Source organism: Carcharodon carcharias, chromosome 16 (assembly GCF_017639515.1).
Source record: "Carcharodon carcharias isolate sCarCar2 chromosome 16, sCarCar2.pri, whole genome shotgun sequence".
Classification (NCBI taxonomy): Eukaryota; Metazoa; Chordata; class Chondrichthyes; order Lamniformes; family Lamnidae; genus Carcharodon; species Carcharodon carcharias.
In genome coordinates this window covers 95,208,708-95,352,886 of record NC_054482.1, presented here as the reverse complement: position 1 = coordinate 95,352,886, position 144,179 = coordinate 95,208,708, and the positions used below count along the sequence as shown (strand labels likewise).

Genomic DNA, 144,179 nt, shown 5'->3' with positions numbered 1-144,179 from the left:
TCCAGGTCGGTGGGTAAAGCACATGAGGTTTATGCTTCACTGTCAGAAGAAATGTTGGTGAATTATGATGTGGTAAAAAAGGCTATTTTGAGTGCATATGAGTTGTTTCCTGAGGCATACAAGCTGAAATTTAGGAATATGAGAAAACAGCCTGGGAAAACTTATACTGAGTTTGAAAGAGTAAAACAAAGTAATTTTGGCTGGTGGATACGGTCAATAAAGATAGGAACAATTTATGCAGCTCTTCGAGAGGTAATTCTTTTGGAAGAATTTAAAGATTGATTTCCTTCGGTAACGATAAATCATGTGGAGGAACAAAGGGTTGAAATGGTAAGATAAGCAATAGGGATAGCTGATGATTATAAGTTAGTTCATAGAGCTAAACCTCTTTATTGTCACCCTTTTAAATCAGAAAAGGATAGAAAGTGGGAAGGTGAAAGGAAGGTGGGTAGTCAGGGAAGAGAAAGAGTAGGGAGAAATTTGAAGGAAGCTTTTTCTCAGAATAAAAAGGAAGATGCTGAGGGTATAAGTGACATTTGAAAATTGAAGTGTTTTCATTGTAATAAAGTTGGACAAATAAAGTCGGTGTGCTGGAAATTGCAGGGAAAATCTGTTGGAATTATAGAGGTGCAGAAAAGTTCTGGAAGTAAAAGTACTGTGGGTTCTGAGGTTCAAGGCAAAGGGAAAAACAATGGTCTGCACACAGGTAAAACAAAAAGAATCAGTGCTAGGTAAAGAAGAGGGAATGTGTTCACAATTTACCCAAGAGAGTTCTAAGGGGTAGGTTGCAGAGATGTTTAACAATTTTGTATGTGAAGGGAAAGTTTTTCCATCTGTACAGGGTGGAGCAGGTAAATATGTTAAAATTTTAAGAGTAACTGGGGCTAGTCAATCTTTAATGTTGTGGGATAGTGATATTTGTTGTTCAGAGGGCGTATTGCAGGAACAGGTGATAATAAGTGAGGGCTATTGAGATGCTAAACCTATTCTCTTGTGGAAGGTAGATTTCAAGAGTAAGTGGAAACAGGCAAAGTGACTGTTGGAATGATGGAAAAATTGCCAATTGCAGGAGTTCAATTTATCTTGGGTAATGATATAGCTAGATCACAAATGTGGGTGATGCTTATGGCAGTTGAGAAGCCTGTAGAAGTGTTTTCAACAGAAGTGCTGCAGAGAGAGCATCCTGAATTGTTTCCCAATTGTATGATAACAAGATCACAGGCTCATTGGTTGAAACAAGAAGAACAGGAAACTCAAAGGCAGAGAAAAGGTGTGGAAATCCAATTAGCTAACACTGTATTTGATAACATTGTTCAGGAAGAAAGACTGGAGAACAATTTATCTGAAGTGTTTAACTCAAAGCAGTTGGTAGAGTTGCAGAAAAAGGATTTACAAATGCAACATTTATATCAAACAGCTTACTCAGAAACAGGTAAAATGTATTCCAGAATGTTATTACCTTAAAGGTAATGTTTTAATGAGAAAATGGAGGCCTTATCATGTTTTAGCAAATGAAAGCTGGAGGGTGGTGCATCAGATTGTAATACCATTTGGATATAGAAATGAGGTTCTGAGGATAGATCATGAAATTCCAATGGGCGGAGGGGGGGGGGGTCATTTGGGAATTGGAAAGGCACAGGCAAATGTACAAAAACATTTTTTTAGGTCTGGATTGCATAAGGATGTAGTCAAATTCTGTACAACATGTCACATATGTCAGGTGATAAGGAAATCACAAGCAGTAATTAAGCCAGCACTTTTAATTCAAACTCCAAAATTTGAAGAACATTTTACCAAGGTCATGATTGATTATGTGGGACCCCTCCCTAAGACTAAAAGTGGAAATCAGTGTTTACTAACAATAATGGATGCATCTACTAGGTTTCCTAAAGCGATACTTTTGAGAAATATTACAAAATAGAAGATTGTGGAAGAGTTAATTTTTTTTTTTACAAGATATAGTTTACCTAAGAAAATACAATCAGATCAGGGCAAATTTTATGTCACAGATGTTTCAGGAAGTAATGAACAGTTTGGGGATAAAACAATTTAAGCTAACAGCTTACCATCCTGAGTCACAAGGGGCTTTGGAAGATGGCATTAAACTCTAAAACTATGATGAGAGTGTACAGTCAGGATTATCCACAGGATTGGGGTGGAGGAATTCCATTCTTGTTATTTGCTATTAGGTATGCTCCTAATGCATCAAATGATTTTAGTCATTTCAAACTAGTCTATGGTCATGAGGTAAGGGGACCATTGAAATTGATTTATGAGAAATCGGTGTGTCAAAATTCAGAAACTACCCTCCTGGGTTATATATCAAACTTTAGAGAGTGATTGGACAGAACATATGAGTTGGTTATGGAGTATTTAAAGATATCACAGCAAGTGATGAAACTGAAAGCAGACAGGAAAGCTACAGCTCAGAGTTTTGTTGCTGGAGAGAAAGTGCTAGTTCTGTTACCAGTTCCGGGTGACTCATTAAAGGCACTGTTTAGTGGGCCTTACAGGATTGAAAAGAAATTGACTGAAGTAAATTATTTAATAAATACTCCAAATAAAATGGATAAGCAGAGGATGTGTCATGTAAATATGCTTAAAAAGTACTTTGACAGAGAAGAGGACCAAAATGAGATGTTAGTGGTAGTGGATAATAAGAAAGAAGCAGAAATGCAGGATTCTGAAATTGATTTTCCTCTAATCAAATTGGATAATGAGGGGGTACTTTAAAATTTACAAGTAATATTGAATTACCTTCCAGACAAGTGTCAAAGTGATTTGGAAATGCCATTGCAGTCACACAAAGCTATTTGTGGAAATAAGTGAGGAGGACAGATTTAGCTATACATGATGTGTCTATAGAAGTTTCATTTTTGGTAAGGTAACATCCTTATAGATTAAATCCGGCAAAGTTATCACAAGCACAGGAAGAAAATGACTTCATGCTTCAAAATTATTTCATTGAGCCTAGTTGCAGTAACTGGAGTTCACCTGTTGAACTGGTACATAAACCAGATGGAACATAAAGATTGTGTGTGGACCATTGAAAGGTGAATGTGGTGACAAAAGCAAATTTATATCCCATACCAATGTTGGAAGATTGCAATGAGAAAGTGGGACAATCAAAATTTATCACAAAGATTGACTTGCTATAAAGATATTGGCAAGTACCGTTATCAGAGAGAGCAAAGGAGATATCAGCTTTTGTGATGCCAAACGGACCATATCAATTTACAGTCATGCCATTTGGCATGAAGAATGCACCTGCGACATTTCAAAGACTGACAAATAAAATAATTGCAGATCTGTGCAATTATGCTATTTATATTGACGACTTGATAGTTTTCAGTCCAATGTGGGAGGGGCATTTACAGCATCTGGAAGAATCATTTTTTCGATAACAAGAAGCTGATTTGGTGATGATAAAAGTGAATTTGCAAAAGCGCAAGTTTCTTATCTAGGCTATACCATTGGACATGGTAATGTTGCTCCGAGAGATGTGAAAGCCAAGGTGACCAGAAACTGAACTGGACTAGCCATATAAATACTGCGGATCCAAGAACGGGCCAGAGGCTAGGAATAGTTAGACGAGTAACCCACCTCCTGACTCCCCAAAGTCTGTCCACCATCTACAAGGCACAAATCAGGAGTGTGATGGGTTACTCCCCGCTTGCCTGAATGAGTGCAGCTCCCACAACATTCAAGAAGTTTGATACCATCAGGACAAAGCAGTCCACTTGATTGGCAACACATCCACAAACATTCATTCCCTCCACCATGAAGTTACAAATTGCGTTTGAGTGCAATTCTGCTGCTGCTAATGGCCCACAGCGCCTCATGGATGCCCAGTGTTGAGCTGCTAGATCTGCTTGAAATCTATCCCATTTAGCACAGAGGTAGTACCACACAACACAATGGCGGGTATCCTCAATGTGAAGGCAGGACTTTGTCTCCACGACTGCGTGGTTGTCACTCCTACCGATACTGTCATGGACAGACACATCTGCAGCAGGTAGGTTGGTGAGGATGAGGTCAAGTATGTTTTTCCTTCTTGTTGGTTCCCACACCAGCGACCGCAGACCCAGTCTAGCAGTTATGTCCTTTAGGACTTGGCCAGCTCGGTCAGTAGTGGTGCTATTGAGCCACTCCTGGTTGTGGACATTGACGTCCCAAACCCAGAGTACATTCTGTACCCTTGCCACCCTCAGTGCTTCCTCCAAGTGGTGTTCAACATGGAAGAGCAATGATTCATCAGCTGAGGGAGGGCGGTACATGGTAATCAGCAGGAGGATGACATGAAACTTCATGGGGTCCAGAGTCTACGTTGCAAACTCCCAGGGCAACTCCTTTTGGATGAGGTAAGGTGTACTTTGGCAGAAGTCAAGTACCCTTTGGGATTGTTAAAATTAGACATGAATGTGCATAAAAAGTGCATAAACTCATTGGAACTGTCAATCTCATTGGAACGCTCAAAGTGGGCTACCAAAGGGATCTGTCAAAGGATGCTATCAAAAGGAGATTTCAAAGGGAGCTGTCAAAGGGAATTGTTAATCTATCAAGGCATTTACATCTTCCCTTTTTAATATTTGAAAAAAATCAGTGCTTGCTATTTAACTCTGTCTGTTGACATAAGCCTGAGTGCTGTTATTACAAGATTAGTGTTGCATGACTGATTTCACAACCTTTCATTATCACTGGGTGGTGCCTGTCAGTTCACAATTTGATTGACAGCTCCAAGTTCTTACCAAGTCTTTGAAGTGTGACTATGTACACAAACCTTATTGTTTTAACAAATTAAAGGAATTTAACACAGAGATAAAAACAAAAAAACTGCGGATGCTGGAAATCCAAAACAAAAACAGAATTACCTGGAAAAACTCAGCGTTAACTCTTTTCTTCTCCGCTGATGCTGCCAGACCTGCTGAGTTTTTCCAGGTAATTCTGTTTTTGTAAAGGAATTTAACTGTAGTCAATGGGCTTTTATCAATGAGAATTTTTTAAAATAGCGAATTCATCAATGGACACTTAAGAACTTTATTTAATCTCACCATGGGTCCTGAGGTGTGCCCATGGTGGATGCTGGGTGAGTTGGCATGGTGAATGTAAGGGAAAAGGGTGGTGGGGGCTATGGGTTGACGTGACTTGGCCCTAAGTTGGCATATGGGTTTTTATAGGGCCATGGGGGGGTGGGTGGAGGGTCATAGGTTGGCATGGAGGGTATGAGGGGCCATGAGGGGTGTGTGGAGGATAATTAAGTGGCATGGAGGTTATGAGGGGCCATGGAGTGGATATATGTTGGCATGGTGAGTATGAAGGGATATGGAGAATGGGTAGAGGGGAATAGGTTGTCATGAAGTAGATGAGGGGCCATGGGGGTGTGTGGGGGGAATGAGATGGCATTGTTTGCATGGTTGGGGCATGGGAAGTGTATGGGAGGTGAGGGGGTGTGAGGGGTGAGGGCTGGAGGGTTGTTTTATTATTGTATTTTTTTTTCACAGTATAGAGCACTGAGGCGGGCCTTTACGCCCAGCCCAGCCCCACACTAGGCAGACCCTATGCTCCGTCCAAACTGTTTCCAGGCACAGCTTGACTGACTTCCATTTCACCCTGGCACCCCATAATGAAAACCTGACCATCCGGAACACTTTTTCCAATATTGGGTTTGCAGAGCCGGAAATTATCCAAGTCACAATGTTGTGTGATCTGGAGGGGATATTAAGCTTCTTGAGTGTTACTGAAATGGTGCTCACCCTTGCAAGTGGAGAGTATTCAAACAGAATTCTAACTTGTACCTTGTAGATGGCGTAAAGGCTTTGACGAGGTGGGGAAGGGAGTGCTGTCAGGATATTACCCGGATTATTACAGATTGCCCAGTCTCTGACCTGCTCTTGTTGCCACGTTATTTATGTGGCTGGTATGACTCCAGCAGTGGAGAGCTGACTGCCACCACCCAACCCCCAACACCCCACCCCTGCCACCGATTCCCATTGACTTCAATTTTACTCGGGCTCCTTGAAACTTTGCTCAGTCAGATTCTGCCTTGATATCAAGGGCAATCACTCTCACCTCATCTCTGGAATTCAGCTGTTTTGTCTTTGTTGGGGCCAAGGTTGTAATGAGGTCAGGAGCTTGGCATCAATAAACAAGTTATTCCTGAGTAAGTATCACTTGCTAGCAGTGTTGATGACACCTTCAATCACTTTGCGGATGATCGAGAGTAGACTGATGGTGTGGTAATTGGCCAGATTGAATTTGTCTTGCTTTCTTGTGACAGGACATACCCAGGCAATTTGCCACATTAGCGAGTCAATACAAGTGTGTAGCTGTACTGGAACAGCTTCACTAGAGGAATGGTTAATACTAGAGTACAAGTATTCAGCGCCACAGCCAGGATGTTGCACTCAGCTGTTTCTTGACAACATGCAGAGTGAATCAAATTGGCTGAAGACTGGCATTTGAGATGCTGGGGACCTCAGGAAGCCAAGATGGGTCATCCACTTGACACTTCTGGCTGAAGATAGTTGCAAAGGTTTCAGCCTTGTCTTTTGCATTTACACGCTATCATTGAGGATGGGATATTAGTGGAAACTCCTCCTCCTCCTCCTCCTGTTAGTTGTTTAATTGTCCACCACCATTCACAACTCATATGACAGGACTGCAGAGCTCTGATCTGATCTGTGATTAAAGGATCTCTTAACTCTGTCTATAGCATGCCATATCTGCTGCTTGGCATGCACATAGTCCTGTGTTGTGGCTTTACCAGGTTGGCACCTCATTTTCAGATAAATTTGGTGGTGCTCCTGGCATGCTCTTTGACATTCCTCATTGAGTCATAGTTGATCTCCTAGCTTGATGGTAATGATAGAGTGAGGGATATGCCTATCAGGTTACAGCTTGTGGTGAAATACAATTCTGCTACTGCTAATGATAGCCCAGTTTTGAGCTGCTGAATTTGTTCTGAATTAATCCCATTTTTTAGCATGATGGTAGTGCCACACAACACAATGGACAATTCTTCTGCATGTAAACTCTTCTTAACTCTGCATAAGAAAATGCTTGTCAAGTAATATTTTATGTGTTTCTTTAAATGATGCAAGATTTTATTCCAAGAGACTCTCAGTGTTAAGATAAGGCTTTGATAGGTACAAAAGGAAAGTCTATTTTTTTTTCAATAGAGTCATACAATGCAAATTTCTACACTTGTGACATGTAACATGATTTACATCCTAAATATTGCAATTCTAAGCAGGCCTAAGGCAGGAACAGGCTCAGACTGACTCTACGCACTATCCAATCTGATTTCACTGAAGTTAAAATAAGACAGTGCAGTGTTTTCTGGACTTCCATTGATGTGCATGTGATAACACAACCTTTCCACCAGATGGCAAAAGATTCCAGACAATCAACTGATAACATCAGTGTCTGATCGGACAACCTTATCGCAGCATGTTGACACGCAAAGTGTATTTACAGTGCAGCTTCCTATTTATTAAAACAGCCATCACCAACATTTTATTCAGTCCAGCTTCAGGTTGTACTGTTCATTCATGTGCAGTACGCGCAAGACGCTTTACACTGCTGGGTCAATTTAAAAATCAAACTGTTTAATGCCTCATTATGAAACACGTGACATTTCACTTCAGTTACAACATTGTAATACATAAAGTTGCAGCCAATTCACACCATGCTGCCATGGTAAGGTCATTGCTGCTTGCCACAGCCTGTTCTCGTCTATCAATTAACTCACATCTTGATTCTCGGCCAGCATTTTTAAAATTCTGAGCATGAGTTCAATGGAGTAATCACTTAACGATTTTTATCATGATTGAATGCAATGCACAATTCAGATAATCGTAAACTACTCAAGACTTAGAGCCAGAAGTAGTAGGAGTGGAGGCAGCGAACAGAAAAAATTGAGTTGACGGCCTGAGTGTGGGCCTGATGTCTTCGGGCAGAAACTGACGCTGGCGGGATTTTATGATCCTGCCGAATCCGATGGGCTTTTGAATAGCTCGCTGCATTTTACAGCCCCATCCCTGCCATGATGAGCCGTAAAATTCTACCCTCGTTTCCGACCCAGGCGTCACCTCTATCAATCAGAGGCCACTTGCCAACTAACCGGCACTCTCTTCTCATACAGTATAAATTGTTATATTCCCCTTATATTGGTATTCTTGTGAAGTATCCTGATGAGTGCAAGATGGAAAGCTTTGACATCTCTTTTTTCAGCAGCACTTAAGTTCTGTACTACCAAATGACTATTTATTTACATACCATTTGCAAAGGTTAAACAAGGCCAAGACATAGCTGGAGCTACTTCTCTAAGATGCTTCTCAGTTGTCTTCTCTCAGTGAATGACATCACTGTGACAAAGATCCTTATGCAAATGCCCAGTCGCTATTATTAGACAATATTCAGTTCCATTGGCTTTGGACTGAACAGACTGGAGAGACTGAATGCTCTGCTCCTGTCCCTGCATTCCTAACACAATATCCCCTTGATAGTGGAATTCCAAATGGCTTTTCCCCAACTTCAATTTCATTAGACAGCAGACTTATGCGCAAATTCTGGAGGCTTAATTAAATCTATTTCACACACTCCTGTTAGATATTACATGAACTTCTGACATATAGTCTTTCATTTTCTTTTATATAGGTTTCTCTCTTTTTAATACGTAAATTCTATTGTTCCAAATGTTTTCAAACTGTATCTTCCTCATAACATAAAATCTTCCAGGTTGCCACTATTACCAGTAACCTTTGGGAAAAATAAACACATCCCTTAGCCTTGCTTATCTGGCTAGTTGTAAACAGACTAAAATCCCTTTCAAATCCGAATCTCTTCATTTATCTAAAAAGGTAAATTCCCTTCATACCTTACATGCTAAGCCAGCATCCATGTTTACTCATTAGCATGTTTTGAAGCCTGTGTGACCACATCAAGTCAGAGGGGTAGCATTCCATGGGGGAGCCTATTTTGGAGTCAGAAAATTCTTGACAGGTAAGTTTATAAGTTGTTGATAGCTCCATGTGTCATAATTAGATGTTCTGTGTTAATCTAAACATGTTTTAATGTGGTGTTTGATGATAGGACTTTGCACTGAAAAGCTAAATTGACAAATATTATGAAAGTGTACAGATGCATTAGAGTACACTATCCACTGGATAAAGTGCTCCTCTGCATTCAACAGTAATGGAATTCAGATTTTGATGTGTCAGTGGGACCCTGTGCTTTAATCTTTATATTGATTCACAGATCAGCTATCTGTTGAGCATTTTAAGTAGATGGACAGATGGCTGGCTTCTTTGATAGTGCAGCCATCTGAAACAGTACAACTGGTGACCATTTGTTCTACTAATTAAAGGGTTTTAATGTATTCAGCCCTAGAGATTTTTTGACACAAATGTGCCTTGGGATCCCAGTATGAATTCTTGGCTAAGCTCCAAACCTTACTAATGGATTCAATTCAACAGGAATTGTTTACACCACTGTCAGATGGACAGTGAGCTTTGTTTTGATTGATACCTTTATGAGCAGTTAATAGGATTATGTTTTTGGAGAGATTTCCTAAAGGCTGTTTGTTTGTTTATTTTGGCAATGCACTTAAGAGGAGTAAGCATTTTTCAAGTGGATTGAGAATGACAGTGTGTTTGATTGACAGTTTCATGAGTTCTGAAAAATATTACATATCTTTGGAGGGATTTTTAAGTGACTGTTTGTTTAGTTTGTTTTATGAGCATCTCAAAGGCTTCCCAATATTATTATAGCTCTTGTGAGTTCTGGGTGTGTGAGCATCTGAGTATGGAGGGTCAGTGAGGGTTAAGGGGGCTTGAGGACTAGAGTACCTAACACAAGTAGAGATGGGCTGATGTTCCAGTGAATAAAGGTAGACATTCTAACCTGCTCACCTCGGCATCTGCCCGCCTCCATTCCCATCTCAGGCCTGCTTTGAGAGGCAGTGGCCCCAGCTCTAGCCTGTCCCTGCCACCCCACCATGAAAATAATGGGCAGGAATTGCCACTCAGGCGATGGGATTATGACATCAGGAAACAGCCTGATTTGCAATTCCCACCTCAAAGGGGAAAATCCAGCCCATTAGGTGCAATTCTACCTTATTACTTGTTCATTGTCTACCAAATAATGGCCTAAACACTTACATTTCCTATGATTAGGGATTTGTTATGTAGAATTACAATACCTGAGATGCAAATCATGGTACAAGTGTAGAAATTCGCAGGTTTTGCCACGGGATGTTGGGTTTGCACCAAATCACTTGTCTTGGTTATGATTGCCTTTGACATAATAGAGTATAGAATGGATTACTGGGCTTAGCAAGAGCACTGGTGGTCGAAATCCAGTTCAGTCAGGCTTTCCAAATATATGCAATTGGTGCAGTATTGCAATAAATCCTTTACTTTCCTTGTATTCTCCAGCCTTCACAGAGATTAGTAATGCTGTCATTTCAAGCCTCACTGAGTCCAGTATATCTGCTACATGATTTTATATATTGGATTGCATTTTTCTATCAGAAGGATGAACCCTTTACTGGGACATTTTATCTTCTGGGTCCATTTCTCAGATAAATCTCACACCACTTTGGTTTAATATAAGAACATAAGACATCGGAACAGAATTAGAGCCTGTTCCACTATTCACTAAGATAATGGCTGGTCTGATCTTGGTCTCAACTCCATTTTCCTGCCTATTCCCTATAACGCTTGGCTCCCCTATAATTCAAGAATCTGTCTATCTCAGCCTTGAATTGTGTCATAGTCTTCATAGCTTTCTAGGGCAGAGAATCCCAAAGATCCTCTTCCCTCTCATCTCCATCTTAAATGAGTAACCCCTTACTTGTAAACTATGCACCATAGTTGTAAATTCGCCCTTGAGTGGAAACATCCTCTCAGCATCTACTCTGTCAAGCGTCCTTAGAATCTTATCTTGGTCAGTTGGATTGGAATAAAAGATTGATAGATAAAACAGTAAATGAGCAACAGGGTGTCTTCAAAGTGGAGAAATTTTATTTACAAACTAGACAGAGGAAAGCGAAGGACATCCAAATATAGAGCTTCTTCAAAGATTAAATTGAAATCTGGGTTCAGAATTCATTGGGGAACCAATCTGAATATTAAAAAGTACAGGGATAATTGAATAGGAAATAAGGGAGGAATAGAGAGTTTATGAGAATTACTGGCTAATATAAAAGGGAGCTAAAAAGTCTTTTATAAACATATAAATAATAAAAAGGTAGTCAAAGGTAGAGTTAGGGACCAACAAGAAGATCATCTTGTGGCGTAGATGGTATGATTGAAGTATTATATGAGTACTTTGCATCTGCCTTCAATAAGGAAGAGGATCCTGTCAATCTTCCAGTAAAGGAAGAGGCAATAGAGAAATTGGAAAAGATTAAAATAGATAAAAGGCAAGCAGCACTCAAACTACAAAAGTCACCCGATCCGGATGCGATGCATCCTAAACAGTGAAGAGCATGGTAACAGACTTCAGGAGTATATGGAAAGAGGAAAAATAGGCAGACACATGGCAAATGATATTCAATGCAAAGAAGTGTAATCTGATTCATGTCAGTAGGAAGAATGAGGTGAGATAATATGAATTAAATGGTACAATGTTAGACATGGTGCAAAAACAGAGTCACTGAGGAAAGTAAGGGTGGAAATTGTGAAAATCTGATTACAATTTTCCAATGATGCTTAGATATGGGAATGATGCCGGAAGAGTGTAGGATAGTGTAAGTTCCAGCCCTGTTCAAAAAAGGGGAGAGGGATAAATCCAGTTCTGTAGGCACTACCCATAAACTACAAGTTAGTTATCCCAAGTCAGCTGGCTGGTGGTGAGGCTGTTAGAGACATTAATCCAGGAGAAACATTAATTGGCAATTGGAAGAGTATGCATTAATAAACAAAAGATGGTATGGATTTGTTAAGGACAATTCATGTTTGATGAACTTGATCGCGTTCTTTGTCAAAGTAACAGAAAGGGTGACTGAGGTTAGTGTGGTTGATGTCGTTTAAATGAACTTTTAACAGATGTTTGATAAAGTATCACATAAGGCACCTCCTGACTCCCCAAAAGCATGTCCACCATTTACAAGGTACAAGTTAGGAGTGCGATGGAATACTGCCCACTTGCCTGGATAAGTGCAGCTCCCACAACACTCAAGAAACTAGACACTATCCAGGACAAAACAGCCCGCTTGATTGGCACCACAGCCACAAACGTTCACTCCCTTCACCACCAATGCACAGTAGCAGCAGTGTGTACCATCTACAAGATGCTCTGCAGGAACTCACCAAGGCTCCTTAGGCAGCACCTTCCAAACCCACAACCGCTACCACCTAGAAAGACAAGGGCAGCAGATGCATGGGAACACTACCACCTGCAAACTCCCCTCCAAGTCACACACCATCCTGACTTGGGAATATATCGCTGTTCCTTCATTGTCACTGGATCAGAATCCTGGAACTCCCTCCCTAACAGCACCTTGGGTGTACTATAGCACGTGGACTGCAGTGGTTCAAGAAGATGGCTCATCACCACTTTCTCAAGGGCAATTAGGAATGGGCAATAAATGCTGGCCTAGCCAGGGATGCCCACATCCCATGAATGAATAAAATTAAAATAGACACTTAAAAAAGTTGAAGCCCATGGTATTAGAGAGGCAGTGGCAATGTGGATACAAAATTGGCTCAGGGACAGGAAGGAGAGTAGTGCTGAGCAGTGGTTTTTCAATCTGGTATACATTGGTATCCCTGGGGGTCAGTGTTGGGACCATTGCTCTTTTTGATATATATTAATGACCTGAACTTGGGAATACAGGGCATAATTTGAAATTTTGTAGATGACACAAAACTCAGAAATTGGGTAAACAGTGAAGAGCATGGTAACAGACTTCAGGAGGATATGGAAAGAGGAAAAATAGGCAGACACATGGCAAATGATATTCAATGCAAAGAAGTGTGATCTGATTCATGTCAGTAGGAAGAATGAGGTGAGATAATATGAATTAAATGGTACAATGTTAGACATGGTGCAAAAACAGAGTCATCTGTGGGTGCACACCTTTGAAGGCGACAGGAAAAATTGAGAAAGCCATTAAAAAGGCATACTGGATACTTGACTTTACAGAGGCACAGAGCACAAGAACAAATATGTTATACTAAACCTTGATATAACATTGACTCCACTCCAGCAGGAATATTGGGCACAACTTTAAGTGCTAACAGGAAATAAGCTCAGATCTGGGTGCAAGGTTATAACCAGGGCCAGGGAGAGAAAACTTGGGGCCTGGTGCTTCTCTTGTTTCCGGGCCCCTTATCTACCTCTCCCACTTTAACCTTCCCTCCTACATCCTTTGGGTGCGCAGAGTTGGGAACCATAGTCACGGGTAGAACTGTTTTATATAGGTTTAACAAAACTTCTTGGCTTTTGTACTCTATGCCTCTATTTATAAAGCCTACATTTCCTTCTGATTCACTCTACAACCACAGTTTTGTCAGACAATTACACAGAGCTTGCTCATTTATATTATGCAACTAGCTCTGGTTCTTTGACCCTGGTCCTATGTAATATCCGGACAGCAACTCTAAAAATTTGAATCTCACACGCACTGCAAACAATAATCCCATGTACAAATGAGAATATCTTGAACTAACAGTGACATATTTGATTGGTTCATGACTCCTGGTTTGACTTCCAAGTTTAAAAATGGCAAAACCTTCCAGTGAATTAGCATCAATCTATTCACCTGCAATCATGTGCTTTTTCTATCCACACAAGAGGGCTTTGTTAATAGAAAAATTACACTTTGCATTGAGTGATAAATATTTTATCAATTGAAACTAACTATACTTACAAGTGCCGAGCATGGTGCATATAATAAGAGAACAAAATGCTGCAGATGCTGGAAATCTGTAATATAAACAGAAAATACTCAGCAGGCCAGGCAGCATCTGTGGAGAGAGAAACAGAATCAATGCTTCACGTCCACAATCTGCACCAATTCTGATGAAGATCACTGACCTCTGTCTCTCTCTGCACAGATGCCACCAGATGTGCTGAACATTTCCGATGCTTCCAATTTCTATTGGAGCAAAAACAGCCCCTTTTATCCAGCCCTCCAAAAAGCAATCAGATCTCTTGTGAGCCTTTCATTCCTCTTCAGCAAGAAACCCAGCAGCAGCTGCCTGGGATCTCGTTTGGCACAACTTTAAACATGAATTTAAAAATAAAAGTTAATGAATGAAGAAAAATAAACAACTTGCAGAGCAAAAGAAAGTCAATGTCAAAGCAATAAATTAGTAATTTTTAAAAATGAGTAATTAATAAAAATGACTATTAAAAAGTGTTAAGCGGCACAGCTAACTAATGAAATCTTTTTTGCCTTTTCACTTAAGAAGCAGAGCTAGAAAGAGACAGACTAGGTCCCAAGTCCTGGTCACCAGGGAGGGGGGAAAGGACTAGGACGGAGCTAAGGAGTTGGGTCTAACTAACACTGATCTTGTGTTTGCATCTGATGGTGTAAACTCCCAGCTGGCCTCGGTGGAACTCATATATAAGTGGGAGTCGGAAAAGTTGCCTTTCAGCCTGGGTTTTCCTTCTTACCTGGCCCTGTGCTTGGATAGGTTTTTGGGGAGGGCAGAAGAGGAGGGCAAAGGTCTGTGTGTGTCCTTACACTGAACAGCTTGTGTGTGTGTGTGTGTGTGTGTGTGTGTGTGTGTGTGTGTGTGTGTGTGCCCAGCTCACTCCCAGTCTCAGGGCTCTCTTTTTCTCTCTCATTCTTATACACACTCACATTCTTTCACACCGTCACACTCACACATATTCACTCACTTACTCACATGCTCACTGTCACATTCACTCTCATGGTCACTCAATCTTATACTCTCACACTCACTCACATATTCACTGTACATTCACTCTCATGGTCACTCAATCTTTTACTCTCACATTCACTCACATATTTGCTGTCACATTCACTCTCACTGATTCTTACATTCTCATTCTCACTCACACACGCTCACTCACTTACACGCATATTCAGTCACATACACTCTCACTCACACACACTCACCATCATTTTTACTCTCATGCCCACTCACTCTCACGCTCACTCAGTCACATTCACTCTCACATTCAATCACTATCACACTCTCATGCTCATTCACTCACATACTCACTGTCACATTTACTCACACTCGCACACTCTCACACTCACTCACTGTCATATTCACTCTCATGCTCAATCTCACACTCGCACTCACTCTATCACACTCAATTCCACACTTTCACACTCATACTCATACTCTCATACTCACTGTTACATTTACTTTCACGGTCAAGCTCTCTCAGTCACTCAATCTCACACACACACTCACAGCCACTCACTCACTCCCCTGAGGCCCGGAAGGTTTAGAGATTTTATCGCTGAGGAGGAATTCGGGGAGGCTGTGAAGGTGACAGGATGCGTCTAACTCTGTCTAACCCTCCAGCTGCCTGGTTGCACTGTTGCTGCAACTATCGCTTGTCCTAGCCTCCTCGCTCTGTTTCACCATCTTAACTCCAGTAGTCCTTAGTAGGCCAGTACCTGTGCAGGGGGGCGAGAGCACAGTCAAGGGCAGACCATATCACCCAGCATGCAACCTGGCTGTCAAAACAAATGGCTGAGCTGAGTCAGTATCCCACTCCAATAACCTCTTATGCTACAGAACTTTGCTTGGGAGTGGAGTGCCCACCATGTGCTTGTTTGTGAGCACATTGTGGCATGAGGCAGCCACTTGTGACAGGAGCGGTCTGCCTGAGCCCAGCCCCCACAAAGGCATGTGCCCCAGTGAATATCACCATGTGCACGCGCCTCTCCCGGGCCCCTGGTTATAACCCCAAAAAGTGGCTTCAAGTTGGGAACCTGACTTGATCCTGCTCACTTCCAGGTTTGACCTGGGTGGGTTTTCAAGTGAGTGGAGAACCCCAATGTAGCTGTGGGGACAGTCATTGAAATATGCAAACTTTGAATTTAACCTTGCATTCTAAATTTAACAGCCAGCCCATGGGTTTCCCAAGCTCTCTGCATCTTGCCAAGGTCAATGAGGGTGTGCTTCTTCAGTGAAACTGACAGGCCAGGAAGTCTTCAAACAGTGAAACTGAATAACTGCCGCTGTGCCTAGGTGAGAGATTGCTACTCACAGCACTTACACTGAGTGTTCTCTTACTGTTTGACAGGTGATTTCCAGCTTCTTGGAAGTCAGTTCACATATCCTGGACTTCGCTCACTGTGGTCTGCACTTCCCTACTGCCAGCCTTCGTCATGGCATGGGAACAGTTTATACAGCTTTACCTTGCATCTCTGATTAGGAACTAGAAGAGCAGTAATGCCAACAACAACCGGGGCCTGTACAAGAGTATTAGGCATCTTAGGTGAACATTTACTCTAGCGCATCTGCCTGCACTACTCTCCCTTCCCGCCCCGCACCCCCCCACCACCCATCGACAATTAACTCTCAAAAGCGAATATAGTAAAATGGAGCTAACATTTGCTACTCATCAGTCCCACACTCACACAACCGCTAAAAGTGGTGAGACTCATGGCTGGTTGTTACCTGTGGCCTGCTCTTGCTCCAGGGTCATCCTCCCACTTGCCTGCAGCACCATGTTCTCCCACGCCGCTCATTAGATTTGCGTGCTCCTGCACCTCTCGTGAGACCTCAACACTTACATTGCCATGAGGTCGCCCAGGAGCTTTCTGAAAACACTGAAACCTTAGCGAACCGGCATTATTGATTAACTGGAGCCATCCATTCTCCACACATTAGTTGATCAGTGAGCACGGACAGGATGGGGAGGTTTTCATTGGGGGATCAGTGAGCGCAGAGAGAAGGGGGATTTTTGATTGGTGGATCAGCGAGCACGGAGGTGTGGGGTTGCTGTCGTTGGAGGTGAAACTTGCAGGGGTGGGTTGGGCTGGAAAAGAGTAGCTTCCGAAAACTTCAGAGTTTTAGATCCATCTGTGGAAACTTTAGGCATTCATGGGAAGTTGCTCATATCAGCCATTCTGAGAGCCAGTGACACACTGCTTTAAAACATTTTTGAAGCTCTATGTAGTTTGTGTTTTTCCACACCTCCCCAAAATTTTGCCACTAATTTGCCTAGTGGTTGCACCGGCCCTGACAACAACAGCACCAGGAGCAGCACCAGCAGCAGCATCGGCTGCCTTATCCCCAGCCACGTTCTGATCCACCGAGTGGAGGGAATGAACTCAGTAATCCAACCTGAAGGAGGCGAGACCCCCGTTACAATTCCCTTAGAAACTGATAACTTTTAGAAAGATATTCGAATTTCTAGAGGCTGACTGGAAGGATCTCAGGACAGGATTTCAAGTTTTAAGACTTATACTGTAATATACAGACTAAAAACAATAATGTCTAAGTGCTATTCAGTTGGTAATTTATACTCCATCATTTAACTTTCAAACTGAGCCTTTGATGGTTATAATTTGTCCTTTAAGTGAAACACTTTATTCTCCATCTTCTCCATCTCCTGATGGCTTGCTTAATTTTTCCTTTTCAAGCCAGATAACTTCTAATCCTCGAGCTGACTCTCATGGTGGGGGTTACCCTGGAGATATCTCACTGTGGCCAAAGCTAGGCCAATCTTCCAGCTTCATTCAAACCCGCATGAACTAGGTCACCTCAGTCCAAGTGCAAGCTTCCACCCGCATTCTGCATGGTAGAATTGAGGCCACCTCTATCTCTTTCTGTTCTCTCTCTCTCTCTCTCTCCCCCTCTCTCTGATTTTTGCAGAAGGGCCCTGTCTGTGAGGTTCAGTGATATCTTAACAAAGCCCTGTAAGTTGATACTGAAATGCCTTTCTATTGTCTGGTCCCCTCTCAAAGCCAACTTCTATGGCAATGTGAATCACATGGGCCTTGAATCCAGATAGAGATGTTGATTAACTATCTTCTAAGCCCCCAACTTAATTCTATCTTTGAATTAAATAGGCAGTTTAAAGTATAACCACTTACAAAACCTGACACTCCTAATATCTCCCAGTAAATTGAATGCCAACAGTCTATCCACCATCAATACAGGTCATAGGGGCTTGGCCTAAATAGCCAAGTGGTTATGGTACTGGGTTTGTAACCCCAAGATCAAGAGTTCAAATCTCACAATGGTAAACTATGAAACAATGTAGCTTCATCTGAAACAGATGGAAATGGGTTTGTACTCGAAAGAGTTACAGCATCTATACCCGGTGCGGAAGGGGGTCAGGAAGGAGGAGGACCTCCTCGTGAACCTGCTCCTGGGCCTGGCCAAGTTGGCCATTAACAGGTCCAGGCAGCGGGTGATCAATGGGGGAGTCCCGCCCAATTGTTTGTCCCTCTTCCGCGGCTACGTTCGCTGCCAGATGTCCCTGGAGAAGGAGCACGCGGTGTCTGCTGGCACTCTTGAGGCCTTCCGTGCTCGGTGGGCACCGCGGGGACTGGGGTGTTTTGTTGACCCCTTTAATCACATTTTGATTTAAAGTTTGTAAGTTTCCTTTAAACTTTGTTCTTGGTTTTACAGCTGACCTGAATTAGGGGCTGTGCCTGATTTATCCCAATTTTGTTGATTTGGTTTTCATTTAAAAGATTATCAATACAGGTCATTGTTAACAGGTGTAAATATCTTACATCTTCTTCCCATTAAAACAACCTGCACCTCCTCGTCCCCAATTAACCTTTAACAACCAAGCCATCCAAACTTGTTGGGCAGGATTCAGAGCAGGTCACATGACACCTTTCATTCCTCTATTCATCCTAAATTAAAGAGACAATTCCAAAACATAACAACGTTACAAATTTCATATTAGTAACACCCCAACAGAAGGTCTACAGCCAGAGGATCAATTCTCTCAAGAAGTACGAGCACCAATGTCTCAGGAGGCTCTGGTTTTCACACCAGGTCATTGCTGACATCTGCATTCTGCTGGGACAGGACTTTCTTTTTAGTGGACCAGGTGAGCATGCATTACCGATGGCCATCAAGGTGGCTGTCACTGAAAGACCATCTGGCTGCCGATTCTCTGCCTCTCTCTGTAGTTCTGTGAACCAAGAAGTCAGAGAGTTGTGAGTGTAAAATGGAATGTGTGAATCGATGGGAAAGACAGCAGCTGTGGAGGCTGATTGTGAGCCATGGGTGCGAGATGGCAAAAAGGTGAGGCTGGGTGTGAACACTGGCTGCTTAGATGGAGATGCGAGGAGGTGCCTTTGTTGTCCTGGGGAATATAATGCAGGACAATGCTGTGAAAATCAGAGTTTGGGGGTTGGCACCTGAAAGTGTTATGCCAATCACCTTTTTCTGCCCTTCTGAGCTCATTGAACCTCTTGGGGCACTGTATCCAGGTTCGAGGGACCACACACCTGCCACTCACTCCCTTGGACACATCAATCCATGCCGACTTATATTGAGAGGCTAGCCTCTTCCTCATCTCCTTGGCAATCATCTTACTTCAGTTCTTCAGATCTTGTAGGTCCTCAAGCTAAAAGTCTGAGACCCAGAGGAGAAGCCTACCTAGGACCGTTTTCCATTCCTATGGTTGTTGAAGCCAGAGGAATCAATGTACAGCTCAGCCATTCAGACCCCAGCCAGGGTCCCTTTATCTAGAAATCCTTCTTTTGACAAATTTGGTGCAATGTCTTCCCTGCCATCTCTGATTGGCCTGGAAACCTGGAAGTTGGATGCTTATTTCCTTGCTGAGTTAAAGATCCACAGCAATGCCCACGGCAATTGCAAGTGAGTTCACAACCTGCTACCATCCTCCCCCACTGTATGCACACCAGTTTTGTTAAGATTGAGTGGGACATTTGGCTAATTTCAAATTGAATGTGTCAGTCAGCTACAAAGACACTCATTGTCACAACCTCTCAAAGTATGAAAGCCACCACTCAGGATGTATAATTTTCCTAGCCACCCAACCTATTTGAAAAAGGGCTTTGGACTTGAAAAATGACACATGATGAGGCAGCCATGCTGTTTGCTGTTTTTGTTTGCTTCTTAAAAACAGCAGAAGCTGTTCTGCAGACAGAGTTCCATCAGAAAGCCATTGAACTAGCTGTTAGTCATCTAAGCAACCAAAGTAATAAACAGCAATACCTTGAAAGTGGGAGAAGGGCTCCCATCAACCTGTTCCAACTTTGAGTTCATGTGAGAATCAACTTCCTGGAAAATTGGGTACAAGAAACCTTACAGCTTACTGAGAATACTTTGTTTTACAAGACCTTCACTTCAACTAAAGCATCAGTTCATTTAAGAAACTCCAGGCCAGCCACAAAGAGACTGAGGAAATCATTCTATTGTTTTATCTTCAGCTGTATCATTTCTTCATGTGTGTGAGTTGAGTGAGTGAGGCATTGCATTTTAAACCTTCGGGGCAAGTATGTGGTGAAAAATAACCTTCTTAATTTTTAAAACCTCACAAAAAACTCGCTGCTGGGATTATTTAAATTGGGACAATCACTCTGTTCAATTCTGGGTACCACATTTTATAAAGGATGTTGAGGCCTTGGACAGGGTACCAAGGAGGTTTACTAGAATGGTACCAGGTACCATGTCCCAGTATATTCTGAACTTCAGATTAATCTTTATATTTTAAAACAGGCCACAAAAGACCACAAAAATATGGCTGCTTGAAAATCACCTGACTTCTCTTGTAGATTGAAACTAGGCCCTGTCTCAAGAGGGAACAAAAGGAACATTCCAGACTGATATTGACTCAATTCCTTTTCCTGAAACCAATTCAAAAGGGTAATTTCAAATTGAATGGATCATTCTTCTACAAAGACATTCATTGTCTCAACCTCTCAACATATGAAAGCCACCATACAGGATATATAATTTTTCCAACTACCTGCTTTATTTGGAAAATGACTGGGCTTGAAAAATGCCACATGATGCCACAGCTATACTTTCTGTTTGCTTTTAAAGAGCCTCAGAAGCTGTTCTGCTGATAGAGTTCCATCAGAAAGCCATTGAGCCAGCTGATAGTCATCCAAGCAGCCAAAGTAATAAACAGCAATACCTGTTCCAACTTTGAGTTCATGTGAGAACCAATCTCTTGGAAAATTGACTATAAGAAGCTTCACAGCTTTCTGAGAATACTCTGCTTTACAAGATCTTCATTTTAATTAAAGCATCAACTCATTTAAGAAACTACAAGCCTGCTGCAAAGAGACTGATACAATCATAAATTGTAATTGTATTGTTTTACTTTCATCTGTATCTAATTTTTGTATGTGTGAGTTAACTGAGTGAGATTTTGTATTTTAAACCTCTGCGGCAGGTGAGTGATAAACAATAACCTTCTTCATTTTTAAAACCTTACAAAAAGTTTGCTGCTGGAATTATGTAAATGGGGCAATCAATCTGAGGGTAGGAAAATACACACCTTTTACATACAAACATATTGATCATGGGCAATAAAAAGGAACACATAAACTTTGTCTGTGATACAAGGTTGAAAGATTTCATCTCTGTGGAACATTTAATGAAACTAAGTTGTCTCCTTTGATCACAGAGGTTAAGGAGAGATTTGATAGAGGTGTTCAAAATCATGAAAGGTTTTAAAAGAGTAATTAAGGAGAAACTTTTTCCAGTGGAAGAAGGCTTGTTAACGAAAGGGCACAGATTTAAGGTAATTGGAAATTTAACCAGAGGTGACATGAGGGAAAAAAATGCAGTGACTTGTTGTGATCTAGAATGCACTGCCTGAAAGGATGATGTTAGCAGATACAAGAATCACTTTCAAAAGGAATTGGATAAAAATTAAAGTGAAAAACCAGGAGGCTATGGGAAAGGAACAGGGACTAATTGGACATCTCTTGTAAAGAGCCAGCACAGACATGCTAAAAGCTTCCTTTTGCATTGCATCATTCTATGATTCTATCATAATGTCCTTAAAGATTTGAAGAGAATTACTTTGACTACCTTATTATGCCCAAGTTTTCCCAGACTGACATTAATGTAAAATTTGCTTGTACCTTGGAGCTTGTATATGGTGCGTGGTGCAGATACCACAGACTCAGTTTCTGACAATAATTATGGCATGGAAACTCCATTATTTTGTGAAGTTATTGTATATGCATAAACATAAATTTGATAAACCTGAATTTCAATGATCCTTAGCCAGCATAAACAAGTGAGGATAAAGTCTCATCTTAACAGGGATCTAAATGAACTTAATGAGTCAGGACACCATGTGGTTTCAATTGTTTCACTTTGATTCCCAACTATGTAGGGGCTATGCAGATGGACAAAACATTAGGAATGCACTTACATTAAATAGGTATTTGCTCATGCCAACATTCAAAAGGTCTGCCTATCATATATGTTAAATGAATTATTGTTTTTGGCAAATCTCAGGTAGTTATTGCAACATGTATTTGGCTGAACTGATATTTGGACCTTAAAATTAACTGGCATACCTTAGAAAAAATCAAGAATGATTTTAGTCTTCTAGGGGCCAGTTAGTGCTAAGAGTATCAGCTGGAACCTTTGACATTATGATCAAACTCTTCACAATAAGTTAGAAGCTCGATTCATTGTACTTTTAACAGGAACTATTAGGGAGAAGACACTCAACATCCCTCCTCCAAAATATAATTTTAAATGTTGTTAAGGTGGCAATTGCAGCCTTTTGGAATATGAATTGATAATTAATGGAAAGCTAATTGGCAATTCCCAAAAGAGCTAATGCAGTGATCTCATAAGCAACATAAATTTGAAAAGACTAACTGCAACAAATTTATATTCTGTCCATTTGAACTCAGCCAGGTGGTTCATATATGATAACCAGGAACACATTATTTTTATCAAACTTTCATAAACAAATCAAATTAGCACCATTGGGGATTGAAGGCAGCTGCGGAAAGGCAAGTGGACAGAACAAAAATACGGCTGACTTAGAATGAAAGGTTAGTTATGCTAATTGAAAGAGCAACAGGCAATACAAAGCTGCACCAAATTTTAATATTTCAACCTACTGTAGTTGAAACACAAGGTTCACTGGTGTATCAATGGCTTGTCTTATTTATCTCTATTTTCTACTTTAAGGCAGGAGCATCATGTGATATTAAAATTTCATGCCATGCACCACAGTTATATCTGTAACACATTGATTACAAATAGAATTGGTTTTTTAATGCATCACGCTGTGACTTTTGGATACAGTGGGAAGTTTGAGCAAGCTATATAATCTCAGAAAGAAAGCTTGACATATGGGATAATGGTTCCTGGTTTGAATAGATTTTTGTACAGGTACCCAGTGCTCATACTACGGTTATTGAGATTAATTCCAAAAAGGAAACAGGGTGGAAGAAAAAGCAAAGTATCTGTTGCGTCCATGAAATAATTGTCCCTCTATACATAGAGATGCATCAAATAAATCATACTTAAATATTGTTTGCAATTGTTAGACAATTGCAATGTAACAAAGCATTTTTAATGTTTCAGATAATAAGCATTTTTGTTCCTCTGTGAAGTAATTGAAATATTTTTTTAATACAAGTGGTGCTGCAACTGCATATAATCTATGGGAGAATTGTGGACATATTTAATTGCTTCATTGCTGAAATTATTAGCAAAGCACAGCAGGACCTCAGACTCATAATAATCAATCAATCTGTTTCCATTAGTGAAGTGGAGCATAACACCTTTGACCTCAGGGTGTTAAGGTCTCCTCCTTTATTTGCCAAGGACAGAGCAAATGATAATCTTAGTAGCAATAACATTTTAAAATAGTGGAGGATATTGATGCTGCATGAACAGACTACAGTGACACTAATTCTCAGGGAAGGAAGTTGTTTTTGGGTCAATTAGCACCTTTAAAAGTGAGTTGTTAGATCAATATTTGTTGACAAGGATGAATAAAAGATTATTTTTTGAAACAGTTGCTTGTGCCCAGGTGGAGCTTATTGTCTGACAGATCTGCTTTCACATATTGGATGCAGAATTCAGCTACATAGCCATTGCTTTATTAAGCTTTCTTGAACAAATTAATTTAGCTCCATTGGGGATTGATGGCAGATGTGGGAAAATGGACAGAACATAGATATATATGGGTGACTTAGAATGAAAGGCTAGTTACGCTAATCAAAAGAGAGCAACAGGCAACACATAGCTGCCCCTAATTTTAATATAATATTTCAACCTACTGTAGTTTAAACACAAGTTCCCTGAAGCATCATGTAATATTAAAGCTTCATGCCATGAACCAGTTATATTGATTACAAATAGACTTGGGGGAGAATTTTCTCCCCATCGTACGGGCTGAGCGGGAGTGGCGCACAGCTGATCACCGCCCGTGATTGGCTGCCTCAGGGAGTTTAATTTCGTTGTGAAAAACTGAAGAAAAGATTGTTTTTTAAAATTATTCGGACATGTCCCCTCATGTGACAGTGTCACATAAGCTGGGACATGTCAATGAATTTCACTAACAATTTTTATTACATTTATGAACCCTTCATGAATCCTCTTCCTGCCTGTGGATGAGGTTCCATGAGATATGTGAAGGCCGCCTGGGCTCTTCACCTGCCCATCAACCTTAAGGTTGGATGGGCAGCCCTGTCAATTATGTCAATTAGTTGTTAAATGGCCTTAACAGGCTTTTGACAGTTTGGCGGGGGTGCATGCCTGCCGAACTGAGGATTGGAATGACGTGCGGTGACATCGGGACACACGCCCGATGTCACTGCATGTCATTTTACGCATCAGCGCGCGGGACCCGCCCCCGCACGCCGACCAGAAGATTCAGGCCTTGGTTGTTTAATGCATCACGCTGTGACTTTTGGATACTGCGCAAAATTCAGCTGCATAGGGACCGTATTTTCAAGGCTATGGGTATAATTTTTGGTGCAAAGTAGTATCTGTGCTGCCTCCAAACATTTCAGGTTGAATTTGGTTAGGGTAACAGGGATCCCAACAATCGGCAGAAAAGCCTTGGGCAGCACTGCCTCGGCGGTCTGGGGGACCTCTCCAACTGCATTTTAGGCCCATCTAGCAACAAATTAGTTGCCGCTGGGGCTCCAGCCCCTTTAAAAGGTGGGGGCCCGTCTCCAAGAGCTGGCAGTCAATTGGAGGGCTGGAAGCTCTTCAGTCTCAGCGGTGCCACCGGAACAATTGCTGGATACTGCAAAAATCTGCATTCCCCTTTCAGGTCTAGTATCCACAGCTATGATGGCAGCAGTGTGAACCTGCAAAGCAACGACCTGAGCTTGCATGGCTTCAGTCTGTGTTTCCGTTACAGCACTCACATATTGGGATCCACTTTTACCTATCTGGAGGCTGTTGCGTCTAATCTCACAATGTACTCATCTCCAGTGCAGTGCAAATCCTAACTGAGCCAGGGAATGGGAACACCCAATGTGGGAGGTTCTCATCTCTGGTTCCACTGCCGGGAAAGATTTAAGGGGAGACATTTGTTTGTGTAGCACCACTTCTAATATCGGTTTCTGGAGGCAGTTAATACAACAGGCTGCTCTACCTGCACGGCCCACATGGCATTCTTCCTTGCTATCTTTGCCATACAGCACACAGTAACAGGTCATGACACTGCTTGCCCCAGTGAATCAACATATGTCTGCATAGCACCCAGTTAAATATTGGGAAGACTGAAGCTATTGTCTTCAATTCCCACTTGCTCATCACCAACTCCATCCCTCTCATTGACAACTGTCTGAGGCAGGCTATTCAATTTGCAACATTGGTGTCATATTTGACCTTAAAATGAGCTTCAAAACATTTTTCTGCATTGTCACTAAGACCAATTATTTCCACCTCTGTAACTTTGCCCATCATCACCCCTGCTTCAGCTCTTCTACCGCTGAAACACTCATCCATGCTTTTGTTACCTCTAGACATGACTATTTCAAAGCACTCCTGACTGGTCTCCCACAATCTACTCTCCATAAACTTAAGGTCATCCAAAACTCTGCTGCCAATGTCCTAACTCGCACCAAACCCCATTCATCATCACCTCTGTGCTCACTGGCCTACCTTGACTCCTAGCTAAACACCTCAATTCTAAAATTCACATCCTTGCTTTTACATCTCTCCATGGCCTGGTCCTTCCCTATCTGTAACCTCCTCCAACCTCACAAATCTCTGAGATATCTGTGCTCCTCTAATTCAGGACTTTTAAGCATACCCAATTTTAATCACTCCAGCATTGCTAGCCACCATCTTCAGCTACCTAGGGCCTAAATCTGGAATTCCCTCCCTACGCCCCTCCACCTCTCAACTTGCTTTCCTGCTTTAAGACACTCCTTAAAACCTACCTCTTTGACTGAGCTTTTAATCATCTGAATCAACGATCTCTTTACGCGGCTCAGTGTCATTTTCGTATTATAATGCTCCCTTGAAGCACCCAGCGATGCCCTTTTAAGTTAAAGGCTCTACATAAATATAAGTTGTTGTTGTTATAGGGCAGGATTTTCCGCTCCCACCATGGTGGGAATTGAGGCAGACAGGGGCACTGAATTTGGCGTGATGGGAAAAGTCAGTTTCCCGCCGATGGGTAATTAGTTTGGAGTCTTGTTCTTAGATGCGGGTTGAAGGCGGTTTGAATTTCCCGCTGATCTATGTCAGGAACCATACGTGCATCCATTTGCATCTCATTAATGCTCATTAAAAGGCTAACTCATCGGAATTACGGTTCCTCCTCCAAATTAAGTGCCCCACCAGCGGATAATCAGAACTGTCTGTTTCCTGACTGTACATAAGTGGCGTGCACTTGGCAAGCTTCAGTTCATCAGTGGCTTCGGGGTATGTAAACACTGCTCTGGCCTGCCTTTAAGAACATCGCTGCGAGATTTCGGGAGCTTGTATAACAGGCAACTCTAAGGCTGGAGAGGAGAGGCAGGCTTACAGGGAAAGTGGGGGGACAGTGTCTGGGGAAGTGCAAGGGGGTTGTACAGGGAAGAGGAGTCTGTCCAGAGAAGGTGGGGGTCTGTCTGAGGAAGTGGGAGGGTGTCCTAGAGGGCACAGTGGCCGGGTCGACAGTGGAGTCCTGAGGGGCAACTCAGGGTACTGGTGGTAGGAGGGAACAGTCATAGTCAGAGCGTGAAGTGGGATGTGGTCGGGCAGCAGGTTCAGGGTGAGAGTCTGGTAGGTGAAGGTCTCATCGGCTGGGTCACGGAGGGGGACAAGACATGTGGCTCGGATAATGGGAGGGGGCAGGGTGAGGGTGGGCATGGCAATGGTAATGGGTGTCAGCTCTGAGGGGAAGAAATACATGTGTAAGTGGATGGTTATAGGGTCCAGGGTAACGGGGTGATGTTTAAGACACATGGAAGGGAGAGGAATGGTGATATTCGATGGTTCTATGGTGATGGGTGGAGGTTGGTGGTGACTTGGGAAGGGTAGGAGGTGGTGGAGTGCATCTGAAAAGTTATGTGCACCATTTTCTCCAGGCTGCTCTTGACAACACAGTTGTACGTGTGAACCCTAGAGGTGTGAGGAAGGTCATTTAGCGTGGGTGGAGTTCAAGGTCAGCACATTTGGCCGACTAAAGGGGCACCTTAATAACTCAGGAAGACAGTGGCATAGTGGTAATGTCACTGGCTTAGTAAGCCAGGGACCCAGGCTAATCCTCTGGAGATATGGGTTCAAATGCCACCACAACAGCTGGTGGAATTTGAATTCAGTGAATAAATCTGGAATATAAACTTAGTCTCAGTGATGGTGGCCATGAAACCATCTTCGAATGTCACACTTTGATGATTCACTAATGTTTTTGAGGGAAGGAAATCTGCCATCCTTACCTGGCCTACATGTGACTCCAGACCCACAACAATGTGATTGATGCTGAACTGCTCCAGTAAGGTCAGTTCAAGGGCAATTAGGGATGGACAACAAATGCTGACCTTGCCAGCAGCACCCACATCCCATGAAAGAAAAGAAAAAAAATTATGAGGCAACTGGACGTCGAAGATGCTCACTTGTGCTCTCACCTATAGTGAAGGCTGCATTGCAACAGGTTTGTTCCTGATTCATGGGTCTCATTCCAACAAGGCTGTGGAGTGGCCGTTCATCCTGTGCCATTTGCCATCAGCTGCAGCCAGAGGCAGGGATGAATGGGGGGAGGGAAGTGGATGCCTCCAAGGAGCACGGCTGGTGGAGGGCAGCCAACTCATGGCACCAAATGACCATCTGCCTGGACGAACAGTCATGGCTCACAAGCGGGATCATGCGGTTAGTTTTCTATGCTACCAAGGCAATGGTCTCTCTATAGAGCTTCGAGAGTGGTGGAGACAAGTGGAAAAGTGACAACGTGAGGCTTCTTGCACATGGCTCTCATCACCCTGGTCAAAGAGCAATCTCTCCACACACATTCATGTAGGAGTGGGAGGAACACCCACCTCTGATTCCCCAGGATGTCATTTACCTGGAAGGAGTGGGGGCAGGGATGCCATGCATATGAACATATGGAGCACAAGTAGGCCACTCGGCCCCTCAAGCCTGCTCTGCCATTCAGTAAGGTCATGGCTGATCTGAATGTAACCTCAACCCCACTATTCCCTTTACTCACATCTTCAATGACCTTTCACCCACTTGCTTATCAAGAATCTATCTAGCTCTGCCTTAAAAATATTTAAAGACTCTGCTTCCACCACCTTTTGAGGAACAGAGTTCCAAAAATTCACGACCCACTGAAAGAAAAAAATTCTTCTCATCTCTGTCTTAAATGGGTGGTCCCTTATTTTAAAAATGTCTAGGTGGAGGCCAGGTGAAGGGCTTAGCGCTTGCCTGCTGGCTTTGAAGTGGAGGGAAAACTGTAAAGGGTATGCACACTAAATATATCACTTCAATTCATTCATGCATCCACTGAGGCGTGAATGATGCAAGCTGCAGTCAGGGGTGTGATGGATTATTCTCCACTTACCTGGACGAGTGCAGCTCCAACAACACTCAAGAAGCTTGACACCATCCAGGACAAAGCAGTCCGCTTGATTAGCACCCCATTCATAAAGATTCACTCCCTCCACCACCGTCGCACAGTGGCAGCAGTGTGTACCTTCTACAAGATGCACTGCAGGAACTCACCAAGGGTCCTTATACAGCGGCTTCCAAGTCCATGACCGTTACCATCTAGAAGGACAGGGACAGCAGATGCATGGGAACACCGTCACCTGCAAGTTCCTCTCCAAGTCACACACCATTCTGACTTGGAAACATATCGCCATTCCTTCACTGTCACTGGGTCAAAATCCTGGTACTCCCTCCCTAACAGCACTGTGGGTGTACTACATGGACTGCAGCAGTTCAAGAAGGCAGCTCACCACCACCTTTTCAAGGGCAATTAGGGATGGGCAATAAACACTGGCCTAACCAGCAACGCTTATATCCCATGTACGAATAATAAAAAAAATATTCATTGAAATGTATTGTACGAATAAGCTGGGCAGCCTTATATCTTGGAGAAATTAGTGTCAGCCATTAAGTGAAAAATCTCAGAAATCCAACAGATCATTGTGAAACTTAGAAGTGAAAGCTATCCTTATAAATGTGTGTTTAATGAGCATGGAATACATCCTATAATAAATAAATTATACTTTCTGTTCTCCATCTGTCAACTAATATTGCAAAAGTACTCCTTTTAGATTATGTATAGGGAAATCTCTGTACCATAAGACCATAAGAGATAGAAGCAGAAATAAGCCATTTGGCCCATCAAGTCTGCTCTGCCATTCAATGAGATCATGGCTGATCTGATAATCCTCAACTCCACTTTCCTGTCTTTTCCCCATAACCCTTGATTCCCTTACTGATTAAAAATCTGTCTATCTCAGCCTTGAATATACTGGAGCGCTCGGCTATTATTAAACTGAACTGGATAACAGGGAATTATTGCACAATTTTAATATCACCCCTGGCAATTTATAGAGAAAAAGGAATTGTTTTGCAGACAGAAGGTAATTAAAAAGTATCATAAATTCCTAATAGTAACCCCAGGAATATCACAGAAAAACAATGATTTTTCAGTGTCAGGTTAGTTCATAATCACACGAACAGCAAGCTACTCGAAGTCACAAGAGCTGAACTCAGGGATAGTGCAAAGCTGATTCACATGGTCTGTAGCATCCCTGGTTTTCAGAATATTAAAAGCTGCTCATGAGCACATGCAGAAATCATCTCTTACTGACTGCTCAAGCTACCATATCATGGCTGAGTGACTCAAATGTCATCAACTGCAGCATGAGTGAAGAATTAATCGAGGGATTTAGATTTGGTAGAAAATCACAGAATAAATCTGCTGGGATTGGAGGGCACAGTGACACCAAGAGGACAGATGTTTCAGTTGCCGGGAGTCTGTAGTCAGGACAGATGACAATCCCTACCTGGAACTTCTACTTCTGTAACCCTACCTGCCCCCCTGCACCTTTACTTTCGGCTGGAAAGCGACCACATCTCCAGAGAATGGGTGGCGTGCCCCTCGCTGGCATTTTATTACTGAGTATCTAACACCTCCCAGATAACAAAGGCTTAGGCCACCAAATAGCTTTACAATTGAATTATCCCCTACGATTGTGCACATGGCCTTGCTATAACTTCAGGAATAATTACAGCTTGTTTGGGGAGCATGCAGCGAGAGCAGGGATGGGAGCAAATAGTAAGAGAGGGTAGAGATTGTGTGGTGGGAGCTCTGCAGCGCGGTGGAGCTTGAAGTGCACAGTGCTGCACCTGGGTGCAGATATAGGGGTATTTCTGGAATAGTTAAAATCATTCAATCCAATTTGTGCATCATAGTTCAGGAATGAAATAGATTCCTGAGGTAGTAAACAGTCTTCTTCAAACTGAAATATTAGCTGCTGAGGTAAGTGAAATTAAGGGCACGTGCATGGAGTCTGTCGTGTTGGGTACAGGGGGAGGGAACAAAAACAACGGCCTCAGGCTTCCCACTCCTTAACTGGAGAAAATTGTGGCTCACCCAGCACTGGATGTTGAATCAGCAGTCTGACAACAGGGAGGCAGTGGTATCGTCGAGAGAGGAATTGGAGAGGGATGACTGGGTTTCATCAGCTTACATGTGGAACCTGACTTCATGCTTTCCATGCTCTCATCAAGGGGAGAGGGTGAGAAGGACAGGGAGGGATAACGCACCATGTTTATAGTTACAAACACCACTTAAAGTGATTGATTAGGGCCGCTTCAGTGTTGTGTTGGGGGCAGAAACCCAAGTGGATAAATCAAAACATGTAGGGACATCGGTTTGGGAGGTAACGCCCAAGGGCTGGAGTAAAACAGGAGGTTGGAGATGGGACGGTAGTTTGAGAAGATAGGAAGGGTGAAGGTAGGATTTTTGAGGGGTGACTGAACGTGGCCATTTAGAAGGACAATACCTGAGGAGAAACCTGTGGGCCTGGATAATGTATAAATCTCAACTTTCCAGCTAATAATATGAAATGTCAACCTAGAAATTTGACTAACAATTCTGGAATCAAGCCTGAATAAGTTTATTTTCATATCAGCCTAGCTAACTTAATATCACTGCCCTGTGATTATTGCCTAATAGCAGAGTGCTATATCATTTAACCATGCAAAATAGCCATTTCTCTTAAACTGGCCTTGGTCTCACAGTCAAAATGGATAATCCTGTATTTTTCTCAGTTGGTAACACCACCAAACCACAAAAAATGACAACATATACAATAGGCAAGGAAACACTACATTTCAGGTGAATAAAGCCTATTGCAGTCAATCCTTTCTCCATAGTGGTATCGCACTCACCCGCCTTCTGAAATAAAAATATTCACCAAACTAATCAGTAGAAAGAGCTAAAATGGCTTGTGAATCAAATGTAATGCTTCCAACTAATTTTAAAGGGGTTATTGGTAGCATTAAGTGGATGGTGGTAGTGGGCATAGGCTATGCTGGGTACTTGAATTATAAATTAAAGGCAGAATGTACAGTTGTATTGCTGGCAGAATTTCCTGTGCACCAGTGAATAAGATAACAACAGATGGTGGCATAGTGGTAATGTCACTGAGCTAATAATCCCGGGGGGGCGATGGCTAATGCCCTGAGGACATGAGTTTGAATCCCACTACAGGGACTGGTGGAATTTAAATTCAATTAATAAATCTGGAATATAAAGGTAGTCTCAGTGATGGTGACTGTGAAACTATCATTGATTGTTGTACAAACCAATCTGGTTCACCAATGCCCTTTTAGGGGAAAGAAGTCTGCCATTCTCACCCAGTCTGGTGTATATGTGACTCCAGGCTCACAGCAATTGACTCTGAAATGGCCAAGCCAGCCATTCAGTTTCAAGGGCAATTAGGAATGAGCAACATGTGCTGGCCTTGCCAGTGAAGCCCAAATCCCATGGAAGAATAAAAGAGATCTGACCATATCTGTCTCTCCCAACCGATCTGGCAGATAAAACTCATTTATAAAAATAAACGTTAAGAGAGAACGTGACACATGAAAGCTCCCATTAGCTTCTTTCAACAGTGCGCTGTTAAAAAACTGGAAACAATGAACTAAATAACGAGAACAGGGAGTTGAGAGACATTAAGAGGAGCTGGTGACGGAGATGTGAAGATGTAAAACATCTCCCTGCCATTATCACCACCTCAAAATGAAATACAATGCCCAGATACAACACAGTACTTAAAATAAAAATAATGTCTTACCCTCACCCACCTCTCATCTGCAGACATTCTCTTGCTGAGGAGGAAAGCCCGCTCTCCACCCTACCCATTTAATGGACTCGAGATTAGAAATCTTTCTCATGGGTTAGTTTTAAAACTTCATAAATTACAAAACACTGCCAGGCTTTCTAACAGAAAATGTATTATCGTCCCACTGATGGAGAACTGGGCCTGAGCATCAGATTTTGAAGAATGCCGGGAAGCCATATTCTTCAAAGTCTTAAAAATGAAATAACTGTTCTCCTACTAGCAACCAGCAATGACATAAGTACCATACATAGCTAAGAAAGTGTTTATATCATTAACGTTAGACTTTCTATTGGTGAATTTTATCTGCTGGGGCTTTATGATCAATATTATTCTGTGCAAATATGATGCCCAATAAGATGCCATGAGTAACTGGTAGCTGTGAATATGAAGAGTGAAGACCACTTCGGAAAGCAAGGTGTGTATGTTTGTTGTGAAGGGCAGGACTTCATAGGGGATAACTCAGTCCTCAGGAACTACCTTTCTTTAAAAAAAAAACACTTCTGGGCCTCACTGACCATAACCAATCTTATGGTTGAAATGCTTCAAAAATGGTATGTGATCTATTTGCAGACTTTGACATGTGAAAATGGGGGACATGTGGTTTTCGAAGTGTGTGTAAAAGGACTTTAAAAAGACAGGCTATGTATTAATGTATGTCTCAAATTGCAGTTGGAAGTCGGATTAATGAAGCTTTATAATTTACACACACGAAGAATGTTTTGTTTTATTCAACCACAAGTTGTGATGTAAGTCCTTTTATCAATGCGCTCCTATAATTTTGATTCACTTCTTTTTTCTAACACATTTAAGCTTTTTCAGTTACATTGATCACAAGAGTTCCCCAAGATATTGGGAAGGATGGGTTTGATGTCAGTAAACTCAAACATATTCGAGGTGCAGGAAAACGGGGAGTAAGGATTCATCCTCTGGTCGCTACATTTCCTTTATTAGATGTTTCTGGACTTCCTAAAGATCCCAATTAGGATTTCAGTAGAGACACTGGAGAAAATGAATTATCATGTACGCTAGACAAAGCGAGCATTAAATTTATGACCATTGTTCATTTAAAATAAACATGCCTTCAACTTCTTACGCCCTTAATAAGACCTGTAGCCTTGTTGTGAAAATAATGAGGGATATTTGTCACGAGAGTGAGGCAGATGACCGCCCGATTTTAACCCTGTGCGAGTAGATGGGTTTTGAGGGAAATCTCGATCACTTTTGTGTAGTTTGCTCAGACCACAGAGGGAAGGGTTGCCAAACTTAGAAAGGTGACAATTTTGTAATACAAGTCGACTCGCTAAGGATTGAACCCAAAGTAAATATATATGATCAATAATTGCTGCATGCCGGCTTGACATGTCCCCTATATATGAATTGGGACGCCTAATTTTCTATATACTCGCGGATACAATGGGCTCGCTTCTTTTTCTATTGCTTGCACTGGAGACCATGCCGTGTCACCGAAGTGTTAAAATGATAGCGTGGGAGTCACATTCGCTGCGCGGTAAAGAAACTTCGGTGGGGCCGGGAAACCTGAGTTTGAGATTCATGCTTAGATGCTCTGGGAAGCGCTTACTTTGGAATGCAGGAGTGGCACAGCCAGCTTTCACTGTGCATCCAAACACTTGCGAAGAGGGAAGATCTGAAGCTGTTAGGAAAAACTAATGGAGATGGTCGATTTTTAAAATATATTTTTTGCCTTGCTAACGCTCCACGTGAAGCTTATTTCCCTTCCTCCCCACCCACCCAAACTGCCTTAAAGGCGCCACATAAATGTAAGCTGTTGTTGTTGTAGACATAACCTAACAGCCTCCGTCAGGCGATACCATCTACATCTGCCGGTGTGAGCGTGTGTGTGCCTTTAAAATCTGTCACAGTGGTGATATGGAAAGGGTTAGTGACGCGCCGTCCCTGTGTGCTAAACTCTGGGATTTCATATGCACGGTTAAATAATTGGAGCATATTAACGCGGCGGGAGGGGTAGGGAGCAAACACTCACCCACCGACAGAAATAGGGCAAGTAATTGAAATGTGGCTATGTGCGGACAAGCCTCTTTGACTGCGCTGCTTTATCTCTGCCCCTCTTCCTGCACAGCCTGATCATACCGGGGGTTCGCAAGGGGGTGGGTGGGTGACTGGCTGGGGGTGGGGGTAGTGGTGGTGGTGGTTGGGGGGGATGGTTTTATCGAGCCACGGCCAACGCTTGGGAATGTGAAGCTCCGGCGACGTTCTTGCAGACGAGAGCAGAACTTGGACCCCAACCGATTGTACCAATCGGCGGCTGGTGTGGGCAAGGGCTGAAGATCCGACATGTCCTCGAAGGAGAGGCAGAAAGGGAGGCTCACGAAAGACAGCGTTACGCTGCTGCCTTGCTTTTACTTCGTGGAGGTAAGTGGACCACGCCGGGTGTGCAGTCGCTGGCAGCCGCAGGTAAGACCCCCTTAGTCATCGATGCCAAGATTACCACCAGTGGAACTTCCAAATAGTGGAATTCCCAGCCCGTGTCAATTCGAGGATAGATGTTTTCCAGGGGGGAGCAGAAGGGGGTTCTTCGTCTCCGAAACATCCCGCGTTTCTCCCCCCATTTATTTCCTACCATTAGACAATCGTGCATGGGAATCACGTCGACGGCAGCTGAAAGTGTATTCATCGAGCATGCATCGATCCAAAGTGGTCGAGCCTCCGGGAAAAGGTACATCTGGCGCAATATTTCCAGCACTCCCTTTCCAGTTGTTAAGAAAAATTATACAATTATTTGATTCATGAATAAAAATTGTGAAAAATGTGCATGCACAAGGCAGGATTACAATTTGCACGTTGAATGATTAAGTAGTGCAGCATATCAAAGCGCTATTTCTCTTTTTAAAAATTCACAGACACTGGAATAGAGCCTTCATGGATAGCATTTTTCAAAAAATATTTTCACCATTGAATGTCATGCTGCAAAGGAGAATAAAGTAAGCCGCCCTTCAAAATCCTTCTGTAGAGAAGGCACAGCAAATCCATAGGATCATTGTGGGTGTTAAGGGAAGCTTTGAACAAATTGCCTGTATTTCATATTGTGAATAATAGAATGGGGCAGAATTAGCAACTTGCAAGTCTACATGATGAAGCCATAATGGCCTAGAAATAGCTGGAAGAGTAATGGGGAGTCCACAGCGCCTGGCATTATTGGTGCCTTAAAAAGTACAACAATTTGCACATAAGATCAGATTCACTACAGAGTGCCGGGTGATTTACCTTCCTCCACCATTAGCCTTGTACAACCAGCACAACTACCATTTTACTGTGAGCCTCCCTGTTGGCATGTCATGCAATTGCTTGGATTTACACCTTGGTACGAATGAATCTTGCCAAAGCTATTTACTCCATGTCATAAGAACTCTGCTGATGATGTGACTTATGGTCCTGCCATTCTACTCAAACTTCAAGGCCCAAAAAGGAACAATTGAAACTAGAGTATAATCCTAGCAGGTAGTAAATTATTCCTAGACTTTTTTTAATATTGGGCATTTAAAAATGTCTCTTTCTATCTCTTTATTGTTCTATATTAATTCACTTTCTTTCTTTCCCTCACTTTATTTCACTTATTACATCAAGCTTGACCTAATTCATCCCATTTCCTTCTCAGCTGTTTGGTCAATTTCACTCTTTATCCTTAAATTTAATTGGTCAAGGAAGTGGACCTGATGGTGAGGAAGTCCCAGATACCCCATTGACCTCTCTGAACTGTTATTAATTTGAATTTTCAGCAATTTAAGGTGCAAAATTCATACAATGTGAGGAAAAAAATCTAATTCACAGCACACACCATGTGATGTGCCACTCCACCAATATCTGGACCATCCATGCAAAAGATGCAGTGAGTGCTTGTTAGTGCTCCTGTGTGGTGAGATCCAAGGATCCCACATGCTGAACAGGAGCACTATAACTATCCCATGCCAGTTAGAAGAATATGCTCATCTTTTGGCATCTATTAAAACAACAGGCTAGCAGCAGAAGCTCATGCCTTCTTTGTGCAGCTCAGCTTATGATACCTTCCCATTGCAGAGCAATTGTAGATTAGTCCCTGACAGAGATAGGACAAAGACATTTTTGCTCTCACTAGGATATTTTTGTACAAGTGCTGAGTTAGTCTTTCGTTTTTCTATTCTATTCCTAGACATGTCTCCAGTGGTGTTATTTCTTAATAATACTATTTGCTGAAATTTGGAGATTAGTCTTCAGTTCCAAATTAACAACATTAATACCTTCTTTAAATGTTTGGTATTGTATTATTTCACTTTCAATTGTACAGTATAGCATGAACCAAACTAATTCTTTGCTATTGCATATAAAGTACCTCAGACTCTTTCAGTCATTTTATTTCCAGACACTTTCAGTTTACCCCTAGCGGACACTTACACTGCATGTTTAGTGATGGTTAGAAGCAATTTCAACTTTGCACCAATGTTAAATTTGAGACCCATTGGAGGGCTCTGATACTCTTCACTTTTCCTATATTTGACAAGCTGAGAAAATCAAGTTGGATGTTGCACAAGCAAGCCAAAATCTGTCTTGAGTTTCTGGGAGGATTTTCTCCATTGACTGTAGGCAGAGCCTGGTGCAGGCAAGGATCTTACCGGCTGGTGATGGAAATGAAATTCCATGGTGCATCTCCCAAAATGAGTAGTTGCTTTTACAGTTGTGGATGTGACATCTTTGGAAAAAAACCATTTTCTGGGAAATGATGGCCATTGGTGGACCTTGATTGCGTCACTCTGCTGGCTCTGTTTGAATGTATTTGAGACAGTGAGATTGCAAAACCTGGCTCCCACGCGCAAGGCATGTTTGGCAACTCATTGGGCTTCCAATGCAATATGTGCAGCCACATATGTGTATTGAGAAAATAGGCTATTCTCCCATCAGCACACTCATAATAACTGAGAATCATTTGTTGGCTTGAAGGGAGATTCCATCCCTTGAGGTGGTCTCATTCTGCTTCAGTTTAATACCACATGGAATGTAAATCCATTGAAGTGTCAAATATGCTTTTACAAACTGCTCACACAAACACGGGCGCACACAAACACACAGTCTCCCTGACACAATTATGTTTAATGTGCTCAGACCTTTCCCTCCCCTTTTATAAGTATTTACATTTGAGACTGTTGGGAGTGAGCTCTTTCCACATTTTTACCTGTATAAGCCAGTGCATAGCTCTCTCCTGAACAAGACTACTATCGTTGCTGCTAAACAGTAAGCAACGACAACTTATTTTTATATAGCACCTTTAACATAATGAAACACCCCAAGGCATTTCACGGGAGCATTATAAAACAAAGTATGATACCGAGCTACACAAGAAGATGTTAGGTCAGGTGACCAAAAGCTTGGTCAAAAAGGAAGGTTTTAAGGTGTGTCTTAAAGGAAGAAAGCAAGGTGGAGAGGTGTAGGGAGGGTATTCCAGAGCTTGGGGCCCAGACGAGACTCTAGGTCCAGAGGGCATAATCTCATAGTAAGGGGTCACCCATTTAAAGCAGAGATGAGGAGGATTTTCTTCTTTTAGAGGGTAGTCAATCTGTGGAATTCTTTACCACAGAGGGCTGTAGAAGCTGGGTTGTTAAGTATATTCAAGGTGGAGATAAACAGACTTTTAATCAGATAAAGGTAAAATACTGCAGATGCTGGAAAACTGAAACAAAAACAAAAAATGCTGGAAAAACTCAGGAGGTCTGACAGCATCTGTGAAGAGAAAGACAGAGTTAATGTTTCGAGTCCATATGACTCTGAAATGAATATGGCTCTGAAGAAGTCATATGGATTTGAAACGTTAACTCTGTCTTTCTTGCCACAAATGCTGTCATACCTGCTGAGTTTTTCCAGAAGATTTTTAATCAGTAAGGGAAGCAAGTGTTATGGGGAAAGGCAGGAAAGAGGACTTGAGGATTATCAGATCAGCCATGATCTCATTGAATGGCGGAGCAGACTCGATGGGTTGAATGGCTTACTTCTGCTTCTACGTCTTATGGTCTTACAGCTGAAGGCACAGCCACCAGTGGTAGAGTGATTATAATTAGGAATGCACAAGAGGTCAGAATTAGAGGAGCACACATATCTCAGTGGGTTGTGGAGCTGCAGAAGGTTACAGAAATGGGGGTGCTGGGTTGGGGTTGGTGAAGGGCAAAGCCATGGAGGGATTTGAAAACAAGGGTGAGAATTTTTCAGTCAAACTGTTGCTTGATTGGGAGCCAATGTGATAGGGGAATGGGACTTGCTGCGAGTTAAGATGCAGACAGCAGAGTTTTGGATGACCTCAAGTTTACGGAAGATAGAATGTGGAAGACCAGCCAGGAGCGCATTGGAATAGTCGAGTCCAGTGGTAACAAAAGCAGGAAGAGAAGCCATTGCAAATGATCATCTGGTTATGATTAGGAGCAGTCAATATGAATGCAATTCTTCTAAGCTAGATACTGAACTGTCTCAGACCAATAGCTATGGTTTGCTATAAGTACACTGTTAAGCTGCTCCTTAGAGACAGATTTTTCACTACCCTGACCTCAATAACAGTAACAAAACAATCCTATAAGAACCATATATGTCATGAATTATTATAATATATCTTTTTTAAAAGCAACTACTGTTATAAATACAGAATTTGTATTGATGCAAACCATAGTTGAATCTTATTATCATAAACTTTGTGGTGCGCTTGAGTGTCAAATCAACTGAAGTGTGCTTTGAGTTATATAACACTTTTGGAAGCTGAAACCTGTGTGTGGCAGCCTCTGAGAGATCCTCTGAATTATTTTGCCACTTGTATGTTGGTGCACACCCTGAAACCACTTTCACTCAGGTGTGAGACCACTTCTAGGAGGTAATCTTATACCACTGCATCTGCTGCAGTATAAAGGTTGATAAGATGTAGGAGCAGAAGTAGGCCATTTGGCCCATCAAGTTTAATCCACCTTTCAATGAGAACATGGCTGATCTGATAATCCTCAACTCCACTTTCCTGCCTTTTCCCCATAACCTTTGATTCCCTTACTGATTAAAAATCTGTCTATCTCAGCCTTGAGTATAATTAACGACCCAGCCTCTACAGCCATCTGCGGTAAAGAATTCCACAGATTGAGAGAAGAAATTCCTCCTCATCTCTGTCTTAAATGGGTGACCCTTTATATTTAGATTATGCCCTCTAATCCTAGGCTCTCCCACAAGTGGAAACAACCTCTCAGCATCTACCCTGACAAGCCCCCTAAGAATCTTAAATGTTTCAATAAGGTCATCTCTCATTCTTCTAAACTCCAATGAGTACAGACCCAACCTACTCAACCTCTCCTCATAAGAAAATCCCACCTTACCCAGGATCAACCTAGTGAACCTTCTCTGGACTGCTTCCAATGCCAGTATATCTTTCCTTAGATAAGAGGAACAAAACTGTTCACAGTATTCTAGGTGTGGTCTAACTAGTGCCTTGTATAGTTTTAGCAAGATTTCCCAATATTTATATTCTATTCCCTTTAAAATAAAGGCCAACATTCCATTTGCCTTCCCTATTATCTGCTGAACTTGTATGTTAGCTTTTTGGGATTCATGCACAAGGACTCCCAAATCCCTCTGTGCTGCAGCTTTCTGTGGTCTTTCTCCATTTAAATAATATCCAACTCCTCTATTCTTCCTGCTAAAATGCATGACCTCACATTTTCCCACATTATATTCCATCTGTTAAGTTTTTCTCCATTCACTTAACTTGTCTATACCCCTCTGTAGACTCTTTGTGTCATCCTCACTACTTGCCTTCCCACCTATTTTTGTGTCATCCACAAACTTGCCGATAGTACATTCACTTCGCTCATCTAAGTCATTAATGTATATTGTTAATAATTGTGACCCCAGCACTGATCCCTGTGGCATTCCACTAGTTACAGGTGGCCATCCTGAAAATGCCCCCCTTATAACATCCTGTCTTCTATTAGTTAGCCAGTCCTCTATCCATGCTTATATAGTACCCCAAACACCATGGGCTCTTATCTTAAGTAGCTTTATGTGCAGTACCTTATCGAACGCCTTTTGGAAATCCAAATATATTACATCTACTGGTTCCCCTTTATCTGTCCTGCTTGTTATCTCCTCAAAGAATTCTAATAAATTTGTCATGATTTCCCCTTCATGAAGCCATGTTGACTCTGCCTGATTATATTATGCATTTCTAAATGCTCTGCTATTACATCCTTTATAATAGACTCTAACATTTTCCCAATGACAAATGTTAAGCTAACTGGCCTATAGTTACCTGTTTTTTGTCTCCCTCCCTTTTTCAATAAGGGTGTTACATTGGCAGTTTTCTAATTTTCTGGGACTTTTCCAGAATCTTAGAAGATTGCTACCAGTACATCCACTATTTGTGTAGCTACTTCATTTAATATCCATCAGGTCCAGGGCACTTATCAGCCTTTAGCCCTATTAGTTTCCCTAGTACTTTTCTCCAGTGATAATTCCTCTCCCACTTTTGCCCCTTGATTATTTAGTATTTTTGGAATGCTATTCATGTCTTCTACCATGAAGACTGATGCAAAGTATTTATTCAGCTCCTCTGCCATTTCCTGGTTCCCCAATATTATCTCCCCAGCCTCATTCTTTAAGGGGCCTGTGTTCACTTTGACCTCTCTCTGCCTTTTTATATATTTAAAGAACCTCTTACTATCCATTTTTATGTTACTTGCAAGTTTACCCTCAAAGTTTATTTTCTCCCTCTTTATTTTTTTTGGTCATCTTTTGTTGGTTTTTAAAACTTCCCCAATCCTCTGGTTTACCACTAAACTTTGCCACATTGTATGTTCTTTTCTTTCAATTTGACACTTTCCTTAATGCCCTCGGTTAACCATGCTTGGTTTATCCCCTTCCTAGAATCCTTATTCTTCACTGGGATACATAGTTGTTGTGAGTCATGAACTATTTTCTTAAATGTCTACCATTGTTCATCAACCATCTTTTCTGCTGAACGCCTTTCCCAGTCCACTCCAGCCAAATCTGCCTTCATTCCTTTGTAATTACCTTTATTTTAAGTTTAGCACAGTTGTTCCCGACCCATGTTTCTCACTCTCAAACTGAATACTAAATTTTACCATGTTATGGTATGTTTCCTAGGGGATCTTTTACTCTGAGATTGTTTATTAAACCTGCGTCATTACACATTACCAGATCTAAAACAGCCTGATCCTTGGTTGTATCCACAACACATTGTCCTAAGAAACTGTCCGAATACATTCTATGAATTCTTGCTCATGGTTACCTCTGCCAATTTGATTTTCCCAATCTACATGAAGATTAAAGTGATTCATAATTAATTTACTGCCTTTTTACATGCCCTCATTATGTCCTGTTTTATTTTCTCCCCTACAGTATAACTACTGTTTGGGGGCCTGTAGACTACTCCCACCTGTGTCCTCTTCCCCTTGTTATTTCTTACCTCCACCCATATGGATTCTACATCTTCCAATCCAAGATCCTTTCTTGCTATTGTACTTATTCCATCTCATATTAACAAAGTTACCCCACCACCCTTTCCTTCCTGCCTGTCTTTTCAAAAAGTCACACACCCCTGCATATTTAGTTCCCAGCTTTGATCTCCTTGTAACCATGTCTCTGTAATGGCTATAAGATCATCCCATTAACCTCTATTTACGCCGTTAATTCATTTATTTTGTTCTGAATACTATGTGCATTTAAGTAAAGTGCCATTAATTTTGACTTTTTACTATTTTTTCCCCTTTGACCCTATTTGCTGCTTTTTTTTATGTTTGTGCACTCTGTCCCTTCCTGTCACACTCTGGGTATCAATACCTAAATAGCCACCCTGCAATGCTGCCATATCCTTTTGCTTTGTTAGCCTGCATAACCTTCCCCAGAACCTTCTCCCCCCCCATTTTGTTAAAGCCCTCTCTGCAGCCCTGGTTATTCGATTTGCCAGGACACTGGTCGCAGCATGGTTCAAGTGAAGCCCATCCCACCGGAACAGTTTCCTTCTACCCCAGTACTGGCACCAGTGCCCCATGAACTGAAACCCATTCCTCCCACACCAATCTTTGAGCCAAGCATTTAACTCCTTGACTTTATTTACCCTATGCCAGTTTGCCCGTGGCTCAGGTAGTAATACTGAGATTATTACCTTGAAGGTTCTGCTTTTTCAAATTCTTTCAGCAGAACCTTCTTTCTAGTCTTATCAATATCATTGGTACCAGCTGAGAACTGGATCCCTCACCTCCCACTCCAAGTCCCTCTCCAGCCCTGAGGAGATGTCCTTAACCCTGGCACCGGGCACATGTGCTAGTACAAGCCTAAAATATTCACTGCTCATTTGAGAACTCTTAAATGTTCATTTTGAATGATTTTAAAGTTAGCAAAGAACCAACAGGATGGAAAGTTATCCTTCGGTTAGCATTTAATTTGAGTGGAAGTCTGAACGTTGAAGCAAGCATGCAATGTTTCATTAAGATAAAAGTAATGTACTGCGGATGCTGGAAATCTGAAACAAACACAGAAAATGCTGGAAAAACTCAACAGGTCTGACAGCAACTGTGGAGAGAGAAACAGAGTTGATGTTTTGAGTCCAATAGGTGCTGTCAGAGCTGCTGAGTTTTTCCAGCATTTTCTATATTTGTATGCAATGTTTCATTGTTCCCTGACTAGGAGCCAGAAATATAACTGACATCTGTCAGCTGTCTATGGTAGATGTCGGCCTAAATCTGTGGTATAACAAATCCTTAGCACACTCCAAAGTGTTAACTGGTTTGAACATCTTTTGTGTATAGGTTCTTACATTTCACTTGGAGATTAAAGACAAAATTTGTTTAAAATTTAGATCACCATGCCAAACCTTGTATCCTGGTTTTTTAATTCTTACCACAAATTACAAGCAGTAGTGCCTTTTGTAGCTGTAGCTTGGACAGGACCTCAAACATATTCTGCATTTTCAATGGCTAACCTGTACCTCAGCTTCATTTGCACACCATTGCTCCATGTCCTGTGATACCCTTGCCCAAAAGAAGGTCTATCTATTCTCAGTCTTGAGCATTTTAATGAAGCAAGCATCCACAGGCTTTTGGCAGCATGAGTTCCAAATTTTCACTATGCTTTGTGTGAAAAAGTACTACCTGATTTCACACCTAAATGGTCCACCTCTAATTTTACGATTATGCAGTCTTGTTCTGGACTCTCCCACACAGTGAAAGTGTTTCTCTGTATCTACCTATCAAATCGCTTAATCATTGTAAACACATCAGTTAGATCACCCCACAACTTTCTAAAATGAAATCGAAACCCACACATCTCTAGTTCTGTATGCCTTCTGACAAGCTTCAGCGAAATCTGGGGCAGAACAATTTTCCTGTGTGTAACCCCTCTGAATGTCGCCCATAAGTCTCAGGGTCTCATGGCACTTCCTGCACTGCTCGATGAAGGCCACCCAGGGAATTTTACAGAAAACCCATCAGCAGGGGACCATGTAATTCTGCCCAGTGAATTCACAACATAAACGTGTGCTCCCCTCTGCTCCTGCGCAGTGCCTTGTATTAATCTAAATGCAGCAATTCATGAACAAAAGTCAATAATTAAAAGTAAGCTTGAAAAAGAAAGTTCTAGAGAGCACTTTTATGTTGGCTTGTGCCAGCTGTTCTTATTTTAATTATTAAACAAATAGTTCCTTTCTTGTCAATCTTCATAAACAATTTTAAAACATATTGCACAAAGTTTAATCTAATATTCATAGAATAGCTCACTCTAAATAATGTTACAAAGAATTAAGACATGGAAGTTGAGTTGAGGTCATGGACTACACAAGATGTGTTGTTGCCTAGAATCACACTAGCTTCTGTTATCCTTGATAGAATCTTCCAGTAACAGGGAAGATCATTTGTCACATTGAGATAGAACTGTAGAGGAAAATAACTTACTATTTTAAAGGTATTCATAGGCTGATGTTCTGTGGTCACTAAATTTTCAAATGGACAGCAGATTCATTTAAGCCAGAAATATTAAACTATATCATAAAACTAGAAGTGGTATTGTACCATGGATTAGTGATGAAGAACGGAATTTATTCTACGTGACAGATGAGGTTCAGTAGGAGCATTGGAGAGGGGCTCACTGGCTGGGGCTTGGGAGGGCAAGGGGTTTGACAGAAAGGGCAGGGAGTGGCTCCCAGTGGGTTCCCTCATTTCCTAATGCCGGGTCCCTCGATCAGGCACTAAGTGTTTGACAACGAGGGACTACTGTGGGCTTCTTCAGGCGATTGCCTGCCCACCGCTGGTTGAATACCAGCGGTGATGGAATGAGGTCCTTAAGTGGACATTAATTGGCCGAAGAGATGTTAGGACACATGTTACTTGCTGGTTCAAGAAAATCTTATAGCTTCTGTATTGAGGCCAAATTTCAAGTAGGGTATAAAAAACTAAACATAAAAGTCTGCATGCCAGGCAATTTCCTTTTTTCTATTTGTAAGTCAACACTATGCACCATCAGGTTATTACCTTAAATTCACAAAGTTATATTTTCTATCAATCAACATCAACCGTCCCTATGAACATACATGCACCCTATGGTTGCCATTTTTCAGCTGATTCTTTTTTAGTCACACCAGCCTTCCTTACATTCCAGTCTGTACAAGTCACTTCCTCCATCTCTTTAAAGAAAATATATATCCTGGTCTCTTAACGCTATTCATTTATGTTCTCCTTTACCATTCTTTTCCTCCCAGTCTCCAGATATGTCTATGCATCATTTGCCTAATGGTGTGATCTATCTTTGTTCTGGGTTCTGAGTTGCAGCACTTGGTGAGCAATCTGCATTGCTCTCATTTACACTGTTAGAAGGCCAAACAACAGAAAGCAGCTGATCCATGAATGCAGCATTGTTAATTTTGACTTAAGTGGATAATTAATTTAATTTGGAGATTTACATAGAATTTACAATATATTCACAGGTTGTTTAAACTGGGGTTAAACTGTTTTTACTTCAATGCAAGGAGCATTACAAACAAGGTAGATGAGTTAAGGGCACAGGTAGACACGTGGCAGCAGGATGTCATTGCTATAATGGATACCTGGCTAAAGGAGGGACAAAACTGGCAAATTAATATCCCTGGTTGTACAGTCTTCAGACACGATAGAATAGGAGATAAAAAAGGAGGGGGGTAGCACTAATGACTACAGAATCAATTCCATTTGTGAGAAGGGATGATATACTAAATGGGTCAACAAACGAGGCTTTATGGATTGAGCTTAGAAATAAAAAGAGGCAGTCACACTACTGGCAGTACACTACAGACCCCCAAATAATGAAAGGACAATAGAAGAACAAATATGTAGGCAAATTTCTGATTGTAAGAACAAGAGGGCAATAATAGTCGGAGACTTCAACTATCCTAATATCGACTGGGATTCAAACAATATAAGGGGCACTGAGGGAGGAAAGTTCATGCAGTGTGTCCAGGAAAATTTTTTCAACCAATTAGTGACAAACCCAACAAGAGGAGATGCAATTCTAGACCTAGTATTGGGGAATGAAGAAGGGCAAGTGGGTGAAGTGACTGTTGGCGACCATATCGTGGACAGTGATCACAATTCAGTTAGATTTAGCATTACCATGGATAAGGACAAAGATAAGGCAGGAGTAAAAGTCTTGAACTGGGAGAAGGCAAATTTTGCAGAAATGAGAAGGGACTTGGCTGAGGTGGACTGGACAGCACTGCTGGAGGATTAAACAGTGGAAAACCAGTGGGAAGCACTAAAAAGCAAGATCCTAATTGTGCAAAGTAGACACGTTCCCTACAAAAATAAGAGTGGTACTGCCAAATCTAGACCCCCCTGGTTGTCTAGAGGAATACAGGGGAAGATCAAACAGAAAAAGAAAGTGTACAATAGGCACAAAGAACTAAGATCTGCAGATAGCCTAGACAAATATAGGAAGTGCAGGGATGAAGTAAAAAAGGAAATAAGGAAATCAAAGAGAGGGCATCAAAAAAAGATTAGCAAGTAAAGTTAAAGATAACCGAAAGATGTTCTATCAATACATTAATGCTAAAAAGTTAGTTAAGGAAAAAGTGGGACCTATCAGAGATGAAGATGGAAACTTGTGTGTAGATGCAGAGGCTGTGGGAAGGGTTTTGAATGAAGATTTTGTCTCCATGTTTACAAAGGAAAGGGAGGATGTAGATATAGTAGTCCAGGAGAAACACTGCGAGATATTGGACAGGAAAGTCATAAAGAGAGAGGAAGTACTCAAAGGGTTGAAATCTTTGAAAGTTGATAAGTCACCAGGGCCAGATGGATTGTTTCTGAGGCTGCTGAAAGAAGTCAGGGAGTAGATAGCAGACGCTCTGAGGATGATTTTCCAATCTTCACTAGATACAGGGGAGGTACCGGAGGACTGGAGAAATGCAAAAGTAGTTCCATTGTTTAAAAAGGGATCAAAGGAAATGCCAAACAATTATAGGCCAGTTAGTCTTACATCAGTGGTGAGCAAATTAGTAGAATCAATCCTGAGAGATAGGATTAACTGTCATGTGGAAAGGCATGGACTAGTCAGGGAAGGTCAACATGGATTTGTTAAAGGAAGGTCTTGCCTCACAAATTTGATTGAATTCTTTGAGGAAGTGACAAGAAGGGTTGATGAAGGTAGTGCAGTGGATGTTGTGTACATGGATTTTAGCAAGGCATTTGACAATTTTCCACATGGCAGATTAATCAGGAAAGTAAAAGCCCATTGTAATTAGGGTAATGTGGCAAACTGGATAAAAGGTTGGCTTTGTAACATGAAACAAAGGGTAATGGTCATTGGATGCCCTTGCGAATGGAAAGTTGTCTCAAGTGGTGTTCCACAGGGCTTGGTGTTGGGACCCTTGCTGTTTGTGTTATATATTAACGATTTGGATGTGAACATGGGGGGCACGATTAGGAAACTTGCAGATGACACAAAGTTTGGCTGAGTAGTGGATAGTGTAGAGGATAGCCATAATCTCCAAAACGATATAGATGTGTTGGTGGTGCGGGCGGTAAAGTGGCAGATGGATTTTAACATAGAGAAGTGTGAAGTCATACATTTAGGGAGGGCAAACAATTACAGGGATTACAAAATAAATGGGAATTTACTAAGAGGGGTAGATGAAGTGAGAGATCTTGGCGTACAAGTACACAGGTCTCTAAAGGCAGCAGCTCAAGTAGACAAGGTTGTAAAGAAGGCATATGGAATACTCTACTTTGTTGGCAGAGGTATAGAATATAAAAGTAAGGATATAATGTTGGAACTGTATAAAACACTGGTTAGGCTACAGCTGGAGTATTGTGTGCAGTTCTGGTCACCACATTACAGGAAGGACGTAATAGCTCTGGAGAGGATGCAGAGGAGGTTTACAAGAATGTTGCCAGAGTTAGAAAAGTGTAGCTACGAGGGGAGATTGGATAGGTTGGGGTTATTTTCCTTAGAACAAAGAAAGCTGAGAGGTGACTTGACGTGTACAAAATTATGAAGGGAATAGATAGAGTGGACAGGATAAAATTGTTTCCCTTGGCGGAGAATTCTAGAACCAGGAGACATAGATTCAAGATAAGTGGCAGAAGGTGTAGGGGGGACATGAGGAAGAACTTTTTTACGCAGAGGGTAGTGGGTGTCTGGAATTCACTGCCCAAGTTGGTGGTAGAGGCAGAAACTTTAAACTCTTTTAAAAAGTACCTGGATCTGCACCTGAAGTGCTATAAACTGCAGGGCTATGGGCCGGGTGCAGGAAGGTGGGATTAGAAAGGGCACCTGGGTGTCCTCGGTCTGGCATGGACAAGATGGGCTGAATGGCCTCCTTCTGTGCTGTAACTTTTCTTTGGTTCTATGGTTTGCCTCAATTGATCCACAGGAGCCTTCTCCCACCCTACCTGGATATCAGCTGTGGCTCAGTTGCTTGCACTCTGAGTCAGAAGGTGGTGGGTTCAAGTCGCACTCCAGGACTTGAGTACAAGAATCTAGACTGAAAGTGAGGCAGTACTGCACTGTTAAGAGACTGTCTTTCAGATGAGATGTCTGCCCTCTCATGGTACTATTTTGTAAAAGAGCAGGGGAGTTAGCCCTAGTGCCCTTGTCAGTATTTATCCCTCAGTCAACATCACAGAAAAAATAGAATATCTGATCATTATCCGATTGCTGTTTTTGGGAGATTGCTCTGTGTAAATTGGCTGCTGACTTGCCTACATTAGAACGGTGACTACACTTCATTGGCTGTAAGTTTCTTTGGGACATCCTATATAAGTGCAAGTCTTTTTCCACTTCATCTAACCATATCAACACACAGTTCATTCAGTTATTCAGATTATTTATATTTACATCTAAATAAGTGCTGCTGTGTAATATGGCTAACACGATAAGCTGAATGTGAGGATTACGTTATACAGCTTCTTGATATTCTCTAAGAGGAAATTTAATTTGGTGGCAATAAAAGACTAACTGTAACATCAGTCAAAGTTAAATGTTTGCTGCATAATAAGTATAGTAAAAGAATTGTACATTTTAAACAAGGGCCATAAACCTTTATATATTTTACAGATTTAATTGGAGCATCTAATGGACACATTAAAATGCTTTGAATATATGAAAGTTACATCCTCAAATTTAAAATACCCCAGTTGCACAATGGCAATACATATTTTTAATTTTCAGATTTGAAGGGGGCTGATGCTGGCTTCACAAATTATCCATTCTTGGGATTTTATTCAGTAGTTGCACCTGAAAATTTTCAGGTCAGGAGTGAAGGCACCCAATTATAATCTTAACTTAAGTGGGAAAGAGGTGCATTTGCCATTGAAGATGGTGACAAACGACAATGCATGCATTATATAGGAATGATCTGTAACATGCATTAACAATCATACAATAATGAAGATTCCTTAAAATCGTGCCATTGCTTTTGAATATGGTCTTGCAGTTATCTGGGAGTTTAACATAGGCTAAACTCAATGTTAGACTTCATAGCATGTAGTAGCAGTCCCTTCCTTTCCAATAGTCAGCTCATTAATTTTGCAGTATGTTAACTACATTTTAAAACAATGAAAGATGCAGTAGCATTCTAAAATAAGTGTCACGGATAAAATGCATGTGTTTTCTCACTGTCCCAGATCAATATGTATTGCATGTGACGTGTGTGTATTTCCTTACTCTGAGTGATTGTCTCAATTTAAATAATTCCACCAGCAAGGCTTTTTGTGAGTTTAAAAATAAAGAAGGTTATTTATTATTCCACACTTGCTCTGCAGATTTTAAGAAAAAGTTATATTTCACTTACTCACCTCACACACATTATCACCCACACAAAAATTAGATACAGATGAAGAAAAAAACAGTATGATTACAATAATTATCTCAGTCTGTCTTTTGTGTTTCTTATATGAGTTGGTGCTTTTAGTTGAAATGGAGGTTTTGTAAGCAAAGAATTCTCAGTAAGTTGCGAGGCTTCTTGTAGTTGAATTTCTAGAGGTTGGGTTCTCAGGCGAACTTGAAGTTGGAACAGGCTGGGGAGAGTCCTCCCACTTTCAAGATATTGCTGTTTATTACTTTGGCTGCGTATTTGACTTGTAGCTGGCTCGATGGCTTTTCTGATGGACTTTAATGGAACTTTATCTCTCTTTGCAAGCAGCTTTTGCTGTTTTGAAAGCTGACAGGCATGGCTGTGCTTATCATGTGACTTTTACAAGTTCAAAAATCCTTTGTCCGACGCAAGGTGGGGGTTGGTTACACATCCTGTGTTGTTGGTCGACATTTTGAAATTCATCCTGCCTAGTTTGGATGAGAAGCCCCCTTTGTAATACAATGACAGGCTGATGGGATCCCTTGCACATTGAGTTTTGCTGTTTCTTTTGTCCATGTTGAAATGGAAAGATGAGTCGGCTGAAATGCTATTGTTCTGTTGTTGATGGTCCATCCTTAAACAAAGAGATGTGTAAATTTCCAGGCTGGCTGTGAATGTTCATACTTAATCAGGTATTTGCTTGAGCTTCAACACTGCCCGGAGCCCAAAATGCCAAGGGTCGCATGACCTACAATGGCCATTTTAATAGATTCTTTGGGCTGAATTTTGCCATCGGTGTGCAGGGGGTGGGGCCCACTTGTTGATGCGTAACATGATGCGGGATGATGTCGGGGGCTCCCATTTAAGTTTTCAGGAAGGCGGGCCCGCAGCAAAATCAGCTATGGGCCTGCTGACCTGTCAGTGGCCAATTGAGGCCATTGACAGGATCATTAAAACATTTAAAGGACCTTCCCATCCAACCTTAAGGTTGGCGGGCAGGCCAGGAGCCCCAGCGGGGAATAGAAAAAACATGAAACCTCATCCACCAGTGGGATGAGGTTTCATGTCGGGATTTAAAAAGTTTAATAAAGTTGCAGTGAAATTTATGAACATGTCCCATCTCGTGTGACATTGTCACATGAGGGAGACATTAAGGATTTTTTCCTTTCTCTATTTTTAATGTTTTCACAACTGTCAGCGATTTCCCTGAGGTAGCACTTAGCCTCGGGGAAATGTGCGCTCTTTCATGAGCATTCGCGAAAGAGCGCACTCTCGCATTTGAGGAATCCCCTCCCCCTTCCCCAGCCCTCACAGGAAGTGCATGGTGCTTCCCGGTGGATGTCACACTGGGCGGGCCTTAATTGGCCTGCCCACTTAAAATGGCGGTGGGGACTGCTTCTCCGGCGGAAAGGTGAAAAATTCTGCGTTTTGTGTCTGAAATTTGAAAAGTCTTGTCTGAAAGTTCATAATATAATGAAACATGGCAGAAGTAAAATCTAAATTGAAACACAGGTTATGGGAATTTATCTGAAAGATACCGCACAACAAAAGCTATCAGACATTAAATGTGAGATCAGTGTTTTACAAAAGCAATCAGGTTATTAATCTGCAGATTTGCATGATCCGGAGAAAACTTCAGCAATCCAAATCAAGGGACTTTGTAGAATAAACATACTTCCTTTTATATGCAAAAATAATTAAATAAAATGAGTTAGAATAAGTAGATATCAAGTAATTGCACTCTTTGTAGGCACTGAATCACTGGGGATAATTGTAGAAAATAGCGATTTTTGACTGTCCTTGACAATAGGTCATGACCCAATTCAAAGCAGACATCAGGGACATCTGTAGAGCAGTATTTCAGTTGTGTGTAGAATATTCATTAACTTATAATGGCAGGAGTACTTCAACAACATTAATTTGGCTCCCTGTAACCTAAAAGTGAAATATTCTGTTTCTGCCCCAAATATTTTAAAATAATTGAAAAGAAGTGATATGATCTTTTACATACATAATATATTTCTAAAGTCACATGAATTTATATCTTTTAGATATATTGTCAAATTGTATAAAATGTCATATCTATTTATTTAACAGTTTTGCGTCTGCCATGAGCTTTCTGATTCATTAATGATAGGCTCAGTCTGTTCTTTCAAATGCAGTGCTTTTACTGCCTTTGGCTGGTGACGATGGTCTCCTTTTCTATTGAATATTTTTGTGATGGAACTAAAACTCATTAGGGATGATTTTCATGGTGCATGTGCTTTTTTTTTATTCATTCACAGGATGTGGGCATTGCTGGCTGGGCCAGCATTTATTGTCCATCCTTACTTGCCTTTCAGAAGGTGGTGGTGAGCTGCCTTTTTGAACTGACGCAGTCCATGTGGTGCAGGTACACCCACAGTGCTGTTAGGAAGGGAGTTCCAGGATTTTGACCCAGCGACAGTGAAGGAACGGCGATATATTTCCAAGTCAAGATGGTGAGTGACTTGGAGGAGACGTTCCAAGTGGTGGTGTACCCATTTATCTGATGCCCTTGTCCTTCTAGATGGTTATTGTCGTGGGTTTAGAAGGTGCTATCGAAGGAGCCTTGGTTGAATTCCTGCATGCATCATGCACACTGCTGCTACTACGCGGTGTCAAGCTCCTTGAGTGTTGTGGGAGCTGCACTCATCCAGGCAAGTGGGGAGTATTCCATCACACTCCTGACTTGTGCATTGTAGATGGTGAACAGGCTTTGGGGAGTCAGGAGGTGAGTTACTCATCACAGGACTCCTAGCTTCTGACCTGCTCTTGTAGCCACAGTATTTATATGGCTAATCCATTTAAGTTTCTGGTCAATGGTAACCCCCAGGATGTTGATAGTGGGGGGTTCAGTGATGGTAATGCCATTGAGCGTCAAGCGGCGATGGTTAGATTCTCTTGTTGGAGATGATCATTGCCTGGCACTTGTGTGGCGCAAATGTTCCTTGTCACTTGTCAACCCAAGCCTGGATATTGTTCAGGTTTTGCTGCATTTGGACATGGACTGCTTCAGTATCTGAGGAGTTGCTAATGGTGCTGAACATTGTGCAATCATCAGTGAACATCCCCACTTGTAGCCTTATTATGGAAGGAGGGTCATTGATGAGGCAGCTGAAGTTGCTTGAGCCAAGGACACTACCCTGAGAAACTGCTGCAGTGATGTCCTGGAGCTGAGATGACGGACCTCCAACAACCACAACCATCTTCCTTTGTGCTAAGTATGAATGTAATCAGCAGAGAGTTTTCCCCCTGATTCCCATTCACTTCAGTTTTGCTGGGGCTTCTTGATGCCACATTCGGTCAAATGCGATCTTGATGTCAAGGGCAGTCACTCTCACCTCACCTCACAAGTTCAGCTCTTTTGCTCATGCTTGAACCAAAGCTGTAATGAGGTAAGGAGCTGAGTGGACCTGGCAAGTCTCAAACTGGGCATCAGTGGGCAGGTTATTGCTAAGCAAGTGCTGCTTGATAGCACTGTTGATGACCTCTTCCATCACTTTACTGATGATCAGGAGTAGATTGATGGGGTGGTAATTGGCCCACAGAAACTCATGAATGCCCAGTCTGGAACTGCTAGACCTGTTCGAAATCTATCCCATATAGCATGGTGGTAGTGCCGCACAACATGATGGAGGGTATCCTCAATCTGAAGGCAGGGCTTCATCTCCATAATGGCTGTGCGGTAGTCGCTCCTACCAATACTGTCATGGACAGATGCATCTGCGGCAGGCAGGTTGGTGAGGATGAGGTCAAGTATGTTTTTCCCTCACTACTTGCCGCAGATGCAGTCTAGCTGCTATGTTCTCTAGGACTTGGCCAGCATGGTCAGTGGTGGTGCTACTGAGCAACTCTTGGTGATAGACATTGAAGTCTGCCACCCAGAGGACAGTCTGCACCCTTATCACCCTCAGTGCTTCCTCCAAGTGGTGTTCAACATGGAGGAGCACTGATTCATCAGCTGAGGGAGGGCAATACGTGTTAATCAGCAGGAGGTTTCCTTGCCCATGTTTGGCCTGATGCCATGAGACTTTATGAGGTCCAGAGTCAATGTTGAGGACTCCTAATGCAACTCCGTCCTGAATGTATACCACTGACCGCCACCTCTGTTGGGTCTGTCCTGCCGGTGTGACAGAGATGGTGATGGTGGCGCCTGGGGCATTATCTATAAGGTATGATTCCATGAGGATGACTATATCAGGTTGTTGCTTGACTCGTCTGTGAGACAGCTCTCCCAATTTTGGCACTAGCCCCCAGATGTTATTAAGGAGGACTTTACAGGGTCGACAGGGCTGAAATTGCCATTGCCTTTTCCATTGTCTAGGCCGATGCCGGGTGGTCTGTCTGGTTTCATTCCTTGTTTGTGACTTTGTAATGGTTTGACACAACTGAGTGCCTTGCTAGGCCATTTCAGAGGGCAGTAAGAGTCAACCACATTGCTGTGGGTCTGTAAACCAGACCAGGTAAAGACAGCAGATTTCCTTCCCTAAAGGGCATTAGTGAACCAAATGGGTCTTTAAAACAATCAACAATGGTTTCATGGTCAGGTTTATCGTGTATTCAAAATCCACCATCTGCCATGCGGGATTCGAACCGGGTCCTAAGAGACTAAGAAACCCCAGAGGCAATACCACTCCATCATTGTTTATAGCAGGTGCCAGGAATAGTCAACAGAGTTCTCGACTGATTTTGGTCTTAGGTCCTTAGTATAACATGGCCATGAACTGCTAATGGAATTAGCTCCCTGCGGGCAAGTTGTTAATCTAGAAACAGGGAATTGGGTATTGGTGCAGGGTTTGCAGCAGCTCCTTAATAGTAAGGAAAAAAGCAGTCCTTTGGAGCAGCAGGCAACATGTATACAAAGCGTACAGAAGCAAGTACATCACCGTTGAAAGCCTCTGAGGTTCAAAACTGACTGTCATAAACATGTCTCCCTGAAGCTCCTTCCAGCTTTCCAAAAGTTTTCCCTGACAACGGCTGAAGATCTCTTTAATTATGAGTGGAAACAGCCACTTCCAAACTTCAAGAATTGATGGTAGTCTGTTGGGCTGAAAAAAAAATGTAATTGGCATGCACCATTTGACCTTGATCCGCGTGCATATATATTGTATGTGTATATGAGACTCCTGCTTGTTTCTGATGGAAACTCTGACTGTCAGAATGTTGTCCCCTCAAGAAATCAGGGTGGATGGAAATACCCTGGTAATTTGGCACAACTAGATGCTGCTTAAAATCCTGGTATGGTCCCATTTTTAACACAAAAATAACCCACATTTTACCAAAACCTTTCTACCATGTCACTCTTGGCTGATCACTCTTGTCACTGAACCAATTGCAACATAGCTGCTATGAGGGTTTTGTGTTTATCCATTATTGAAATTGGACAGATATATCTGTTTAGTATCTAAATGTCACAACAATTTTTAAATTAATAATGCATTGCACACTGAAATCAATAAATTCATTGTTAAAATTGGTGTGCCAATGTAATTTTTGCTGTTGCCTAACCGATTTCCATCAGACACCTTCAGTCCCTACTCCGGGTCTGGCCTGATGTTAGTACAAACCAACTGTACTGATACAATTTCAGCTCTTAGGTCAACTTCACATCCAACCTGACAGCCCTCTCCTCTCCCCTCCACATTCAAGACCCAGCCATTGTCTCAGCACAGCAAAATCCTTGAACAAAAGGAGAATCAAAAGTTTACTTTTAAAATAATTGAGCAAATTGATTAAATGATTTATAAGCTTCATTCCCTGAAGTTAAGGGAGAATAATACTCCATTGACTTGTCACACAATCTCTAATGTTTTAATTGATGCGCTCACTATAGTTCTCAGCATTCCATTATTTCCTTGGCATTTGCTTTTAACTTATTGGCTCAGAGCAAACTGCTAATAAATAATGTGTACACAACCTCTAATCCAGTGACATTGTGCATTTTGTGAGTTTCTCCAAACTCTATCCTGTTGCCTGACTCCGTAGTAGCACTGTCACCTCTAAATCAGAAGTTTATGGTTACAATTCGCACTCTGGAGATTGGAGCTCATAGACTGACACCTTAGTGCATCACTGAGGGGGTAATACACTGCCGGAGTTGCTATCTTTCAGTTGAGATGTTAAACTGAGACCCCATCTGCCCTCTTGGGTGGATGTAAAAGAACAGCCATGGAATTCTCCACAGAGCCCTGCTCAGTACTTATCCCTCAATCAACATCACTAACAAACCAGATTATCTGGCCTTCATCTCACTGCTGTTTGTGGAACCTTGCTGTGTGCAAATTAGCTGTCACATTATCACAGCAACTGGTCTTCAAAAGTACTTGATTGCCTGTAAAGCACTTTGAGATCTCATGTATTCAAGGTGCTATGTAAATGTAAGTTACTCCCTTTCTTTGTGACTGGAGAAGACCATCATCATGTCACTGGAAAGGAGCTTCTACATAGATAGTTCCTATTGCTGACGTTCACTAACAGGATGGAAGCGCACAACATGGGCGCAGAAGAAAACTCACTGATGCTAGTAAGCCCATCTTCATTTATACCCTTCCATTATTATGCAATAAGTAATAGATGGTAAATTCTGCAATTTAGCCAACATTTCTAAGTTTCTGATCAGCCATGATCCCTGATCAAGTCCAGACAAAATTGAACTACTCATTTAGCTTTTCACAATTGCATTTTGCAAGGTACTTATATCATTCTTGTTGAGATCAATTAATTAAACACCATTAAATCATACATTTCTAATATCACTCATAAGAGATTAAGAGTTTACTGTAAACGCCATTACATGTTAAGGCAATTATTGTAGTTATCATAGCAATGTGATCTCACAAAGACTGAAGAATAAACTCAAAAACAACTTTTAAAGAAGTATTTTATGCAAAAATATTAACCACAAGATACAGCTGAAATGGCTGAGTGGTGAATGTGCTATATAGTATTTTTTTTAGTTGTTTCTCATTGGGATTCTTACCTTCTGTTGCCATCACCTCGTATTTGGCAATTTTTGCTGTGTTACTTTGTGTTATCAATCAAGGTTTGAAAAAACTATCAGTTATTTGAAAGAAAGAGTTTTTCTGAGAAGTTGGATGTGGAAGAATATACTTTGAAACCTTATGATTGGCTGATGTTAAACTCAACCGTAGCATCTGTAGCTGCTTGGAACAATGGTGCGTTACTGCGGAGCATCCAGGGTTGCTGACAGAATCAAGGAAGTAATCAAAATTCAGTGAACGTAGCATTTTTAGCAGGGTTTCATTTTGAAGTTTTCATTTTAACCAGTCCCAGGCCCTGCTGTCTGTGGTGAAGAAGTAAGTGCCCGAAATCTGCTTCAGCTATTGTCCTCCTGCTCCACCTGAGATGACCTCCTTACCGAAGGTGGAAGTCCCTCCCGTAGCCTCCTTTAAAAATTCAAATGAGCTTAACCCAGGAAAACTAGTTTAGCAGCACAGCTGCCGGTACAGAGTACAAAATCCCATCTTTTTTTTCTATTTTAGTTTGTTGTATTTCCAAACTAATTTGTATCATTGCAACCCTTAATACTGCTCTCCAGTAATTACTGTTATATTAAAACAGTGATGTCTTTGATTATCCAATGCTGTGTATATATTAAAAAATTATAGCAAAAATATATCTGCAAAACTCATGATGACCATTGAATATAAACAATCGCTCAAATAGCAATAACACAAAATACCAGATGGTGGGGTTAAATTAGATAAACTACTGCAAACGAACATGGAGATTGTGGTGCAGGCAGTCATTGACACCCTGCACGATGTGGAAGCCTGCACTCCATGCAAAATGGCATGCATGCTCCTCCTGCTTGGCTCTGGCAAGAAGAAATGAAATATTTCTCACTGTGTAGAGAGTCCCAGTGGTCTTTTTTTTGTATGGCATTGCACTGCAACCTTTGAGAGCTTGCTTATTTCTCCAACAATAGACTGAAAGGATCCAGGGGCAATAACGAATTAAAAGCCACAGTCATCTTGACAGCCACAGGCAATATTGTCCTGGTCCTGTTTTGAGGCTGCACTGCCTGTGAAAATCTGGTTCTTGGTGGAAGGCTACAGAGGGAAACTTTGCCGAGTACCAAGTGCAATTATGGATGCAACAGTCACAGCTTCTTTTGTGAACCAGAGATGTCTCCTGAATTGGTTGTCAGTGATGTTGAGGTAAGTGAATTAATCCATGAAGACCCCCGAGCAGATTTGGCCTCCTTCTGACTGGCTTCACTCCTCTCCTCTCTTCTCTAGTAGCTTTTCCTATGATGTGTGATCTTTCTGAATTCTCCCAGTCATGTTCAAATCCAACAGGAAGCCTTACCAGGCCACCCATGTCTGGAAGCAACATTTTTCAACACAATATTTTAAATGACCAGAAAGTGCTGCAAGACCTACCAGATCACTCTCTGCAGATGCTTAACATTTACCAGAGCATAGGAAATTTGCAATAATATGCATGATCACACTAGTAGTCGAAAGAAATAATTCAGCAACAAACCTACAAAGGCTTGATGATCTCTATATGGTAGAGAGGTGGGGGGAGCACAGGGAGAATGTCCTTCATACCATTTAATGTTCTGCTCAGCTGGATGAGGTCAACAGTGTGGAGTTGCAAAATGGCAGCAATGGTTTCACACAGATTTGCATCATGATCTCAATGTTGAGCAGGCTCCTAGCGGTCAGTTTGCACAAGCATGCAAAACCTTTTACCAAGAGGATGCCCTGTGCACTTCCTGTCAGAATTGTGAACATACACCTCTAACCTCGCTTTCAAGTTTTAATTGGCATGTATTGTCAAAAAAAGGGTGCTACATGAAAAACTTAACCTCTATTGTGCTTAATGATGGTGGCTGCAGGATAAAATGTTCACCAGGAATTCGGGAGGACTCCTGCTTTTCTTTGACTAGTGCCATGGGATTTTTTTACATCCACTTGAAGAGGCAGCCAGGGTTTCGGTTTAATGTCTCATCCGAAAATCACTGGGCCAGATCTTGCAAGAGTGGTGCATCTTGCAGTGTATGATGTTACCTTTCCCTGTATGCTTCAGCTCAAAACATGACTCAACCATCATAGTTCAGAAGTTGAACTTTGCTATACAAAGGAAAGAACTTCAGGCAATGATACTGTTCGGGAGAGAGTTTTACAGGCAGAAATTGGCAATGTTAGCAATTGATCTTTTCTTTTGCAATTACAAAGAATGCGCAGATATTACTGCCAAGATCTTTTGGAAAGTCACAGCCAGCAACATCTTGGAGCAAATGGATTCTGTAATACAGCAAACTGTTATCATAAAGTCCACCATTCACCATTGTACTGGATACAGGTGTAAGGATTTAATTTTTTTACAGATTGCTAAACAGAGCTACAACATTTCATCAAAGGATGAATTTGATGATGCTGCAGAAAGTAAGGGTGGAAATTGTGGATGTCCTGCCTGTAATCTTCTTAGATAGTGGGGTGATGCCAGAGTTCTGGAGAATTGCAAATCTTACGTCCTTGTTTAAGAAAGGATGTAAGGATAAACCCAGCAATAACGGACCTGTCATTTTAATCTCGGTTGTGGAAAAGCTTTCAGTAATGGTAATCAAGGACAAGATTAACAGTCATTTGGACAAGGATGGATTAATCAAGGAAAGCCAGCAAGACCTCTTAAAGGCAAATCATATTGAGATAACTTATTGGGCAGAATTTTCTCCAGCGGGCAGGGAGCTGATCCCCGCTGGAGAAGCGGGCCTGCCACCATTTTACGTGGGCGGGCCAATTAAGGCCCACCCAGCGTGACGTCCGGCAGGAAGCGCTATGCACTTCCTGTGTGGGCAGGGGGGATTCCCCAAAAGCGAGAGTGCGCTCTTTTGTGAAAAATATGAAAAATAGAAAAAAATAAATTCCCTAACATGTCCCCCTCATGTGACAATGTCACACGAGATGGGACGTATTCATACTTTACATAACTTTATTAAATTTTTTAAAACCCTGCATGAAACCTCATCCCGCCGCTGGATGAGGTTTCATATTTTTTCTAGTTGCCGCCGGGGCTCCTGGCCTGACCGCCAGCCTTAAGGTTGGACGGGCAGGTCCTTTAATTGTATAAATGATCCTGCAAATGGCCTCAATTGGCCATTGACAGGTCAGCGGGCCAGCAGCTGATATTGCTGCGGGCCCGCCTTCCTGAAAATTTAAATGGGTTGGGATGACGTTGGGGGTTCCACTCGATGTCAGCCCGCGTCATTTTACGCGTTGGTGAGCAGGCCCCGCCCCCCCCCCTGCTCACCGACGGCAAAATTCTGCCCATTGAGTTTTTTTTTTGAGGCAACGGAAAGGGTTAATGAGAGTACTGCAGTTGATGTGGTGGACATAAACTTCCAATAGGCATTTGATAAAGTGTCACATGACAGTAAAATTGAGGCCCTGGAAGAAAAGGGACAGCGTTGGTAGTGTGGATATGAAGTTGGCTGAGTGACAGCTAGAAAACAGACAGTAGTGGTGAACAGGGTTGATTTTCGAACTGCAGGAAGGGATGAAGTAAATATATTACTTCACATTTGTCTGCATTGAATTTCATCTATGACGTGCCCACCTATTCCACCAGTCTGTCTGTACTCTGTCTGAGAACACTATCCCAAGGGGCCAGCACTAAGTCCACTGCTTTTCTTGATATATATAAATGACCTAGACTTGGGTGCACAGGACACAATTTCAAAATCTGTAGTTGACACAAAGCTTGGAAGTATTGTAAGCTGTGAGGAGGATGGTGATAGACCTCTAGAGGACACAGGCAGACTGGTGGAATAGGGGTAGACGTAATAGATGAACTTCAATGCAGAGAAATGTGAAGTAATACATTTTGGTAGGAAGAACGTGGAGAGGCAATATAAACTGAAGCGTATAACTCCAAAGGGATACAGGAACAAAGAGACCTGGGGTATATGTGCACAAGTTGTTGAAGGTGGCACAGCAGATTGAAAAAGTGGTTAAAAAGATATAGGGGATCCAGGGCTTTATAAATTAAAGATTAGGGTACAAAAGCAAAGATGTTAGGATGAACCTTTATAAAATACCAGTTTGGCCTCTGCTGGACTATTGCGTTTAATTCTGGGCACTGCATTTTAGGAAGGATGAGAAAGCTTTGGATTGGGTGGAGAAAAGATTTAAGCGAATGATTCCATGGATGAGGAACTTCAGTTATGTGTATAGATAGGAGAAGCTAAGTTTGTTCTCCTTTAGAGAGTAGAAGGTTGAGAGAAGGTTTAATGGAGATGTCCAATATCATGGGGGGTCCAGACAGAGTAGATGGAGAAACTGCTTTCTTGGATGGATGGATTGAGAAATAGAGGACGCCAATTTAAGGTGATTAGCAAAAGAACCAAAGGCGACATGAGAAAATGTTTTTCAATGCAGCAAATGGTCAGGACCTGAAATGCACTGCCTGAGAGTGTGGTGGAGGCAGATTCAGTTGTGGAAAAAAGGAATTGGATAAGCACGTGAGCATAAAAAAATTGCAGAGTTAGGGGAAAGGATGCCCGGGAGTAGGGCAAATCTGAAATGCTTTTGCTGAGAACTGGCACAGACCTGACGGGCTGAATGGCCTGCTCTGTGCTATAACCATTCTGTGGTTCTATAAATATAAGCTTTGCATGACACAAATACCACTGATGTTGACAAAAGTACTATCCTCTTACTAAGAGTACCTTCATTTTACAACCTAAATCAATCACCTGCTTGGACCAGCACAATCAAATACAATTACCCAATATAAGAACGGCAAATCTGTAACTGAAGACGGCTTTCACCCTGAGAGTAAGCATGGGTGGTCAGCACCATAGTAAATCTCTCTAGACAGATTTATTGACTTGATTTCCTCAATGCTGGAGCGAATACACCATTTATCTGGCTGCTGTCCCCAATTTTGTTTTCATCATCCGCAGGCGATTGTCTGATCATCAAAGTGAACAGCTTCACTTTTGGTGATGGATGTGAGGTCATTGATGACAAGAGAAACAAAACTGGCACAATTCCCCAATGGAATCAGGCATAGCTGTTGTGAGAAGACGGAAAATATGTGTTAATCATATGATGCTTCCCACCCTTTCAGTCATCCAATTCAACAGCTTGCCACGCCTATCGTGAAAGACCACCTTTTCAGTCAGGTGAAAGGGAATATAGCTGCTTAAATTATCTAGAAGCTTCTGAGGAGTCACTACTCTAACTTTATAGCAGATGGCAGGAGAATCACTTCATTGTTGAACAACAGACTTTAAGTCATTACAAGTTGAGGAATTGGTACTGAAGTTAACTAATGATCAGATAACGGCTTGTTATGATTGAGATTTTGTAACAACTTTTGATGCCTGTGGGTTCCCTGAGCTTTGAAATGATTGGCAATGGAGCTGGTGCACTATTGTTGCTGGAAAGTTAGAATCAGTTTCTCCTTTATTAAAGATTTGTTATTCTCTGCCCAAAATAAAAGGGGAGTGAAACTTGTCATGGTGGTTTCTTTTGAAGGATCTGCTGTTGCTGATTATGCCTTGTCGAGGCATTGTTAATGTGAATTCAGAGAAACATGTGTCTCTTTTCCCCCTGAGAGAAGTTAAAGTTACCAGATTGGAGTTCGCTGGTCTGGTCAAGTGGAGTTGGTTCAATAGTGAAGTAATTATACATTTTGGCAGAAAACCTGTTCAACAAGGAACTGGCTGAAATGCAGGTTGAATATCCATTATCCGAAACCCTCAGGGCCAGTTGCATTTTGGATTTCAGGTCATTTCGGTTTTCCGATACCGCATATAAACTTACATTACAGGAGCCTAAGCCTAAGCTAGCTATAGGCTAAAGTAAATAAAATGGCTAAAAGTAAGATGAATCACTGAATAATAAATAAAGAGTACCTGTAGTAAGTTTCTTTTTGGCATGTTCACCACAAAAAACTCAAGTGCAGACAAGCGACCAGACTTCCCATGCTGTAAGTCGATGAGGTTCAAAAAAAGTAGTCTTTGGACGTGTTTGGTTTTTGGATTTACAGATAAAAGATACTTGACCGTAGAAACTTAAACCAGTTCAGTTTTGTAGCTGGTGAGAGATGGCTGCCCAGGAGCACAGGCTCCAGCACAGGCTGAGCATCCACCCTGCCAACCACCATCAGTGTTTTAACCAGTTCACAGCCGCATTCATCGGCAGAGGGAGATTCAGGAACAGTTCAGGTGTTTGGCAAAGTGTTGAAAAGACCTGACATATGCGTATTTCATGCTTTTTCATTGGAAATCAAAACTCTCAAGTTTGGTACTTAAATAAACCATTGCAAGTACAGGAAAGACCCAAACTGACCAAAATATTGCTTAATTATTACTTTTTAAACCAACCTACACAAGCAGTTGCATCTCCGGTCTGGCAACTGGCATATCTGTGACACTGGACCCACAGGGACTTTCCGAACCCGTCCATGACAATTTCCACCGCAGGCGGGACGGGAAAATTTGGAGAGCAGCCAGGACAAGAAAATCCCGCCCAGTGTGGCTCACTCTTAATTGCCTTCTGAAATGGCTGAGCAAACCACTCAGTTGTCCCAAACCGCTGAGACAAGGGCTGCACCAATTCAAAAAATGGCTCGCCTCCGTTTCCTCAAGGGCAATTATGGGTCAGCAATAAGTGCTGACCTTGCCAGCAGCACCCACTTCCCATGAATGACAAAAACATAAATATTTCCTTGGGCGGGATTTTCCGCACCTGCCCGCCTCTCCGATCTCCCGGTCCCACTGCAAGTCAGTGGACTTCGGGCTGGGGCGTGGCCTCGCCTGTGGTGGGTCCTCGCCTGTGGTTGGTCCCGCCCCCAATGGGGCCGGAAAATCTCGGCCCTACCTAATGTTTCTTCAGTACAGTCATACAATCACATTTACTTAAATGTATTATAATGGAAGCTAGTTTCAGATGTATTTAGTGTTGCCAACTGTGATTAATTGTATTTCTGGAGGTTTCATCACATGACCTGCCCCCCTCTTCAGCCATTAATTGGCCAACACATCCATGCTTGTGAAACACTACCTTCCTGTGCCAATTGGATGATGCTTGACTGTCAGCCAAATAGCTATTTTTTCCCCCATTTTCAATATTTATATATTTGGTAAAGAGAAATGTTCAAACAAAATTAAGAAAAAACACCAATCTTCTTTGATGGCCCGATGATATTTATCTAAGGTTGCACACCCCAGTGTCCTGGAGATTGATCTTCAATTCCTGGAGACTCCAAGCCAATCCTGGAGAGTTGACAACCCATCATGTATTATGTAATCAATACACAATTCTCATTCTTACTATTATTCCTCAAAACACCATAGTCCAGGTAGTACAACACATTTAAGTTCCCCAAATAATCTTTACATTGGTGTATTGTTATTAGTATAAAAATGCAAGTATCTCTACTATATGATGCACCTTCCTAACCCTTTATTCCTGATCACTGCTACAACTAGGAGAATTAAATAAATCTTTAAATATTGTGTGTAACATGTGACACATGAGTAATTTAGTTTATGATATTTAATGGGCTTCAGATTATTTTCTGGAATAATTATTATTGTAGTTGCTGTTTGTGGTATGTTGAGCTATAGCTCATGTCCTTTTCTCACTTTCCTTTCTCAGCTGCCAATACTGGCCTCCTCCATTGTCAGTCTTTACTTCCTGGAGCTCACCGATGTCTTTAAGCCAGTTCGCTCGGGCTTCAACTGCCATGACAGGACGCTCAGCATGCCGTACATTGAACCCACTCAGGAAATCATCCCCTTCCTCATGCTGCTTAGCTTGGCATTTGCTGGACCTGCAGCCATGGTGCGTACTTCAGATAATATTATGAAATCCATCTTACGTTTGAAACATCATATTTAATTTATGATTGATTTTAGAGTCCTTTCCAATCGTACCCCCCACCCTCATATTTAAGTGCGAATCAAATCGCATAATAATTCTTTGTTACTCTGCAAGCTTGACGTACAATTTCACTGCACATAAGATTGAGATTTCACGCATGAACGTTTTAAAGGTTAATTCTTATTTTAAATAATATTGGATAGCTGGCAGCAGAAAGTAATTTTTCAGGCTTTATTTAGAGTCTGTTTTCAACGTTCTGCCACAGTCTCGTGCCCATCACATAAGTACATCAATCTAGTGGGCTGCGGAGCATGTAGAGCATTTCTCTTTTCACAGCATCAATTGTGCAGTTGTCTCCATCCTTTCCAAGAATAGGAAACTCCCTACATTACCCTTTTACTTTTAACTCTGCTGCTAGTTGTGCTGGGTGCACCATGCTGCATAGGGGGAATTTAAATACTCACTGCTGTTGGAAAACCAATGGAAACCCTGCCATGGCTATTTTCAGGCCCAATCGGGTACTTAACTGCCTGCCATCTGGCTTCTTGGCTCCTCTGAGGGGAGATATCACCCATCCTCCCACCAGAAATCCTAGTGCAAAATGGATGTCCACCTCCTAGAGCTGCTAGCCTCAGCTGCTGACCAATCAAAGGCCAGCAGCTCTCCTGTACAGGCAGCGCCACTGCAAGCAATGGCCACTGCCGGTACTGCAGTCTCACCTGCACCGTGGTGAAGTCCCAGGAAACAGGTGAATGGGACGAGTTCACCAGGGCCAGACAGAGGCTGCAGAAAGCATCGGGGGAGGGGGGTGGGGGGGCGGAGTGGGGAGGAGTGGTTAGGTTGGTCAGTTTGAAGGGTTTTTGCTCCAGGCTTTTCGTTCACACCGGCGGATGCTCCATCAAGCACCAAGTGTCTGGGAGGATAACTACCAGCAGCAGTGGGATGAGTGGTCACTTATGAGCCTCAATCGGCCTCCAGGTGGGAAGGCCATCCTCTAGCCTTCCAGCCCCAGAATTGATCGGAGGGGAGCAGAAAGGCGGCAGGATCTCCACCCCACACCTTCTCACCCAATCACTACCCCCCATCCCCACTAACCCGCCCCATCTTGACCTCAGAACCAACCTCGGGGGAGGAGGGAGGTTATTAAATTCCACTCAGTCACTGCATCAGTTGAAGTATGGAGGACTGCCGCTCCATGTTTACCAACTTTAGTCTAATTTCCTGGCTTGATGGCACATTTGTAGACCCAGGTTTGATTTTATGAGTGTACTGGTGTTTGTTCTGTGTAGGTCAGCCATTCAAGGGCTGTTCTCCTGTAATGTAAAAGTGCCTTCAACAGTGCAAAAGATCATTAAAACCCATTTTTGACTAGTCTTTCGCATTCGTTAAAGAACTACTGTCATTCACGGTCACTGTGGAAAGTGCCTCTCTCTTCGGTGATTGAATCTGATGTAATTCATTATCAGCTGTACTCTGATGGATGTATTGGAGCTCAGCAAAGAGGTAGTTTATATTAGTAAACAAAATTTAGCTATTTAGATGAGGAATGACCATTTTCATTTCAGAACCCGGTATCAATCTCAAGCACTGCTACATCAGGTCATCATCAGCTGCCCTTGATTCGAGGATGACGTCTAATCAGGCTCACAACTTTCAGTCATGGGTCTTCATGTGACTGAACAGGCCGATTCTTAACCCACAGATCTTTTGGCACATGGGGCAGGATGTCCCGTGAGTAGTTGCATCTAGAGTGCAGAATTTTCTTCCTTTTCTTTCCTTCTCAGTTGCCGCTCGGCCTCACCATTAAGGCATTGGGACCCAAAGCTTGACGGATAAGTTGTCGGCCTTCTAAACGATTGGTGGCAAACTCCTCCTAGTCGTTAAGGTTAATACGGCTGTGCTTCAAAGAGAGCTCAGAGTGTCTTTGAAGCATTTTGTTTGTCCTTCCATGAATGTTGGCCATCTGAGAGTTGAAAGAATGGGACCCAGCGGGGTGACAGTTTTTGGCCATTTAGTCCTTCATAGTTGACTTTGCTGGTGTATCTGGCTTCAAGAAGGATGCTAGCGTTTATTCGATGGCCCCCCCTATTGAACCTGGAGGATGCGCCGGAGGCATTGCTGGTGGAATTTCTCTAGCACTGTTATGTGTTGCTGATACACAGTCCAGGTCTCACTAAAGTATAGGAGCGTACTGACGACAAATGCTCTGTGCACTAGAACTTTTGTTGACTTGCGGAGGTCTTTGTTTGCAAACAGTGACTGCTGTAGTTTTGTAGAGGGCTGAGCTGGCACAGCTGATCCGGTGTCAATGGTGGCCTTTTGAGAGAGGTGGCTGCCAAGGCATGGGAAGTGCTCAACATATTTTGAACATATGTAGGAGGTGGAATATTTGGCTGACCAGCTGCGGGTTGATATGAGTTTTGTTTTGGCAACAATAAGGGCAGGCAGAATTGAAGAGATCGAGAGTGGTTTGCAAATTTAATGCAGAGTGGGCAATGATACTGCAGCCATCCACAAACTGTAGATCACGTATATCTATGGTGATTAGTTTAATTTTGGCACAGAGGCAACCGAGGTTAGTTTTCCATCTAGACAGTACTTAATACTGACACCAGAGGGCAGTTGATCTTTGATGAGGTGAATAGCCACTGTCAGGTAGATTGTCAGTAGTATGGGGGTTATCGCACAGCCTTGCTTCACCGCTCCAGATTTTGGAGGGGACTGTTCCAGATCTCCCACTCAAGACAGTTGGAGCCATATCATCATGAAGCAGTTTCAGGAGTGTGAGGAAATTTCTTTGATATCCATAACTTTGGAATACAATCCACAGATCCTTGTGATTTACTGAGTCAGATACTTTGGTCAGGTCAATGGATGCAATGACAAGTTCCTGGTGTCATTCCTAACATTTTTCTTGAAGTTTTCTGGCCAAAAAAGCATTTTGGAGGTTTATCTGGAAGGTCTAAAGCCACACTGTGTCTCTGGGAGGGTTTCCTCAGCCACAGGAATAGGTGATTCAGGAGAATATATGTTGGTATTTTTGCTGCTATGGACAAGAGTGAAATGCCTAGATAGTTTCCAGCATGACTTATCTCCCTCCTTGAAGATAGTGACAGTGTCCGACTTTAGGTATGGCACAACTGAATGCAGATTGAGTTCACTTTACTCTGCCCCATACTCTGTCCCCAACTCTAATCTCAAAACAACATCTTGCACTGGGACAATGCGATAGTTTTCCATTTGCCGAATCAGCCATTCTACGATACTTCTTAGTGAGAGAGACAATTAGCATCAAAGTAAGCTGGCTGTGCAATTTTGCCCAAGACCCTATGAACTGGATTGAGAATGAGTGAAACCAATTTCACCCAAGACACTTACCTTAGAGGTCAAAGGCTAGCATAGAGTTGTCTACACAGCCCAGGTACTTTCCCCAAAAATATATGTTGAATAATATAGTTATGACCCTGAATTTCCTCGAGAATTCTGCCAGGGTCCCACCATAAAGGGATCCAGCTGAAACTACCAGCATACAGCACATTCCTGCCAACTCCAGCAACTCCTGTTCACTTTATAAGGGGAGGGGACCTCTGCTTTCCCTCTAGTGATGCCAAGGGCTGGAGCTTGGGTTGGGGACTCTCCATGCTGAGAGTTCTCACTTCCCAAGCAGGAACCCAATTTAAGTGTGATCACGGCATGCACAGTGTGTGTAGTGGGGTGATGTGCATTTCATTTTTAACCTCCCCACCCCACCCCCCACAACCCTCTCCCACCCATGGTGGGGTGGTGGAGGTGGGGGGGTGGGTGTGAGTGCTCAATATTCAGGCTTGCAGAGGCCACACCTCCATCTGAAATATCAGATTAGGAAAACCGCAACAAGCTGAACAAATAGGGAACCTAGCAATCACAAGGAACATTTTTTAAATGGTACCATAAACAGAGGAAGAACATGAGTCTATAATTGATCTCAGGAAGAGCTAATTCACTGGATTTATACATTTACCTACTGTGATTTAACAGAAACAGCGATTCTGTTAGTTGTGGTAAATTGTGAAAAAAGAAGCTAAAATTCTCCACAGATTCTAAATCAGATTCACAACTGGGTACTTCAAATGATCCATCAAATTTAATTCAGTGGAAGCTGGAGTTGTTTGCACAGCCATGGACTGAATCACATTGGATTGTGGAGAAAATTAAATCTGCAGCCTGAAGGTGTAATATTTAACTCCACAACAAAATCACAGCAGATGTATTTACTACATTAGGGCTGTTACAACTAGTTTAGCTGCTTATTTACTACAAATGACAGTGAACAATAGTCATTTAAATGTACCACAAATGCTATCTTTGGGAACCATGCTAAGAGTTTATAATGAAAGGGTGGGGAGGGGGGCTTTAATATGGTTCATTATCAATGAAATGATTATAAAAATAAATCTTTTACTGACCGATCATGGTATGGCAGAATTTTATTTTTTATTCATTCACAGGCATCACTGGGAAGGCCATCATTTATTATCTATCTCTAACTGCCTATGAGAAGGCGATAGTGAGATGCCTTCTTGAAAACAGCTGAGAGGCTTTCCAGGCTATTTAGAAGGCAGTTAAGAGCCAACCACACCACTGTCTGTGTGGCTTATATGTGACACCATACTGGGTAAAGATGGAAGATTTCCTTCCCTAAAGGATATTAATTGAATCATATGGGTTTTAACAGATGGCCCATTTATGATGCCAGCTTTTTATTCCTAGATTTTAATTAATTGAACTTAAATTCTTAAACTGCCATTGTGGAATTTGAACTTGTGCCCCCAGATTACTAGTCCAGTAACATAACCATTATGCTACCAATGATCTGATATGCAATCTGCTATTTTAAAAATTTAAATATCCTGGATCCTGATAACTGATGATGTAATTAAATGAGATATTGATGATAACATAATGCAAATTGATATTAACTATTGAATTTCCTGTGAACTTGCTCTGATCAATCAGGTGATATATTGGTTCATGACAGAGGTTTTATGTACAATGCAATTTATATTATTATTTAAATTGAATTATTGAAAAGGTTAGAGATAATCGAAATTATTCAGCAACGTTGCACTATCAAGACATAGAAAGACCCCTTCAAATGCTCGTGTATGTGGGGGTCAGGTCAGAGATTGCACAGGTCACACCACAGGGGGTATAAAAATAATGAATAAAGTGAAACATTTATTGCGTTAGCAATCAAAGCAACTTAAATAAGCAGCTAAAATATTTTCACCAGAAAGGACAGAAGCAGCAAAATTCCCAATCAATCAAAGCATAAGTTTATGAACAGCTGTCATGGGACTTGATTCCAACACTGTAGCATCAACTCTCAAGCCTGCAGACTTTGGGATTGTGGCTTCTCCTTTGATAGGTCAGGATTGCAGAGGTTTTCCTTTACAGTGCCCTGGGCAGTATCTACAAAATATTGTTGTACTGATAGAGGCATTCACATGGTTGTGCCTTATTATAATTCAAAATCTGTTTTTCTTCTAAATGTTTTGATTAGAATCTTTGAAATATTCAGTTTCCCTTGGCACTTCTCCTTTGTCAGCCCATGTTCACAAACCTTGTGCAGTAATGGTAGTGTTTTAATTAGCAGTCAGTAATTATTTTGGATGTGCTTTTGACTTACCGCTGATAATAATGTAAGGAGGAGTATGGTTATTATAGAGGCAGTGCCTGTTTTTATGCCATCCATTTTATGCTGAAAAAAATCTGATTTCTTTTAGTCTCTGCATTATGTCATTCCTCATACATTGTCACTAACAGCTCTGTAAATTTGACTTGCACATAGTTTTCCTCTCTTGCAACCTCTAGATCCTTTTAACTCAACAACTGAGGTTTTGAGTAATTGTTTGAATTATTTTATGCCACAGAATGGGGGCGTCCTATGGGCTCAGTATATTGGACAGAATTTAATGCTCTGCTGAATGGCAAGTTTGGTGGCAGAGTGCATTTAATCAGGCGGAAGTTTGGCATTAGGGACCCCATCACTTTCCTGCCTACACCCCGATTAAATCCTTGGCGGGAAGGCCCGTGAACAGCCTTCCCGCCCTGCCGCCCTTAAGTTGAGGCCCTTAAGTGGCCATGGTGCCTGCCATGCGGGGAACACGACAAATAACCCTTCTGGGTTGCTGCCAACCGCACACCTCCGCAGCCCCCACCATGCAACCCTCCCTCCTGCCATCAACCACCTGCGGCCTGGGATCCAGCAATAATACTAGGCATAGGTGAGTGATGTACCAGCAGCAGTCATCGCTTCCTCTGATTGGCCGGCACATCTTGGGGGGCTTGCAGCTCTTGGCAGGTGGGATTATTGCCCCCTGGGTCCTTAATCTAGGGGAAGGTCTGCCCCTGCCCAGTTAAGTGCCTAAGTGGTACTTATTACAATGGGTTATCCCGAAAAGAAATGAAGCAGGACAAGACTCCCATCGCCTGCATTAAATCCAGTCTATTAGATGGGATTTGCACCAGTTCTTAACCATTTAGAACTGACTTAAAGCTACCACAACTATCTTGATTTTGGCCTTGACAGCTATTGATTTGCTAAATCACACCCCCTCCACCATTATTACTTTATCTCACCCAAAATCATTCCCCTGATATACCTTGCATCTCTATCTTTCAGGTGAGATTTTAAACTGAGACCCTGTCTGCTCCCTCAGGTGGATGTAAAAGATTCCAGGTACTATTTCAAAGAAGAGTACTGGAGTTATCCCCTGTGCCCTGACTAATATTTATCCCATATTAACATCACAAAAATAGATTATCTGGTCATTAATATAATGCTGTTTGTGGGAGCTTGATGTGTGCAAATTGGCTGCTGCATTTCCTATGAGCAACTACACTTCAAAAAGTGTTCTTCATTGATTGTGTAAATTCAGGTCTCTTTTTCCTGCTCCCCTAAGTCCAAGGGACTCAGACTTGATTGTCTTTGATGAACAACTGGTTTAACAATTCCTCTCCAGATCTGAGCAGACCACTTGAAGCATTATCAGGCAATGCTGTCTATTGCTAAAAATGCTCACTAATTAAAAAAATTCATGAGTGCAAAAGTAATTCCCACTTTCTTTTCTATACAATAAAACATCTTCTTAAACTACCCTCCCTTGCCTCCTTGAACTTCACCTGCTACAGTGAGAGGGTTCATGGACTTTGTTGTCACAAAGCTTGAGACCATCTGTTCAGCCGTATTTGCCACTTTCCTTCCTTTCCCTAATCCATCTGGACAAACTTCCCTAAAAATTCCGCACTGCCCTAGCCCTAATTGTGTCTCTCTCTAGATTCCTCCTATCTCCTGAATGCTCTCCCTGATCTTGTCCATGACAACCACATCCTGCTCCCTCGATCCTATTCCAATCAAACCGTTGACCACGCAACCTCCTTTACTGGTCTCAATATTAGCTGATATTGCTAATGGTTCCCCCTTTCCACAAGCCCCCTTTCTCCTTCAATTCCGCTGTCATCACCCATCCCTCAAAAAATCTACCCTTGATCCGTCTGTACCTGCAAACTATTGCCCCATTTCCACTCTCCCTTTTCCCTCTAAGTTCCTTGAATGTGATGTTGATTCCCAAATCAAAAGGTGCCCACCTTTCCCATAGTTCCATGTTCAATCCATCCAGATTTCTTGGACCGAGTATTGAAATGGCATTTGTTAAAGTCACAAATGACATTCTTTGTGACTGCGGCCATGATACACTATTGCTTCTCATCCTTCTTGATCTTTCTGCAGCTTTCAACATAGTTGACCATATCTTCTTCCAAAGCTTCTCCTGTGTGAGCTAGCTGGAATAAGCTGCCCCAGCTTGGTTCAGTTCCTATCGGAACTAGAGAATCATCTGCAGTTGCTCCTCTTCCCACTCTTGCTCTGTTACCTCTAGAGGTTCCCAATTTCTCTTCTTGACCCCCTTTTGCTTCTCATCTTGATACCCTGCGATGGTGTCATCCAAAAATGCATCAGCTTCCATATGTATGGTGCTAACACTCTTACCATGACCTGCTCGGACCCCTCAAAAGTCAGTGGTTTGTCACTGTTTGTCCAACATCCAATATTAAATGAGCAAAGGGAGAAAGGTGTAATTCTGAGGTGATTTCAAACAAACAGCCACAAGTAAAAGCTTAGTACTAAGTACTAGTACTAAGCCACTTCACTATCCAGTCTCCTAACCTACTTCACTACTCAGTTTCCAAAACAAGGTAGAAGAAAGAAAACATGTGCTGTGTATGTAAAGTGCAATAATAAGTGGCTTAGGTAGATTAACTGCTTTCCTATGTCTAGGTGACAGTTCAGTCATACAGCTCATTCAACTTGGATTCAACCATTATAAAATACTGTTATTTTTCATTATGGGGCAAACTTTCTCTGTTCACTTTAGCAAGACCTCCTATTGCAAAAAAAAACTCTCAGTAATATTAAATCAGGACTAAGAGAACCTTGAGGTAAAATCTAAAAGTAAAATGCAACCATTACCGCAATATCCCCAAACGTTGAATACAAATAATAGCTTTTAGATGATTTCCATTTGAAGCTTAAGAGATGTTATTTTACTTGAGTGAAGTTACATAAATGGCCATTGTACTTGTTAGTATTTAAATTACATGGTGGGTGGAACCACTCTTTGTAAGTCATAATGCATTATGGAAAAGCAGCCAGTCAATTCTTTACATTAAGGACATTCAAGCACTTTGATTGTTCCTCAGCTATTTGAGTCTCTTTGTTCTATGTGTTTCGAATGTTGCATTTGCTATAGGAAATACTTAATTTTCTTATAGTGAAAAGCCAATGAATTGGTAAGGAGCAGCTCATCACAACATTACTAAAGAGTTGAGTCCTGCTATTTAGAACAAAATAAACACTGCATAGTTATCTTTTTTAAGATTGATGTGCTATGATTACTTTAGAGTATGAAGGGAAAATTTGAGTATTATCATGCATATTGCCAAACTTCCACATTAAATTGATAAAAAATCACATTGGCTGCACCAATCTATGAGCCTTAATTCCCAAGGATACTAAAATCAATCTCATTATTTCAAACAGAAATAAAAACATTGGAAATCTTTTTATTTTGCAGACTGCTCTTTTAAATTTATTTTTTTCCTAAATCAATCAGTGATGGAACAATTTTCAAAGTTGGATACCAATAACATCAAGCACTCTCAGCCAATGTTCAGCATAGACCCTGACTGAGATCACCTTTTACCCTCCCACAATAGTGTACCTTATACCCAGTTTGTAAAGTTATTTCCTACTGTGCCAATGTGAACTTTTCCATTTGAACATATTTGGCAGCATTATGCCTGCACTGTGTGAGGTTGCTAAATTGTGCTGAGTTCTGAGCTGAGTCTTTGATGCTTTGGATCTGCTAGGGAAAGGAGGTTTTCGTTAGATTTGTTTGGGCTGGATTGAAATCCAGGGTCCAGATGTGAGAAAATAGCAATTTTAACCTGGGTTCACATCTAGGACGGAATCTTGTGCCCTCACTCATGGTGAATTTGGTGGTGGAGGGTCATTTAACCTGGCAGGCAGGGAACCTGCCACATTCCTGCCTCCACCCTGATTAAGTCCGTGGTGAGAAGGCCAATGGAATTGGCCAATTGAGGCCCTTAAGTGGGCAACTAATGCTCACTTAAGGGTCTCATCCCTCCACTGCAGATTTTCACCCAGCGGCAGGCGGGAGGCTTGCCATGTAGGGAGTACAGCAAGCAAAACATGGTCTCCTGGGTTGGGTGGATAGGCCCCTTGTTCAAAGGCACTCAGTGCCTGATCAAGGGGCCCAACATCAGGAAAGGGTAGTAGGGCTGCTGAAAGCCACCCCTGTAGCCTTACTGCTGTCTTGGTAACTAAAACTGGTTTTTATAGTTTAAAGAGCTTACTTCTTTGCAGTTTTAAAGGTCTATTGAAGGTTAGAGAGGAGCCAGAATTAAGAACTTTGCTAGTTCAGGGCATCGTCACCCTCCTGGCATCGCTTGGGCATTGAAACAGTGGGCACGGCTTTTTAGACTCCACCTGAGCATCAGGAAGGCTGTAGGTGGAAATGGAAGTTGTACCCTCAGAAATCGAAGCCATTGGCGATGAAGAGCAGCAGCTGCACAGACGTGACAGAGCGCTTTAGGAGGCCAGAAGGGAGGGACGAGAGGCATGAAAGAGGAGACACTACCATGACCACAGAATCTGTAGGCAGAGGTAGAGAGACCTGTAGATGACTGATAACCAGTGCCACAGGAGACTGTGACTCGCTAGGCAGATGGTCACATGAGCGTGGACCTCTGTGACATCTCAGATCGGTGACAGATGCGCTCTTTACCATTGTTGGACAACACATCAGAATCACAACTGCTGGAGCATCATGGACTCAGGGGACACTGGGTCTGGACCCTGGAGTGTTCAGGTGGTGCCCTGAAATACCTTCTGGCAGAGGGCAATGTTAGTGAAAAAGAGGTGCCCATGCTGCACGATGAGGTGGCCTCCTCCTACCACTGTCTGGGAAGAGGACCTCCCTCTGCCCCCTTATTGGTGCTAGGCCTCTGGCTCCCCAATGTCATCTTGGGTCCCTGTGATGCGGTGGAAGGCTTTGTCACAAACTCCCTCCCTCAGGATAAGCAGCAGCCTCAGTGATGGCTGCTGTGGGTGCCTGAAACCCATCTCCATTCCACTAGCTTTAATTGGAAAGGAAAGATGTCTCCATCCTAATTAAGGGCTCATGCCCAGGAAAATCTGAAACTCAGTCAAGTTCCCACAAGAGTTGGGTTTCCTGACACAAAAACGGGTCTGATTCCTGAAGTCAACCCCACTCTGGTGGGATGGCCCACAATATTTAACGCTCAGCAGGGTGTTCAGGACAAGACTTCCGCCCCCGTCTGCGGAGGAAGCACTGCCTCCGAGAGCTGATGGCCAATCAAGTCTCCAGCAGCTCTGTGTAGTATGCTGGTTAGTTTAGCTTTGGAATGATTGCTGAGACTTAATACTACACACTGGTCCTAACTATGCCATTGGGAGAGAGGTAACTACTGCTGCGACTGCACCCGATCCCAAACAGTGATCTTCACAGGAGACAGATGGGCAGTTAAGTGTGGGAGTTGGGTTGGGTTAGGGGGGTTTTGGAGTGCAGGGGGTGGTTGAGTTAGGTTTCAGCGGGGCAGGTGAGCAGGCCCTGGCAAGGGGAGTGGGGGCGCCGGGGCTGACAGGTGGGAGAATGGGAATCCTGGGGAACAGAAGACCATGGCTGTGGGGGGCAGGGGGTCTCCGATGGGCCAAAGGGGCCTTTAAAGGAGGTATCCCCCATTGCCTACCAGCAGTCTGAACAGTGAGGGGTGCAGGGCCTCTCATTTGGTGCTGGCCCGACACAAAAATTGTTGCAGTGGGGGTGGGCGGAGGTCTTTCGGTGGCCATTAATTGGGGCCATTTAAGGGTCTCAATTGGCCCATGGGTGGGCGGACCACCCAACATCTCTTCCCCACATTCATAAAATTGTAACGGGGATGGGGACAGGCAGGTAGGTGCTGGGAATGGTACCCATGGCAGTATGCACAATTTTATGCCCTTGCCTGTCTACCAGGGGAGCATAAAGTTCTACCCTGATTTTTTTTTAAATCAAGAAATACTTATATTTTATTTAATTACTGTGACAAATAGTAAAAAAAAAAAATCATCCTTGTCAGGTACTAAGCATGTTTGAATGGTAAAAACCGAAGAAATTAATTACAGCTAAAATGAATGGTTAACCTTTTAACTATACTGTTTCCTAATAGATGGTGAGTTTTCCCAGTAAGTAGCTAATGTTTACAGATAAAGAAAATCCCAGGGAGGACGAGTTTTGGAAATGTTGTTCAGCAAATCTATTTTCCTATGTAATAAGAAGATGACAAAACATTGCTTTGAGGAATTGTGAAGCATGTTTCTAATGATGCCGCAAAACATTTTCAGTTCTAATATGCAATGCAGTGACATGACTAATAGGCATAACCATCCTTCTTGTCATTGCAGATTATGATAGGTGAAGGTATTCTTTACTGTTGTCTGACTAAAAGAAGAAATGGAATAGGATCTGAGGCCAACATCAACGCTGGCGGCTGTAACTTCAATTCATTCCTCAGACGAGCTGTCAGATTTGTCGGTGGGTTCAAATGCCGGTTATTTATGTTCATATATTGTTGAATAGAAAAAAGTTAGCAATTCAGGAGACCTGACATAGCTACTCATGGATTTCTATTTACATTTTTGCTGAAATGAAAATGCTTTTAGGCTTCGGTACGCTTACCAATTGACGTGATTCAGGAAAGGAGCGCATAATCTTAATTGTAGGAGCAGCATATCTTTAGCTTTGGCTGACAATTGGATGCACTATGTTTTCAAACTAACACATAGGCATGCAGTTTTGTGTAATTGGGAAGTGAGTGCTATGAGTATAGGCTTGAACAAAAATATATTTAAGTATGATTTGATTCACATTTACTTTTCAAAGGCAAAAGCAGTTATGGGCTGGATTTTCCCCCAAAGTGATTTCCAGTGGCTGGCTGGAGGAATGTGCCTATTGGCTGCCCACGAGGCCCAGTCCATTTTTGAGGACCGGATGTCATATTAACCAAGCCAGAGGGCTGTGGCCAGAATCCAAGCGCCTTGGGTGTAACTCACTAGCTAGAAGAAGGTGGGGTCCTGGGGTAGGAAGTCCAATTGACTGAGGGTTGGAGCGGGGAAGCCAGAGCAGCTGTTGGGCTTGTGGGAGTGGTAGGTGCACCCCTGATCCTCTCCACTCCACTAAAGTAAAGAAAAACTCAGAGATAAAAACAAAAAACTGCGGATGCTGGAAATCCAAAACAAAAACAGAATTACCTGGAAAAACTCAGCAGGTCTGGCAGCATCGGCGGAGAAGAAAAGAGTTGACGTTTTGAGTCCTCATGACCCTTCAACAGAACTGATTTTTCTTTACAAGGAGAGGGTTGAAATATAAGCTGGTTTAAGGTGGGGGGTCGGGGGGGTGGGGGGGGGGGTAGAGAAGTGGAGGGGGTTGGTGTGGTTGTAGGGACAAACAAGCAGTGATAGGAGCAGATCATCAAAAGATGTCACAGACAAAAGAACAAAAGAACACAGAGGTGTTGAAGCTGGTGATATTATCTAAATGAATGTGCTAATTAAGAATGGATGGTAGGGCACTCAAGGTATAGCTCTAGTCGGGGTGGGGGGGCATAAAAGATTTAAAAATAATGGAAATAGGTGGGAAAAGAAAAATCTATATAAATTATTGGAAAAAAAAACACAAAAGGAAGGGGCAAGAAACAGAAAGAGGGTGGGGATGGAGGAGGGAGCTCAAGACCTAAAGTTGTTGAATTCAATATTCAGTCCGGAAGGCTGTAAAGTGCCTAGTCGGAAGATGAGGTGCTGTTCCTCCAGTTTGCGTTGGGCTTCACTGGAACAATGCACCAGGCCAAGGACAGACATGTGGGCAAGAGAGCAGGGTGGAGTGTTAAAATGGCAAGCGACTCACCTTGTGGATTTTCTTCGGCCCAGCTCCCAGTTGACACTGGTTAGCTTGCTCAAGGCACACACTGTGGAAACTATAGTCCAAAAATGGCATTGGTGTCTACTGACATGTTTTCTTGATTCATCCATTTTTAAAAAATATTGCTAACAGCCTGGCTGTATATCTAAAGGCAGCTTGTCTTGCAAGAGAATAGCACTAACTGCACAAGTTACCTTTCTGGACATTGAATTCCAATGGACTGTGTGAAAACTGTCACAAATTAGTCTTTTGGAGCATCAGCTTTACATTTAAATCTGAAGGGTATCCGCAGAAGACCCAGGTGTTGGTAATGATACCACCAGCCAGCAAGTGAAAATAACTCTAAATTCTAAATTATGATTACAACAATTACAAAATGAATCAATTTTAATAGCTATTTGAAATATACAGATTTGTATGTCTCACCTATTTGCTCCTTTCACAGCGTTTGGTGACCATTTTGCGAACTCTGTGTGAGGGTTTAGGTAGTACTGTTTCAGCACCAAGTGCAGCAAAATTTGGTGGCTATGGAGTTACAGAAAATACTTAATTGTATTGTTAAATAGTAGTTGGATTTGGAAACATTTTTAAAAACCAATTCTAGACTTTAGAGCACAATGTGAATATTATTGAAGCTCTTATTGAAAGTACAGGTTTACTCACATTGAGAAATTCTACTGAATGTAACAGTAGTGTTTCATTTTTTCTAATTTCTTCTAGGTCTGTTGTTTACATTTGCATTCCTATTACAAAAGCAAAACAATATGTCCTGGTACATGATTCGTTTGTGACATTGCGATGATTCACATGCAGCACAGTGTTTACAGATTGCTTGTTTAAGTGTCACAAGTCATTTTTTGGAAATTTCTTCCAGTTCAGTGTGCATGATTATAAAAACCATCTGAGTCTCATAGGCAAATTACAACATTTCAAATTGATCATTGCATAGATATCATAAGGTGAATGTGTACAATCATCACAATGCTAAAGATTAATTAATGTACTAAAGCTGGCAAAATTAACTTTATTCAACCAGACTTATCAGAACAAATCCAATTTAATTCTGCATCTTGCAATTTGTTTTAAAACAAAGGTATTTATGATATATTTATGGTGTGGAAATTATGTTTTCTTCCCCTTTGTGTGTAGAAGGTGAATAGGAATACATTTCATTGTGTATTGCTGTAAAAAAAGGTATGTTATCAAAGCTTTTCATTTTGCACTCATCAGGATAGCTTGCAAGAAATTACCAAAAGTAATGGGGAAACAACAATTTATACTGCACAAGAAGAGAGTGCTGATTGGTTGGCAAGTGGACTGTAATTGGTAGAGACGTTGCCATGGTGAATGCAGCATGGAAAAAAATTTGAACAAAACCGGGCAGTTAACTGTTCCATGCTGCATTCTCCATGGCAGCATCTCCACCTATCAGAGTCCACTTGCCAACCAATTAGCATTCCCTTTTCATGCAGTATAAATTGCTGTTCTCCCGTTATAATTGGTCATTTCTTGCGAACTAACCTGATGAGTGCAAGATGAAAAGCTTTGATAGCTTGTCTCTTTTTTCAGCAATAGTCAAGTTCTGTACGACTAAGCATTTCATTGTATAGAACTGCTTAGCTTACAGATTCATGCTTCTGCCTCTTTGGGGTAAAAATTTGCCTCAGGCAGTAGTGTAATAAGGACAGTATTGGATTGGCTGACAATTGCACACAATTCCTGATATTGAGTTCCACTGCACTCCCTGGTATTAAATATCAAGTGCTGCTTGGAACAGGCACCACTGCCTGAGATGGATTTCTACCCCCTCAACTTTATTTGAAGCAACTTTAAAGGGAAGATTATCTGCGTGCCATCTAACATGTAGATCAAGATGTAAATGGGTAATTTAAGACCGAGATAGATAGGTTCTCGATTGGCACGGGGATCAAAGGTTACAGGGAGAAGGCGGGAGAATGAGGTTGAGAAACTTATCAGCCATGATTGAATGGCGGAACAGACTCGATGGACTGAATGGCCTAATTTCTGCTCCTATGTCTTATGGTCTTTTGGGTAAAAGCAAAACCTTTGTTTCTTCTATGCGTAATTTTTTTATTATTTGTTCATGGGATGTGGCGTTGCCCATTCCTAATTGCCCCTGAGAAGGTGGCAGTGAGCTGCCTTCTTGAACCGCTGCAGTCCATTGTCTGTTCTGCAATCGAGTTGATATGTAGCACTGCAATTTCAATTCTTGCTTTTAATAAGAATCATAGAGACAACTTTTTATTAACCTTATTGCTGGAAGTGTTATTGTTCTGAGCAAATATATTGATGGAAACTATATATTCTACTTAACACAGTTAATCAACAGGTCCAAAACACTCAAATTCTCTCTGGTATACTGATTGGGCTAATTATGTTCCATAATGGTACGCGTATTTTCTAGCAGCTTTGATATTTTTGGCATTAATTTGCCACTATTTGGGATTAACAGTCTTGCACCATATGATTCTGAACTAGCAGCTGGAGAAAAATTGTCATGCTAATTATTTTTGATTTCTCTTGAGTGTTTTAGGAGTTCATGTGTTTGGCCTTTGTGCCACCGCTCTCATCACTGACATTATTCAGCTGTCAACTGGGTACCATGCCCCATATTTTCTTACAGTGTGTAAGCCCAATTATACGTCGTTAAATACTTCCTGTGAAGAAAATCCATATGTTGTGGAGGATATCTGCACAGGATCTGATCCTGCTCTCATTAACGCTGGCAGGTTAGACTTTACGTTTCACTTTCTGTATAACAAAGAGCAGTTTGTTATTCTGTGCTCAGTTTGGGAATGTGTTTAACTAATGCATAACTTCATCACAGCGTTTTAGATAATGGTGCAGATGTCCAAGGCAATGTTCACCTTGTGCTTAGTAAAGGCTTAAAGCTCTCTCAGATGAATTAATTGCAGGGCCCTTTATTATCTTAAAAACTGACCTCAATCCTCATCTCAGAATAGGGTTTCCATGTAATATGAGAAACTTGCCTTCCATCACTGCCGACGGTTGTAACTTGATTTTTCATATTCAAATCAGGATTTATTCTGTTCTGTGGGCATACGTGTCCACCAGCAACTATTTAGGAACCTCACTTCATTCTGAACTGCATTGAAACAATTAGGATGCATGGGCTTTGTGAGAAGCTGTAAACCCCAATAATCCTGATATTTGTTTCCCTTCATCTCCACGTCCCATTCCACGAGAACAAATCAATTTCATTTTCATGTCCATCTTGCAAATTATAATAATATATTTTGCATGCCGTGCTGAAAACTATTGTAGTGGCCTTAATATTAGACAGCAACATCAGAAAGGATGATGCCTGGATTAATTAAAATATATCCCAAGTTATTCACATGACATAAATATTTGATAGTCTGAGGGCTCTTCTTGTCACTGCAGCTAATAAAAACTAAAGTTGGAAATGATTTGGATAGGGCTTGAATTTTGCGTTTATACATGCAATGAAATTATACCCAGTTTTTCTAAAAGTTCCTAGCAAACTTTATTTCAACGCTACTTGCAACATTAATCAGAATCAAAGGAAGACTGACAGTTTTGTTGTCTGTGACGTTGCTGGAGACCTTACTGCAAACATTTGACTTGTCATTCAAATACTAATGATCAAAATTGAAAATAAACACTGACATACTGCTTGTCTGTTATGATTAAATCTGAAGCCTGGGAGTTGAGTAATGTGCGCAATTACACACAACCACATGAAGTAATTTATGATTTTATTGCAGCAGCATTCTTTCATTTATAAATCTTAAATGTGAAACTCTATAATTGTTACCATGTAGTCAACCTTCTTCAGTCATCATATATAAATAACTACTCCTGCAAATTATGACAAGGATTAAATTATAACTGCATTACCAGAGAGATTTACTGTCTCTACTAAAAGTTTTGTTTCTGTGCATCTCTGTTCACTGGGTCCAGAGAGCTTTGGCTCCCTTAAATTGTTCCTCCTGCAGGTCAAGGCTTCTGCTTTGCTACAGATCACTATCGGCAGCTTACACTGAGCTAGTCAATGACAGTGCTTGGTCTGCCTCTTGCCAAAGGCCAATGCAGTGGCGTAGTGGTGTTGTCATTGTACTAGTATTCCAGAGACCCAGGGTAATGCTGACCGGGGTTCGAATGGTAAAATTTGAATTCAATAAAGATCTGGAATTAAAAGTCTAATGATGACCCTGAAACCATTGTCGAGTGTTGTAAAAACCCATCTGGTTCACTAATGCCCTTTAGGGAAGGAAATCAGCCATCCTTACCTGGTATGGCCCAATTGTGACTCCAGACAGACAGCAATGGGGTTGACTCTCAAGTGCCCTCTAAAATGGTCTAGCCAGCCTCTCAGTTGTATCAAATTACTAAAAAATTGTAAAGGAATGAAACCAGACAGACCACCCGGCATCGATTTAGGCACCAAAAATGACAACGGCATGTCCTGTCCCACCAGCAGGACAGACCCAGCAGAGGTGGTGGCACAATGGTATACAGTTGGAAGGGAGTGGCCCTGGGAGTCCTCAACATCGACTCTGGACCCCATGAAGTCTCATGGCACTTGGGCAAGGAAACCTCCTGCTGATTACCACTTACCACCCACCCACAGCTGATGAATCAGTACTCCTCCATGTTGAACACCACTTGGAAGAAGCACTGAGGGTGATAGGGGACATCATTGTCCATCACCAAGAGTGGCTTGGCAACACCACTACTGACCGAGCTGATTGAGTCCTAAAGGACATAGCTAAGGGAACCAACAAGAGGGAAAACATACTTGACCTCATCCTCACCAACCCACCTGCCAGAGATGCATTTGTTGATGACAGCATCAGTAGAAGTGACCACCGCACAGTCCTTGTGGAGACAAAGTTCTATCTCCATATTGAGAATACCCTCCATCATGTTATGTGGCACCACCACCATGCTAAATGAGATAGATTTTGAACAGATCCGGCAGCTCAAGACTGGGTAATCACCCAAGGCGCTGTGAGCCATCAGCAGCAGCAGAATTGTACTCAGCCACAATCAGTAACCTCATGGCCTGGCATATCCCACACTCTACCATTACCACCAAGCCAGGGGATCATCCCTGATTCAATGAAGAGTGCAGGAGGGCACGCTAGGAGCAGCACCAGGTATACCTAAAAATGGGGTGTCAGCCTGGTGAAGCTATAACATAAAACTATTTGTGTATCAAACAGCATAAGTAGCAAGTGATATACAGAGCTTAGCGATCCCACAACCGACGGATCAGATCTAAGCTCTGCAGTACTGCTACATCCAGCCGTGAATGGTGGTGGACAATTAAACAATTCATTGGAGGAGGAGATTCCACAATTATCCCCATCCTCACTGATGGAGGAGCCCAGCACAGCAGTGCAAATGATAAGGCTGAAGCATTTGCTACAACTTTCAGCTGGAAATGCCGAGTGGATGAACCATCTCAGCTTCCTCCGGAGGTCCCCAGCATCACGGATGCCAGTCTTCAGCCAATTCGATTCACTGTTTGTGATATCAAGAACCGGCTGAAGGCACTGGATACTGCAAAGGCTATGGGCCATGACAATATTCTGGCAACTATACTGAAGATTTGTGCTCCAGAACTTGCCATACCCCTAGCCAAGCTGTTCCAGTACAGCTACAGCACTGGTATCTACCTGACTATGTGGAAAATTGCCCAGGTATATCCTGTACACAAAAAGCAGGACAAATCCAACCAAGCGAATTACCAGTCTACTATTGATCATCAGTAAAGCGATGGAAGGGTCATCAACAATGCTATCAAGTGGCACTTGCTTCGCAATAATCTGCTCACTAACGCTCAGTTTGGGTTCTGCCAGGGCCACTCAGCTCCTGACTTCAGTACAGCCTTGGTTGAAACATGGACAAAGGAGTTGAACTCCAGAAGTGAGAAGAGAGTGACTGCCCTTGACATCAAGGCCACATTTGACCAAGTGTGGCATCAAGGAGCCCTAGCAAAACTGGAGTCAATTGGAATGAGGGGGAAAACTTTCTGCTGATTGGAGTCATGCCTAGCACAAAAGAAGTTGGTTGTTGTTGTTGGAGGGCAATCATCTCAGCTCCAAGACATCACTTCAGGAGTTTCTCAGGGTAGTGCCCTAGGCCAAACCATTTTAGCTGGTTCATCAATGACCTTCCTTCCATCATAAGGTAACAAGGGGGGATGTTTGCTGATGATTGCACAATGTTCAGCACCATTCGCAGTTCCTCAGATACTGAAGCAGTCCATGTCCAAATGCAGCAAGACCTGGACAATATCCAGGCTTGGGCTGACAAGTGGCAAGTACCATTTGTGCCACACAAGTGCCAGGCAATGAGCATCTCCAACAAGAGAGAATCTAACCATTGCCCCTTGACATTCAATGGCATTACCATTGCTGAATTCCCCAATATCAACACCCTGGGGGTTACTATTGACCAGAAACTGAACTGGACTAGCCATATAAATACTTAGGCTACAAGAGCGGATCAAGGCTAGGAATTGTGTGGCGAGTAACTCACCTTCTAACTCCCCGACACCTGTCCACAATCTACAAGGCACAAGTCAGGAACATGATGAAATACTCTCCCCATGCCTGGATGAGTGCAGCTCCAACAATACTCAAGAAGTTTGACACCACCCAGGATAAAGCAGCCTGCTTGATTGGCACCCCATCCATAAGCATTCACTCCCTCCACCACTGATACACAGTGGCAGCAGTGTGTATCATCTACAAGATTCACTGCAGAAACACATGCCAAGGCTTCTTAGACAGCATCTTCCAAACCCATAACCACTATCACCTCGAAGGACAAGGGCAGCAGATAGATGGGGCCACCACCTGGAAGTTCCCTCCAAGTCACTCACCATCCTGACCTGGAAATATACCACCATTCCTTCACTGTCACTGGGTCAAAATCTTGGAATTTCCTCCCTAACAGCACTGTGGGTGTACATACACCAAATGGACTGCAGCGGTTCAAGAAGGCAGCTCAGCACCACCTTCTCAAGGGCAACTAGGGATGGGCAGTAAATGCTGACCTAGCCAGCAAAGCCCACATCCCTTGAATGAATTTTTTAAAAAAATCACTCCCACTGCTAGGTGTATCTGTGTATGTGCTGACATATATTCTGTGGGCCCAGAAATGCATTAGAATATTAAAGCACCTGAGCCACAGGGAAAACATTGCTTGATTGACAGCTCTGGCTCTCTGATCCCTTCTGTCAAATTCACAATGTTCATTTATACAAGATAAAAAGATTTCAAGTGCTTACAGTTTCAGCTGTTTGAACTTTAAAGGGTCTGGGTGGTTGATATTTTCATTGGGCTGTAGTAAAATAAATTTTTATGAATTACTTGTTTTTTAAAGCTTTTTGTTTACACATCCTACTGTCACAATAGGGTTCATTGCTTCGATGCAGTGTATAGTGGGTGAATGAGCATGGAAGTGCCAAAGCTTTGCATAGAGGCCATAGAGGTTCTTTGGGTGGGCATACCTTGGCATAGGGAACATGAGGAGGACCTTTTGAACTTACCTTTTGAAAGGTTCTCTCATTATGGTTCATGACACCTCTGAGCCAACTCTTCAAAATTCTGGCCCGACTCCATGAAAATTGCAGAGGAGTAGGAGATACCTATCTCTGCAATGGGGCCAGCCAGGTCAGAAGGGTAGGCCATGGGATTTTGACCCGAACCAGCCCGTACCCTTAAAAGAAACTTCTGATAATCGGAAACCCCAGGAATGGGGTCAGGAACCTTGGAATCGGGACCTGCCCGCCATTTTTAAAGTAATCCCGATTTGGCAAAAATCCGGGCCATTATACCTTTGCCAGCTCTTGTGTGTCTTTGAGCTATCCAATTAATCCATCACCCCTGTTCTTTACCCATAACCCACAAATTTTCCCCTTGAATTATTTATCCAACACCATTTTGAGAGCCGCTTTTGATTCTGCTTTCACCATTACAGTGCCTTCCAGATTACACCATTACAAAAGGGTAAAGCCTTTTTCCTCGTGTCACCTCTGGTTCTTTTGTCGATTATCTTATATATGTGCCTTCTGGTTACCAACCCTCCTGCCACTGGAAACAGATTCTACTTAACTTACTTTGTCAAAATTCTTCACCTCTACCAAACTCCTTTCAACCTTCTCTGCTGTAGGGAGAACAGCTCTAGCTTCTTTCATCTCTCCATGTAACTGAAGTCCCTCATTCTGGGCACCATTCAGTAAGCCTGTTCTGCACCATCTCTAACATATTTCAAAAGCGTGGTATCCAGAATTGGACACAATTCTCCACCTGGAGCCTACTGTGTTTAATAAAGGTTTAGCATAACTTCTTTGTTTTAGTACTCTCTTTCTTGATTTACAAAGCCAAGGATTGTGTGTGTGTGTGTGTGTGTGTGTGTGCTCGTGTTTGTGCGCATTTGTATGTTTGTGTGTGTACGCGTGTGTGTGTTTCCCTGCTATCTTCACAAATTTGTGCAAATACAAACCACAATCCAATTACCAACCAACACCCCCCACAGTATGTTTTAATGAGCTATTTACAGTAAACTTATAAGTACATTTCCTGAAGTATATTAAAGAAAAATATATTATAATTAATATTATTTTATAAAAATCTGACAGCATGGCATCAGTGTAGCATTCAACCAAGCTTCACCTTTGTCGCTAACTCAGTTACAGTGACAGATGTAGCTAATCTACCACATCTGTTCTTGGACATGCCAGGTACGTGACAACAAGTGAGCGGGGATACATTGAATTGCTGCCTTTACCCTGCCCACATCATAATCCACTTTCAATGGATGAGATTTCTTTTAAAAATTGATACATGGTTAGTGATAGGATCAAAATACTAATGATTGAACTACCAATAAGTCCTATCTAATGCTTTCTATGCTTTTAATATTAAAGTAAACGAAGGGAACCCATGTCTGGTCTCGTTCAGACAGCTGAAACAAATGCTTAGTCTCTTTGATAGCTGTCAGATGGATTTAAGCCTTTTTAACTCAGTTCCTAATGGGCTCATTTCTAATAATTTGCACACTCCTACTGTGAAGCACGGGAGAGGGGAAGGAACACTAATCTAGGAAATTTCATGCTGATACATTAAAGTTATCCTGCTGTAATTAGCACTGAGGCATATTGTGCTGCTGCCTGAGGGAACTTTTGACTCTATTTAACCAACATTGTCCTTTTTGAGGAATGATGGGTCCAAAATAGGCAGATCTCTATTCACCATCATCCTCATTCATTAACAGTTTGCAGTTATTTCGCACCGTTAATAAGGAAAATCACCTCAAGGCACATCATAGAGACTTGAGGAGAATGGGTGCCTTGCCAAAGAAGGGAGATTAGGTGAGGTGAATGAAAAGGTGGTAAAAAAGGTGGATTTTAAGAAGAGACTTAAATGAAGGGAATAGAGGCAAAGAGGTTTAGGAAGGGAATTCCAAAAAAAGAACTTAAACCACAGCTATCATTTGTGGAGATGAAAAGAGGGAGATGCACAAGAGACCAAAGTCACAAGGACAACAAATTTGGGGAAGAGGTAACAGAGATAGGGTGACCAACAGCCAGTGTAGATTAGCAAGAGTGATGATTAATGGGGAGCAGAATTTGACGTGCTATAGCAGTTGGATGAGCTGGAAATTATGGCAAGTTGGCAAGTGGACATGGGAGGCAGGCAAGCAGAGTATTTCTCATCTTAATGAGCAAAAATAATTCACTAATACAGAAACATTTTATAAAGCATTTTGGTCACAAAGGGAAACTTTGTAAAACTCCATGACTGACACAGTTGGCCATATAAGTGCCAATTCCCTGACCCACCTTCTGAACTGGGGGTGAAGCCATAACTGTAATCCACTCATTTTAACTTCTACGTAACAAACATTTTCCATTTATAGAATTCTGTTCTAGCAATGGACTGGTGTATTATTAGGTACATTGATGTTTTAATACAATTCATATGTAAAGTACACTTGAATACTATCATTAGTGTTGTTTTATATAAACTTGCGGTGACTCGCCAAAACAGTTATAGTAGTTCTGTCCACCAGTAAAATCAATGGCAATCACAACGATGCTGAATTAACACTACAGTAATCATCACTGCCAATTAAACTGTTAAAAACTGGAGGACTCAGCATCAATATTCAATTGCTCAGCAGATTAATTGCACAAAAAGTAACAATTATCAACTCAAAAGACAATAATCGTAAAATAAATAATCAGTTAAAAACAGCTAAAGATAATGGGTCATGATTTTTATGGAGACATTAAATAACCTGTTGTGCCCTTCTGTGTCCAGTTGATCTATATTAGACATTAGCTACATACTTTCTGACTCACCTCAATGCACGCGGCAGTGCGTTCTAATCAGTTTTACAGCAAATTGTAGTATAAATTTGACACTGGAGGAGCCAGGAGCACAGCAACCTTACTTATGATGATGGTGGTCAAACATATCATACCAGGAAATTCAAGGCTAATGAGGGAAATTCAGCCATTTGCATGCTCTAATTGTTGAACTCCTACTGAAGAGATCATGGGCTGGATTTACAAAACGGTATCAGGCACCTGACACCCAGACGATTTCCAGGTCCCAAATACACATTTGAACTGTGTCACTTTTGCAGCACAATTTTGAAATGTGAATGGAACTTGATTGGGCAAGAGGTGAACTTGGTATGAAATTAGAGGCAACAAGTGCCTCCAGACGGTGGGAGCAACCCTCCTGGTGCCAGCGGCAAAAGTAGGCTTCTGCCCTGTTGGGAGCTGCGGCAGCCTCCCTGAGGCGAGCAGACAACTCATGAAAGAAGGAGGAGGATAAAGACAGCGCTAAGTGGCCATGGACACCAAGTCAAGGTACTGCACTCAGCCTGATGTGGGTCGATTCCTCAAATTTCACAAACACAGATGAAAAGGAACTTTTTGCTGCATGGTGACCCCGACAGCACAAACGTGGCCGGACTGTTCGGTTTGTCTCAAAAAAAGGTTGAAAACCCCGTTCTGTTCTGGGCAGGCCTCTTAATAAGCTCCAAAAAGGCACTTAAGGAACTGTTAATTGAAGGCAAGTAGGTTTCCTGTTCCCTACCCCCTGCAGACTCCTTGAAAATTGCAAACTGTCCGAGGAGCAGCAGGATCCAGTGCTGCCCTCCGGGAATGCAATTTTCAAATCATGCCCGCGCTTTTCTTACCTATCCCCACCAGTAACTGACAATCCAACTCCATGGGCCAGAGAGAAAAGTGACTTAGTGTGAGCCGAGAGAGATTTTGAACAAGGTTAATCAACGTCAGATGGAGTCTGGGGAAGAAAAACAAGATATTGAAAGCATAATGAAATGGAGGAAGGTAACAATATATGGCCTCAGTCAACCTTGACTCAGTTGTAGTACCGTCACCTCTGAGTCAAAAGGTTGTAGGGTTGAGACCCACTCCAGAAACTTGAGTATATAATTCATGCTGCCACTTCAGTCTGATATTGGGAGAGTACAGGAGGACTAAGGATTTTAAAAAATTGTTTCACAGAGTGTAGGTGTCGTTGGCTGGGTCAGCATTTATTGTCCATCCCTAATTTCCCTTGAGAAGGTGGTGAGGAGCTGCTGTAGCCCTCGTGATGTATGAACACCCACAGTACTGAAGGGGGTTCCACGATTTTGACCCAGTGTTAGTGAAGGAACTGCAATATAGTTCCAAGTCACAATGGTGATTGACTTGGAAGGGAAACCTCAGGTGGTGGTGTTCCATTTGTCTGCTGCCCTTGTCCTTCTAGGTCGTGAGTTTGGAAGGTGCTATCAAAGGAGCCTCGTTGCATTGTCGCAGTGCATCTTATAGATGATACACACTGCTGCCACTGTATGCCAATGGTGGGGGGAGTGAATGTGGATGGAATGCCAATCAAGCAGACTGCTTTGTCCTGGATGGTTTCAAGCCTCCTTAGTGTTGCTGGAGCTGCACTTATTCAGACAATGGAGAGTATTCCAACACACTCCTGACTTGTGCTTTGGGGAGTCAGGAGGCGAATTACTCACTGCAGGATTCCTAGCCTCTGACCTGCTCTTGTAGCCGGTATATTTCTATTGCTGGTCCAATTCAGTTTCGGGTCAATGGTAAACCCCAGGATGTCAATAGAATAGATTCAGCAATGATAATGCCATTGAATGTCAAGGGAAAATGGTAGGATTCTGTCTTGTTGGAGATGGTCATTTCCTGGCCTTGTGTGGCGTGAATATTACTTACCAGCCCAAGCCTGAATGTTGTCCAGGTGCCACCAAAGGACACGGACAGCTTCAGTATCTCGAGAGTTGCGAATGGTGCTGAATATTGTGTAATCATCAGCGAATATCCCCACTTCTAATCTTACGATGGAGGGAAGGTCATCAATGAAGCGGCTGAAGATGGTTGGGCCTCAGACACTAGACTGAAAAACTCCTGCAGCAATGACCCGTGACTGAGATGACTGACCTCCAACAACCACAACCATCTTCCTTTGTGCTAGGTATGACCTCAAACAGCAGAGAGTTTTCCCCCTGATTCCCATTGACTCCAGTTTTGCCAAGGCTCCTTGATGTTACACTCGGTCAAATGCTGTCTTGATGACAAGGGCAGTCACTCTCACTTTATCTCTTGAGTTCAGCTTAAGACTGTAATGAGATCAGGAACTGAGTGGCCCTGGCAGAACCCAAACTGAGCGCCAGTAAGCAGGTTATTGCTGAGTAAGTACCGCATGATAGCACTGTCAATGGCCCATTCCAGTACTTTACTGATGATGGACAGTAGACTGATGGGGGATAATTGGCCAGTTTGGATTTGTCTTGCTTTATGTGGACAGGGTATACCTGGGCAATTTTCCACATTATTGCCGGGTAGATGCCAGTATTGGAGCTCTGCTGGAACAGTTTGGCTAGCAGCTAGCTTTGGACCACAAGTCTTCAGTGCTTTTGCCGGAATATTGTCAGGGCCTATAACCTTTGCACTATTCAGTGCCTTCGCTCATTTTTTGATCTCATATGGAGCGAATTGAATTGACTGGAGGCTAGCATCGATGATGCTGGGGACCTCAGGTGGAAGCTGAGATAGAGCATCCACTCGGTATTTCTAGCTGAAGATGATTGCAGATGCTTTGTGCAGATGTGCTGGGCTTCCCCATCATTGGGGATGGGGATATTCGTGGAGCGAACTCCTTCAGTTAATTGTTTAATTCTCCACTACCATTCACAACTGGATGTGACAGGACTGTGGAGCTTCGATCTGTTCCGTTAGCTGTGGGATTGCTTAGCTCTGTCTATCGCATGCTGATTCCGCTGTTTGCCATGCAAGTAGCCCTGTGTTGTAGCTTCACCAAGTTGACACCTTATTTTTAGGTATGCCTGCTGCTGCTCCTGACATGCCCTCATGCACTGTTCATTGAAGCATTGATCCCCTGGCTTGATGGTAATGATAGATGGTGGGTATGCCGGGGCTATGCCGGGCCAGGTGATTACATATGCAAGTTAATTTCTTGTAACAGTTATTTATTAGAGCCCATTTTAATTTATGTTGTTGAAGATAAATATGCAAAAAAACAACAATACAATCAAAGAAGGAATAATGATCATCACTGTGCGGTATGAAAGAATATCCCTGATACCAATAGTGGAAAAATTCTCCATTTCTCAGTACCTTGTTTAACACAAAATATATGAATTTTCACAGGAATAATAAGGAACTTTTAGGTTTTAAAACAAGTGTGAATTTTTCAATGCTTCAGCAGCTGATGTCTTGGACTATCTAGGTCTGGAGAAGAATAGGCAGTGTCCTGTAGGCATCCCTGAAGTCATATCAATCAGTTCACTTTTCCATTGAATGACATAGGAAATAGAAACTTTAGTATGCTGTAGCATCACTGGAATGACATGTTGAAATTATGTTCAGATGCCATAATCTACTTGATATCATAGCCGAATATTCTTCCTTGATACATTCATTACAGATCATCTTAAAAGGTTCATTTGAGAGGCACTAAAGCTGTTTTCAAACACAACTGTTTAAAAAACAAGCCACCAGATGCTTTCTGAATCATTTATTTGCTTCCATTTAGACCTGTCGTGTAACAGTTCACTGCAATATAGCGTGGTGATATTTTTTAGCACTGACTTTTTAGAATGTTGCAATTGAAAAATATTGGTGGTGGTGGTGGTGGTTCAAAATTCAATATTTAATACAAGCAGGCAGAAGGTTCAGAAATGCTAACATGGCAGTGTGACATGTGATGTAAATAAATACACAGCCATGCAGAAAGCCAATAGGTCATGGAACAAGATATCATCTGAGCTGAAATTAAGAGTTAATGTTTGCTTATTTACATTGCTGTAAGATGGAGGAGGCTGACAAATTCAACAAGAAGGGAGTGACTAAAAATATCTTAATAAACCATTATATTTTATTTCCTAGTAGAGATTTATTCAACATCATATCATAAAGACTTCACATAATGAAAAATTGTGTGTTGTCTTGAAACTGATGATTTAAAAGTCTGCCTATAATGGGAAAATATTAACACCACTTTCCCTAGATTAAATCATTTCAATTCTCATTTTCCCAAAAATCAATTTAATGTCAGGTAGCAAGTGCAGAAGATTATTACCATCAGTAAAATGTGCCTCAGATAACTTATTTCCCTATGTAACAGGAATTCTTTGAGTTGATGATTTGTTGCATGTACGGTTTAGAATCACAAACTGTGTGAGAAGGTAGCTTATGTCTCTAGTTAGCACATTCTATGGTGTACTCTATAAAGAATGTAGCATATGACGCCCATTATAAAATGTATATTAACATAAGAAAAAATCTGTAAAAGATAAGCTTAATTGGCTTTCTGTGCAGATTTAATAGTTAATTGTCCATTCGTACTATATAACACAGGAAAATGCTGGGCAAATTAATAAAATTTACAGCAGCTACAGAATGAAGCTACATGGATAGTATATAACTCAGTTCAATTACATTCGTCCCTTGGATTGAAATTATGGTGCACAACAATAATGTCCTAATAAGTGACTAAAACATCAACAACATAATTAAATTGTTGTTTTTCCTCTTTGCAGAAAATCCTTCCCATCCCAGCATGCTACGCTTGCAGCCTTTGCAGCTGTGTATGTTTCTGTAAGTAATCAGGACTGCCTTGTGTGATCTACAGTGTCATAATCAGCATAGAGTTGAATCTGTCAATTAATTATTAACTGTGAGTAAGATCTTGCTCTGCTATGTAAATTAGCTGCAACCCTCATTAGTAGGTGAAATGATCAGTGTGAAAATTAGAAAGAATTTAGAGATGAACATATGAAATTGATGGGCAGGAAAAGACCAGCTGGTCTATTGTTCCGAACCATTATGGTTAACACTCCTCCCTCCCCCATCACCACAGCCATGTATTCTCCTGGGAGAGGTGAAAATAAGAGAAACTGGGTCAATAAGGGAAAAAAATCACTCTGGAAAATTTCTCTCCAACGCCCACAATTGAACCCAGTCCCGCAGTTCACATGAACTAGGTGTTATCTATGAAGACACTTGCCTTCCAAATGAAACAATTTTTGCCCCAGTCAAGAACAGATATCATGAAGGCAGAGAGTCAGTGGCCACCGCACCAGCGGCATAGTATTCTTAGAGGCCCAATACTCTCTGACAAAGGGAGAACTGCATAACAACTTACAGTTTAACCTTGTGTCCCTTGTTCGTCTTCAGATATTACTTTTGCAGCTTATCATAGAATCTTGGCATTAAACAGTATTGAAGGAGACTGATCGTCCCAACATGGCTGTGCTGGCTCTTTGAAAGACTTATCCAATTAGTCCCATTGCCCTGCTCTTTGCCTATAGAGCTGCAACATTTTTCCTTTCAAGTATGACAAAGAAACTGGTCATTATCACATTGCTGTTTGTGGGAGTTTGCTGAGCTCATATTCGCTTGAAACGTTAACTCTGTTTTTCTCTCTCCATAGATGCTGCCTGACCTGCTGAGTTTTTCCTTCTGTTTTTATTTCATACTTGCTGTTGTCTTTCCCAAATTACAACAGTGACTACACTACAAAAGTACTTCATTGGCTCTAAAGCGCTTTGTGACATCTGGCAGTCAGGAAAAATGTTATATAAATGCAAGCCTTTCTTTTTATTTATCCAATTCCCTTTTGGAAGTTATTATTGAATCTACTTTCATCACTCTCTCTAACAGTGTCTAGATCATATCAAGATAGTGTGTTTAAAAAATTCTACTCATCTCATTTTTGGTTCTTCTGACAATTATCTTAAGTCTGTGACTGCTGGGTACTCACCCTTCTGCCATTGAAAACAATTTTTCCTTATTTACTCTATCAGAACCCTTCATGATTTTGAACAGCCGCATCAAATCTCCTTTTAACTTCCCCTGCTCCAGGGAGAACAACTCTAACTTCTCCCACCTAACCATGTAATGGAATCCCTCGTAGTATTCTAATAAATCTCTGTTGCACCTCTCTCAAAGGCCTTGATATCCTTCCCAAAGCATGGTGCCCTGAATTAGACACAACACTCCAGCTGGAGGCTAACCAGTGATTTCTAAAGGTTTAGAGTAAACTCCTTGCTTTTATAACCAACTTCTATTTATAAAGCCAAGGATCCCTTATACTTTTTTTTTAACAGACTTCTCAACTTGCCATGCAACTTCAAAAATGAGTGTACGTACACCCCCAGGTCTCTTTGTTCCTGCGCTCCCTTTAAAATTGTATCATTTGTGTGAGTGACATTTAAACTATGTTTTATACTGAAAGATAATTAGCAAGATGCTACAAACTACTCTGGAAAATTTCTCTCCCCAACGCCCACAATTGAACCCAGTCCAGCAGTTCACATGAACTAGGTGTTATCTATGAAGACACTTGCCTTCCAAATGAAACGATTTTTGCCCCAGTCAAAAACAGATATCATGAAGGCAGAGAGTCAGTGGCCACCACACCAGCGGCATAGTATTCTTAGAGGCCCAATACTCTCTGACAAAAGGAGAACTGCATAACAACTTACAGTTTAACCTTGTGTCCCTTGGTCGTCTTCAGATATTACTTTTGCAGCTTATCATAGAATCCATAGTATATGGACATTTAACATGAAATTCCTCTCCATAATATTTTAGCAAGGATGCTAGCGAGAGCCCTAAATAAATGGGTTAAAACCTCCCTAATGGAAAATATTGGACAGAGCAGCATTTATACAATAGTACCACTGGGCAGAATTTCCCATAAATGAGACTAAGTGCAGTGGTGGGTGGTTTCAGCAGTGCCCATCCCGCTGTCCGGAATGGCGGGAACTCACGCCAAATCCTGCAATTGGACCGGTCCAGTGGATCCCTGCAATATAGTACACAGAAGGTGTCACGCATCATCATCGCCTGCTGCGCCCTTTACAGCCTGCTGCTGCAATGGGGAGAGATGCAATGGGGAGAGTTGCTGACTGAGGAGGAGCTGGAGATCTCCTCTGATGAGGAGCATGTCAACGGTGATGAGGGTGAAGAGGTCCTTGAAGGCGACGATATCGGTGATGTCGCCCTCGCAGTATCCAGACAAGGCAGGGGCTCTCGGGAGGCCCTCATAGCTGCTAGATTTGTGGAGGATGATGCGACATGCAGTGAGGAGACGCCATGGATCCTCACATTGCATCTGTGAATATTTGACTCCAGTCTGGCTAATGGTAGTGCGAATACCCCCTGTGATAATGCTCCTGTTGTTGCGATGGAATGGAAGTCCTAATAGTCGCTCGATCTCAGGTGGATGATAATGACATGCAGTGAGGACACTCCAGAGATTTTCACATAATCTCTAAGAATGTCTGACTCCGGTCTGGCTGAGGGCAGCTCACTTGCGCTCTGTTTTCAGGGTCATATCATGGAGATGCAGCCCTGAAACTTTAAAAGCACCTGAATCTTTGTCCCCCTTCAGCACCTGAGCCCTTCAGGAGCACAGCGTCACTGGTCATAGATGCTGAAGAGATGAGGGCCAGCCCCAACTTAAAGGTGCTGAGAGCACACAGAGAGAATGATGGAACTCTGTGATGCCTGCCCACCACATTCTGGCAGCAATGACAAACACCGTTGAGTTGCAGGCATCGCTAATTATACCAGGGATTGTGAGGCCAGACCATCACTTTGGTCTGAAGGCTGCACAAAGCGCAAGAAAGAGGCCTTGGACTAAGACACCTGCCTTTATCTTGTGAGGAAAGGTTTCACATCTGAGTTACATGAACACCGTTCATCAGAACAAGGAGACATAGGCAGGGAGACATTCTTGGGAGTGTATTTACAACAGTGAACATTATGTACAAGTGATTAACACCTATGCCCAGGCTGTGCAACGACATCATCTTAACTTTCCTAACCCTACCACTATGTCTTGGTGTTCCCAGGACCATCCACAGCGGAGGTTGAGGCAGCCTGATGTCTACGCCCTGTCTGTGATGACCTTGGTGGGTGTCCTCTTGCGAGCCAAGACCTAGAGGGTCTTGGCCTGCTTTTGGGGTCTTGCTGTGTGGTAATGGGACCCACCTTGGCATGTGGAGCTGGAGCTGCTGAGGTCACAGAAAGAGGGGATTCGGATGCACTGGACACTCCAGGCGGTACTTGGATGGATAGCCCCTGGCTCTGCACCTGCTGATCCTCCTCCATATGGGCCTGAGCCCCAGGCTGACTCCTTGAGGAGAAGGGGTAGCTGGAGTGAGATCGGGCTGCCCTGCACCACTCTCAAGTACACACTTTGAGACTAGCTATGGTGTTGGCGATGGAGCTCCCCCCACGCAGCAGTGCAAGAGCGACACCCTGGATTAAGGTCTCCATGGTGGCCAGTATCCTACCAGGATTGACCTTGGTGTGTTGGCATGCCGGCGCTGTCATGTCAGACTGAAGGCAGACAGACCCCTTCATTGTTCCTTGTAATCTGAGGAGTGCAGCGGACATCCCTTCCTGATGTTCCGAGCTTGCTTTTGCAGCTCCAGCTACTGTGATGTAAGCGAGTCCAGAGACTCATCATCTGACTTGGACTCAGCAAATTCCTAGCCTCCAGCAGTTCTCTAAGTGCCGGACACCTGGGAAGTCCCTGCCGCCGCCTGCTTTGGACCAGAAAGTGTGATGTGCTCAGCAGATTGTGATCCCAAAGCTACTCTAAAGCTAGGTCCCACTGAGGTTTGTGTCCCTGCGCTGGTGGAGGGTGTGGGCGAGCGCTGAGACGGGTCTTCAGGGAGGGTTTCAGCAGATTCCTCTTCAGAGCTTCCCTCTGGGTTTGATTGGAGGCCCTGGGTTGTTGGCTTTCTTGGCTATTTCATAGATGTGCCTTTGAAAGCAAGGAGAGATAACTAGTGCATGGCAGTGGTCTGTGAAAGAGGACACATCATTCACAGCATGGTTGTCTGATGGATGTTGCACTGATGGACTCTCACCTGGTAGAGCAGCGCTGACCTCACCGTCAGTATAGGACCGGTCCAGATCCACGCCAGCCAGCTGGATGGCTCTGCTTTCAAAGTCTGTGAGGATTTTGATTTTAGGTCCGTGAGGACCTTGAGGTTAGAAGGCAACCCCAGAAAGGCCCCCATCGTGTTCGCCCTTCTCCCTCACCATCATTCCACTGCCTTCCCTCCCCATTTCCTCCATCGTGTTCGCCCTTCCCCCTCACTGTCATTCCACCGCCTTCCCTCCCCATCTCCCCCATCGTGTTCACCCTTCCCCCTCACTGTCATTCCACCGCCTTCCCTCTCCGTTGCCCCCATCGTGTTCATCAACCCAACCCTTGGCTCACAATTCATCCCCGGTTGAAGTACTAGTCTCTGAAAGTGGAGGCCTGCATGACTGCATGAGTACCACAGCACAGTGGTGTTCCTCAAGACAATGAAAGCAAAGAGAAGGGGCAGTCCAACCCTATAGCCCTATACAGATTGATGCAGCGCTATGGCAGATATGTTCCACTCACCTCAAAGTTACCAGCAAACCGAGGTCTGACTTGTGCATGTCACCCTTTATCAAATGGATCAGACGCCGACGTAATTTCCCGCTGGCATGACGGAAGATTGGAGGACGTGGCAAGATCCAGCGAGCAGCTGTTTTAATGAGCGTTCATGATATGCTAATGAATGCAAATGGAATTCGTGCCACTAGTTGGCGGGATAACCGGCCCACCATAAACACAGCATCAGGAGAATTGCGGCTTGTCATTACGCCGGTGGATTTGCAACTTTTTGCCTGCCGCTGGAATCTCTGTTCCCACCCACCACGAGACCTGCCACAGGTGGGATGAGAGAAATCCAGCCACTGTCAAAAAAGTGCCGGGGGTGGGTGGTGGCATTAGAGATGAAGAGGGCCAATCTGTACAATAAATATTTAACATCACTATTTATAGAGGAAAATGAAACCTGGAGCATTACCGGAGGGTATGAGAGAGGATAGCCAAAAGAGTAATCAAAAAATACAGTACTAAAAAGTACATTAGAATTAGCTGCAAGTAGAAAAGTCACAGGCTTTTAGAGAGAGTATGCATTCCAGAACACTGAAGAAGGCCAAAGTACGAGATGGGGACAACTATTATGCCTTTGTTGAAAGAAGTGAATACATACGAGACTAAAGGGAAAGTAGCCATGTTTAGGGAATTGTGTTGGGACTGTTCCTTACTTATTTAGATTATTTGGATGTAAACACTAGATGAATGATATCAAAGTTTGCCAATGTTAGTAACACAGGGGGAATGCCAAAAAGCATATTGAAGGAAGACACAGGGAAGAATTTTCCCCCCCGTCGGGGGTGAAGTACAGAAGCAGGCGTGGGTAGGTGTGCCTCCAATTGGCCACCATTTTACATGGGTGGGCCATTTAAGGCCTGCCCAGCATGATGTCCGCAAGAAAGTGCTATGCAATCCCTGTGCAGGCGATGGGGCGGGGGTGGGGGATTCCCTCATCCGAGAGTGCGCTCAAAGCGAACACTCATCTCCCTGAGGCTAAGTGCTGCTTCGGGGAGATCAGCTCCGAATTTAAAAGTGGTAAAGATCAAACAGAAAAAGAAAGTGTACAATAGGCACAAAGAACTAAGCACTGCAGATAGCCTAGACGAATATAGGAAGTGCAGGGACGAAGTAAAAAAAGAAATAAGAAAATCAAAGAGAGGGCATGAATAAAGATTAGCAAGTTAAGTTAAAGATAACCCAAAGATCTTTTACCAATACACTAAAGCTAAAAGGTTAGTTAAGGAAAAAGTGGGACCTATCAGAGATGCAGATGGAAACTTGTGTGTAAATGCAAAGGCTGTGGGAAGGGTTTTGAATGAATATTTTGTCTCCGTGTTTACAAAGAAAAGGGAGGATGTAGATATAGTAGTCCAGTAGGAACACTGCAAGATATTGGATGGGATAGTCATAAAGAGAGAGGAAGTACTCGAAGGGTTGAAATCTTTGAAAGTTGATAAGTCACCAGGGCCAGATGGATTGTTTCTGAGGCTGTGAAGGAAGTCAGGGAGGAGATAGCAGATGCTCTGAGGATGATTTTCCAATCTTCACTAGATACAGGGGAGGTACCGGAGGACTGGAGAAATGCAAACGTAGTTCCATTGTTTAAAAAGGGATCAAAGGAAATGCCAAACAATTATAGACCAGTTAGTTTTACATCAGTGGTGAGCAAATTAGTAGAATCAATCCTGAGAGATAGGATTAACTGTCATGTGGAAAGGCATGGACTAGTCAGGGATGGTCAGCATGGATTTGTTAAAGGAAAGTCTTGCATCATAAATTTGATTGAATTCTTTGAGGAAGTGACACGAAGGGTTGATGAAAGTAGTGCAGTGGATGTTGTGTACATGGATTTTAGCAAGGCATTTAACAAGGCCCCACATGGCAGATTGGTCAGGAAAGTAAAAGCCCATGGGATTCAGGGTAATATGGCAAACTGGATAAAAGGTTGGCTTTGTAACAGGAACAAAGGTTGATGGATGCCCTTGCGAATGGTAAGTTGTCTCAAGTGATGTTCCACAGGGCTCGATGTTGGGACCCTTGCTGTTTGTGTTATATATTAATGATTTAGATATGAATGTGGGGGACACGATTGGGAAATTTGCAGATGACACAAAGATTGGCCGAATAGTGTAGAGGATCGCCATAAACTCCAAAACGATATAGATGGGTTGGTGGAGTGGGCGGTAAAGTGACAGATGGATTTTAACATAGAGAAGTGTGAGGTCATACATTTAGGGAGATCAAACAGTTACAGGGATTACAAAATAAATGGGAATATACTAAGAGGGGTAGATGAAGTGAGAAATCTTGGCGTACAGGTACACAGGTCCCTGAAGGCAGCAGTTCAAGTAGACAAGGTTGTAAAGAAGGCATATGGAATACTCTCCTTCATTGGCAGAGGTATAGAATATAAAAGTAAGGATATAATGTTGGAATTGTATAAAACACTGGTAAGGCCACAACTGGAGTAATGTGTGCAGTTCTGGTCACCACATTACAGGAAGGACGTAATAGCTCTGGAGAGAGTACAGAGGAGGTTTACAAGAATGTTGCCAGGGTTAGAAAAGTGTAGCTACGAGGAGAGATGGGATAGGTTGGGGTTATTTTCCTTACAACAAAGAAGGCTGAGAGGTGACCTGATTGAGGTGTACAAATTATGAGGGGAATAGATGGAGTGGACAGGATAAAATTGTTTCCCTTGGTGGAGAATTCTAGAACCAGGGGACATAGATACAAGATAAGTGGCAGAAGTTGTAAGGGGGTATATGAGGAAGAACCTTTTTATGCAGAGGGTAGTGGGTGTCTGGAATTCACTGCCCAAGTTGGTGTTAGAGACAGAAACTTTAAACTCTTTTAAAAAGTACCTGGATCTGCGCCTTAAGTGCTGTAAGCTGCAGGGCTATGGGCCGGGTGCAGGAAAATGGGATTAGAAAGGGCACCTGGGTGTCCTTGGGCTGACATGGACAAGATGGGCTGAATGGCCTCCTTCTGTTCTGTAACTTTTCTATGGTTCTATGTCCCCTCATGTGACACTGTCACATGAGTTGGGACATGTCCATCACTTTAAATCAAACATTTATTAAATTTTTAAATGCCCTCATGAAACCGCATCCCGCCTGTGGACGAGGTTTCATGCTTTTTCTGAAGTCTGGCAGGGCTCCCGGCCGGCCTGCCAGCCCTAAGATTGGACGGGCAGGTTCATTAATGAGGTTAATGACTTTGTCAATGGCCTCAATAGGCTGTCGGCGGGCGCACAACTGTTTCGGCTGCGCCCCCGCTGACCTGAAAATGGATATGACGTGGGGTGATGTCAGGAGTTCCGCCCGATGCCATCCCGCGTTATTTTACACAGCGGTGAGCGGGCCCCGCCCCTCACTCGCCAACCGCAAGATCCTGCCCTAGCAGAGTGAGTGCATGCAAATTAAGACAGAGAAATGTAAAATAGGCAACAATGATTAATTAAATGGTAACAGTAGAGGATCAGGGAAATCTAGGGGTTCAGTTATATCTTTGAATGCTGGCATGGGGGTTGATATTGCCATAAATAAGGCAAAATAAGGATTCCAGGTTTTTTGGCAGTGGCATTGAATAGAAAAGCAATAAAGCAATGTTAGATACTGATTAGCCCCAGAGTGCGCCTCTACATTAAAAATGGGTACACAAAGGATTCCCTAGCATGATTTTTCTTAATATTAATCGCCGGCTAGGCCAGCATTTATTACCCATCCCCAACTGCCCTTGTTAGGAGGGCATTTAAGAGTCAACCACATTACTGTGGTTTTAGAGTCACATATAGGCCAGACCAGGTAAGGACAGCAGATTTCCTTCCCTAAAAGACATTAGTGAACCGGATGGGTTTTTCCTGACAATGGACAATGGTTTTATGGTCATCATCAGACCATTTAATTCTAGATTTTTATTAAATCAAATTTTCACCATCTGCCATGGCAGGGTTCGAACCCACATCTTGAGAGAATTACACTGCATTTCTAGAATACTAATCCAGTGACAATGCCACCACACCACCATCGCCCCTTAAGGAACATGATACCAGGAATGCACATTTTTTGTTACAATGAAAGGCTCAATTTTTAAAATGGAATTCAGAAATGTAATCAGTGATCCAATGGAACTTTTCAAGATTATGGGCAGGATCTTCCAGTCGATGAGTAAGGGCAGGGCCCGCTTGACGACATGTAAAAAATGACACGGGATGAACTCCCAACGTCACCCCGCGTCATTTACATTTTCAGGTCAGTGGGGGTTCAGCCGAGTCAGTTGCGCGCCCGCCCACCTGTCAACGGCCTATTGAGGTCATTTAAAAACTAAATAAGATCATTAATGGACCTGCCCGTCCCAACCTTAAGGTTGGCGGACAGGCCGGGAGCCCTGGCGGGCTTCAGAAAAAGCATGAGACCTCATACATGGGCGGGATGAGGTTTCAAGAGGGTATTTAGATTTTTATCAAATCTTTCAATAAAAGTTATGAATATGTCCCAACTCATGTGACAGTGTCACATGAGGGGGCATGTCAGGGAAATTTTTTTATCATTTCTATGAAAAATTTTAATTCAAGGCCGATCTCCTGAGACAGCACTTAGCCTCAGGGAGATCAGTGACAGAACGCACTCTTGGCTGAGGGAATTCCCCCTGCCTGCACAGGGAGTGCATAGCGCTTCCTGGCAGATGTCACACTGGGCGGGCCTTAATTGGCTTGCCCACGTAAAATGGTAGCGCACCCCCAGCTGGGGGCGCTGATCAGAGGCGCACCCGCCCATGCCCACTCCAGCACCACCACCCCCTCTCCCCACCCCCTCGCCCCGATGGAGGGTAAATTTTTCCCTGTGAAAAGTTTTAGGAGGTTAAATAGTGAAAGACTGGTTCGTTCTGGTTGGTCAATTGATAACAAATAGACATAGACAGAGGATTATCATCAGAAGAATGGAAAAGATCTTAGGAGAAATTTTAATACACAGAGGAACATTTGCAACCGAACTTGCCTTACCACATGTTGGCAATTGAGACAGAGACTCTGGGGCAGGATTTTTCGCTGAGTGGGTGGCGCACACCTGACCCGCTCGAGTGTAAAATGACGCCTGATGATGTCGCTTGGCGGGTGGGCGCGGGAGTCGGCAGCACGCCTGCCGACAATTGAAAGGCCTAATAAGGCCATTAAAGATTAAATTAAATGTTATTTTTCGCTATCCATCCAACCTTACGGTTGGCGGGCAGGTGAAAAGGTCAAGCGGCCTTTGGACTTTTTAGGAAACCTCATCCGCAGGTGGGATGAGGTTTCCAACGGCAATTAAAAATAAAATATAAATTTTAACATTTCATTAAGAACATGTCCAGCCACATGAGGGTACATGTTTTTTTAACAATTTAAAATAGTTCATTTTTTAATTTTCAAAACTGTTCATCTCCCTGAGGCAGCTCTGTGAGGCGCTCGCTCTCCTCCCCTCCCTGCATAGGCAGCCTGAGCGCTGCCGCGCGCGGTTCACACTGGGCGAGTACTAATTAGCCGGCCAGCATGAAATCGCGGTCTGCTTCTCAATCGCTCCTGCTTGCCCCCGCCTAGGACACCCAGCAAGGGTAAAATCCTGCTCCATACTTCATTCAAAATGGAATTGGATAAACATTTGAAAAGGATGAACATAATACGAGGAAAAGGCAGGGCAATAGACAGCTTCAGTTGGAAAACAATGCGCTGGCGTAAGTGGACTCCTTCTGTGCTACAACTTCTGCAGCTGTAATTCACGCTGTTCAGTTGCCAGATAAAGTTCAATGATTTTCATAAATGTCTGTGCGGGTCAAGACAAGTAACACAAGATAATATTCTTAGTTCATTTCAAAACTGATTCAATTTTTATCGTTTGTTGTTTATCTTTTAGATGTATTTCAATGCAACCCTGACAGACTCCTCCAAACTCCTCAAGCCACTACTGGTCTTCACATTTATTATCTGTGCAGTGATCTCTGGATTAACACGCATTATCCAGTACAAGAATCATCCGATTGATGTGTACTGTGGATTTATGATAGGAGGAGGAATTGCTGTCTATTTGGTGAGTGTTGCGTCTTAGATTTTGTTACAAAGATATATTTCTTGACGGTGTATGCTCACTGCTTTTACAAATGGCCCTCGTTCAGCCATTTATGCAGTTAGTGTGGTGGCCTGTAATTTTCCGATGCTGTTATGGTAGCAGATTGGAAAACTGCTGTGCAGAAAACCCAGACAGGTATATTGGCCCACTCAGCTTAAATCAACCAGGAGGATGTAGAAGGACCATAAAACAGGCATCAAGCTTCAGGGTTAGAGAACAGACGCCACTGCCCAGGATTCCTCATTGTGACTACTATTTTGGTGATTGGCACAAAATCCCAACCATCCATTTAGATGATTAGAAAATTATAAGTAGCATGTGACCCAATATCTGATACACACATTTATGAGTAGGATTGTCTATTGGGAGGACGAAGTTATGATATTGGTCCGAATCTTCCGAGGAACAGCAATCACCATCGGATTGCCGCTCTGCTCCTGCTTTTCTGTGCTATGACAGAGCTCCACATTTCTGGCCTGGTCATCCGATCCCAGCTTCTTCAGAAATGCGGCGCACGCCGTCAAAGGAACTGCTTTCTTGTATCGCTGGACCACTGGGGGAAGACAAGCCACATCCTCTTATTCTCAATGTGTTCGAGTGTATGTATGAATGAGTGAGTGTGTAAATGTGTAGGTGTGTAAGTGGGTAGTGGGCGAGGTAAGTTGACAGGTGGCCAGGGTTGGAGCTGGGTAGGGTGGCAGCTGGGGAGCGTGGTAGGTGGAAAGGGTGGCAGCTGGCTAGGTGGGTAAGGTGAGTAGGTGGGTCGGGGGTAGTCAGGGATTGGGGGAAATGGGTGGAGGGAGCTAGTCAGGTCAGGTCGAAGGAGTTGGAGGGTTTATGGGGAGTTGGGTAGGGACTAGTCAGGTCAGGTCAAAGGGGAATCAGGGGGTCAGGAGGAAGTCAGGTAGTGGGCACTAGTCAGGCCGGGTCGGGGGTAGGTTGGGAGGATCAGAGGGGTGAGATGGGTGTTTGGGGTTGGGGGAAGTTGAGGGGGGATTTGGGAGTATCAGTTTCTTGGTTAGCCAGAAGTTAGACTAAGATTTTTCTGTCTAACACTTCCTGGGTAACTAACCAGATAGGTACCATGGAACTGTCCAAAGTTTCCAACTCTAACTCAGAGTTGGAGACTTTTTCGGAGGGTCCCTGGGAATGGGGAAATGCCTATTAGAAGTTCAATCCTCCCGGGTAATTCCCATGGAGTCATTGCGCCGGGACTTCCCAGGGATCCCGAAGAGCATCTTGTGGGGGGGGGTGGGTGGTACATCTCATCTGATGATCCGGAGATTGGAACATCTAGGCCACTGTTTCTCTGGGCAGAATTTTCTGCCTGTCGGGCGGACCGATCGGGAACGGGCGTGGACAGACACAGAGCCAATCGCCGCCCGCAATTTTACGTGGGCGGGTCAATTAAGGCCCGCCCAGCGTGACGCAGGGCCGCTACCTGTGCGGGCGGGGAGAGTTGGGGGCTGCGCTCTTTGTGCATGCGCGCGAAAGAGCGCAGAAATCTCCGAGGCACAGAGCTGCCTCAGGGAGCTTAAGTTCATATGGAAGGTTTTAAATAAAGAAAGATAAAAATGATTTAGACATGTCCCACGTGAGCTGGAACATGTTTCTGAATTGTGAAAAAAATATTTATTTTTGTAATGAAACCTTCAGGAAACCTCATCCCGCCCGTGGGTGAGGTTTCCTGAAAAATGCGAAGGCCGCCTGGGCTCTTCACCTGCCCGCCAACATTAAGGCTGGATGGGCAACGTTGATACCTACTTTAATTGGTTTTCTAATGGCCTTAACAGGCCTTTGACAGTTCGGTGGGTGCGCAGCTGCCTCTGGCGTGCGCCCGTCGAACGTAAGATCTGAATGACACATGGTGACGTCGGGATGCATGCCCGATGTCACCGTGCATCATGTTACACATTGGCATGCCGGGTCCAGCCCCGCACGCCGAAATGAAAATTCTCCTCTGTGTCTGGGAATTGAATTCAGTTAAATCAGCTGAAGTCTAGGTCATTTGTGTTGGTCTTTTAAATAAAGGTTAACATGCTCAGATGTCCAATTGAACTCTCAAGGACTGTGTGCCAATGTTGTGGCAGAATCCTTAATTCAAACAGTTATGGTCACCATTTTATTTGTTAAATATAGCTTTTCTCTTAACACACAGGCTCACAAACATCATATCATAGCAAATGTAATTTATCTAAGTGACTCATTAATGCTTTAGCAAGGTATTTGACACCACAGTCTGCCATGTGCTACACTATCCTACTCTGGAATAAATTGATATTTGTTATACTTGGTAGTCCAGATCCAGCACACTTAGCTTTGAAGACACAGATCTGCCCTTTTTGTGCTGTACTACTGTTAGAAAAGCTGTAGTAAAACTTCTCATGCTTTCTGGCCTACTATCCAAGCAAAAGATTCAAAGGGATAGAAAGCATTCTGAAAGAAGGTGTTATACTTTGAAACACTTTAGCTCTATCTAACTGTTCCAACTGTGGCTCAATGGGTAGCACTCTCACCTTTGAGTTAGAACGCCTCACTCTAACAGCCTGAGCTCAAAAGTCTAGGCTGACACTCCAATGCAGTTCTGAAGGAATGTTGCACTGTTGAAGGAGCTGTCTTTCAGATGAGACGTTAAACAGAGGTTCCTGTCTGCTTCCCTGGGTGGTGTAAAAGATCCCATGGCACCCTTTGCAAGAACAGCAAGAGAGTTCCTGCCGAAATCCCTGCCAATATTTAACCTTCAATCAACAGCACAAAAACATTATCTCATTGCTGTTTGTGGGAGCTTACTGTGCACAAATTGGCTGCTGCGTTCCCTCCACTGCAACAGTGTTTATACTTCAAAAGTACTTTGGTGGCTGTAGAGTGTTTTGGAATGTCCTGAGGCTGTGAAACATGCCGAATAATTGTAAGTTTAGCTTCCTTTCTACCCTTTCAAAATGCTTTATAATATTAATGTTTTAACCTCTGGGAGCCATAAACCAGAATGCTGCTTGTGGTATGTTCCAAGCATTTAAGATCACAAATACGTCTTTACCCATGATTTTCTGCTACACCTGATCAGAAGTGGAGAAAATCCACTTGAGCACATGAACTGTGCCCCACAAAATACTTCAGATCCAAATCCAGATAAAGGTTTAAGTATACATTCCAATTTAACACAAGATGGGATCAACAGAGAGTAGCTCAGCAATTCCAGTTAACATAGGGCCTGACCTAATTTCCCAGACACCACGTGGTACAATGAGACAAAGCAGGATCATTATTACATCTACTGCTCAGCTGGCCCAGATGTAGCAAGAGAGAAGTGGAATTTACTGACCAGGCCATCAATTTCATAAAAATATAATGACGAATTTCTTTCTCTAAAAAGGAACAACGTGAGAATTAAAGATACATTAAATTTAAATTGATAAAAAAAAATGCAATTAAGACGTAACCTGCAAGTAAGTTTTATATTGAAAATGTTTATTAGATTAAATAAAATGATGCAGCAAGTTGTTATGATCTGGAATGCCAGCAAGATGGTCAAAGCAGATTCAATAGTTATTTTTGAAAGGGAATTGGCTGTCTACTTATGAATGAGAAACTTGCAGTGTTAGGGGAAAGAACAAATGAGTGGGACTAATTGAATAGAAAGAAATTTAAGAAAAATGTACATTTATATAGCAGCTTTCACAACCTCAATGTCCCAAACCACTTTACAGTCAATCAGGTTCTTTTGAGTGCAGTCACTGTTGTCTTGCATGGCCACATTGGTCCTTCTGTGCTGTATGGGCAGAATTTTGCCCTTGGCGGGGGGTGCTTGGTGGGAGCGGACGGGGGCAGTCAGGAAGCCGACCGCCGCCCGTGATCGGCACCGCACTGAGAATTCATGCTGGCCAATTATGGCCCGCCCAGTGTGGAACGCGAGCAGCAGCATTGAGCGCTGCCTGTGTGGGTGCGGGGAGGAGGGCGAGTGGGCCGAGCACCAACTTCACACGTGTGCATGAGTGAGTGCTTCTTAATCTCTCTAAAGCACAGAGCTGCCTCAGGGCATATAAGAGATGAAAAAAGTAATAAAAAAAAATGTAATAAAACATGCCCCCTCATGTGGCTCTGTCACATGGGCAGGAACATGTTATTAAAGTTTTTATTTGAGTTTTATTTGCTTTTGGAAACCTCATTCCCACCCCCCCCCCCCCCCCCCCCCCCCCCACCCGCCGTGGATGAAGTTTCCAAAAAAAATGCAAATGCTGCTTGGCTTATTCGCCTGCCTGCCAGCCATTAGTTAAGTAATTAATTTATTTAATTGACTACTTAACAGCCTTAACAGGTCCTTTAATTGTCAGCGAACGCGTGGCCAGCTCTGGTGCGCACCCGCCAACTGAACTATCGCACAATTGCGCATTGATGGTGGCACGCTCAGCTGACATCAACACGCATAATTTCACGCTCAAGCATGTCAGGCATGCACCCACCCACCAAGCGAAAATTTTTGCCCTATGATTGTATGAAATAAATAACCCTTAACGTGTATTTTGATTCCATGTTTTTTTTTGTTCCGAATGCAGGGTCTTTATGCTGTGAGCAATTTCCAGCCTAGTGATGATGGCATAACCCACCAGCCCCATCACAGAGAACCTTTGAGGTCGCTGACAGACCTCAGCCAGGAAAGCAGTAGGCAACTCCAAGGAAAAACTGGCAGCAGCATCGATGGGATCTCATCCCACCATTCCGAAAGCATTCTGAACCGAAACCACAGAGAAACTGGCTCCCTTACAAACTTAAAGAGAACGAGTGCCGACGTTGAGATCATTACTCCTCGTAGTCCAATGGCAAAGGAGAACATGGTAACCTTTAGCAACACACTGCCACGTGTCAACACACCATCGTTGGATGAGGCAGCCAGAAGGAATGCAACAATTCATGCTTCTATGGATTCTGCCCGTTCTAAACAGCTCTTGTCACAATGGAAGTCCAAGAATGAAAATCGGAAACTGTCCCTGCAAGTAATGGAGACAGAAACTGGTCACTCTCCACCAAAGTCCATGGAGATGAGATCCAGTTCAGAGCCAGCAGGAGTAGGCCTTAATGGAGATCAACAGGCACAACTCAACCAGTATCTGAAAATTCAAGCTGGTACTATTCCTGGGACTAGCAGCACCAGTAACATTGGTGGAGGAGCAAGAGTCTCTATGCAGTCACGCCCAGGCTCGTCACAGCTGGTTCATATACCTGAGGAAACACAAGAGAACGTAAGCACTTCTCCAAAAGTCAGTTCAGCTCGATCAAAGTGGCTTAAAGTAGCTGAGAAGAGTGGAGTTGGCAGGGCAAACACCCAACCAAGAATTATGCAGGTTATTGCTATGTCCAAGCAGCAAGGTATGCTACAGAGCAGCCCGAAAAGTACCGATGGTAGTACAGTAAGCTGCACAGGATCTATAAGGTACAAAGCTCTAACAGAGCATGAGCCTAGTAATATTGTCAGAGTAGAAGCTCATCCAGAAAACAACAGGCCGCTCGTGCAAGTGCCATCGGGCAGTGAAGGAAGTGGATCATGGAAATGGAAGTCCCATGAAAAAGGCAGTATTCGCCAAGCATTTGAGTTAAATGATCTTAACAGAGACTCTGAAAGCAGTGAATCAGTAAAAGATAGCTATGCTACATCTGATAGAAAGAAAACCAATCCAGACAGTAGTGAACACCATCACCACGGAATCACCACCATAAGAGTTACGCCAGTGGAAGGTAGTGAAGCCGCTTCTGAAACACACTCGGTGTCCTCTAGTCGGGATTCAACCCTCAGGCGGAAAGCTAACATAATTTTAATACCAGAAAGAGGAAACAGCCCAGAAAGTACAAGAAATATCTTCTACAAGGGAACATCGCCCACCAGAGCTTACAAAGAATGAATCCTTACTATGGAAACCTGCTGAAAGACAATCCATTGGAAACAGATGCTGAATACCAGTACTTATCGATAATAGATTGAGCAGTTTTAAATGTGCCATTCCGTGGTTTATTAATTGAGAAGTTACTGATATTTAAACATGGTTGCATGAATATGCTATTTTTACATACTAATCAAAAGCACACAGGCAAAGCCTGAGCCTTGTGAAAGAAGTATTTGCTACGTTGCTATATCAATAAACTGTGAATTCATTTTCTCCCATTTTGAACATGTCACTCATTGTATTGAGCAATTTATATATTTTTAGAAAGCTTTGGCTGTACTGCTTTTTCTGTAATGACTAATTTAGAATTTATTTCCTGATTAAAGCTCTAGATAGTGCTTATATACTCAACTGTTATGAAGGGTTTTGTGAAATTATATTTGTGGAAACATTATTGGGGTTGCAATGATTACTTGGGCAACAACCAGTCAAAGTTTTAGTTAGTTACAAAGCTTCCTTCCAGGGGGATCATGTAGATGAGAAAATCATGTAGGTTTTATAGAAATGACATGCAAACAATATTGAGATGCATACAAATGTGCATCACGTACATTACAAATAATAGAATTCTTTTCTCACAGAATGTACAATGAACAGTAATTGATTACTGATCACTATTTATATCATAGATTTTTATACCTATCGTAGCCTTAGCATATTGATATCATGCCTTTAAAGAAAATGTTTTTAAGTAATATAGACAGCATCTTTTTTTGTAAGCTTACAAGGCTGTACTTCAAAACTATTAAAAATATAAAATATGCCTTTAATCATAAGTTACAGGCGTTGTACCAAGCTGTTTCTACATTGTTAAGTAATGAAGGAAGGTTTCCAATATAACAGCTCTGCCATTTCCACAGCACTCCCACTACCACCTCCCCAAACCCTCCCTCCCACACCCTTCAAGTACACCCCTACAAACCCCAGTTGTGTACCAAATATAATGCTGTATTATCTTTTAGAGTTGCTAAGGGAAGTCGTTTGGGCACTTATTACTAGATCTATATTGACTGAAAAAAAAGGATATGTATTTTTAACTTGTTTATACTTGTGGTTTTGGATACAGCTTATACAAAGGTATATAACAGTCAGGAACCTTCAAACGACAATTAAAATAGTGTGTTACAGCACTTTCCTGTAATGTCTTTGTTCAAACCCTGGGGAGAGTAGTCATTTTTCCTTAAGGAATCAATTCATTTTAATGAGCTATCAGCTTGAATGATTCCAGTGGTCAAAGTAAAAACCTTCTTTATGTTGCATTATGACCTAGTTATGTTTTATTATGATGGATAGATAAAACTGTAGTGTTCCTGCCACTATAAGAGTGGGTGTAACGCATTGGACTGTGGAAGAAAATCCAAACATCTGCATGTATTTTTTATACAGTACCTCCTGTAAAATTAAACTTTATTTTCATTGCTGTCAATGCCTTCATTAAATATTTATTAAGGAATTATTTAACAGGTGACACCATTTTTTGTAATTGTAAATAATTACTAGTTGGTACAAACTGTGATATCTTATGGAAGGATTGTTTATTTGCCCAGTAAAATTATATTTAAGTGATTTGTATGTTAAAGGGAAGTCCATTTAACTTAGGTATGCACAGGTTTGTGTAGTGGCATATGTGTTTAAAATATTCTGTTAACTTTTTTTCAAGAAGTGTTTTAAAAAATGAGCACTGGTTCAGTAAGTGTGCGCAAAACATTATTGTGTGCGAGTTCTTAAATTGTGGTATACAAAAGTCTCGTGAAAAAGTAATCAAGGGAGAAATACTGGAACTTATTTCTGTTGGAAAAGAAAATCAATGCCTCTATTATCATATTTGAAAGATATCAGCTACACTGTACCTTTCCCAAGTGTGTTGGTTATTTGCAAAATAAATGTTTCTTAATTGCATTGGATACAAGTAAATCATGTTTTCTTTTTCATTACAACACCAAAGTAGAAACAGAAGCGTATTATTTTTTCCGCTGGACTACAACAATTTCATTCAAAATCCAAGAAACCCAAAGCATAATTTGTTATTTCAAGCATTGTCTAATAATTTACACTTTTTAGTTGATCATGCTTTATATTGTCACGACGTTTTCCTGCATTAGTTAACGTCTGAAAGGAAAAATAAAAATGCCAAAACTGTTTGCAGCACAAGATAAGGCTCATTCACCCAGCATGGGGAGATGGTGGCATAGTGTTAGTATCACTGGACTAGAAATCTTGAGGCTAAAGCTCTGAGGGCATGGGTTCAAATCCCTGGTGGAATTTAAATTCAATCAATTTAAATCATTAAAACTGCAACATATAGCTGATCTCAGTAGCTGTGACTATGATAACTATCAATGATTGTATTAAAAACCCATCTGGTTCACTTATGTCCTTATAGGAAGGAAAGAATAAAAAAAAAGTCTGGGCTTGTTCTTTGCCAGAGCAATTCTAAATTAATCCTATTGTTTGCCCCAGAATCTTGTACACTTATTTCAAACAGTTAACCAATTTCAAAAGGTACAATGGTTTTTGCCTCAACCACACCCTCCAGGAAAGCATTCCATACTCCAAATTCTCTCTATATATAGACATTTCTGCCCATCTTCTTCCTCACTCTGTGATAATTTGAAATTTTCAGTAACCATGTCTCTGGTTCGTATAAATTTGTCATTGCTTCTTTATTTTTGTACCCTCTGTACATATTTATAAAACTGAAAATGTCACGGACCTTTTTATGATTTTATCCACTCGTACTTTCAGAGAAAATCAGCATGTGGACTGCAGCAGTTCAAGGATGAAGCCCACAAGGATGAAGTCCACTGTTCCTTCTCCGGACAACTATGGGTGGTCAGCCATATACCGCATACAAATGACAAAACAATGGGCAGAACCTTGCCCTTGTCAGGCAGGCTCAGTGGGGACGGTCGGGAATCCACCCGCCTGTGATCAGGGCCGGGAGGCGGTTTCACGCTGGCGGGCCAATTAAGGTCTGGCCAGCGTGAAACACGAGTGGCGTTGTATTTGCGGGTTGGGGAGAGGAGGGCGAAAAGGGTGAGGGCGAACTTTGCGCATACGTGCGAGTGCGCACCTGATGATCTCCCTGAGGCACAGAGCTGCCTCTGTGAAGCGTTATAAAAGAAAATTAAAAATGTAAAAAAACGTCCCCTCATGTGACTCTAGTCACCTGAGTAGGGACATGTTATTAATTAAGTTTTAAATTTTTAATTTGTTTTTATTTGCTTTAGGAAACTTCATCCCACCTGTGGGTGAGGTTTCCTAAAAAGTGCGAAGGCTGCTTGGCCTTTTCGCCTGCCCGTCAACCGCAAGGCTGGACAATCAGCGAAAAATTCTATTTAATCGATAAATGAATGGCCTTAACAGGCCCTTTAATTGTCGGTGGGCGTGCTGCCGACTCCGGCATGTGCCCAAGCGAAATATTGCCCGATTGCGCGTTGCTGTTGGGACGCTTGCCCGATGTCAATGTGCGTCATTTTATGTTCGAGAGGTTCAGGTGCGTGCCCGCCCGCTGTGGTAAAAATTGTGCCCAATGTCGTGTGGTTCAAAGTGAGGAAAAGCTAATTGATCTGTTAATCCCATTGTCCCAGGAATAGTTTTCTTAAAACAATTCAATCCTAATAAATCAGTTTTCCCTCTAACTACCCTGTGATTCCCTATCACTGAAATTTCTCGAGTCTCATAAGTAGGCATCAGGTGGCATATGCACCAATGCATAATGGTTCATCTGGATCAAACCCACGCTGTTTGATGATAACTTGTTTTATTCCATTAACAACAGCTAAGTACCAATGTTGAATCTGTATTTTTTGGGAAGAGGGGCTCAAATATCACTGTAGTATCAGGTTTCTAGATGTATGAGTTAACTGGTTGGTTTTTTTAATTCACATAGGAGATGTGGGCTTTGCTGGCTAGGCCAGCATTTATTGCCCATCCCTAACTGGCCTTGGGAAGGTGGTGGTGAGCTGCCTTCTTGAACCGCTTCAGTCCCAGTGGTGTAGGTACACCCACAGTGCTGTTAGGGAGGGAGTTTCAGGATTTTGACCCAGTGGGGATGTAAACTCAACTATAGTTATTGTCCTAAACAGGAAGACTTTACATCTGCAAGCCATTCAGACATTACATCTGTAATATTGGGCTTATACAAAATCAGATTCCAAGACATCAAGGTTGGGTGATCAACATTACAGTAAAGTCCAACCTCAAGAGTTCTGGGTAAATGGCAGTTATGATCTTTACTGTCTACGCTGGCTCCACCCATACAATCAAACTTACAGTTGCAATGATTTCTGCAAAAAGCAATAAATACAATGGACTCAAATTTACCAAACGCTGACTGGGTGACCGCTTTGCGGAACACCTCCTGTCTGTCCGCAAACATGACCCAGACCTTCCTGTTGCTTGCCATTTCAACACACCATCCTGCTCTCATGCCCACGTGTCTGTCCTTGGCCAGTTGCAATGTTCCAGTGAAGCCCAACGCAAACTGGAGGAACAGCACCTCATCTTCCGACTAGGCACTTTACAGCCTCCTGGACCCAACATTAAGTTCAACAACTTAAGACCAACAACTCTCTCCTGCATCCTCACCCCCTTTTACTAATCCCCTTTTTACTACATTCATTTTTATTTCTTTTCCATTTCTTTTTATTTTTATTCATTTATCTGTGGTTTTATCATCTCTTTTTTATCCCCCCTTCTATCCCATTTTCTATCCTTTTTTCCTCACCAATACCTTCTCCCCCCACCCCATCCTCTACAGGGCCATCTGTTACTTGTTCCATGTTGTTCTTCCACACAATGCTACCCTCATTTTGCTATTACCACATTCTGCTTTCTTACCTTTATGCCACTAACAGCACATTTTCTAGCACTAACCACTGCCATTAAAACTCCCTTTGCCCTTTATTCATGACATCTTTGTCAGTCCCTCCTTTGTCTCCACCTATCATTGGCCTTCTTTCCAGCTCCATCTGCCACACCACCCCGCCCCCCGCCCCCCACCGCCTTAAACACTATAGGCTGAATTTTAGGAATCAGCGAGCGAGGGCGGGGCCCACTCACCAACACATAACATGAAATGTGGTGACTTCAGGGGGAACTCCCAACGTCACTGCACCCAATTTAAATTTTCAGGAAGGCAGGAGCGCAGCAAAATCAGTTGCGCTCCCGCCGACCTGTCAATGGCCAATTGAGGCCATTGACAGAGTCAATTAAGTAATTAAAAGACCTGCCCGTCCAACCTTAAGGTTGGTGGGCAGGCCAGGAGCCCTGGCAGGATCTTGGAAAAAACATGAAACCTCATCCACCGGTGGGATGAAGTTTCATATAGGGTTTTAACAATTTTAATAAAGATTGTGTAAAAATTATGGACATGTCCCAACTCATGTGACATTGTCACATGAGGGGACATGTAAGGGAAATTTTATTTTTCTACTTATATCTTTTTTACATGTAGTGACGATCTCCCTGAGGCTGCACTTAGCCTCAGGGAGATGAATGCGCTCTTTTGTGCAAAAGTGCACACTTGCGATTTTTAGGAATTCCCCCCCACCCGTATAGGGAGTGTACAGCATAAAATGGTGCTGCGCCTCCGATTGGGGGCGCCGATCAGAAGTGCGCCCGTACATGCCCATGCATTAACTCCCCCCCGCCCCCACAAATGGGGGGAAAATTCACCACTATAAATTTCATCACATTTCCAATTCTCTTCAGCTCTAAAGAAGATCATACGGACTCAAAACATTAACTCTGTTTCTCTCTCCACAGATGCTGCTAGACCTGCTAAGTAGTTCCAGCATTTTCTGTAACAAAACAAAAATACCTGGAAAAACTCAGCAGGTCTGACAGCATCTGCGGAGAGGGATACAGTTGATGTTTCAAGTCCGTATGACCCTTCATCATAACTAAGACATATAGAAATTAGATGAAACATAAGCTATTTGAGGGGGGTGGGACAGGTGGAGCTGGATAAAGGGCCAGTGATAGGTGGAGGCAAAGAAGGGACTGCCAAAGAAGTCATAGACAAAAGGACAAAGGGTGTTGACAGTGGTGATATTATGAATCCATGTGGGGTACATCGGATTTGCCAGCATTTTCTGTTTTTGTTTCAGATTTCTGCAGTATTTTGCTTTTATCAAATTTATCAGGAACTTGCTTGGCTGTAGGAATCTTGAAGTGAATAATGACGCATGACAACAAATGGATACAGAGCCTGATATTTATGGAATACGAAAGGCAAACACTGAGGATGCTGGAAATCTCAAATATAAACAGAAAATGTTGGAAATTCTCAGTAGGCCAGACAGCATCTATGGGAAAACAGAGTAAACCCTTCAGGTCCCGACAAAAGGCCACGGGCATCTCACTCTCCACACAGATGACACAAGGTGTGCTGAGCATTTCCAACACTTCCCATTTCTGTTGGAGTAAAGATAACCCCTTTTAACCAGCCCTCCAAAAAGCAATCACACTCTTGTGAGCTTCTCATTCCCCTGCAGCAAGAAACCCAGCAGCAGCTGCCTGAGATCTCGTTTAGCACAACATTAAATGAGTTTCTAGAAAAGAGTTAAGGTATGAAGAAGACATAGCTTGCTGGGCAAAAAAAAAAAATCAATGTCAAAGCAATAAATTGATAATTTAACAAAATGGGTAGTTATTAAAAATCATAATTAAAAAGTTCCAAGCGGCAGAGCTAACTAATAAAAGCCTCTAGTGACGCACACTCTGAGGGCGGGATTTTCCACTCGGGCCCGCACCAGGATCTTCCGGTCCCACCACAAGTCAATGGACTTCTGGTGGGGCGCTGCCTCACCCATGGCATGTCCCATCTGTGATGCGGCTGGAAAATCCCGGCCCGAGCATGTGCATGTATGTGTCCAGTTCACTCCCAGTCTCATCACTGTCTCACAAGCATGCACTCACTCACTCACACATGCTCACACACTATCAGTCTCTCACACACACTTATTCTCTCATACTCACTCACTCTCACACACATACACACTCACTCTCTCACATGCACTCAATCACTCACAAACACATACACACACACACACACACACACATGTACTCCCACTCTCTCACACACACTCCCTCGCACACATACTCTCATACACATTGACCTGGATTTTCACTGAGACGGGTTGACTTAGGAGCCCTTTAAAAATGTTCCCAATTCTGGGATTCCCTGGCTGTGCGATTTTTGGGAGTGCCTTTAAAGGGTATAGACTGGTTCCTGTTCAAAGCCTGCATCTGACATTCCCAACCAGGTTGGCTCTGTTGCGCAAATAGGAACCTCCTACTCCTCTGTAATGTTCATGGAGTTGGGCCACATTTTAAGAGTTCACAGCTCCTCAGCGGAGTCATAAACCCCAGCCTGCTTGAGGAGACCTTCTAAAAGGTAAGTTCAAATGGTCCTCCTCATGCCCCCATTCCATTCCCATGTCCCCTCATGCCCCCTATGCCAAACTCCGGCATTTCCATCCTCATTGACCCACTGTAAGCAGGGAGTCCTATAGTATAAAGTAACGTGTTAAAAAAAGTCATTCATTGAGAAGTTTCCCCCACTGAAAAAAGAGTCTGAATTGCAACCTAATAAAGTGTCAATCATTCAGGCCCTTAGAAGTTTCAAAACTCACAAACCACAAATCCTTGAAACCACTTAACTTGTGTAAACAAGCATTGTGAAATTGACGGCAGAGATCAGAGAGCCTGAGCTGTCAATCAAACAATATTTCCTCTGGGAACCAGGTGCTCTTGTATTTTAATAGCTGTCTGGACACTTAACCAAACATGCATAATGAAGTAAGAACAGAAAAAGCTGGAAACGCTCAGCAGGTCTGGCAGCATCTCTGCAGGAAGAAATGGAGTTAATGTTTTACGATCCTTGCCAGGAACTCAGGACATAGTGGGTGGGTTGGGGGCGGGGGGGGGCAGTGGTGGTGGGATCTGGATAGGGACCAATAATGTTTTATTTAAAGTGAATAAAGGTTGCGATTTAAGACATCTGCTTTTGGAATAAGTTCACAAGATCTCACAGGTTTTGAACAACAAAAACAAAATTTACTATACAAGCCCAGAAAGATAAAAAAATTTACAATATGTATCCTCTTTCTAACATTCAAGTTAAGTATGTGGTACATGTGAATTAACAGACAACTATTACAGAGCAAATTAATTTTTCACGAACCCACCCAGATGTCAGTATTCACTGTGAGTTACACAATTTCTTTAAACTCTGTCTTTTTCACAAGGGATTCCAATTCTGTACTTTCAAAGATCTAGCCTCAGAACTTCTTCAAAGCCATTCTGACTTGAGCTACCTGAACTACTGCTCACTTCCCAGGGTTTCCACCTCATTTCCCAAGACTACATTCCCCTAGACTTCTGAGTCTGCACTCCAGCCTTTGATTATTGGTGTGTTTTTACCTCTCCAGGGCTTCTCCCAAGCCTTCTCTACATGGAGCCTGCCAACTCAGCTCCTTAGAGCTAACAACAGCACTTCAACTGCTGCTCATGACTAACCCTGACTGACTAAAATTGAATGACCCTTGAATTGATCTGGGTAGCCTATCAACACACTCCCATGGGGGTCCCACCCCTGTTACTAGGCTGGAACCAATGTAACAACATTGGAACATGCTGTACCTGAAATGATACAATCTCCACAGGGACACAGAGATAAATGGATTTCATAACAATGTTTTGAGTCCAATATGGCAGTTTCGGAACTAGTGCAGTATAAATATGCTGTTAAAAAGTCGGGGAGGGGCAGGTGGAGCAAAATAGAAGATCAGGGATAGGTTATAGTTTGGAGGAGGTTAAATGACAAAAATGTAATGGAACACAAGACAAAAGGAGTGGTAATGTGAGTATTAAAGATTAAAGCTTTGGTTCAGTATAGGTGTTAATTGCAGAATAAAGATCAGCGCTGTCTGAAAGCAAAAACATAAGAACAAGATACAGACTGGCGATTGACGGGAAAAGGATCAAAATAGAGTTCATGGCCTGAAGCTGTTGAACTCAATATTGAGTCCAAAATGCTGTAAAGTACCTAATCGGAAGGTGAGGTACTGTTCCTCCAGCTTGGCATTGAGCTTCACTGGAACATTGTAACAGACCAAGGGCAGAAATGCGAGCATGAGAGCAAGGTGGTGAATTGAAATGGCAAGTGACCTGAGGATGGAGGCCATGCTTACAGGCTGAGTGAAGGTGTTCCGCAGAGTTGTCACTTGTAGAGGAAACTGCATTGTCAGCAGTGAATACAGTAAATTGAAAGAAGTACAAGTAAATCACTGCTTTACCTGGAAGGAGTCTTTGGGGCCTTGGACGATGACAATGGAGGAGGTAAAGGGACAGATGTTCCACCTCCTGCAATTGCATGGCAAGGTGCCATGAGAAGGGGATGAGGGGTTGGGAGTGATTGAAAAGTGGACCAGGGTTTCACAGAGGGAACCGTCCCTTCAGAATGCTGTCAGGGGAGATACGGGGAAGGTGTGTTTGGTGGTGGCATCATGCTGGAGTTGGTGGAAATGGCAGAAATACATAGTGACACTTGGTTGAAAGCCCAGAGAGCTATTAGAACATGAGAACACCTGCTCCCCGGAGGAAACATTGTTTGATTGACAGCTCAGGCTCTCTGATTCCTGTGGTCAGTTTCACAATGTTTGATTACACAAGTTAAGTTGTTTCAAGGGGTTGTGGTTTTTGAAGGTTTTTTTTTATACAGCCACTTTACACTGTAGGGTTCATTGGCTCTACAAAGCGTATAGTGGATCAATGGGGATGGAAATGCCAGAGCTTGACATAAAGGGACATGAAGCATCATATGTAGAGGGGCTTGGCGGGCATGAGGGTCAATGGGGCTGGGTGGGGGCATGAGGTAGCATGGGTGGGACATGGGGAGTGTTTTGAGGGTGAAGGGGGTGTGCAGAATGGAGAGCCTTTGTGTTTTTAATTTAACGGGGACAAAGTCTCACGACACTGAGGTGGGCCTTTTGAAACAGTCCACCTCATCACCCGGCAGTGCCTGTGGCTGACTCTGCACATCTTCCTCAGTTGGCTGGCCCAACTCCAGCCCACACCCACCCCCAGCATTGAAGAACATGCCTTTACAGGCACTTTCTCCTGAGTTGGCTGGTCTGAGTTGGGAATTTTCCCAACTCCCCTTACCTGCCTCGAGAATGAAAATCCAGACCACCCTCTCACTCACATACATTCCCTCTTACTCTTACACACAAAAACTCACTCTCCCACACTCTCTCACACACAAACACACTCACACCCACCCACCCACTCACACACACACACACATGCACACACACACACACACACACACTGTCACTCTCTCGCATACACTTACTCTCTAGCATACATGTGGTATAAAGGGCTAATAGCTATTAAGCTAGTAGCTAACATACATCTTCAATGATGTCAGGTCATTTGTCACTGGAACTCAGAAAGAGGTGCTTCTGGAAGGAGCCTCATGCTTATCTATCCCTGTACATAGTAGATGTTTGCAAGTTCCTGAATGCCTTGTTTCCAGTAGTCTCTGTTAAAAGCACCCTGGGACCATTTATGATGATACTTCATGGTGGTAAACCTACTGAACATCAAGGATCCTTGATGAAACTGCCAATGGTAGGGAAAGTGAAAGCCATCAAAAATAAAGCAGTGAAGGAATGACCCTGGCAAAAAATCAGAAGGAAAAGTGCCATCTGAATCCCAAGACAGTCGATTAAAGTAACAGACAGTCATGGGAAAGTCCTACCTCTACATGACTCCTTTGACCACATGGAAGTTCCCAACCAAGCAGCACATTGGAAAAACTGGTGTTGCAGATTCAATAGGTATAAGACCATTTTGGGATAAGCACAGAACCTTGATAAAGCAAAGGTCAGTGTACTCCTCTATTCTATAGGCAGCAGTGCAGGTGATATCTTAATAAGGCAGGGCATTAATATGGACACAACGGCCTATGAAGAGATTATTAAGACCTTTAAATTGTATTGCAGTGGAGGAACATTATTATAGACCGAGTGAGGTTTAACAGGTGCACTCAGACATTCAGGGAAACTATTGATTTTTTCACTAATGACTTGTATTGTTTGGCTAATAGTTATGATTATGGGACTCTAAAGGATGAACTAATCTGAGACCGGATTGTGGTGGGATTACTCAATAAAACCTTATCTGATTTTCTGCAGTCTAGGGGAAAGCTAACATTATCCAAGGCACTTCATTTGGTGAGACAGTCTGAGCTATGAAAGCAGAACCTAGTTTTAGTATGGAGTGATAGAGACCCTTTGTGGAGTCAGACTACTGACTCAGTCCAGTTTGTGACCAGAACAGGTACCAGTGCACCGACTAAAAAGCAGACCCACAACAAAAGGGTGGCAGTCAGCACCATTATGCAATTCTCTCATTGTGGCGTGAAAAAAATTCATAGGTGTGAAGGCTGTCCTACCACAAACACAGAGTGGCATTCCTGCAGGAGGCAGGGCCATTTTAAAATGGTATGCCACAACAGAAAGCCTCCTACTCCAAAATTGAAAGGGAGACCAATCAGGTCAAGAAGTATCCAGGAAATAGGAGATACAGAAGAACACAAAGTGCCTTTCTTGGGTGAAGTTGCAAAATTCAAGAGGGCCCCTTGGAGTGTGAATGGCTGTTATGATCCCAGCTGAGACCCCCGGACAAGCCTGATTCCAGAGTGGAACCCAGCTTTATAGATCCCAACTTTTATTTGTTTGTGTAGATGCCTGGAGAGTAGCTACTGAACAGAGGTACAGCTGATGAACTTTTAATAAAAGAATAAAGCATTTATTTAACAAGAAAAGATGAACTATATTACAATACTCTTTCACCCACAGCTATACCTTTACAGATGTATACAGATTTGTAAGGGTAACACAAGTTACAAAAGCTATCTTATACTTTAAAGTCCACAGTAAGTACACAGTCCATGTACCAATAGGCAACCTGTGGTCAAACACATCACATTCTGAAACCAAATGACAGATGTCACCTCAACCAGATGCTATGGATCTCTCCTCAAGTCCCCCAGAGTTGTCACACCTTGAACCAACCAGTCTCACTGAATTCCATCCTTCACTCAAGGGTTTCCAATCTCCACTCTCCAAGACCTCGCCCTGGAACCTTCTCTCAAACCGATGCTCTCTCTTGGATGCCTTCCGCAAGGGTTCACCTCCAGGGTTTCGAACTCTCCTTCTGATGTTCCTCACCCTGGCTCACTACATGCATTCAAGCTGTTTTCCATGCACTCTCTCTCACCAACTCAGCCTCAACAGCAGACCACTGCTTCACATGCTCATAGCAAAGAATTACAAATCTTTAGTTGTCTCTTTGAACCTTCTTGCTTCTTGCAAGCTATTCTCACTTTAAACCTGAAGCTTGGAGTCTTTCTCTCTGCCCCTCACTTTTAACTTCACTTAGCAGGACATTTTCCCAGGTTCCTGTCTTTCCTTTAACTACTAAGTCTCCTTTGGACTTTCTCCTCCTCCACTCTCCTGGGTTTTGGGGGTTTTCTTTATTTGGGACCTTTTTGCTCTTTTGGGAAATCTACAGTTCCCTCTCCCAGTGTCCAGTCTCTCTGGGGTCCTGGCTTCAACTGATCTTAAAACTGCTGTTTCTTTAGTTTTGCATGTATGTATATGGGAGGAACCTGCCTACCTGGCCCCCCGTTTTGAGGCAACAGCATTATTTTTCTACTCTTGTGTGTTTACCTTTACCTTATAGTAGTCGAAAACTCCTCATTAGAAATGCAAGCAGCCTTTTAAAGTGAAACTAAAACTCCATTTGATCTCTCTTAACACACAGACACAGAAATACAAATCAAACTTAAACTTGACAGCTAAGACTCATTCCCAACACCCCCAAATACAAATATAACATACTTAAACTATCTCTATTTCTTAACATGGCCACAAAACCAATCTTAAGCTGGACACACAGGCAGGAGTGTCCATCCTTTTTGATACAGTTGTGTCTGAAACCTGAGTTTCTCAAGCCATGTACTATTTGACTCCACGGTCCTGGGGGCTCTCCACAGAAGCTACATGATGTGGCAGATGGGTGCCACACTTCGACATAATGGAACAGAATTTACCGAAACTCTTTACTTTATTCATAATCAAGATTTCTCTTGATTAAGCAGAGAAGCTTGTATACATTTGCAGCCTCTTTATTCACCAGTTCCTGCAGAAACCTAAAGTGACACAGATTGGTTTGAACTAGTCTCCATAGACGAAGCTCCACACCTGCAGCCGCAGGAGGATATTCTGGAAATATCCCTTTAAGGAGCACATTGATGGATAAAGAGACCGGACCACCACTGATGATGGAGACCAGCCAGAGGAGGGAATTCTGGACCTCGCAACTCTTTTTGAAGAGAGAGTGGATGAGGATGTTTGCAGAATGTTCAGTGCCATTTGCGACTCCTCAGATATTGAAGCGGACTATGTCCAAATGCAGCAAGACCTGGACAATATCTAGGCTTGAGCTGACCAGTGGCAAGTAACATTCGCATCACACAAGTGTCAGGCAATGACCATTTCCAATAAGATACAATCCAACCATAGCCCCTTGATGTTCAAAGGCATTCCCATCACTGAATACCCCACTGTCAACATCCTGGGATCTACAATTGACCAGAAACTGAACTGGACTAGCCATAAAAATACTGTGGCTACAAGAGCAGGTCAGAGGCTAGGAATCGTGCGATGAGTAACTCACCTCCTGACTCGCCAAAGCCTGTCCACCATCTACAAGGCACAATTCAGGAGTGTGATGGAATACTCCCCACTTGCCTGGATGAATGCTACTCCCACAACAGTCAAGAAACTTGAGATCACCCAGGACAAAGCAGCCCACTTGATTGGCATCCCATCCACAAACATTCACTCCCTCCACCATCGAAACACAGTAGCAGTCGTGTGTACCATCTACAAGATGCACTGCAGGAATTCATCAAGGCTCCTTCGGCAGCACCTTCCAAACCCACAACCACTACCACCTAGAAGGCCAAGGGCAGCAGATAGATGGGAACACCATTACCTAGAAGTTCCCCTCTTAGTAACTCACCATCCTGACTTTGGAATACATTGCAGTTCTTTCACTGCCGCTGGGTCAAAATCCTGGAACTCCCTTTCTAACAGCATTGTGGGTGTACCTACAACACAGGGACTGCAGCAGTTCAAAAAGACAGCTCACTACCACCTTCTTGAGGGCAACTAAGGATGGCCAACAAATGCTGGCCCAGCCAACGAAGCCCACTTCCCATGAATGAATAATAAAAAAAAGTTTATCTGAATTTACTAGAAGCAGCAGAACAACAACCTAACCCAGTAAAACACTGTATAGTAACAGAACCTGAGGTGGGGTTCCGCTCTATTCCAGATGTTGCCTTGACTGCTGAAGCTCTTAAAATGCCAATACCTATCACAAACTCACACTGATGAGAAAGCAGTGTGTACATCCCAAACAACCACAAGCAAAAAGTCAAAACCCCACAGCAGTAACAAGGGTGGCATCAACTCCACTTGAGAATAATCATCATTCTTCTGTTTCGATTCATTCTTGAATGTGACATTGAGATTGCACAGCACTTCATTCTGGGTGCAGGAATCAGTGAATGCACTTGAGCAATGGATACTTTTGCCAGACAACGGAATTGCTGGATCAGAAGATTGCAGGCCCATTACAGCTATACAAGCCTTAACAGAAGCTGCCAAAGCTTTATTCCTTCAAGAAAATGCAGCCAGCAGCACTCCCTAAAAAGACAGTACAAAAAAAAGAAAATGAGAATGTCTGTTCATCATCCTTATACCGTACACTGGAAACAGGAATCTCCATCTACTGATTTATGTGCGTTCCAGGAAGAATATGGAGAACATACGTACTACATGTTCTCAAATGTCTTGGAGGAGGGATCGGAAAGCCAAGGGCCTTGTGGGGATAAACTAATCATAGAGGCACTAGGCTTATCTCGCCCTCCAGCCAGGGCTGAACTTGGAAGAAAGCAGCAGCGGACAAGGCCCAAATAGATAAAAACAAAAAACTGGGGATGCTGGAAATCCAAAACAAAAACAGAATTACCTGGAAAAACTCAGCAGGTCTGGCAGCATCGATGCAGAAGAACAAAGTTGACGTTTCAAGTCGTCATGACCCTTCAACAGAACTGAGTAAAATTAGGAGAGGGGTGAAGGGTGAAATATAAGCTGGTTTAAGGTGGTGGGGGGGTGGTGGTGGGAGAGCAGTGCGGGGGGCTGTGTGGTTGTAGGGACAAGCAAGCAGTGATAGGAGCAGATAATCAAAAGATGTCACAGACAAAAGAACAAAGAGGTGTTGAAGGTGGTGATATTATCTAAGAGAATGTGCTAATTAAGAATGGATGGCAGGACACACAAGGTACAGCTCTAATGGGGGTGGGTTGAAATAAAACTAACAGGGCGTAAAAGGTATGGATTTAAAAATAGAAAAGGCCCAAATAGAACAATCCACAAGCTAAGCAAGGAAGGAGGGATGGAGAGTCTGGTGCCTCCTACTCAGCCAATTAATGCTGTAGTTCAGAGCAAGAGGAATCATTGGCTGAGTCGCCTGCCAATCAGGATGGTCTAGGTGCTAGATTGGCTGTTTGAACACTGACCATCCAGATTGACAGGCTACTCAGCCAATGAGCCCAGCACCCCCCCTCAATAGCATGGGCCTCAGTGAGCAGCACTGTGTGCACCTGCCTCACTCTCCCGGGCTCTGGTGAGAGGATGAATGCTGTCACCCTGGGAATGACAGCAGGTTCGTGCTGTATGATGTCGCTGCCAGTTCGTCTGGAGCAGTGCCTCAGCAATCCATGCAATGTGTTGGAGCTGAGGTCAGATTTTGATAAGAACAAAAAAACATGAGGTTTAGGAGCAGGAATAGGCCATTCGGCCTTCCCAGCCTGCTCCACCATTTGACAAGATCAAGGCTGATCTGATTGTGACCTTAATTCAATGGGCTGGATTTTATGGCAGGGGGCTTGTAAAATGCAAGGTGTGCCCTGCCTGCTACTTTCCCACCTGCACCTGAGCTGCCTCTCATTTTACAGGGAGTGGTGGAGGTACAGACAGCCATCTTGCCCTTGGACTAATTGAGGCCTTTAAGTGGCCAACTAAGTACTTCATCCCGTCCCTGCCGCTATCTTACCAATGCCATAGGGAGGCCCATGCCAGGTGGGTAGTCCAGCAGCTTTTACTGCTCAGGGTGTGGGTCAAGGGCAGGTGGGGTGGAACTCATTTGGGGGTCCTCTGTGGCCATCAAAGGCACCCTCTCCCCACCTGAAGGTAATTCCCCCCCTTTAACCCTCCTGCCAGGACCTTTCAAACCTGGCCCCGCCCCAGCCCCTCACGAGGGTCTGCCAGCCAGGCCCCACCAATATCCTGGATTAATCTTGAAGTTCGGCTGCATAACCTTCCCTTGTTCAGGGACTAGCTGTAGTCCCAGCTGTGGTCACCGCTTGAACCTGGCCCTGATGGGACCTCAGATCTACCAGCCAATCAGATTGGTCAGCAACTGTCCAAGGCTGGACTTCCAATCATGATGAAGGCAGAAGTCTCACCTTGAGCCAATTAATGCCCTCCAAGTGTAAGATGTCTGTGGGGCAGCCAGTTTTTTTGGTGGGCAGGCTCCCAACCAACGTTTTGGTTGGGGAAGCGAGGAATAGAGTGCTTCGTAAAATCCAACCCTACATTTCTGTCTGCCCCCCTGTAACTTTTGACTCATCAATGAAAAATCTGTCCAACTGAGCCTTGAACATATTCAATGCCCATAACCTGTGAAAGAATAATAAAAAAACATTAGCAGACAGCATGAAGTTGGCGTACTTCCTACATTGAAAGCAATGGGTATGCATTAATCACAGATGGTGATCTCTATGGCCCTTTTTGGGGCCATCGAATTTTGTCTCCACAATGTTTTCATTATGGTTCTTTTGCTTTTGCTGCAATCTGTAATGTATTTACTTTGAATGCAGCCTTGCTTCAATTGTAATTTCATTATTACAGCTCAGCTCCAGTCCATGGTAGTTACTCACTATACAGGCTCAGCCCATGAGGAGTAATTTTAACGTTACTGCTGTGAGCACTAAGGATTGTTTGGAAATGATGCGTTATGGCATTTTATCATTATTACAGCCTGCAAGTAACCATGAGAACCTAACCGTGACAAGAAGAATTCTTGTACTGACCTATATAAGGCAAATGAAATGCAAACTAGCCAGGGCTTATTTGAACAATACACATCTTATCATGAAATTTAAAATAATTGAAATGTTTTGTACTGGAAGGAAACATGACAATAATGCAATCATTGCCTATTATCATTTTGTAGATTGTAAAGATTAATTCACAGTGGACTCAGCGAGCTGCTGTTCGTACTTTGGAATTATCATTGCTAAGTATCTTAGCTGGTGTTAGCTATCATTAACCATTGGTGTGACCAAACTCAGAACACTTGGTATAGTTCTGGTAGTCATGGTACAAAACAAAATTGCAGCTATTGAAAGCATGCATAAGGGCAACCAGAATGATTGAAGGGATGAATGGATTGGTTTATGATGAGTGATGGTATAAATTGAGTACGCACTCATTGGAAAAAGAGAAGGCTGAAAGGTGATGTGGTTACTATTCTTAGAATTCTAAAGAGACTGGTTAATGTTCTTACAATTATGAAGTTTGTAAGATTATTATACTTTGGGACTATAACTTTAAAGTTAAGTTAAAGGGGACCATGTGACATGTTCTGAAGTCTGCCTGATAGTAAGCCTTGGTGGTTTAATTGTTCGAGATCAAAGGAAAACTTAGATTGTCTTATTGAGAAGGAAGTGCAAGGTATTTACCCTTGGAGACAATGACAGCCATCGCTGGGTTTGCAACGAGTAGACTCTGAGCCTCCCAAAGCCCCAGAAAGGTGATGTTGGCACCGAGTTGTAATCAGTTGTACTGTAAATGGTACATTTACTTCTAAGATGAAAGGGAGTTGATATCAAGGACAGCTAGTTAGTATTTCTATCTAGATACAGGGTTAATGTGTTTTACTTTGCCATGGGGAAGAGGTTTTCAGGTCAGGTTACAGCCTTCCCTAAAATCAATGACTATTAAAGACAGACAGTAGAGATTCTGTGTGGTCAGCAGAGAGAAGAAGTTGCTTGGCTCTGCGAGCTACCACAGCTGGTTGCAGGAAGACAACATTCACTAGTCGAAGAGATGTATCCTGCAGGTATCCAAGGATTCCGGGAGATTTGGCCAGGCATAGCCAGAGAAAGAGAATCATTGGAATAGGCTTTATTGCTGGTGGTGGATTTAAGAAACTATCCAAAAGCTGAGGAAAGTGCCTAGAGATGGTCACTTGAAATTACTATTTAGTGAAAGGAGATACGGGAACACATTGGAAGCTGGGAGAAACTGTGAACTGTACTTCCATGGAGAATGCAATAAGTGAAAAATAAAGAAGGGAATGGTCATCTCTGTAGTTTGAAGTATAAGTTGCCTACAAAAAGAATAGTGTCTGGCCGGAGGTGGTTTTAGTCCTTTGCTACAGTAAAAGTTTTAAAATGTGAAATATCGAAGCACCATCCTTTAAGCTATTAACTGGAGATTCAAATTTCTTTCTGAAAGTTGTTGGTCTCTACAGAGTTTATAACAATTTAGACAATGATCTGATGTTGCATCTTTCCAAAACAGTAGAACTAGAAGACATGGTCCATGCTTTAAAAGAATTGTAAATTCAAAATTAATCTACTGAAATATTTCCGTGAGAGAGTGGTCAATCGATGGAGCAGTCTCCCCAGCGAGAGGGTGAAAGAAGATATTGTTGATTCATTCAAGTGCAAATTAGATACATTTCTTCCAGAAAATAATATCTTGGGATATTGTATATGACAGACATGATATAAGGTAAATGTAACATGCTTGGGAAGAACAGGTATTTTTCATTTGTTCCTGGGATGAGAGCATTGTTGGCAAGGTCAGCATTTATTTTCCATCCTGAACAGCCCTTGGGAAGGTGGTTGTGAGCCACTTTTGTCAACCACTGCATGTGGTATAAGTACAGGTTTTCTAGCTGGTAGAAGTCACAGGTTTGGAAGGCGCTGCTGAAGTTGCTGCAATGCATCTTATAGGTGGTACATGCTGCTACCATTGTGCACTGGCGGTGGAGGGAGTGAATGTTTAAGGTGATGGATGGAATGTCAATCAAGTGAGCTTTTTTGCCCTGGATGGTGTTGAGCTTCTTGACTGTTGTTGGAGTTTCACTCATCCAGGCAAGTGGAGAGTATTCCATCACACTCCTGACTTGTGCCTTGCAGATGGTGGATAGGTTTTGGGGAGTCAGCAAGTTAGTTACTCACGGTAGAATTCCCAGCCTCTGACCTGTTCTTGTAACTACAGTGCTTATGTGGCTGGTCCAGTTCAGTTTCTAGTCAATGGCAACCCCCACAGGATGTTGTGCATTTGGTGATGGTAATGCTGTTGAATATCAAGGGATGGTTATATTCTCTCTTTTGTGGTGTGGATGTGAACTCAGACCTATTGTTCTCAAAGTTCTCCACCACTAGGAGTTTTCCTCATCTCATGTCTGGGACGGTTGTAAATTAATTGATTGTTATGATTAGTCAACTAATCCATTACTTTTTCATCGTGTAACTAGCATGATGGGCTGTAATCTCTTTTCACCTTGGAATTCCTATGTTCCTAACAAGTTATATTTATTAATGGAAAGAAAGACAAAGTTTTTTTGTTTGCATTCATCAGGGCAAACATAAGAATGCCAAATTTTAAATGATCATAAAAATTATACTGCAGGAATAAAAGGATGCTGATTGGTTGGCAAGTGACACTGATTAGCCAAAACATTGCCATGGAGAAAGCATCAGGGAATTATAGGCTTCCAGAGTTCCTGGGGCATTCATAGAAGGTGCAGATTTGAATAAATTTCTTTTGTTTGCAGAGAACCGGTCCCTACATATGAATGTGCATCACTTCCAGCAAGTGTAAATGAGCCACGTTGTGAGCTTGACTGACAATCTTAAATGGGGTGTTCGTGTAGCTGTTAGCACACTCAGACAATAGATGTTGTGTTTTGGGTTTTACAAGAGCGGGCTGGTAGAGTACAGACCCCACCTCAACAGCCCACACATGCAGAATTCTAAAACCAAATGCCTATTTTGACAGATGGCTTGCCTGCCAGTGGGCAAATTGAAACCATTAAGAGGCCAATTAAGGGCCTTTATCTCAATGCCGTACTCCTGCATTCTTCCCATACCCCTTGATGCCTTTAGAGTCCAGATTTTTTGTGTTCCCTGTCCTGTTCTCCTTTTTTGTCCAGCTTTTCTGCTTGCTCCCTTTGAAATGCTCTTTCTCTTTCCTTTCCTTTTACCCCCAATTCAAGTGTTTTCATTTCCATCGCTTGTTCCAATTCAAGTTTCTTCATTTGTAACTGAAGTCTCACCACCTCCAGCTGTGACTCACTAGTTCCAGATATCCCTTCCAATTTCAAACGCTGTGTCATTATTTCAATTATGGCTGCCTTCTTTACCCCTGTGGTTAATCCTAACGGCAACTTCTCCGTCAAATCTGTTAACTTACCCATAGTTACTTTTTGTAAACCAATCAGGGTTGCAATCTATACTCCCAGAAAAGTCTTAGAAATTGTTAAAGCCATATTTTCAGTCTAACCTCTTTAAAATCCCTCAACACCAGCTCCTGAGTTCAATGTTCTTCCAGTGCTCGTAGTCTTCAAGCTTACCAACTCTAAGCCAATCAAGGAATTTTTAAAATCCCGCAGGAGACCCCAGTTTTGTTATGATATGGCAGGTGGTATGTGCCAGGCTGACCAAATGCCAGATGGAAACTTGGCTACGCTATCACAATGATTTTACAATCTGTATTTATTATGAGAACGTTTGTGCACTGAAATCAGAAGTAATAGTCCACTACCACCATTAGGGATTTTAAAGATTAAATTAAAACATTTATTAACAAAAGAAAATAAGCTAAACAAACACAAGATTACAATTACAAGTTAAACAAAAAATTAAAAATACCTGGAAATACTCAGCAGGTCCGGCAGCATCGGCAGAGAAGAGTACAGTTGACGTTTCGAGTCCTCATGACTCTTCAACAGAACTAAGTAAAAATAGGAGAGGGGTGAAATATAAGCTGGTTTAAGTGGGGGGGGGGGGGGGGGGGGTTGGGAGAGAGAAGGGGTGGGGGTGGTTGTTGGGACAAGCAAGCAGTGATAGGAGGAGATAACCAAACGATGTCACAGACAAACAAACAAAGAGGTGTTGAAGGTGGTGATATTATCTAAAAGAATGTGCTAATTAAGAATGGATAGCAGGACAAGCAAGGTACAGATAGCTTTAGTGGGGGTGGGGTGAAATAAGACTAATAAGGCATAAAAGGTATAGATAAATGATCAGTGGAATACATTAAAAATAATGGAAATAGGTGGGAAAAGAAAAATCTACATAAATTATTGGAAAAAACAAAAAGGAGGGGGAAGAAACCGAAAAGGGATGGGGATGGAGGAGGGAGTTTAAGATCTAAAATTGTTGAACTCACTATTCAGTCCAGAAGGCTGTAAAGTGCCTAGTTGGAAGATGAGGTGCTGTTCCTCCAGTTTGGGTTGAGCTTCACTGGAACAATGCAGCAAGCCAAGGACAGACATGTGGGCAAGAGAGCAGGGTGGAGTGTTAAAATGGCAAGCGACAGGAAGGTCTGGGTGATGCTTACGGACAGACTGAAGGTGTTCTGCAAAGCGGTCACCCAGTCTATGTTTGGTCTCTCCAATGTAGAGGAAACCACATTGGGAGCAACGAATGCAGTAGACTACGTTGAAGGAAATGCAAGTGAAATGCTGCTTCACTTGAAAGGAGTGTTTGGGCCCTTGGACGGTGATGAGAGAGGAAGTGAAGGGGCAGGTGTTGCATATCTTGCGTTCGCATGGGGAGGTGCTGTAGGAGGGAATTGAGGGGTAGGGGGTGATGGAGGAGTGGACCAGGGTATCACGGAGGGAACAATCCCGACACAATTACAAGTTATTCAGTCTTATAACAGTTCCCAAAATTTCTACTTAACTAGACTCCCAACTACACAGCCCTTTCAGGCAACAGTCCAAAATAGATTCTTAATCGATAAAACACCCAGCAAGATTATCACAAGCGCCCACTGTTGCTGTAAGGGAGGTAGTTCACTGCTTCTCTCTCACTTCCACTGGACAGTGAAGCTGCAAAGGCTTTTAACATAACTTTGGTTACTGGAACAGCAAACGCCTCCAGGCCGACTAAAGGCTATTCCCACACACCTTTCAAGATCTCACACGGCCACACCCCATACAGCTTTCCATCTTTCTCTAAATTTTTTTCTCCCTTTTGATCTGTAAGTTCCATTGTTCCAACCTGTCTTCGGAAGTTATTTTTCCCTGGATATAAAAATCTTTGTCATTGTAGCCAGCATTTTGGGAAAGATAAACATAATTACTTTACCTTATTTATCCTGCTAGTTGTAAACATCTTACCATGTCCCTTTGAAAAGCCAACAGCCTCTCTTCTTTTATCTAAAAATGCAAATTCCATTTTACTTGGCTCGTCCATTAGTATTTCAAATACCTGTTCCTTACACTTAACCCCTTTGATGATTCAAACCTTCAGGCTAATAGTCTGCAATTTACTAAAACTATTCTATTCACACACACAGAAACACACAATCACACACTCACACACACACACACACACACACACACATACACACACACACAATCATAAGCCTGCTTTACATATCCCATAGTAATATCAGGAAAATTTGTTAGTTCCTTTACATACCTCTTCCATTGGTACTGCTGCTGCCAGGTTTTTGTCCCAGCAGTGGCCATGCTCCCAGTGGCGCTGCTGGTACTGAAGAGCTGCTGGCCATCCAGTTGGCGGGCAGCCCCTGGGTGTGGGATCTCATCCCTCAGGAGGGTGGGAGTCCTGACTGCAGGCTGTCACATAAAACCAAGTCGATGCTTCCATAACCAGTCGAAGCATGGATTCCCCCAACTTTTTGGCAGGTGGAAAGGGGCCACCACTGCTCTACAAAATCCCAATTGTGATGTATGGTCCTGACATGCCACTCAACCTTGGATGTCCAGAGAAGGAACAATTGAAATTGTAGAGAAACGCTCCCACAGATAGCAAATTGTTCCTAAAAGTCTTTACATTAAAAATAAGCTTAGTTTTCCTTTCTGTCTTTTTATTCTCCTATCATGGGCTCTCTTTCTTTTCCACTTTTTAAAGCTCTTGCTATATCTAATTTGGCACTATTTCACCCAATTTCTTTCTCTGTTATACATTCTGCTTTTTTCCCTTTTCTTACATTTCATCAATAAAGGGGATAACCCATTGGACTCAATGTTCAGGGGATCCCAGGTGTGCTGCTGTCCATTATCAATTCATATCTTCAGTAATTGATAGTACAGAGTTATTATGATCCATGAAGGGTGAGGTAAACAATCCAATCTATGGAGCTCGCCATGTTATGCATCACTCCAGCAATTCCTGAGCCAATGTCATATGAATTTGAGTAGCTGGGGAAAGTTTCCTTGATGAATAATGAAATTATAAATACCTCCAAGACAGTTTCTTCTGTTTATTATTTGTAACGAAACTGCGGGCAAAAATATTTAAAAAAAAAACAAGTTTTCAACTTCAGTGTAACCAATGAAGAATAAAATTCTGCCTATGGGAGACATTGAATGTGAGAGATTTTATGGCAGCAGATATTGCAAGGCTGCAGTACCTGTTTCAGCATGATAATAGATGGCTGCTAAGCAGAATGATTTGGATTATTAATGTAATTTGAATCAAATTTAAATTAGAAGATAGAATCCCAAATAAAATTCTTGTTTGTTTGGTAACTTTTAACAAATTTCTTATAAAATTGATGCCATTAGAAGCCAGTATTTTTTGATATGTGCTGCTATAGTGTCCGCTTGAGTCATTTGGTAATAGCTGTGCCTCTGAATTAAAAAGCTGTGGGTTCAGGCACCACTTCAGGGCTTGGCATATAATGAAGGCTGACAGAGGTGTACTAGAGTTCAGTGCTGTTGTTTGGATGAGAGGTTAAACTGATATCTTTGAAGTGGGAAAAATACGTAACTAGTTTAACTATGCCTAACTCGTGAGTAAACTATGGTACTGTACAATTTGTTGCTTGTAATTAGGAATAACAAGATTCTTAATTAGGCACTTAATTACTTATGAGCATATTAGCAAAGTACATCTTAAAGAGACGCTTTCCATCATTGTGCCAGTGAGACTAACAAGACACAGCATGCACCACAGTTTGAAAGTTATTGGTAATAGGAGGATTAGTGATACAATGTTTATGTTGTTATGATGCCAGAATGAAACCTGGCTTGACGGACCGTAATTTTTTAAAAAAATTTAAACCGTGGAGGGTTTTTACTGAAACAGATCCGCAAGAGCCTGCTGTTGACTTTTTAACAAAAAGGGAAAACATCTATTAAGCAAGAAACATTAACCATATTACACTAGACAACACAGAGGTTGAAAATATACCAACACGGACACCAAGGAAAAAAATGATTCAAGCTCATAGTACCCTTTTTATCCCAGCATTACCCTTACAGACCCAACACTCCAGTGAAGAGATGCCACTATTTCCACACCAAGGGTAGAGCTGGTTCAGTTGCAAAGAGGTTTCTGTGCCAGTAGACTTCTGAACATTCACTAGAAGTCCATCTATAGTTGGTATCTTCCTTGAGATATCCAGAAAACCCACTCTAAATTCACCATTACATTAACTTTAGAGCAATACATATGAGCTCCTTAAACTCATTTCCTCAGCAATCTGGCATCATTTCCAGCGAGAGAGAGTATTAGGCCTTTTCTGTCTTCACATACATACCAACTGAACTAAAAACTGCCTCTCGTGTCCATCCCTGTGTGTCTGTGGGTCTCTCTCTGATTCTTTGTTGCTAGGCAACACCATGGTTTTTCCTAGGGCAGAATTTTACCCTTTCAGGCGGGCAAACGTCCTGACGTCGTCCCGCACGCGAGCAATCTTCAGGTCTATGGGCGCACGTGGGTGTCAGCCTGCCGTCAATTAAAAGGCAATTTAAGGCCATTAAAAAAGGCAATTGTTTGCGATTTTACTTTGCTTGTGCGATTTCGCGCTCGCACAAAATGGGCAGGCGGGTAGCCCACATTTTACGAAACCTCACCTAAGGGCGGAATAAAAAGGGTCAGCAGCATTGCCGTTGTGAGAACTGAAGTGTTTAGGAGATAGTTTGCTGCTGGTAGCTTATTTGAACTTGACAGCTTCATTTCAGTTCTGAGCTTCAGTCTTAGCATTCCTAGGCTTCATTTCAGGACTCATTGGTGTCTCCAACGCCCCCGGGGAATATTGACCGTATGGACCCTTCCAGGTATCAGACAGCCTTCTGTAACCCTAATGGGAATTGTGGTCTCTGCTGGTGGAACCTCCTCCTCGGAGGAGGAAGAAAGGGGCAGAAGGGAGAGGAGGCCAGGTGTCCCAATGCAGCTTCCAGGGGAGCAACCGGTGGGAGGAGAGTTCAGGCCACAGAAGACACCACTATACCGCTGTCAGGGTTTACAGGCAGTGATGTAGCTACCTCAATACGTCCGAGGTGCAATGGCAAAGAAGGCTCCGCCTCTCCAGGGAGATTGTGACCTCCATTTGTCAGGTGATTAGACCTGAGATCACCTCCAACTGTGTGGGTGGGCACCCTGTGCCGATGGATCTGAAGGTCACAGTAGGCCTCAACTTCTATGCCTCCGGCTCTTTCCAGGGGTCAGTGGGGAATCTTTGTGGAGTCTCCCAATCAGCTGTGCACAGTTGCATCAAGCTGATCACTGACGTTCTATTCAGACGGTAATGACATTTATTCCTTTCCGGAATAGGCCAGCCAGGCTGAGCGAGCCAGAGGCTCTGCAGTGATTGCTGAGTTCACGTCATCCAGGGTGCAAATGACATGTGGCCATCAAGGTGCCAGAGGGTCAGCCGGGTGCCTTTGTCAACAGGAAGGGATTCCAATTGATGAACGCCCAAATAGTTTGTGACCACAGGATGCAGATTCTGCAAGTCTGTGCAAGGTACCCTGACAGCTCCCATGATGCATACATCCTCAGACACTCCCAGGTGCCGAGGCAATTAAGTGCTCCAGCCTGACTGGGTGGATGTTGTTGGGTGACGAGGGCTATCCATTGAAAAAGTGGCTTATGACACCTCTCCACCACCCAAGAACAGAGGCAGAGAAGTGTTACAATATGAGTCATGCCTCCACAAAGACGATGATAGAGAGGACCATAGGTCTTCTGAAGATGTGCTTCCGATGCCTGGACTGCTCAGGGGGAGCACTACAATACCCTCCAGAGTGGGTGTCACTGATAGTGGTTGCTTGCTGCTCTCTTCATAACCTGGCACTGGCAAGGGGGGACCCACTGGAGGAAGAGGATCTTGAGGCAGCTCCACAGGCCACAGAGAATGCATTTAGTGGTGAGTCAGAAGAGGAGCATGGTGAGGAGAATGCTGAGGGCATGGAGGCAGACCTCTGCGTCCTTCAGGGAGGCAGGGACACCAGGGACGCCATGATCCAACATTCCTTCAGCTAAGCTGCCAAAGATTTGCTTCCACTGCTTGCCAGGGCTACCACCTCCATCCTGGATGCCTGAAATGACCCTTTCATTTGAACCCGAAGTCTACTCGGTGCCTGTACAGTAAGATTTAGAGCCACTCAAGTCCAGCATTAGATACTGGCATGCCCTGCATCAAAAAAAGAGGTGAAGCATACTCAGGCCATTATGACAAAAGCAAAACTTATATCACTTTGACACTCACAACAAATGAACATAACTATATCTGGTGTTAATGGCCACATCAGTAAGCATAAACAAACATTGCAGATCAGAAAATGACCAATGAACAGTCCTTCTTATATTCGTGGTGCTTTAAACTTAAGTTTACGAGTGCTGTATCTTTTTGGCAGTGGCATTGGAGACAGCAGGCTGACTCTGCCGCCTTATTGGCTTTGATGACCTTGGCAAGCATCCTCTGGCCAGAGGAGCCTGTGCTGCCCACCACCCTCCCCCTCCCCCAACTCCCCCCCACCCCCCCCATCCCCCGGGAGGGAGCGGCCATTGCCACAGCTGGCCTCCCCCCAATCATCGCAGCCTCATCAGATTCCACAGTCACTGGCAGAGGGGCGGAGGATCTGCTGCCGTCATTCAGAGCACCCTGAGAGGAGCCTGCAGAGATGACAAGCAGCTCATGCACCAACGTGAGGTCGCTCTGGACCTCCCTGTTTGCCATTGATGGACACGCACCTAGCTGGATTACTGGGTGCCTCATCCATCTCCCACACTGGCACTGACCACCTGAGGTCATTGCGTGTGTGAGGGATTGCAGGTCCGAGTGCAACCCCAGGAATCCATCAATCTGTCCCTGGAGCTGCCTCTCCATGAGAGTCGCCACTCTCTCAATGAAGGAGGCAGTGCGCTCGGCCATGAGGGTCAACACTGTGCTCATGCTCTGCCATGACTCATCCACAACAGAGACCATGACACCCGCACCCTCATGGATCTCTGCCAGATCCTCCCACACATACTGCTGAACATCCAGAATCTTCCACCTATTGGATGACTCCAGAGGCCTTCGATTCAGCATCGTCCAGACCTCCAGTAATTCTCTGACCTCCAGCGCCCTGGGCACTCTGCCTCCACTTGCTCCTCAAACGAGTGTGAATTGCCTTCACTGTTGCGCACCAACATGGTAGCCAATGACCTAACGTCTACCGAGGTGCTGGTATTTGCGCTGATGCCTGGATCAGAAAGTGGTGTGACGCATGTGCATGTGAAGCCCGGTGGTCCTCTGGCGTCAGGGTTGGCTCTTCGGGGTCCTGCATTCGAGTGCATGCTGGCGAATCTAAGGGAGAATAACAACATGCCATTAGTTTAAGTCGTCACACTGTCACTGTACATGCCAGGCACCCTGGTGAGACAATGGAGATGTGCATCATGGTGCCATTGTCTTTCAATGATCAATGGTGAGTCCAAGTTTGAGGCTCCCATTAATGATGGGACTACACAAGAATGTTTTCACAATCCAACACTCTCACCTCTCTGTACTGCACTCTTACCTTCAAAAGAGACCCCAGCCTCTCCACGACCGGCTGGCCAAGGTGGGTGGTGACTCTCCAGCTCCAATGCATCCATTTCGTACCGCGTCAAGATTAAGAGGTTTGGGGGACCTCCGCCTGTCCTTGACCTCTCTATGTTGCTATGGCTTGTCTTCTCCTGAAAGAACAGAGGAGCATTGATTAGACCACTCTCCACCTGCAGCGCCATTGCAGCCTGGCCAACCCCAGCTGAGGAACACCTTGCGGAGCATATCTGGGTTGTGGCCCTCGAGCTGCAAGGCACTCAGGCCAAGCAGCCAGAGCTCACCCCCTTGGTCATCTCCGGCATCATTGACAGTTGGCATTCACACTCATAACACCCCTGAGCTCCATGAGGGGATGGCCAGCCCTTAACACTTCTCTACACTGATCTATACCAACATGGTACTCACCCTTGTCGAGCGCAGCAGGCCATTCAACCTTTTGCGGCACTGCACCCACACGCGTCTCACAACGTCAGGGCTGCTGACTTCGGCTGCCATTTCCTCTCAAGCTTTTTTGGTCTGGTGCGGTAGCCTCCTTCTGCCATCCTGGGGTATGAACGTGAGTCGCCCGACGCCCACCTCCTCCACAAGGACCATGAGGCACTCGTCTGAGAAACACTGGGGGGGTGGGGGCCCACTCAACCTGCCCTCCCACCTGATGTTTCCCGCCACTGGTGAGGCCATCGTTCCAGTCTCCGAGCCGAGTAAAGATTCTCCCCTGACAGCCTTCAGAGAGCTGCCTTTGCCGGTATTGAAGCACCCGCTGGGTCACCATTGGACCTGGTGCCCAACAGAGCCCCGGCCCTCGCCTGGCCCTTCCCAACCATTCAGAAGATACACTTCACGCAGGGAGGGCCTTAATTGGCCAGTCAGTGTGAAATCGCGGTCGGGGGCCCATTGCAGTCGGGGGCCCCATTTCCTGTCTGTTCCCGGGCTCGCTGATCGCACATGCCTGACGAGGGAAAAATTCAAGCCCTACTTCTAGCGTTTGTTTTAACTTCCCTAAACTACTAACCCCTTGTAACCCTTTGGTAATCCATCTCTCCACTTCAACAGGGGTAATACCTCATTAAAAATTCACGTTCGTAAACAGGGCTTGGAGACTTCCCGGCTCCATCTCAAAAAAAAAACCTCTAAAATGAAACCAAACCCACGTCTCATGTTTCTTAACACACAAATAAAAAAGGCATAAATTAAACTTAAAGCTATATCTTGTTCCTATCACCCACAGCTACAAATACAACTTACTTAAATCTATACCTAGTTCCTAGCAATGTCATTAACCTGCCATTTGCCTTGAAATCAAATTCCCCTTGTAAACCTAAGAAGCAAATACAATAACATTAAAAATGCCAATTGAAAGGGCAGCTGAAGAGAAGGCACAGTGCTTGGTTAACTCGGCATAAACACCAACAATTAAGAATCAGGCCTCGTGCATTTTACATAGTTTAATTAGATTTTGCTCAGTTAAAAATTACATTTAAATACATCGTACATTAATGCTGACAGCAAGCCTTGAAATAAATCTCCTAATGACTGGCAGAGATTTACTACTGGCGTTGAATGTTGTGTTTTCTATGGGGATTCTCTTCAGGTGTTATGAGACACAGATCAATGGCCTATGCTAATGGGAATGGTGTAATTGAATTTCAAATAAGAGGATATTTTATTTTGTATGACAGACCCAGATTGAAAGAGAGTTTGACAATTCAGCACACGTTGGGAAGAACAAATCCCAGGAGTAGCATAGTATGGAACGTTGTGATCCTCCCAATACACGTCGCACTCATGTATGACTAACCTGACATAGATTCATGAGTTATTTTTAGAATAAATGACTGCTAGAGCCTTTAGCTCACCTTAGGGAGAATTATTGGTAAAACGAATCTTTTTCAATTTACAAATGAGTGCATGTTTTTCTGCATTGTATAATTCATTAGAGTGATATTTCACTCCATTTCAACATAAACTTCTGATTGAAATGTTTGGATATGTGTAACATAAGAATAAATTTGAATGTATCAATATCTGTTACATATGTCAAAGAACTTGAAAGAATTTTGTAAGTACTGCTCAGCAGGAAAATCAACAAGCTTGATTGATATAATATTTCATCATGGTCTCAGGATGACCCACTGGCCGGAATCTCCTGCCCTACCCTGTGGTGAGATTGGTGGAGGGGTGCAGCATTTAATCAGGCATGAGGGTGGCAGGTGGGGACCCTGCCGCCTTCCCGCCTCCAATCCTATTAAGCCTTTGACAGGAAGACCTGCAGACAGCCTTCCAATTGAATCCTCCACGGCCAACTGAAGCCCTTAAGTTGTCAATTAATGGCCACTTAAGGGCCTCGTCTTGTCCCAACTGGTATTAACCCAGCAAAGGTCAGGAAGCTTGCCATGTAGGGAACATGACAAGAAAACACGTGCAGCATTGCTTGCAGGCCCCCATTTTGGGGAGGGGGGGGAGGGTAGGATGCGGTTGGCAGGTTGGCATTTAAAGGCATTCAGCGTCTGATCGAGGGACCCAATATCGGGATGTGTGGAGCCACTGAGAGCCATCCCCTGCCCTTGCTGTTGACTCCCTTCCTCCGCAACCCACAACCCTCCTCTCCTCCATCACTCATTTGTGGCCTGGAATCCAGTGACCCTCAATCCTAGACCTTGGGTGGGTGTTGTACCGGCAAAAGCCACTACCTCCCTAGTGGCACTGGCATTCAGTAGAACTACAGGGATCTGACTGGTTGTCAAGTCTCAGCGGGTGGGACTTCTCCCTTATGGTCCTTGATCTCAGGGAAGGCCTGTCAGTCTCAGGTTAAGTGCCTCAGCGGCATCCAATTTGACAGACCTACCCTGAAAAAGGTGACGTAAGTCTACCTCTGGTCTCCAGCTGGTGGGATGGACCCCTATCAGCTTCCATTAAATCCATCCCATTACTTGACCTTATACGCACAATATCTGGTAATATAGTGAGTTGAGAAATCGAAGATACAAGTAAGCCTCTTAATATCTTATGAACTTCCCCTTTCCAGGACATTCAAATCTATTCAGGACTTTCTGACTTGCACCATGGGTGCCTTGAGCTATTTTAATGACTTTTGATCATGACATCCAAGTGATCTCAAGCTTGTTCAAATGCAGCACATTTCTGGTGCACTGGTCTGTAGACCAGATGGGAAAGGAAACCGTGAAAATCCATATTTACATGCTCAAGTCTTGGATTAGTTAATGAAATGAACCTACACAGTTTTAAATGCTGCAAAACTGGGTCACTGTATTCCCAATTGGATGATAAAAGCCTTTATATATTGAAAGGTTCGCACCACTGAATATTGACAGTCTGAATTATCTATGTTTCTAGAGTGCTTTTGCATGAATGCACCAGCGTTATCTCTTGGCATGGGGAGAAAAGGCATTGTGTGCTGAATGAAATCCAAAAGTTGCATTTCTTCATTAGCTGCAATGCCTCCAACCAGAAAAATGAATCTGGACATAGAACGATATGAAAACCCTTAGGTCGAGTTTCTAAGATTTTACTAAAGTGAATTGTAATAGTCAATAGTGACATATCATCCCTATTATTATTTTATGAAGTAGTTGGTATAGGCATATTGAATTTAAAGTGGGTTAACTCCCTTAAAAATAGTTATAGCAACATTAGCAGTACAGGGTCTTGGTAATGCAGAGCTCAAATATTGCTAAAAAGAGACATGTTGCCAAAGCTTTTTGTCTTGCACTCATCAGGATAAACAATTCTACTGTAGTATAAATTGTTGTGACCGTTTGAAATTTGGCATTCTTCTGTTTGTCCTGATGAGTGAGAGATGAAAAAATTGGGCCGCATGCCTCTCTTTTCAGTACATTGGGCAGAATGTTTATGTCTGTTTCCCACCGAAGGTGAAATTCAGGCCATTAGCAGCACCTTAGTATGGCCTAACCACCTGGCCTCCTCCCCTTTGTTCATCACTGAAAAGCAGTATTACCACCATAGGCAGCAACAATAATATTATTTGGCCCATACTAACTTTTGTGTTTTATGGTACAAAATTGTCTCACACATCACCTCTTGTGGACACATGTAGCCCGTGCTGCTGGCTAGTTCCTGAGTGGTCCATTTGGCATTCTCTTAGGACAAGGCTACTCGTAGATGGCTTTCTTTCTTGTGTTGGATGATGTTATGCTGATTCAACGTTACTCTGAATCACATAGCACAACCAGCTTATGTGACATCAGGATCCCAAATTTGAGCAAAGACTGTGGAAACAACAAATCTGTTTATCACTCAAAAAAAAAAACCAAGCGTGAAGTTGCAATGTGGGGTGGGCGGTCTTAATTATAGAGCCAGAATTCTAATTGTAGGTAAAATATTTTTTTGAATTTTTTCTATTGCAAAACATCTCGAAGTACTCGAAGCCTTTGGAGATGTTGCGGTGAGTTCCTTGGATTTACTAGAGAGTGTTGCCTCATTCACACAAGAAGGGCCAGAGGACTAGGCGACCTGTCTCCACAAATGCTGCACTTGGGATAGGGGCAGCTTGTGGCACTTCTTCTGGGATACAGGGCAACATGGAAATGGAGCAGAGGTTGCAGAGAAGACAAGTTCCATGCCATGTCATCTGCCAATTTGGAGTTCCAGCGCATGCTGGAAATCTGAAACAAAAACAGAAATCTTGGAAAAACTCAGCAGGTCTAACAGCATCTGTGGAGAGAAAAAAAAAATCTTCTTCAGAGCTAAAGTGAAGTAAAGATATGATTAAATTTGTACTGTTTAAGGGGGGTGGAGCAGGTGGAGCTGGATGGAAGGCCAGCGATAGTTGGAGGCAAAGGAGAGATTGCCAGAGATGACACGAACAAAGGGGCTTTAATGGTAGTGGTACTGGCTAAAGGGGGTGCTGATTGTGGCATTAAGCTCAGAAAGCAGAATGTGACAATAGCAGGGCAAGGGTATTCTTTTTCTCTCCGTAGATGCTGTTAGACCTCCTGAGCTTTTTCCAGCAATTTCTGTTTTTGTTTCAGATTTCCAGCATCCGCAGTATTTTGCTTTTATTTTAGTGTTTAATTCACTGCCACTTCTCTTCCAGGGACACCTACCTTGAAGAAGTATTACTCTTCTCTCTGACAGGATTTCCATTTGTCTCTTTTGCCGTGATAACCTTCACTGCTTTCCATTTCTCTCCTGATGTTTGACAAGGTGTTTATCAAAACTTGTTTTCACAGCCATATTTTCTTCCTCAGTGACTGTCTCTGTCTCCGGCTTACCCCACATGGATTCCAACTGAAGTTCCTTCCCTCACATTTTGAATCCACCCAGGATGTCCGGGACATACAACACTCCTTGGACTGCTGTTCTCGCCACATCCTGAGATCCACACTCAGTGCCATGCGCTGCCATATGAACACACTTGACCTCTCCCTCCAGCAGCACCAA

The 144,179-nt window shown here is 42.9% G+C and overlaps 1 protein-coding gene across 2 annotated transcripts; it reads left to right on the top strand.

Moving 5' to 3' along the window:
- The first annotated feature begins 35,044 nt into the window (after positions 1 to 35,044).
- Positions 35,045 to 110,478, top strand: LOC121289313 (2-lysophosphatidate phosphatase PLPPR4-like). 2 transcript variants are annotated; one of them, XM_041208645.1, is made up of 7 exons: positions 35,045 to 35,122; positions 64,700 to 64,885; positions 76,950 to 77,079; positions 81,017 to 81,212; positions 93,583 to 93,640; positions 104,372 to 104,545; positions 109,138 to 110,478. In XM_041208645.1, the coding sequence occupies exons 1-7, from the start codon at positions 35,045 to 35,047 to the stop codon at positions 110,476 to 110,478; spliced, it is 2,163 nt and encodes a 720-aa protein (XP_041064579.1). The 2 variants fall into 2 exon arrangements, with proteins under 2 accessions (XP_041064579.1, XP_041064580.1); XM_041208646.1 differs by lacking the exon at positions 104,372 to 104,545.
- Positions 110,479 to 144,179: the final 33,701 nt, after the last annotated feature.

Bases quoted from the DNA above. Each gene is read 5' to 3' on its own strand.
- LOC121289313 (XM_041208645.1), top strand. From the start codon at position 35,045: ATGTCCTCGAAGGAGAGGCAGAAAGGGAGGCTCACGAAAGACAGCGTT. The intron at 81,213-93,582 runs GTTAGACTTTAC...TCCTCTTTGCAG, and splicing joins GCTCTCATTAACGCTGGCAG to AAAATCCTTCCCATCCCAGC. The intron at 93,641-104,371 runs GTAAGTAATCAG...TTTATCTTTTAG, and splicing joins TTGCAGCTGTGTATGTTTCT to ATGTATTTCAATGCAACCCT.